Here is a 144,179-nt window from a genome sequence, read left to right on the forward strand (position 1 = left end):
TCTAAAAATAAAAAACTTGCGAAGTAAAATATTAAATAAATACGTACTAAGGAGAAACTTGACAAGAAATTTAAACCAATAATTTTCTTACTTTAGTAAAAAAAATTAGGCCTTTGTTAAGTAGGTGCTTGACTTTAATCTAAAGAATACTTTGATTGTTTAAATTTAAATTTTGATGTTTCATAAAAGTTGTGAAAAAATTATTACGTCATAACATTAGAGGGGAGGAGGGAGATAGTAGTGGGTTAACGATTATCTTTTGTTCTCCTATACAGGTGCGTGTAGGTATGAAGTCACCGAAAAGTTGCTAATGTAATACTTTAATGTTTCTTTACGGAAAAGTTACGCAATAAATTTATGCCATTTTTATAATTTTTTTTCGAAGAATTTTTTTCTCTACGGGATTTCACAACTTTTTTGGGCTGACGTAATTGAGTTTATTGGAATTCATCTACGCCTTTTTACACATTTATGTTTTTGGTGGGATATCACTTCTTTTTGCCAGGCAATAGTATTTAAGTTGAAAGTGTTTGTAACAATTTTAACTCACCATTATGCATACATTGAATTACTGTTGAATACTGAGCCTCGTACGTCAAGAAATATGCCGAACAAGATGTCATCAAAATTGTGTTATTTATAAATATTATAAGGAAAATTTCATTTTCATATAACTGATATTGATTATTATATAATACATTCTATATAATTTACGCCTAATTTGCGTCCTCATGGGTAAACAGTCATGTTTTCGAAAAAATGTTTTATGCAAAAGTTGGTTATTTCTTTATAAGGAATATTTTTTACATTAAAATTTTTGTTATGTCTCTAACGGTTTACAAGATGGGTTCCACAGACCTAGGAATCAATTGACGTATAATGATAATTTACGAACTTGACCTCACTTTTTACGTCCTGAGTACGCATTAAAAATTTCATCTTAATATCTCTTTTCGTTTTTGAGTTATCGTGTTGGCAGACAGATGTGCAAACGGACAGACAAATATTATGTAACTGCAAATATTTAGGCCTTATTTATGGGTAATACGCACAGCTTGATTTCATATGATAGTTCTGCACATGAATTGATCCTGAATATTACAACGGCTCATACAGGGGCCTTATATTTTGTAAGTGCGCATATTTGGGTCTTATATATTGGTATTGCGCACACTTTGATCCCATATAATTGTTCTGCTCATGGGATAATCTGGAATATAACAACTGCGCACACATTGACCTTAAATTTTGTAAGTGTGCATATTTGGGTCTTATATATTGGAAGTACATACAGATTAATCACAAATTATAGTTCGGCCCATGCATTTATCCTAAATCTTACAACTACGCATACGCTGAATTTATATTTTGTTACTGCGCGTATGTAGGCCTAATATATTGCTAGTGCACGCATGTGGATTACATGAAATGTTACTGCGCATGGGTTGATTCTAAATATTACAACTGCGCAAACAGGGACCGTATATTTTGTAAATGGGCATATTTGGTCCTTAAATATTGAAAATGCGCATAAATTAATCTCAAATTATAGTTCTGCGCATGCATTTTACCTGAATCTTAGAACTGCGCATTAGCTTAGTTAATATTTTGCTACTGCGCATATGTAGGCCTTATATATTGCTAGTGCGCACATGTGGATTAGATGTAATAGTACTGCGCATGGGTTGATCCTGAATATTACAACTGCGTATACAGGGACTTTATATTTTGTTAGTGCGCATATTTGGGTATTATATCCGGGAAGTACGCACAGATTAATCAATAATTATAGTTGTGCGCATGCATTTATCCTGAATCTTGCAACTGCGCATACGCTAAATTTATATTTTGTTACTGCGCACATGTAGGCCTCAAATATGGCTAGTACACGCATGTGGATTACATGAAATAGTAATGCGCATGGGTTGATTCTAAATATTACAACTACGCAAACGGGAACCCTATATTTTGTAAATGGGCATATTTGGTCCTTAAATATTGAAAATGCGCATAAATTAATCACAAATGATAGTTCTGCGCATGCATTTTACCTGAATCTTAGAACTGGCATTAGCTTAGTTAATATTTTGCTACTGCGCATATGTAGGCCTTATATATTGCTAGTGCGCACATGTGGATTAGATGTAATAGTACTGCGCATGGGATGATCCTGAATATTACAACTGCGCATACAGGGACTTTATATTTTGTTAGTGCGCATATTTGGGTATTATATCCGGGAAGTGCCCACAGATTAATCAATAATTATAGTTGTGCGAATGCATTTATCCTGAATCTTGCAACTGCGCATACGCTAAATTTATATTTTGTTACTGCGCACATGTAGGCCTTAAAAATTGCTAGTGCGCACACGAGGATTACATGTAATAGTACTGCGCATGGGTTGACCCTCAATTCAAGCAAGTCTCTGTCGAATGTCCAAAATCGCATCTTTCTATAATTTAGAAGTCCCTTAGAATCGGTATAGCTGAATCATTTATAGATAAATCAATTATAGTGGAAGTGATGGAAAAATAATAACGCCACTAACCTTACCATGTTTTGTTATCAAATCTAAACGTGTATACAAAATTTCAACTCAATCGGTTGAAGATATCTGCTTTAAAATTGAGTAATAAGATTCCCCCCCCCCCATTTAACAAAATATGGCGGAAGCAACGAGAAAATTCGATCAAGTCAACCATAAAAATTCAAAGTCAGCGTGCTTACAAAATTTCAACGTAATCGATTGAGGGTGTCGGCTTCAAAATTGGGTTGCAAGATTATTTATTGTTGAACATAACAATACCATTGTTTTTAAGAAAATAAAATTCGTTGTCATTGCAACAATTAGTAGTAAACACTACAAGACAAATAAGCAAAATGGTTTAAAACTTCTTGTGAAATTATATTTATACTTTTTTTAAATTTAAGGACAAAAATAGTTGGATTTTGCATTAACGAAAAAAACAGGAGTGGTTATTTACTTTCTCGAGGAAAAATGATTGTTTTTTCGAAAAAATGTTTCAAACAAAAGTTGTTTATTTTTATGTAAGGAACATTTTTTACATTTAAACTTTTGTTCTATCTCTTACCGTTTTTTCGAAAATTGCAATTTAATTTTTTACTTTATTTGCTTTTCACGGGAAAACAATTACCTTTACAACAAAATTTTTCATACAGAATTGTTTAATTTTATGCAAGGAACATTTTTTGCATTTAAACTTTTGTTCTATCTCTTACAGTTTTTGTTATAAAAGCAAATTAAAATTTTCCTAATTAATGTAACATAATAATTTTAATATGTTTTCTACATGGTACTTTGAATTTCATAGGGTCTTATTATTTTATTTAATTTTTATAATATTTTAAGTTGGAAATATTGAAATACACAATTAATTTTTGAATATTTATTTAATATTTATTCAAATTTAATCAATATTTAATTAAAATTATATAAATAACAAATTTTTAAGCGTATTTTAGTTTTCCCATACAAATTGTATAGGAAAAAAAACTAGCCTTCTGATTGGTTCATATTTTACCATGTATTTTTAATAGGGCTAAAAATGCACCTTTAATTAGCGAAATTTCCCATTTCCCGTTAAAAATTTTGATATTTGGAAGTTTTTCTGGGGTATGATTTTTCTCTAATTTATTTTAATGAAAACCGCATCTTTCTACCATTTCTCAGTTTTGCTGTGAATTTATGTCAGTGAGTGACAAAATTTCGGGGCGTGGCCGTTTTTTGACGCGTTATTGCTCGGAAACGATGAGAGCCGTGAACGTGAGCTTTGATTTACGGCGTCCCAGGGTATATATCTACTTAAGTTGAAAAGCGCAACATTATAGCTCAAGTAGTTTCTGAGATATAAGGGTGTGAAAAAGGGCTATTTGACGTCCTGTATATATAGTCACAACAAAAACATTCACATTTCACATATACATCATCATACATCATCATACATCACCCTTTCAATTTTCCATTTTACTTATCTACGCTAACGCACTGTTGTGCTATATGATATTGTTTAGTATTTAAAATGCAGGTTCAGTCAAAATAATGGAAGAGCTAGGCCAAAAAAAAATTCGTTGAATTTACTAAAACTTATCATTCGAAGATTGGTTATAGTAGTTGTGTACACACACATAATGCGGTCAGTCAAGCGAACGATAGAACAGGGGTCAGATATATGCTATCGAAACGGTGCAGTTTTACGTGCTACTAAAATGAATTTACTAAACCTGAAAATTGTTTAACAGATTGTATATTGGATATAAATAAGATTTATGATTGTCAGTCAGTTAGGTGTTAGAACAGGGCTGGTCAGTCAGCCCTTATTTATAAATTATATAAACATCAGATTCATTAATGATTTCCGTGGTATTTAAATGAATTTATTAAAGCTGAAAATTGTTATACAGCTTGTATATTGTATATAAATAACAGTTATGACAGTCAGTCAGTTAAATGTTAGAACAGGGCTGGTCAGTCAGCCCTTATTTATGTAGTAAATGAGATTCTTTTACTTAGCCGGTCAAAAGTACTTTTGACTGCACAGGTTGGTCTATAGTAGTTTTCCCAAAGGTCATTGGTTAAAAATGCTTTTGAATGTTCACTCATTGATCCACGGGTTGGCCATGCTTTCAATGGGATCGAATTAACACGGGTCTGTCTTTACGGGTTTGGCCCTTACGATTACCCTATTATTGCGTTCATTCACTCATCCGCGGGTTGGCTATACCTTTAATGGGTTCGATGTTGCACAGGTCTGTGGCTTTTTAACCCAGCGATTGTGTTCATTCACAGATTCACGGATTGACCATGCCTGATACAAAGAAAAAGTAACAACTTCAAAAATGGACATTGACTCCTTTTCGCAAGTATCATGCACTTCTCCGATCGATAGTGGTATATAATAGTCTTTGCCCTCTCATTAAAGGAAGTTTAGAGTAGCAACTGTTTGTGTATGGGAGTGATCATATAAACTTACTAGTACCTTTTCAATTAGCCTATTCTAACTTGTTCTGAAATATTTTAAGGCTTTTCATAAAAAACGATGTGGTAAAAAGAGATTTCCATACTAAACATAAACTAATTTAACTAAACCTTTTAAAAACTTTACTAAGTTTATTAGTAATTCAAATATATGATACAAAAAATTTATCTTAAATGTTTTAGGATTACCCATAATCGATTTTATGGTCTCAAAAATTGGATAGTTTTCTGATATCCGACACTGAATATGTATTATAAGAACTTATTCATTTTATACATATGAAATAATAATATGTTTGACCAATATTTAAAATAATTTGACTATTGAATATTATAAATATCATAAGATTTATATGCAATAACATTTGTATTTCTAATTCTAAATCTATTGAATTTATTTATTTCTATGTAGTTGAAACATAATTACTTGCTTATATTACTACATTTTTGTTCTTTGATTAATTTATTATCTATCCTGAACTAAACTAAACTAGCTCTATAATAAATAGGTATACCTAGACAATATGCCACGAATAATCTAGGACATACTGGCTGTTAAACGTAAAAATAATTAGTCTATTAAAAGAAATATATTTACTTTATTCATTATATAAGTAAAATACAGTGGCAGCCTTATGATAGTACCATGTCATCATACAGAAGGAGTGGAAAAGATGAAAATTTTCCAAAAAACCTCGCACAAATTAGATGTAATCTGAATTTCGGTCAAACTTTTTCAAATTTTGGCAAATGTAGTTTAAGTCCAATAAAGAAAAATTCCCATGGTCACAAGTCATGAAAATGACAGGATTTTGATGTTATAGCTAAATTAAAGTTGGAAAATGTTTTATTTGTATAATATATGCCTATGTGTGTATAGGCAAGTACATATACAGATATGTATAACTACATGCATACGTGTGTTTTTTAATACAAGGTGTTGTTTTTTTAATTCTTGTTTTTTGAAGAATATGTTACGAAATTCAAAGAAGAAGCAGTGTTAAATGTTAAGTGGATCAATAATATGAATTGTTAAGATCAATATTTTCAGCTACATATATACGTATATGATTTTTGACAATTAAATTACAATAATTTTTTATATATAAATGAGTACATTTTCCAATTTTAATTTAGCGATAACTTGAAATCATGTCATTTTTATGACTTGTAACTTTTATTCAGAATGTGACTTAAATTTTGTAAATTTCACTTGTATGAAAATATTTCATTTTCACTCATTTCAATCAGCTACATCAAATATGAAGAATCATCTAACGAGTGGAAAGTTTGACTTTAGTGATGGCGCTCCGCTGCCCTGAAGTTTTTTTGTTTCACGCCTACACTAGTATATCCTAGACTAGTACGTGTCTCATGAAGAGAATGTGCATTATTACTTTCTGCATATAGATATTACACTCTGGTAGCACGCGAATATATTTACACAAATATTTTATTTTATATATTTTAAATAATTTTAAAAAATTGTATACAATGTTTGTTGCAGTAAAACTTACTTACTTCAATATTTATAAAAACATTAAATTTATTTTTTATGAAAAGTGAATGGTAAACATTATAATTTACAAAAAGGTGTTTGTTGTTTTTGTTGACTTATTTAGGATATTTTATGAGGAATGTTTAGGAATTTATTATTTATTTGAAAAATAATATTATATTAAATATATTTAATGAGCATATAAAGATTTGTCATTAAACGAGAATATACGAAGACAGGATCTGTGTAAACTGGATAACATTATTATAATATAAAAAAAGAACGAGAGGTGTCGTTGGACACCCAGTAAGAACTATGTTCCTTTCGTACAAATAACTGTATTAGTAATTAATTTTAAATATTAATTTTGTTGTACGCTACCTTGCAGGTTTAGTGTAATTAGAATCTTTTACTTTGTAATTAGTATCTTTTATTTTTAAAAAACCTTTTAGTTTTTTTTTCATTTTTTCTGGCACGATATTATTTGCATATCTGTGCATTGGTAATTCTGAAAATTTAATGTTTTAATTTATGAAGTCAAATACTTGCTTTATTGTTTAAAGAATTAAATATTATAGCTGCTTTAACTCTATACTGTATGAATTAATTATAATTTTAATTTAAAAAAGACATACTTCTGATTTGATAGTCAACCCAATATTTGCATACATTACCCACATCTTGTTTGATCAGGATATTTAATATGACATAACATAAAATTTCGTTGTAACTACTTTAACTTATCTCTATTATATTTAACTTCTTATAACTCACAACTCATTTTGTTGAATGAAAATATATAAATTTTGAACATAAAATACAAATTGACAAATTGTAAAATATTTTTGCATATTCTCAAAATTCATGGCAAGCTGAATCGATAAAACATGTTTTAGTTTCTTAGGTAACCTACATGTCGGATTTTGGAGTTGTTTTTACTTGTTGCCCTTTATTGGTTTTACCTCGCAACCAGCAAACAAATCAAAACGTGCGATAAGAGATAGTTCCAAAAATAATTGAAATTTTGAGAAATTTTGTGGAGTTTAAGTGTTACGTATGAAATCTTAAAAAAATTAGAAAGAATTGAACTCCCCCAAAACTTGCTTACGTTATACTCGTATCTGCGAACACTATACTCGAATCTGCGAATCTGAAACACTAGGGTACGAATGTATGACTTAGGCTGTGATACCACTTGAGCAATCTTGGGCTACATACCAAAGTTAAGATTAATAATAAATGATAAATGATGGTAATGAATAAATGATGATGACTATATCTTATTGAAACTTCCTACCCTTTTAGAAGTCGTTTAAAAATTTTAAATTAATATAGATTAAAATTTTACTTCCTATTTTTTATGGAAATGTATGATTTATTGTACTAATTTTAACAAACTTTTTTATTTCGCTAATTGTAAATGATAATTTTTATATTAATAAATATTTATAAATAATATAATATCTACTTTTAAATCAAATAATTTATTTTTTTAAATTTTGTAAATTACATATTTTTCTAAGAAATAATAAATAATAATATATTTAATAATAAAAAGGTGTTAATTGGAATATATCTTTAAATAATAATCATATTTTCACTTTCATTATCTACTTAGTATCCATCCATATTTGGTAATTAATACAAAGTCAAACATAATACTTTTACAACAGTTACAAATCAAATTAGTTTGATGTATTATATAATTTTCAAAAATTATTATCAATCAATCATCATCTTAAGTTAAAATAAAATTTTAAAGAAAACTGTCGAAAAATGAAAGTATTAGGCAATTGTTAACACTACAGGGTCCCAACACCTGTCATCACTTTCACGTAGTTTTGAAAAGAAGTAAATAAAGATTTTTTGCTATGTTCAAGGAATATATTTTCTATAAAAGTTTAAATTTGAATTGAACAATTTCTACCTAAACTTTTAATATTTCTACAAGATTTTTTTTAAGTTACTTTTCATGTCGACTTTTTCGATTCAAATCTTATTTTGGAAAATCGCAGAAAATGTGTAAATTTGATGGCAATAGAATATAAATAAAAAATAATAGAAATAAGGTGAGAATGTTTTGACACTAATTTGATTACATTTTTTGTATTTAAAAATTGAAATTATTCCCGATGAGGTAAAAATGTGTAGATTCTAGATCTCATTTTGCTTTGGAAACGAGTAACTCGGGTAAAAAAGTCATACTGGACTGCTTAAAAGTTCCTTTAAAAGAGAAATAAATAAGTTTTTAATCGGATTACTTATGGGACAGTTTTTGTATCCCGTGTATGCTTGCAAAGAGTGTAAAAAAATAAAGGGATAATTTGTTTCACTTTTTCAACCTTCAGAAAAGAGCAGTGAGGGCTGATCGAACTTTTAAGCAACTAGTTCATAAACTAGAAAGTAAAAGCTTTCAATTAAGCTACCTGTCTGAAATGTGGGAAAATTTTAATAATTTAAAATGGTCCTCTTCAATTTGTGGGCGGTTTATGTATATCGAGACCACCCCACGCGTATTAACATTCAACATTGACTTTTACAAAAAGAATATTACGTTCCCACGTCAAAAATTTGGATTTCCTGGTAAATGTAAAGGATGAGACGAAGTCGAGGCTTTAAATCACATACGCCAGAGCATACAATATTCTGAATTCATGCCGTGAATTGTATACTATTTTTAATTAACTCCGAGAAAAGCTTTGGCCTCCAACATTCTGACCATGCGTTAAAGCCACAAAATTCGCTTTTCCCGGAGTTTTATGTGGTCAAGAAGACCGTACTTTGTTTCGACTAGGGGATCAAGCAAAATTATTTTGATGAAATAATTTTTTAAACTATATACCTTTTTTATAATTTAGCATTATTATAATAATAAACGAATCTAACAATAATATTATAACAACAAATGTACTGTTAAAGATTATTAACAAAATATTTGTATATTATAAATTTTCTATATATACGATATATACTTTAATAAATATTATTTACAATAAATAGATATAAATTATTATTATTTTATTATAGATATTTTCTATAAATATTAGATATTATATACATATTTGCCAGAACTATCTATATATTATATATTATTCAGATTATTATAATTAAAATATTAATTTTATATTATAAATATACAATGTTTCGCTCCAATAAAATTACAACTATCATAATTTTTGTTGCATTCTCTATAACATACAATCGGCAAAATCGCGTACCAATTTTCTATATATATGTAATATTGCAGATCGTACACAGTGTGTCAACGAAATCAACTTTTACCACATTCCCTAAATAAAAATGAAAAATATTAATTTCTTTTTTAAATTGAAGTGGTACCTTTTTCTTATATGAAATATCCGAATATATTTCCGTTATCAGAGATACGTGGGAGTATTAAGCCCAGTTTCAATATCTGACGCGCTCGAGTTACCTCATGACTCTGTTTTTTTTTTAAATTTTCTAAGACCTATTAGTCCTCCCCCCATGGATAAATTAAAAAGATTTATAGGATCTTTTATTCTTAAAATCATCTAAGCAACAAAGCAATAGGTTTCGACGAAGCTCGAGTTATTGATAACTAAGAGTTGAAACTCGCCAACTGGCGATAATAATTCGTACTAATTAAAATCAGAAGACCCAAAATCAGTAGTTACAATACCGACTACCAGATGGCAATACTTGTAATTACCATTTTTTAAGGCCAATAAAAATATTCAAATTCAAATCAGATAAATCCCGCCAAGTGGAGATAAAAATTTGTACTATTAAACAGGAAGTGAATCGCTTTTTCAGTAGCTTTTCCAATTTACACCCCCTGATTACTTACCATTTATTAATAAAGACGTATTTTAGTGAAACAAACTGGGCGCATAAATTTTCGGTTTATAATGCCTTCCAAATTTCTTTAATTGGCAGGCATTTTTTGTTTTTAATCCAACCTTGCTTGGTAGCCTTAGAAATAACAATACTCCTACATTAGTATGCATAGCTATTCAGATTCTAGATCAAAAAAAGAAATAGAAAAATTAAATAAAAATTAATGTATTCTACGTCACTTTAAATTAATATTCACAGATCCTAGGGTCGAGTGGATATTTAAGTATAAGAACCAGTCTGTCAAATATATTTAATCTAATTAATTTCTCTACATAATTTTAGATTTAGAAGTAAAATTTAAAAAAAATTAATAGTAAGATTCGTATCATAAAAGTGGAAGCCATACAACATACCCATGCGTCATCACATACAAAAAATGGTCTCAAATCTATCATCAACATTAATTATTCAAAGAAAAACCATCATTTATGGAATTGTATAAGAAATTGCGGAACAAAAAATTACTAAAATTTAATAGAAGTATCATAGAAACTTCAAAAGTTATGCCTATGAGTTCAACAAAAATTCGTTCAGTTAAAACTGTAAAAATCAATTTTGATCATAGCAATTTAATTGCGCCACATCCACGAATATCATCTCAAGAAAACATAAATACTCGACGCAGTACTGTAAGATCATCGACCACAAGTAATTCAGATAAATCATTACACAAATCATCGAATCCAAGTTTAGATTATTACTATTCAACGAATAGTCAACGCTCGTGTCATAGTGAAAGAAATCGATACAAACCTGACAAAATAATCTATAGTGCGTTTACAAGTGCACGAACACCATTGTCTCCGATCCAAAGTATTAGTTCTATAAACACCATCCAAGATGAATCGTCAACCAACAATAGTACACGTAAGTAACAGCAACATTTCAGAAACTAGAAGAGCAAAACTTTACATTAATTACAGGAGGAGGTAGGCCTTATAACAACTGGGGGGAAGCAAAATTCGAACAATATTCGTCCTAAAATATTCGTTTTTAGGAAGTTGGTTGGATTCATCAGAACAACGTTGACCAAAAAAGTTAGACTTATGGGCATAACGGAATTAGGCCTTGGGAAGAACAAAGCAATTATTCCTTGTCCTTAAAACTTGTACCAATGCTTCGACTATTTTCCTAATCCTTTTTACACACGCTCTTATCAAGCTTTTTATTTTGTAATAATAACACAGGTCTGCAAAAAAAAATTTTTTGTCAGCTGCATGAGATATTTTTACTAAATTATATGTTTTAGAATACGCTGATTTCAGAAGTGATGGCCATTTTTTTCTATCACGTAAGGTTTTTTTGCAAATTCAAACACAAAAAATTGGTAAAAGCACTCGTTTATTAAAAATTATACAGTAGCCTGCAAGCTTAGTGACATCCCATCTTCCTTGGTACCGTCTCTCAATATCGCGGACATCCTGGTGAAACCGCTCTCCCTGTTCTTCACTGTAAGCTTCCAGGTTTTCAGGAAAATATTCTATGCGAGAGTGTAAAAAATGGACCTTCAGGCTTGAGCTTCGTATGCTGATAGTTGAACAATGGTTTTGTAGTCAGGATCCTTAGTATTTCCCAAAAACTTTCGCCCTACATCTTTGATCAACAATACCCAAGCTTCTTTTTCCTTCTCAATCATACTTTCCACAAAGAGTGCTGTAGATTATACAAATTGTTTCATCAACCCCAATTTGATATGGAGAGGTGGCAACAAAACTTTTTCTGGCGGCACCAAACTGGTATTGATAACATTTTTCTCCTTAGGTTTAGAGTTTCTCGGGGTGGCCAATCACTTTTAGTCCATTGCTGTTTTCTGGCTCGACTATCCCATAAGCATAAGTTAAGCAAGGGTATTTAGTATAGCCTGCCTGCTGACCCAAAAGCATCGTGAGTATTTTGAAGTCCCCTACAAACCATCCATTGGTGGTCCTGGTATTTGATTCTTTCCAGGGTAATGGCCAAATTGTTATAGTTAGATTTCTTCCATATGCACAGAATACCCCATTGGAAGAAAAGCCAATTTATTTTCATCGTGCAATAATAATACTTTTTAAGACTAGTTTTATATAATATTACTATAAAATACTATATAATACTACTTAAAGACTAGTTTCTGTTGTTACTAATATCTATGAAAACCTATGTGATAGAATATTTTGAATATTTTTCCTGTTTTTGGGAGGTCAAAATCTATAAGAAAATGTAAAAAAAAAAATCCTATGCAGTTTTTTAGTCGCAGACCTGTGTAAGTCCATCTTTTTATTTGTATTATGTATGTGCTGACATCTGTTATTTTGTTGTAACAAATTCACTTGGGTCATTTTTATCTGGCACTATTAAATTGACTGAGTTTACATTTAGTTACGATATCCTTAATGAATTTTGAAATATAAAAGCGTTACAATCGATAACCGTAAAATAGCTTACATAAAGTTTCTAGGTTTTAGTAAATAGTTTTTATTTTTTTTATTAAATAAATTTGTAAATAATTTATGATTTTATCATAAAATGACACAATTATACAAAAACATAAAAAATTCGCACAGTTATACGTAGAAATGAAGTTATGGATAACAATCGTAAAGTGAAAATTACATGTATTTCTTCAGGACGATCACATCAAAAGCGATTAATCAAAGATGAAAATAAAGAAAAAGGAATAATTAAACAAAATAATGAAAATGATAGTTTATTTCCATCAGTATCTCGCACAAATGATGTAGAAGTAAGTTCTTCAATACAACCATCTGTAATAATTGATGAAATTGAAAGAAAATCAAAACAAACAAAACTAGAAATTGAAAATTTTAAAAGTGAGTTAGAAAAATTAATTAGTAGTAATATTACTTTGAAAGAAAATAAAAATGAACCTGAAATTATCACAAACAAACAAGTTAAAAACATTGACGTCAGCAAAGAAAATATGGAAACACAACCAATTCCTACTAAAATTAGTACTAATAAACATCCACTCAAGAAAAAGTTATTGCAACCTGTTGTGGAAACACCAAAAGTGGAAAAAGTCATACATTATGATCCAAAATCTGCTAGGGAATATATGAAAAAACAAAAATTACAAAGACAAAATAAATTAAAAGAAGAACTACGTTATAAGATCGCTTTAAAAGAAGAACAACGTCGAAAATTAAAAGAGTTACAGGAAAAAACGATGTACAATAAAAATAAATCGAAACCAATGAAAAAGAAAAAAAATATTACTGAAAAATGTCAAAATATGACATCATTGAAAGGAACATTCGTTTCCGATTCAAAACAAAACGTTTGCTCAAATTCTAGTCAAAAAATTGATAGCATCGATGTTTTAGAAACAATCCGATCATCAACTAAAAACGAAATTGCGTTAGTAACACCAAACTGCCATTTATTAACCGAACCATCTTTGGAAGAACGAAATTATGCAGCCACAAAAATACAATCTACGTATAAAGGTTATAAACAACGTGCTCGATACCGAGAAATATTACAAAAGAAACGCACAGAAGACGCTGTTAAAAAACAACAACTTGAAAAAATGAAAGCAGAAGAATTATTAAAAAATTCTGCAATTAATTCGAAAGAAAATGTACCGTCCTGGTTACAACCTGCCACTTTAATGCCTTATCCATATAATTTTATAACGGCTGTGAAACAAAAAATTAACTTAGCACTTTATGGATATCAATATCAGAAAATACATAGTTCAAGTACGAATCTTACCTCGACACAACACACTAAGGAGCCATCGTATACCGAAGAATTTGTGGAGGATACAAATGAATCGGTTTCGAAAACGGATAACTTATTTCCACATGGACTTGATGCTGAATCAATTCATTCAGAAATTAAATCAATGCAAAGTATAGTTTCAGAATTGAAATTAGATTTACGTGGTATCAATTCGGCAACAAATAGTGAAGATTATTATTCGGGAATAGTTGATGAAAACGTTAGTGTCCAATCAAATAAGAAATCGACTGAAAGTAGAAAATCTTTAAGTGTACCAGTTAAGAAATCATCACTGCCAAGTCCAGAAGGAAGCCCGAATAGTACCGGACATGATATTGAAAGTGCTATACTAAGTATAAGTGCCTCAGAACATATTCCGTTCCAGCCGTCTACTCCATTGTCACAAGGTATTTTTTTTCTAGTTTTTATTAAAGGTTGGGTAAATTGGACTGATTTTGCCTATCCTATTTTTATTCTACAAATAAGATTCAAAAATATTTTTATGTAGAACTTTTAGGCCATTTGTGAGACTCGATAGTTTCAAATACAAATAATAGAGAATATTCATGTATTTTTTTTTATATTTTTAATTCATTGTTTACACCGTTACAACAAAGTAAAAAATATAAATACTGCTTAAAAATGTTGTATTTAAGTGTAAAAAAATATTTAAAATACATTATAATTTTGAGATATTTAAACGCAGTTTTTTGGCGCTCTCTGTTGATGACGTATAAGTACGTAATCTGTCAATTGGTGACAGTTCAATGTATAATTTATACTTTAAAAAAAATGAATTTACAACACAGAATTTACACTTGTTATTATTAAGCTTTCTAATAAAAAGCCGTAGAATAGTATAATTTAATGAAATATCATATAAAATGTAAGTAATTAATATTATACAGTATGTCAACAAATTTGACAAGCCCGTACTTTGATGTCACGTCCGTATAAAAATTTGAATTTCCGTTTTAGAAATTTTTTAATGCCCTCACTGAATTTGTACTTTTATTAATTAATTTTAAGTAATTAAAAATATATTAATTACTAAAATAATGATTTAGTTGAAATATCCAGTCATTAAAGTTACGGAAGAAAAATATTTGAACCAAATTTAAATTTCATGAATATTCCCTATTGGCTAAGTATGTGTTTACGCGGAAGTACTGTTTAATTTAACATATGTTTAAACCAAATTTTCTGATTTGCTCGTTTCTAGACAAAAAATTTAACTTTTGTCCTCCCTCCTTTTATTGCTGAAAGTTAGGTATGCACATGCAGATAAGATACCTACAAATAATAACATTTATAAGATAAGATAAAACATTTTGACAAATTTTTAGTGGTTCGTCGATTTTCGAGATATCAAAATGTAAAAGTACTATTCGAATTTACATTCGCTCAAAAAGTTGCATTCACGCCTCACGACTTTATACATATACAATTACTTCTACTTAAAAATACCTTCAAGCTAACTTAGCCATTTGTTTGTTTTCACTTGTTTTGTATTCAATTTTTTTAGATTGGATACTTACATTGAAATAAATATTTTAAAGTTCATACTTAATTATTCAGAAATTTATGTTTATTTTTAGCTATTTCTACAAACATAGACCAGTCTTCTATATTTGATGATAATATACCCAGCAACTCAGAAACAAATTTCAATTTATTAAAGAAAAATATTGATAAAATTGTTACAAGTATATCAGAAACATCATCTAGTACTACTCCAGCCAGCAACAATTTATCAAATCAATCGAAGAAAAGTAATAATAAAATTGTTAACAGTACTTTAAAAATACCATCATGTACTAGTTCTATTAGCAAAAATTTATCAAATCAACAAAAACCAGAAAGCATTTATACAACACCACATGATGAAATTCAAGAAAACAGCGAAAGTTCATCTAGTCCTCATTTAACAGCCGCAGAACAATTAATTCGACCAAAAGATAAACTTAATATTAACACTGCACTTGCACAAAATATATCAAATGTAAAAAGTAATGTAGAGAGAAAACCACAAGAAATTAATTTGAAATTTGAAGCTGAAATTAGATTATTAGAAACATTTAGAGAATCTTTAAAACAAATTGCAGCCGATAATGCGGTAAGTAGTAATCATCAATTTCTCGCTAAACATATCATATTTTATATTTATGTTTAAATAATATAAATAATAAGTTTAGGAAATTTCAATTCATATCTAAATAAATACTAATTTTTATTTATAACTTTATAAAGGTTTTACTTCGTCAATGTATTCAAAATGGCCAAGAAGTAAATCGCAGTAAGAAGAGAATCTCGTCAGTAAGAAGAGAATCCCACGAAGTAAATTACGAATCAAATGATAAAATTGATTCTTCAATGAAAATAGTACAAACTGCTCAAACAGAAAATACCTCGGAACACATTCCGTCCATTCCATTAGAAGAAAATAATACAGACAGTATTAAAACCATAAGTTTTAATGATACAAATATAACGACTGATAATACAAAAACTACTACTAAAACTTATAATGATAAGAAATTAAATAAAACTAATAATATTTCGAAGAAATTCGAAGAAAAACTTCCATTTATTAATTATAAACGTGGTTCGGGTGAAGTAAGTAAGGAACGTCATAGTGAAAAAAAATTTAAAAAGAGTTCAGATAATATACACGTTACAAAAATATCCGATGATAGTTCATCTAAAACAGACAGTAAAGTCGCAATTGATTTAGAAGTATACAATGGCGGCAATACAAATGGATTTTCATTAGAAATGATTGATCAAGAAATTCGAAATGAAGATATTCATTTAGAACACTTTAAAACATTGTTGAAAATTCGTGAAAAAGCTTTAATTGATCGAACTAAAGGAGAGTTAGCGTGGTTGGAGATTACTAAAAAGTAAGTAAATTGTTTAAAAGCTTTGTTTCCAATTGTATATTTCAATTTGTTTTACTTTTCAGGCAATTAAAGGAAAAAGGTAACATTGTTCAAGCATCCGCCATTAAGAAAAAGCAACGTGCTCTAATATTACGACTTCAACAGGAGAAAAATGAAATGGAAAGGTAATAATAACTCAATTTCATTTTATTTGCCTAGATATTTAAAATTCACGTGGTATTGGCAAATTAAACTCAAAGAACTGGACCCAAGAAACACAAGTATCTTGTTAAAATTGTGTTAGTCATAATTTCTTCGCTTGTAAATATCAAATGTATAAATAAAAAAAGTTTAGATATTGTAACTGTCGCCGTCAATTTTATTAATTTATCGGAATTAGAGTGTCAGCTACTCATTTGGCGATTTAATTTCACCAGAAGTATGTTTATTTCAAGTAATTACAATTGACATTATTTTATTTACAGATTAAAGTTAATGCACAAAGCGTCATGTGAAGAAAGAAAAATAATGTTAAAGGAGCAAAAGAATTTAATAAAAAAGAATTTATCAACAAAAGATATGTTAAAACAATTAAAGAAAAGTCGAGCAAAAGAAGTGAAAAGTACGGGACCCATGAAAGTTTACGACGTAAAACAACAAAGCAATGAATCGGTAATAAGTGCATACGATGACCCAACAAGTCAACAATCTTATTCCGTCTCAGAAGAATTCAGTATTCGATCTCGTTCCGTTGTTAACGGTCAAAGTGAGATTCAATCAGAAGTTGAATCCATCGATTATCGTAAAAGTGTCACGGTTCGTAGTACGAAAAGTTCAATGATAAGCGACCCCGACAAGTTAAAAAAGTAAGTTGATTTTATTAAATATATTCGAAGCATATTCTATTTATATATAAAAAAGACAATGCCTCGAATGACATATCAACGTATAGCCTAACCCCCTAATGATAGAAGTATTCTTTAGGTGTCATTTAAGAAATGATTTTTCGAAATTAATCCCCTAAAGAGATGAAATAGGATGCAAGTTTGTTGTATTTCATTTTTTGAGTCCACTACTTTTAAAAATTTACTAGTTTTAAATTCATTCGCCTATAGATTGCTACATTATCAGCAAGTAACATGAGCTGTATTTTATTTTCAAAAAAAAAATTAGGGTTCCGTCGAAAAAATTTTGTAGTCTAATATTTGTATGCGTTTATTATGTCTTACCTAGAAAATTTTAACTAAACAAAATTTCTATATTAGATCATTACTAAAAAAAGAAGAAGAATTGAAGCGTCGGCGTGAAAGAGTTGAAGAATTATTACAATGGCATCAGCGACTTACTGAAGAAGAAAAACAAGTTGCTGCTTTAGAAGAAGAAGCTAGACAATTAACATTACGAAATGAAGGTGACGATATATTATACTCATTTTCTGGAGTATATTTAAACACAATTTGGTTCAATATAACACAAAATAAAGAAAAGAAGTATGATGACAGTAAACGATACTTTTTATCGAAAATTGATATTGATAACTTTTATGAAGATGCAAAAAAAGAAGTTCTCAGAAAGATGAATAATCTAAAAAATGTTCGTTCATTAAGTCTTACGTCATTTAATTTAGATAATCCTATGATTGCCGACAAATCAAATGAAACAAAACAAAGAAATAAATTACCGACTGTAGTACAAGCCATTCCATTGCCGAAAATAGTACCAATATCATTACACAAATCTGAAATATCAGAAAAAACTAACGAATTAGATCGAAGTAGTGATAATACATCAAAAATAGACAGCGAATCGATAACATTAAAATCTGAAATAAAATCATCTGATGAAGTTTTGAAACCTGATGAATCGTTAAAAACGGTAGATGATTTAAAATCGCCAGAAAAAGATTTATTGGAAGTATCTGAAGTAATCAGTTTACATGATAAAACGATTACTAATTTTGAAGAAATACCTTCTGAATTAGATGAATCTATTCAAGACGTAAATGATACTGAAATACCTTCCCAATCTCAAGCTGAGTTTGATATTTTGAACCAAGATATAGTCGAATCACCTAAAGATTTATCAGAAACTGATCTTAATAAAAGCAATATTTCCATTTCAAGTAGAAAATCATTAAGTGAACAATTTTTGATTAGAGAAGAAACAAATGAAAGAAATTTTCATAAATTGTCGAGCTCAATCAGTAGTGATAGTAAAAAAGATGAATCAGTCCATTCTTCCGATTCAAAATCCTTAAAACTAAGTGAAAATATTCAATCTGACAAAATAGAGTCTAAAATAGATCAGATCAGTCCACCAGAATATGTGGATACGTTAGAAGAAAAAATTTTGTCAATAAAATCTCTCTCGAATGTATCATCAGAACATCCACATACTTCAGAAGGAACTAACATAGAGAGCATGTCGAAATCTAAATCTATAGAAATAAATTTATCTAATATTGGCTTGTCAATAAAATCTCTCTCGAATGTATCATCGGAACATCCACATACTTCAGAAGGAACTAACATAGAGAGCATGTCGAAATCTAAATCTATAGAAATAAATTCATCTAATATTGGCATAGAAAATCTTAATCAATCTTCTAACAGCTTAGAGAATAATTCAAACGTAATTACAGAAAATGAATCGGAAAGAATAAATATTTCAAACGAAATCGAAGTAATCAATAGCAGTTCATCTAATAGTGCATTAGAAATCGATGATATTTCAAATAAATCAATAAATTTGGAAGAAAATGAATTCGAGGATCATTCAAAGAAAAGTGTCTCTGATAAAATAATCGAAAGTAATTTATCAATTCTTTCACCACAAAATGATATTAATACTGATATATCAATTAGATCCGATGAAATAATAACTCCTGAACTAATAAATAATTCATCAAAAAGTGTTAACAGTGATAATAATTCAGAGAAACACTTTGATTTATCAGAGAAAAGTACTGAATCACCATTAAATAAATCTTTAAAGGATGACGCATCTATTAAGTCAATAATCATAGACGATGACGTGAATTTATCTAATGAACATTCAAGTGATAACAAAACAAAATCTACGCCACATTATTTAAATAATTCTGTTAGTAAAGATTCAAATATTAGCGATGAAATCAATAATATTACAAACGGAAATCTTGAAAATTCAACTGAAAATATTCTAAAACCTGTTGACGAATCTAGTGATATTGAAAATATCGTCGATGATCATCATAAAGAACACATTTCAAATAAGAATGATATAACAGTGATTCCTACAGATCTCAATGATTTCACCCCAAATTATTCTCAAGATGAAGAAAGTTATACAACATCAAATCATTCGAAAGATAGTGTATCAAGTTCCGATTTTAATTTAATATCTGCCACCGATTTAGATTTAAAATTTGATGAATCAAAGGATTTTGATGATATTTTACCATTAAAAAATGATATTACATTACTTGAAAATATTTCAATGCCAGAAGTTGATATTACATCGAATAGTTATGATGATACTGTAGAATGTAATGTATCGAATGATACATTTTTCGATAAGGAAGAAATTGAAGAAGATATTGTCATTGATGCAGATAATTTTGAGTCAACAGAAGTTGAACAAACGTCAGTTTCTGATTATGGAAAATCGTCTACAAATCAGGTAAATAACATTATCAATTTTATTATCGTAGAATTTTTGAGATTTAATTGATTAATTATAATATGACTTTTTCTTTTCAGTTGATAGTAAATGAAGCTGAAGAATTGCTTAGAAAGCAACTAGAAATAGAATTGGAGGTAAATATATTTTCCATTAAAATTTAACCATTTTTCCCTCTTGATTTTTTTTTTAAATGGTCTCTAGAAACGAACTTAAAATTGTTAATATTTTTGACTCTTGTAGTAGCAGGTTCAACAGTTTATAAATAGATCGTTTAAGTTTAAATCCTCTGATGTATCTTTAGATTAGATTAAATAATTAGATTCAAACTAGAATTAGGAAAATTTAAATGTGAGTTTTCGATTTAGGGAATAATTAGGTCCACCAATTTCCTGCAACAAACCGAAATAATACATTTTTCCTTAAGTTATGTCAACGGTTTCTTTTTTTAAAACTTCTCAAACCATCAAAAACACACTTTTACTGATTCTAATGAGTAATCATTTTTACTATGTTTTTTAATTTTAGATAAAAGAGCTGGAAAAACAACAACAATCAGAAATTGTTCCATATGTTTACGTACGGGAAATTCCCAATAAACCACCGCCACCATACACTCCGCCTACACCAAAATTAGATAAATACACGATTCCATCATCTTCAGATCAATTAACAAGTATTTTAATGAAAACTAGTGATATTCTATATACAGCATACACGAATAATTCATTAGATAGTATTGAACCTTCCACTGTTTTCGAGAACAGTGATAACGAAATTGAAAATAATTATAATCGATTTTTATTCGATTTATGTAAAGAAATTACTTTCAATTTCTTTATTACAAACACAACCGATGAATATGTACCATCTTGGATGAAACCAACTTGTAAAAAACTATGCATACAAAAACAAAATAATAAAATGGAATTGGAAAATTTGATTATATCGAAAGTAAACGAATATTTAGGATTTTGTGTGACACCAAAAAAAGACAATTTAATTATATGTTGGAGTCGTAAGAAACGTGATCACGTTGATGAATTATTATTGAAAGAATCTCAAGCTGAAGAATCTGAATGGACCAATTTTGAAAGTGATGAAGTAGCCGTTAAAAATGAACTAACATCAGATATTTTTGATTTATTGTTAAACGATACAATATCAATTATGCGTAAAATAAATGCGAAAAAAATAAAGATTATTACAAATTCTTAAAAAATTGTGTTTATTTTTATTATTTTAATTAACTAATCCAACTACCTATGTAATGTAAGCGCGAATGCAAGTCGATAGGAAACAATGGGAAGATGTGTAACTTTACAAATTATGTTTCGATCAAGGGAATTTTAGCTTCGATGCATATTAAAAAACAATCCTTTACCTGACGTTTCGTTAGTTGGGTTTTAACTCTAACAAGAAACACGTATGTGTTTTTTTTAATTTCTGCATAGATTTTAAAGTATTATCAACTGTTATCCGAAAATTAAAAAAAAAATGTAAGCATCGGGCTGTATACAGAGATTATTTACCAGCAGAGTGACCATTTTCGGAAATGGAAAGGCTTTTCCGGGCCTGGAAAAACGTTGATTCATTAATCATAAAAAAATAAGATAAATTGTTTGATCTTTTAATAACTTGATGATTGACAAAATTATCAATTAATTAATTATTTAGTTAAGGTAAGTATTAAGTTAATTATATGATTATAAATAAGCCTGGTGGCTGAGCGGTTATAGCACTTGCTTCGCAAAAGAAGATACGCTGGTTCGTATCCTGGTGTGGATTAACATTTTTACTTTTAGATTAAATGAATTTTTGATGATAGTAAAAATTTTCCACTTTTTTTATAGTTTAAAGTATTTATATAACCCGCCCTTTTACTATAATAAACGTCAGTTATACATATGTCATAAATCACTATTCTGTCAGGGGGTGGGAATTAAAATAATGATAAATATAACTCACTCTTTAAAATCATGTTCTCCTGTTACAAAATATTAAAATATGTATAAAAATGGCTTTGTTATGCTTAAATATTAAACTTTTTAATAGGAGAACATGTCATATAGTTTATCTCACTCATATTCTCCTATTAAAAATTATTAAAATTATTGTATTTATAAAATTAAAAAATCGCTCGTTGACTAAAATTTGTAACAAGAGAACATGTTATATTTTTTGGCCACATATTCGCTTATTACAAAATTTATTCTTGTTGAATGAAATTTTATAAGATTTTGTAATAGGAGAACATGTTATTTCACAAAAAAAAATAAATTATTATGTTAGTCCCACTTTCCTACTTATGTCATAAATCATTCTTCTGTCAGGGGGTGGGAATTAAAATAACATAAAATATACCTCTATCTCTTACTTATTTGTAGCTTTTGGTTCCCCTAACAACTATCTAAAAAATACTATCTCGACAAAAAAACTTAGTTAATTAAAAATTAATCGGGACAATGCTAGATACGAACCGAGGTATTCTGTATTCGGAGGCGACTGGGTTAGCCACTACTCCACTTTTGACATATTATACTTATCAATAATGTAATATACATACCTTTTACTCACCTTTTTCCAATTTTTCTTAAACTTAGTATTTATTTTTCTTTTAATGAAATTTTTTCAATAAACTTACCTATAAATGAATATTTGTAGTAATATTTTGTTAAAAATGTAGATTCTGTTTGATATTCCTGAAATCGATGTAAAGGGTAAATAAAAGGTAGGTATAATATTGAATAATAATAATTAAAATAGAAATATTGATAAAAACGATATTTTATTATATATATTTGTACATATTTCAACTAAAATAAATATGAATTAATAATAATGGTTATTTTTTACACTGTTAGCTACCTCTATGTATATACATTATATGCACAGGAGCTGTTACAGATATGCATTGTACTTTTAACAGATTTATGTTAAAAGTTTTAGAGAATTAATGGGATTAAAATTGAAAATAATACCAAAAAACAAATTTTGTATTAGATATTTTATTAAAAGAACATAATATTATAAATTTTTTTATACAAGTATACTGTAAACAATAAGATAATTAATTATATATTATTATACGGAGTTGGCAGAGAAAATAAAATTTAAAGACTGAATGTCTTATTATTATGTATGAGAAACGCCAACCGACGATAATTTAAAAGCTGAAAATAGGAATGTTAAAAAAATGACACAACAATAACAAACATACAAGATTAAATCAAAACATGTAGGCACCATGAATTAAATAGATTAAAAACATTTTTAAATTATCTTCGAAAACGTCCTAAATATGCTTTACAATTAGGACATGTGTGATGCACGTCCATACATTCATCTATACAGCACGGAATCAAACAGCAACCTAACCAGCACCTGTAAACGAATAATAATTATTTGAATATATCCATAAAATATTGAGCTTTTTTGAAAAAACAAGAATACCGGAGAGAGTATAAATAAAGGTCATATGTTTTCCCAAGCGCGGATACAGAAACGGGCAATCGGAGCAACTATTTCCACCAAAATGGAATGAAGGCTACTAAACATTTTAAATAGCTAGAAATATTGCCTCTGATTTGGATAAAATTCATTTATTAGAGTAATTTTGAGTAGTTTCTGTGCAATTTCTTCAATCGATACTTCAGAAACTTCTCATTCAGTCACAAATTCAATAAGACTTTCGAATCTTTGAATTATGTAGCGTAGTAAAGACTCCAAAAAGATAATTCAGCTCATTTGACGATTAGATAAGTATTTCTAAAGATATCTCCAGAATCACTTCGAAATAAAAGTTTTTCGTACAGGATTTTAGACGGTATCTCAAAAAGACTCACCAAATTCTGAAAACAATTTTTTTATCTCCGATTTGGATAAACAAACATTTTCTAGAGTAACATTGACCCCAAAAATTCGAAACCCAGAAGCATGAAAAGTATAATATTATTAAGTACTTTATAATATTTATTTTTCTTGTAAAGTTCGTATTTTCCTACATATCATGCGATGGTTACTTAAAAGATTGTAAGGTTCCGGGTTCCTCCATCTTCTGTAAGATCATAACAAACGTTTAACAGGATGTTGGAAATTTGACCTTTTTTGTTTAGAGAAACCGTTTGAAGATTACAGACATTTCATGTTTTGGAATTCCCACAAGTTTATTATCTATAAGAATTGAAATATACAACATGCTACATTCCATTTTTTATCTGTTGACACAGTTGGTTAGCTTTGCATTCCATCGGCTTATATAGAAAACTTCGTTGCTCAAAAAAAAATTTTATGTCATTTTTAAACAGAAAACTTCGTATTTGTTTATATAATAATAAATTTAAAACAATTTAAGTAAGCGTAGAATGAAAACCCTGCATCTCAGAAACATTTTTCGTTGCATTAGTGTTTAGAAAACTTCGTATTTCTATCAAAAAATGCTCTGTGATAAATTTTGAAAAAGATCCGAAGATTTCCATACAAGCCAACGATTCTGTGTTACTTTAAATAAACTTTTATGGAATCAGGTGTTCATGGCTTTATTATTAAGAATTCGATATCATAACTATTGAAGCTAGTTCGACATGCCACCCGATGAAGGATATTTCTGTTATTCAATACGAATGTACAAAATACTTTACTATTTCATTTAATTATCATCATTAACATTAATTTACTTTTTATTTAAAAAATTTTTTAATTGCCGTTTTATATAAATTTTTTTTTGAACTGACGTCTTTTAACACACACGTGTCTTTGGTGCTATAGCGAAGCACCAAGAAGTACAAGACGTTTGAACTTTTACACATACAGGAAAAGTATTATCTTTCCATACGCCTTTTACTGCGATAATATTCACAAATTAACAACTTGCAGGATATAGTCTAGGTGTCCATCAACATACATTCCCATTATGTGGTTTAATTATACTTAGTCCAAGAAATTTTTTTTAAAAGTGTGGTTTATCAAAAAAATCAAATTTTTTAACTTTATGAGGTCATCAGAATTTAAAAAATTTAATTATGCTCTAACAAACCAAATTATATTCAATTTTGATAAACCAAGTATGCAATCCTACTATATTTGGGCCATACTTTTCAAATTTGTGATTAAAATTAACCTAGCTCTAATTGGTTTCAAGAATGTGGAGTCCTGGTCCCGGAATTAAGCACATAAAGGATGGCTAGCGAAAAACAGACATTACAGCTGATAAAAATGATCCAAAATTAGTGGGTTTCAACAAAAGTTCCAATATAATCGAATCAAATTTGCCTGTGTTATCAAAAAAAAAAAATCGAATTTGTTAACTTTATGACTCTATGTAAATTAATGAGCGTCATTTACAAATTTTTTGTTTTGCGCCTCTATTCCTTATGCGCCGGTGGCGGGTGCCTCCTTTGCCACGCCTTAGTTACGAACCTGCATTTAGGTACTACAAATATTCGTTAAAATCTTTTGTGGCCGTAAGAGCTTCTGGTCAGAATGATCTAAAGAATACTTTTAGAATGGGTTAGAAAAAGTTGCACAGAAAACCATTTTCCTATATAATCTTGCGGGTCCTTTAAATAAATGTATAATTTTTTTTAATTTTCAAATTTTATTAGATAAAAAGCACAGAGTATACGCACGCCGTAAACAATCTATTACAACTCTGAATAGATTGTTTACGGGGGAATTATATTATTACAATTGGCATTGATTAGAATTTACTAGGTACTACACTCAAAACAACAGGTTAAAACCTAACAATCAATAAGTTACATATTCTACCGACGTGTAATTCGTGTTGCATGTTATAATTAAATTTTTTATAGGGTAAGGTATAAAAAACAAACCTTTAAACTTACACATTTCTCATGATCATAATTAAATTAACAATATACATAATAACACTAATCAATATACATATTTTCTTTTTGCATTTATAAAAACATGTATCGAAGAATATCAAATCAAAAGTATCCTTGAGAAAGCTTCTAGATTCTTATTCAAGCCCTAAATTCTGAATTAGCAAGAATTATCCACTATTTTTATTTTATTATAGATTTAGTTTGATTGTAAAAAAAATACTTACCCTAATAATGCAATTACGACACTGGAAATATAAGCAATTACTCCCGGTTCGGTCCTGGTTGTTGTATCAACTTCTGCATGGCAATGGGGGCATATCATATGAGTTGGTTGAGGACCAACTGGAACTACAGTTGTTAAGATTTGTGGACCTGCAACTTTAAAATGTAAAAAGGTTAAAATAAATTTCAAAATATTTTTAAGCTGGGATCATTTTATCTTATTATGAAAAAGAAAGCTACGTTCACACTTATATACAATGTAGGATGCTACAAGAATACGTAATGAGTTATGCAATATCGGATTCTACACGTAAAAATTAGTTATAATATTGAGTAATTTTTTTTTCGATTTCATAGTTTTCATAAAATTTAACTTTTTATAGGGGTTTGAAAACAATTTTACATTCAATTCAAAATATTTTAAGATGTACTAAGTAATTTACTTGGATATTAAAAGGGTATACGAAATATTACTTTCTTTTTAACACCAGGGCGGATTGTTGTTAAATTAAACCCAAATCAAAAAGAAATACTTATTTTTATGCGTAGAATTGTGCATAGCTCGCTTTGTATTTTTGTAACATTCAGTTTACTGTAGGAAATAAAGCATTTGGCCAAGGAAGACACCTCGTCAGTAAATTGTTATGGGAGTCGGTGGAAAATGTTTGCCTGATTGTACCTAACAAAGTCATACATACGAACTTGTGCTTTTTCGATTTACTCCTATAGGGTGGGACAGAATTACCCTACTATCGGACACCACATTCTCTTTACTTTACATTTGAATTTTATATTATAAAAAATTCCCAGCATTTTTTTATTCTTGAAATTTTTTACACAGCCTCATCGTTTATGAGATATAAGCATTTGAAAAAATAAAACGCGTTTAGGGTCATGGATTTCCTCATTTTTTAGGGTAACAGGAATAAAAATGCAAGCTTAGTAAACGATTCTCATATTTTGTCAACGAAATACTTTGGTGTTGTTGAAGGTATCCCAATAATTTATGTGAGTTGCGTCAGGATCAGAATTTCAACCCATTTTTCGAATTAAACATCGTTTTATTCATTTTTTGCTAAACAATCGATCAGCAATGTAAATAAGTGTGGAAGTAGCTTTTAAAACCAATTAAATTATTTTCATTTAATTAAGACAATTAACATTATTATTACAACATATTTATCAATGCATAAATATTTTTATTGAAAGTGGTATGGTGATGACGTACAAATAAACAGAAAAATATCTTAATTAAGAAACGAAAAAAAAAAATGTTTTCGTAATTATCTTCAAGGAATAAAACAAAGTCTAATTACAGCACACATAATGTAGGAAACGCATGAAAGAATTTAGATTAAACAAGTGAAAACAAAGCAAGAGATAGCGAAAAAGAAAAATTTTAAATTGTTAATATCCTCGAAATAGAGACTTCAACTTCAAGCTTTTAAATGAATATAAAATTTTTGAAATGCAATGTTTCGCGAAATTACAATTATTTGAGGTTGGTTAAATTATGATAAAAAATTTGTTGCTTTAATTTGTATTTAATGGTTATTAATAAAAAATTATAAACGCCTGAGGTATCAAAAACTAGAATCAGGTGATGGAAATTCCATACGACGCAATGCACTAAAAAAATAATTATACTAAAATATAGGGCAAATATAATATATAGGAATTTCGAATTCTCAATTTATGAAAAATTTTTTACAACTTATCTATGACGCAGTTTAGACCAACATTGAAAATGAAAACATGAAGCTAATCATAACAAAAAATATAACTTCAAAATAAAATTAATACAAAATATTGTGTAATCTTGAACTTCAAGGTCGCATAATTTTTGTATTAATTAAAAAAAAAAATGAGTTCATCAAATCCCAAACACATTTACATTCATATTATAAAAATCATTTGTTGTAAACTATTTTCTTGTTGTACTTTCAATAGATACCGTAAATCCGTAAATGAAAAGTAAAAGAACTCATGCACCCCCACTTTCGCAACAATGCAGATTTTTGGCCAAAAACTTCCCTAAAAGCATCATGAAGTTACCAAGGGGACAGAGAAGGAAAACTGCTCTCCTTACTATCATTTTATCTATTACTCTCCCTAAAGAAAAAAAAAATTAGGAAACCAAATGCCAGTAATTTAGCCATCTAGAGATCAATCGCCCAAATAGAAGAGAAAAGGAATAATAGAAATTTCACTTCATTATTAGCTTACGGTCTAATACAAATCGATTAAAAAATCAACTGTTTTTTTGCAATAATGCAATAATATTAACGACGCATCCTAAGAGATCAATAAAAAAAGGATCTCATTACCATAAATAAGTTAAAATAACCAATAAAGTTGAACAGCTTTTACGCATCAATAATAACTCAAAATCGTTGAATTTTTGGAAAATCAGTTTTCTAAAAAAGTCAACGCAAAATGCAGATCATGGATGTGATCCAGATCATGGATATAATTATCGATGTCTCAGGAGTTTCAAAACATAACTGTTTATTGCCTAGCCAAAAATAGGGTAGTTAAAATTTTACATATAAAAATTGTTCTTTGAAAAACTTATGTTCGAAACATTATCGAACATCGGAGAGTTTCGATACAAACAGACGATAATCAATAAGCTGACTAATGTTCATTAATAATTTGAATTTTATAATACTGATTGTATTATTTCATTTGTATTTATAGATTATATTTCCATGCGTTATATATTTAGTTACATGCGTAGGTGAAAACAATTATTAATTAACAACGAGAATAGAAAAACCTTGTAATTTAATTAATTAAAAATTTCGAACTTAATTAAACAATAATAAAAAATAAGCAAAATAATAATGAAAACCTGTATGATGTGGTTGAAATGGACTGGATGGGGGTACACCACCGACAGCTTGAGCATAGCTCGGTGGAGCTGCGGTTGGTGGTGGCCCATAAAAGCCTGCCGCATAATATGGCCCTGGTGCTCCTGGTCCTTTATTGTTGCTCATAGTCACATATGAATTAGCACCAAATGAAAATGACGTAACTTAAAACGATATGCTAAAAATAAAAACACGACCTAGTTTTTTCTTATGTAAATACACAAAAATATAATAAACAAATATATTGAATGAAATGATATTTGCTAAAAAAAAATTTTGATGAAACTACCTAATTCTGATTGCACAATATATTTTTTTAAAATTTTATAAAAGAAAACTATTCAATGATTGTTTATTGCACTTAAGTATTTCAATTACAGTTATTTCTTAATAAAACTATTCACTTTATTCCTTATTGAAATTGTTAAAAGTCTGTATTTACTTATCAGTGTAATTATTATGAATTGGTATAACTTGCATGAAACCACCTCAGTGTCATGATATGAGTAAACTCACTGCCAACATAAAAATTAATGAATATAGAGATAAGATTATTATGCACGTTCATAAACAAAAATATTATCTTTCGTGTACAAAAAAAAAAAAGCATAAAATAATAATTAATATTTACTCATAATATAATAAATTAATAATAAATAAGATATAAGAAGTATTCAGCTTAACGGATGTTTACTCAATGGAACTACGTTTAATTTATTTAAATAACTTTTTATACCATGTGTATGAAATATGCATAGTATATTAAGTTTAGTCCCAAATTTGTAACGCTTAAAAACATTGATGCTACGAAATAAATTTTGGTATAGGTGTTTATAGAATCACCTAATTATTCCATTTCCGTCTGTCTGTCTGTCTGTCTCACTGTCGTCTTTCGTCTGTCATCACGATTACTCAAAAACGAAAAGAGATATCAAGCTGAAATTTTTATAGTGTGCTTCAAACAACTTTTGTTTGAAACATTTTCTTGTAAACATCACTGTTTACCCACGAGGGCGATAATTAGGTGAAAATTTTGTAGTATGTATTAATATGGGAATATCAGTTATGTGTGTGTGGCTATTTAAGAGTGGAAATCTTTCTTTATTTACGTGACGTCAAAAAACAAACGATTGCGTCATCAAAACTGTCTATACATGGTATTTCAACAATTAACTCAGTCAATTGTTTGTTTTCACTTTTTAATATTTAGTTTAGAAAGTAAAAATATAATTATTTAATGTGTATTTTTCCCTTTCTGATTCATATGTTATCCGTTTCAATTTCTTCTAGAAGCTCTTTATAATTGAACTTCTCTTTAATATAATTTAAAATGATATGAGATTTTTTCAGGTTTCATTATTTATATACTGGGTCTTTAAACAAAAAAAAATTGTACTCATCATTCTAATCACAAAAATGATAATATTATGTCATATGAAGAATGGGACCACAGGTCACGGCTGGATAAAACTGATAAAAAATTTTAATATTATTAATGTATAAACGGGGTGTCCTATAATGAATACATTGAGATAATACGGTACTATACAGAATATAATTGTATGCACACAATGTGCCCATTCAAAACCAAAGTAAAAAAAATAGTCAAAATACCGAATTTATTTAATTTAGAATTAAAGTGACCATTAACTCAACGAAAAATAATGACACGTTTTCGACTTTGAAGTTGCAACATTAAATATATTTTCTACACAAAAATCATACACCTGTAATATGTATTGCCTTTAATCAATAAATAATAAAAAAACAAATGAAAATAAGCAATTGACTGTGTTAATTATTGAAATACCATGTATAGACAGTGTTGATTACGCAATCGTTTGTTTTTTTACGTCCTGTAAGTAAAGAAAGCTAACCACTCTTAGATAGCCACACATACATACATGGCACACACTCATAACTGATATTCTCATATAACACGTCCGCCTAATTTATGCACTCACAGGTAAACAGTGATGTTTACAAAAAAATGTTTCAAACAAAAGTTGTTAATTTTCTTAAATAAAACCTTTTTATATTTCAACTTTTGTTCTATTTCTAACAGTTTATAAAATGGGTCCTACGATAAAAGTTTCAGCTTGATATCTCTTCGTTTTTGAGTTATCGTGTTGACAGACAGACAGAGGGGCGGGCAGACAGACGCACAACCGAAAATGGAATAATTAATTTTTAAAGACTGACTGGTATTTTGAAACACCCTGTAAAGATAGCTTCTGTTAGTATTTGAGAAATTTTTTATATCTTACAATCATATGGGTCAACTCCTGAGTTCAAATTTTTAATTTATTTTGCAAGCAATTAAAAAATCAACACTAGAGAAAAAATGATTTTGTTTTAAAAATAAACTTTATAATTTTGGTGATAAACTGATAATTTAAGTTAAAAGTTTACAAATTTAAATGTCATTAATCATTACCAACATAATAAAATAAAATGAATAATCATTGTAAATTTGTTTTTATAACCAATTACTAAACCACTTCTGCGATAAAACTACTGGATTTTAAGAAAGGTTACTTACTTTAAAAATATATATTAATAACAAATAAATTATGTTCGATTTAGATTTATGACGCCTTATATATAAATTATAAAAGAATGGAATTTGTGCAAATAAAGGACATTCGTCCTGGACTTAAAAATATAAACGTAGTGTTCATAGTGCTTGAAGTGGGACACCCCACCCTGACGAAGGAAAACCGCGAGGTACGAACATTTAAAGTAGCTGATCAAACGGCATGTATGAATGCATCAATATGGGATGAAGCTGGTCAATTATTAACACCTGGTGATATTGTAAAAATAACAAAAGGTTATGCATCGGTTTGGAGAAATTGTTTAACATTGTATACGGGTAAAACGGGCGATATACAAAAAATTGGTGAATTTTGTATGGTGTTTAATGAACAATTAAATATGAGTGAACCAAATCCATTGCTCCATATGACACCAATAGGGGCTGCGCCTACACCACAAAATAATTTTGCATTAAATAATGGTACGAATAATGGAACACCTCGATTACCACCACAAGTAAATAATCCTCAAGTGAATCAAAATAATAATACAACTGGACCAGTTAAAAATTCGAATTCAACAAACGTACTACCCTCAGATCCAAGAAGTAAGCCACCACCAAAAGGTGGTACACGGGGTCGAGGTGGTATGAATCGTAATGGATCAAGAGAACGCAGATAGTAATAATTTTATATATTTTTCTCTCGTATTAATTTGTATAAATGAAGACGTTTGTAATTTGATACTTAATTAATAAAAACAAAAAAATGTTACAGTTTATATTAAAATATATTTATTTATTTTCCTTCTTTTTACAAAACTCTAAAACACATTTGATTTATTTGACATCTGTCATTTTGTTGAACGTCATTCAATACCAACCTACCTTTTTTTTTATAGAAAAATGTCAAGTTCAAATTGACGAATTTTTTTTAAATTTTTATTAAAATTAATATTGTCATCAAGATTTATTACAAAATTTTATACACATGCTATATTATGCATTAAATTTGTTTACCTTAATTAATTTATTGGCTCCCCAATTTATTTGATTAAACAATTTCAAGTCGATCAATGTTAAAATTATTTCATGCAAATATTTATGTATAAATTATTTAATAAAAACCAAATCTACACAAAATATTGTAAAATCATATTTTTATACAATTTTTTAACGTAAAATGCACTACAGTGTATGTTGTCTATATTGTAACTAAATCGTTTAGGTAAAAAAATATGTTTGGTATCACGGAGTTACTCATTTAACTTGATTATATCTCGAACATATGGTATGTGATTGTAGATAAAAATTCAAATTGTACCACGTAGATAAAATTTTTTTTTGTATTTGTTTTAGTACTTTATTGAAAATGATTTTATTTAAAAAATATAATAAATAAAGAAGTGAAGAATGCCTTTTGGTGATGCGAAATATGAAGTGGTTGCTGGTCAGGAGCCTAACTGTGATATTATTGACTTAGATATTGAAAGAAAACGTAAAATATTAACGCCGTCTTGTTTTTGGAGTTCTTTTAAGACAACCATATTAATAATTATATATTTTATACCATCAATATCACTTACATTCTATCAACGATGGCTTTTAAAGGTTTATTATTATAAAATTTTTTTAACCTAAACATGTATCCATATATTTTTATCTATGAAGGTCTTATTTATTTTGTAAAATTGATATTGCAGCTATTCATACATTGAATTTCTCTAACAATTATTTACTTATTTTCAATTATCATAATTCAAATCAATTGTTATCCAGTCAAATTACACTTTGAAGGTTACAAAAATTCCCATAGAGCTAAAAATTGGTATGAATGTTCAGAATACTATTATAAATGAATTGTGAAAAGTCCCCATCAATCCCTCTTGTGCAAAAAATTTTATTGAGGCAGGAAGTTTGCAAAAATAGGCTTTTCGCGTTTTTCAGCAAAACGACGAGTTTCACAGTAAAAATGGTTCAGACAAAAATTATAGATGTTCCGATTCTCTACCAAAAGTGTCTCTACACCTTTTTTCATAAGTATTGCCATTTTTCATAAGTATTACCGTTATACGAGTAAAAATATGAAAACTTATTTTTGAGGAACCAACTTCTTCTTCTTGGCGCTGCCTTTTCACAGCATCAATGCTACTCTTTCGAGTATAAAATTTTTTCGACACTGCACATGCATTTTTACAGATGTTTGGTCTTTCAGATAGTCCGAAAATTCACCACCTCTTTCAATACTTACGACTAACAGTATTTTGTGGAGTATCAGACCTTTGAAACGAGGCAGGTATACCAGCATCACCACGCTGACAATTGAATGGAAGACAGATGTTACTCAGGCCATGCTACTTAATAAAAATAGAGACGGAGTTCTTGACGTTGATTTATATTCTAAAAATTTTCTTCGGTTCTATGAACCGCTATATCATGAAAATGGCAGCACTTATGAAAAAAGGTGCAGAGGCACATTTTGTAGCAAATTGAATGATCTATAATTTTTGTCTGAACTATTTTTGCTGTTCAATTCACCGTTTTGTTGAAAAACGCAAAGACTTATTTTTGCAAACTACCTCCCTCAATAAAATTTTTTGCACAAGGGGGATTGATCGGGACTTTTCACAATTCATTTATAATAGTATTCTGAACATTCATACCAATTTTTAGCTCTATGGGAGTTTTTGTAACCTTCAAAGTGTAAGTTGACTGGATAATAGTTAGATTAGCTTATTATGTGGCTACGTCTCAATTTCTATAGCAATAGAAACGTAGCGAAAGTTACTGAATGCGGTATTCGTGTTTTCTTTAACAATAATTTTTAATATAATAAGTTATACATTACCGGCATCGACAACAGAGGGTCTTCATACTCCATGAATGATTTAATAATTCTTCGGGCTAAATAGATTTGTAGTTTTTTTATAATTATTCCCCAGAACACTAAACAAAAATTTATAAATGTTTATTATCTATATAATTTTATCAATAAATTTATTGTTATTTATTTAATATATTTTGTAGGATTTCCATTATCCATTGTCGGTAGTTTTAGTCCATATGTTTGTAAAATTTGTATTGGCTGTGATAATACGAGAAATATGGGGTTGTTTAAAGCGTCAACCTCGAAAAATATTACCTTGGAGACAATTTATAAAAGGAATAGCACCCACGGGTATAGCTAGCGGTTTGGATGTTGGTTTATCTAATTGGGGTTTAGAATTTGTGACTGTGTCATTGTGAGTTATATTTATCAAAAATTATTTTCTTCATATTATTAATAAAATCATTTTCTTCATATTATCTTTTATAGATATGCAATGACCAAATCGACTACAATCATATTTATTTTGATATGTTCTATACTTTTTAAATTAGAAAAAAAGGTATGCTTATTAATACTTATTTCATTTTTCGTAAAATATCTACTTTAAAATGGAAAATTGTGGTTCGAAATGATTGTAACTTGTGAGTCTGATTAGGGACTCGAGTGCGACATCGCTACAATCGAGTTTCTAGCAAAGTGGTCTTATTGTTTTATTAATACAAAATGAGTGTCGTAACTATTTTGAAGCTCAACCTGTAGTTAACCGTTTTAACTACAGACCATCATGTAATCTATAAGTCTTTCGCACTGTGTTTCGTACGACAATTAGCTAAATTACTCCAAAAGTATTGAAGTTTATTCTCATATTAGATCAGTTAACGAGCCAACAAAGACAAGAGCAGGCGAGACTCAGATTTTACTAAATATAAATTTATTTCTTATTTTCAGTCATGGTCATTAGCAATAATTGTAAGCATGATAGCTGCTGGTTTGCTAATGTTTACTTATAAATCAACACAATTTAATCTATTAGGATTTTGTTTACTTTTACTTGCATCGTTTGCGTCAGGCTTACGATGGACTTGTGCTCAGTTACTTATGCAAAAATCATCTGGATTAACGAATCCGGTTGATATGATATATCATGTACAACCATGGATGATTTTATCATTACTCCCGGTTGCTATTGCAGCTGAAGGTAAGGTTTTTACAATTTAATTTAATAAAATTCTTAAATGATCATTTTTAATAGTACTTTTAATTATTTTTTGGTTTTGTTTCGGACTAAGTATCAAACAGTTTGGTAAAAAAAAAAGTACTAAATATTCAAAAAGAAATTTAGATAAGTTTTTTGATATTTTGCCCTAAACAGAAATGTATCGTAATTGAAAGTAGAAAGTAATATGCATAGGCAATTTGTATAGATACATTTAAAAATTGTTTTTAGAGCATAATTCAAGTAACTCTAAGGTTCATCTTGATATGTGCATGATATTTTGTTGATAGACTTCAGTTCAATTAGTTTGATAATGGAGCTTTCAATAAATTCTGGCTGGTTGTGTGTAGCGAAAAAGAGTTCTCTCGATAGCCTTTCAAATGAGGATCGATCAGTGACAATAGACCTTGGATAAATAGCGAGTTGCTATATTCACTAGGGTATATCAAAAGCGCTCTTTTCTACAACATTTATGTTATAGATGAGGGAAATATTTTGAAAGGCGTAAAAATTAACTAGATTTTGAAAACATGATATATAAACTGGGTTGAAGCATGGAAATAAAGTTTTTCGTTATAGAACAAGAAATAGACATTTCGGACTTGAAAGTTTTAGAGACTCGTTGAATAATGGATATTAAAAATAAAAACATTTTTCCTGCAACAACTTGATAATTATCAACTTTAACTGAAAAAAAGTTAAACGTAAAAGTTTTAGTTGGCATAATTGTACACATTTTCATTTTTTATTAGACTTTTTAATATCAAAGTTGGTTTAGATAAGCTGATATTCGCGACATCCGAAAAATTTAACAGTTTTTCCCGGATACCTGGAAAATTTATTGTATGTTAATCGAAAAAATTGGACTCTCACTATAAAGTTTATAAAATATCAAATGATTGGTTTTCGTTGCTGTAAAATAATTCATACTGAGCTACAGTTCAATGACTGTAAAATTTTATTCGGAAGTCTGATCATTTAACGTTTATTAATGGGCAAATATAATATTATTTAGTAAAAACTTAAAGAAATAAGTCTAGCTATAACTTTTACATTTGTCCTTTTCGTCTCCAAATTATATAAAGTCGCAAATTTTGTTTTGGTATATCCCCACTGTACGCAAGGTTGCGGCACTATGTATAGTTTTAGCACCTAGTCAAGAATACTTAAAAATTTAGAAGACAAATTTAGCTAAAACATAAACCTGAAGTTGCAATGGTTTAATTATTTAAAATATGTTTTAAAAACAAAGCTGATATTACTAAAATTATATTTTTTTATTTGGTGGTATATCTTAACGTTAAAGAATTAAAAGATTTTAATTATACGCCAATACCGCACTAAAAAAAAGAAAGAAATTGCTAAAAATAACACCACCTCAATATTGACGAAATTAACGTGATCGGCTCAAGCTGAATACAAAATTTGAATATTAAATATAATTTACTATTATTCAATCCTCTTTTGAGAGATAATTATAATAAGAAGGAATAATATCAATTGGAATGATAGTAATCCAGAAATATTATTTTTAATTGATCTATCTACTTTTGAAAATTCTGTTGCGGTAGTAGCGTATAATAAAAAATAGAAGGACTTAACTCTGATGGCGTTATATTATATTATGGCTTTTTATTTGCACGTTTAGTTAATAAATAATAATAGAAAAAAATTGATTACACTACAAAAACGAAATTAACCAACAAACATGCATGTTTTTAGGCCAATCATTTATAACAAGTTGTTCTCTTTTTCGATACAAAGATGTGAATGTATTGTACGCAACACTAACAAAAATGTTCATTGGAGCAATAATTGCGTTTGGAATGGAGTTTAGTGAATTTTTGGTTGTAAATCATACATCCAGTTTAACACTTTCTATTGCCGGAATATTCAAAGTAATGAACCAAATTTTCATTATGCAAAAACATTTTAATTAATTTTTCTAAAAAACTAATTTTCGTTTTACAGGAAATTGTTATTGTTGTATTAGCTGTTGAATGGAACGGCGACATGATATCTGGAATTAATATTCTGGGTCTTATATTATGCCTATGTGGTATTTCTAGTCATATTATTCATAAAATTCAAACGACCTCATTACATGTTAAAGAACATAGAAAAGAAATTCATAGTTTACAATATAATAATAGTCATGATCTTAAAATGCCGTTAATTAATTCCGAACCAGAGACGGTGTCCAGTGAGGCTGATGAAGAAAGTGATTCACAAATTATATTTAATATTTTAAATAGTCGTGATAGATAACATTTATGATTTACACATTATTTTCGAAATGTTTTGTTAACATTTCTCAAAAAATTTTTATTTTTTTAACTATAGGTGTACCTTTTTTTATTTTTAAATTTTCATGAAAATGAAATATGTTATACATTTTTTTTATGATAACAAAACTAAAATCCAGTGAACTGTAATCATAGTAAAAATTGAATTGTCATTATGTTTGCACTTTTTTAGAGATTTTTGATTATTTATTAATGATTTTCAGGCACGTAAAAATTCTATTAATAAGCTTCTATTTTGAGATAATATTGATAATCATCAAATTTTGAATTAAAACAAAAATCGTAAGGTTGTGTCTTCAAAAAAATATTTATTATAAAATAATAAGATGCAATATTACGAATGTATTGTCAAACTTATCAAAATTAATTTTATAATACTATAAATGCTTATTTGGTGCAAACGAAAAAGAAACACTCCTTATTTGTCAATTTTTTGAGCATAGCAAGCATACATCGTGTTCTGTTTGAACAAGCATATATAGTCTTCTTCTGCTTTGAACAAGACCTATGTTCTACATCACATTAACATTTCGATTTGTGACTTTGAGTTTGACATATTTTTAAGCTACAACCCCAACTCAGTCCCCAATTCACATATGAGGAGCTTATCTGCAAACCGGGTTTTGTCCAAAAATTTCCAAAGTGGGGTTTTGATTGATTATTACTCTATAGGCTCGTTTACATCAGAAACAGTATTCCATTTTGTGCAAAAAAATATTTGTCCCATTAAAAACTGATGTTGAAAATGAAGGTTTTGTGCAAAGTGTGTTTTGTCCACCAGAAGAGGTAGGGTTCTAGCAATGCAAACCGTGTTTTGTCCACTCAGCCAATAGGAACTGTCCTTTTGCTCATGTGACTAACCACCTATTGGTTACTTCAGCTTCAAAATGTACCTGTTGGTCATGTAATTACGCAAGCGAAGAAGAATGATGTGAACAAACTCCTACAGAAAATGTTTGATGAAAACTGGGCTGACAAGGAACCTTTAGAAGATCTACGGCTTATGTGGTATAAGAACATTATTTTTGAAAATCCAACAGCTATTCAAGAAGCTGAAGAAGAAGAGTGTGACTGTCTGGCAGAGGAAAGGTGCGACCTTCACATATAATGAACTGTTTATGAACCCTATAACAGAACTGTGTTTACCTTTTTGATGTTGATATCAATAAACACGTTTGCATTCAAAACGAGTTTTGTCCAAGATAATTTTATTCAAACCGAGTTTTGTCCAAACATTTCCTGCAAAACGGGTTTTGTCCAAACTATAATGTTGATTTTTAACACTTTATTGTTTACTTAAAGGTAAAGTTAGTATTTAAATTGATTTAAGGAGTTAATATAAAAGAGCAGAAAAAAATTCAACAAATAATTATAAAAAGAGATAGTTGTATCAGTTTTTTCTCCCTCCTGAAAAATCCACCGAATGTGACAAAACCCGGTTTGCAGATAAGCTCCTCATATAAACAATATGATTATATAAGTAATTTATTTATTTTTTAACCATGGTACAAACTTTTGTTAACTGGTACAATTAAAAATAAGTATGTACTAATTAAAAGGATTTGGTTTGATTAACCCATCAATTAATTTGTTTTTAAAAAGCACCTAATTCGCCTTGAATTTTGTATGTATTGAAATTTAGAAATTAGTCACTGGATTTGCTATTTCGATTTTATTTCTAAGCCTTTATGTAAACTACTCCCATCGTATTCTTATTAAGATTTTTTTAAGTACAAACTTTTTCAATTTCAACATTCCAAATTTATAAATGCTCGAAAAATTGGCTCGAAAAATTTAAAATTAGTTCGATTTATAAATGTAAAAACTTCTTTTTCTATGAGAAAAGTTCTTACTTGAAAAAAAATAATTACGAAATTCACATAAACAAATTTGATATTTTAGAAATAATACCATTAAGATATGGGTTCAGAATTTCTTCAAACGAATATACAAGAAATAGTTCCATTGAAAATACAAAGAAAATAAATTTTCCCAAAAAAGATTCATTTCAAGTGTCAAATAAATACAATTAATCGTGAGTTTCAATAAACTGTCGACTTAAAAGACCATCTCTCCACTTCTAAGAAGCTCTGGTAATACATTACCTGTAATGTAGGTGCTGGAGGTATTTGAGTTTACAAAATGTGAGAACCGCCCTTTGTAAATTGATTCTTGTTCAGAAAAGCTTATAGATTATTATTCAGGAACTAGCTAGAAATCCTATGGTCCAATTTCAATTTTTTGAACCAAAAACAACTACTTACCCTAGTTTTTTGGGCCATTTAGCATCACAAAGGTCTTTTGTGATTTTTGAGGATCTTTTTTGACGGTAAATGACCCAAATGGCTGGCATTTGACTGTTTCTGTGGAAGGAAGAGATATACAAAAATTAGACCAATAGGGTTTCTGGCCAGATCCGGAATATTAATCAATAAACTTTTCTGAACAAGAATCAATTGACAAAATGCAGTCCTCATATTTTGCAAACTCAAATATCTCTAGCTATTCATTGTAAGTAAGAGTGCCTATATTTTAACATTGTAACATTGTGGCATACCTGATATCAATATCTAATTTCTTCTTGAGTTTTCTTGTGAAACTCTGTATTTTTTAATTTTAAACTGATTTCAAATTAAACATTTAATTCTTTGCCTTTTCACTGTTTGTTATAACAATAAAAAAAATCATTAACTTTAAATTTATTAGAACTAAAAATACTAAATTGGTATTTACAATATATTGATCATTAAATATTGTCAATATGTAATGAATAGTAAATCAATAGTTTATTTTTGACCTTCAATGAAATTATTTTCTTTTCACGAAAAAACAATAATTATAATAGAAACAATTTTTAATTTTTAATGAAATAGCAAATTGTAAAAAATATGTTTGATTAAAATATAAATGTTGAATCAAATTTTTTTAGTTGAATATTATTTTGAATAATTTAATTAAATTAAATAGACTAAGGTGTTTCGAAGACTTACTGATAAAATAAGCTCCTAGTGGGAACTTAAACTTCAAAATTTATAGCATAATATGAAGTGTTTTAAAACTTGAATTCAAGTACTTAATAGATTTTTAATTAATTTTGTTTAATAACTAAGTTGAATTTTAGTCATATTTTAGTAGTTAATACAAATAGTTGATTTAGCTATATTTTGTAATTAATTAAGAGCTAGTATTCATTTCATTTTTTGATCATTTAAAATTTATAAGGCGCCTTTATTGAGATAAATAGAAATGGAGCAAATTGAAATAAAGGCTTACGGTGGATGGAGGTCCATTCAGACAGAATTGGCATATAGTCAATCACAAGTTTATTGAATTCGTTTTTTATGTATCTCAATGAGAACACACCATAAAACTGCATAAAACCTCATATTTTAGCAATCTTAATTTTTATTCAATTATGAAATATTAAAATCCAGATACACATACTTATTTCTAAAAATTAAAAGTTTTGAAATAATGTAGTTGGCGATTTAAAGAAAATGTGAATTCACTTAAAACATTTAGCAAAAATAATTATTATATTGCAAACATAATTGCAATTCAGATTCCCGCCAAGTAATGAATAGAAGAAATATTTCCGTACATTTAAAAAATAAAATTAGTTTAATTTGTTCTGTATAATCTGAAGCGATTAAAACGGAGTAGAATTGAATTACTCATGCTTGCGCGAATAGCATTTGCTTTCATAGTAGCTGCGATTTGCGTTAGTAGTTCAATTAAACATCGTTTGGATCATTACAAACCATAAAGAATAAAGTTCTTCTTTGTTTTTTTTATCCCAGATTCAGTAATTTTTGTAGAGAACATAATTATCAGGATCGTCGTTATTGTTTTGTAAAATTGCAAGAATGTCAGAATAGAGAAAAGGCGTGAGTGTGCAAATTAATTTAATTTAGATATTTAAATTAAAGATAAATTTTTTTCAAAATAGGATTGTATTTGTTTCATAGTTTGAGTCCAAATTTTGGTGATAAAAATTAAAATTGATTTAATGGCTTACATTCGTTATTACGTAAAATAAAGGATGGGACAATTTAAATAGCGATTTTGAAAAGACTATAAAGAAGATACCATCACTTTTTCCATTATTATTTTTGCGTTTTTATGTTGCATTTTTATCATAAATCGGCATTCAACAAAGTTAAGTAAATGTAGCTAAGTTTTAGGAGTATCTTCAGTAAGATGACAATTTTGTATGCATAGCCATTCTTCCAAGCAAATCTCGAACTACATTTTATCTCAAGGTCGATTCGATTTTTCAGTCGGCTCTCAGCTTCGGTGGCTCTTGATGGGTTATCTTAAATTGATACACTTAAAAGCAATAGAAAGTCGCACGTAGTTTAGTCCGACTAATTTACAAAATCGCTCTTTAATTTGCCCACCTTGTATAAATAGTATGTTTGTATATAGAAAGAATTATTCTTTGAAGTGGAAATTATGTTGATCATAAGAGTATCTCGTTATTTTACTGTATTTTTGAAATAATTTAACAGTTTTGTTAATTTCAATATTACAGTGACAAAACTTTTGGGCGCGTTGATAATTTTTCCTGTCAGTATTAGCATTTGGTAAATAGATAAATTTTTAAGTTATTAACTAATAATTGACAGTGGCCATGCATTTAACTAAATATATGAAAACATAAACTACCTAGAAATGAGTGTTCACACTGAGTGACGCTCTTATCGATTAATTGCTGTAAAAATTAGATTAGACTGACCAAACGACTTGTCAATAGAGAACTTGTATAAAATTTTTAATTCCATACTAAGTTAATATTTCAATATTAAAAAACTTTTAAAAAATCTTTAAAATACATTTTTTTAATTGTATTTATAAAATAAGTGCCAAGTTAAACTCATTTTTTAACTAGATGTTTTAAATTAATTAATTGTAAAAAGTATTTCAAAGTTTTCTGCAATTATACTAATGTTTTCCGTTTTGTCGCTAGTGTGTACAACTATGCATGGTAAGATAATGTATAAGAAAGTATTCTAATCCAGATTAAACCAAAGATTCGCATCCCGCCTGTAACTAATTTTTTTTTTCTTTTAATTAAATATATTGTTTTTAAATCTTTATTATTATTTTTAAATCTTAATTTAAAATTAGTTTTTATTGCCTTAAGTGTTGGCATGAAAGTACTTTAGATATACGTTAGTATTGCTAGCATACTTATGTCGCGGCGCGACGGCTTGATGCATTTTACATTATGCATTGCAGGATTAGAATACCTTCTTATATATCTTAATGCATGGGTGTCAGTACAACATGCTTTTAAGAATATTAATATTTTTATTTTAAAAACATTGGTCAAAAATTCGTTATTTTATCATCTAACAGCTATTCGACTTTGCAATTGTGATATAAATGTTATTATAATAATGTCTCAAATTTAAGTCAATAAAATTCATTTTATTAGAATTAGAACGGTATCTAGCCCCATATCAATTGTTGAGATACCTTTCAATAACAATTCTATCAAAAATCGATAATTTTCATTTGCATTTACAAACAATGCTAATCCTTATAGAATTTTATTAAATAGGTTTATACGAATTGCAAATATACATAAATCATTTGGTAATCACAGAGTTTGTATTGTTTTTTTTTTTTTTTTTTTATAAAACGCTATCAGGTCAATATCAAAGCTAGGCTATAACTTTTAATTGAAATAGTCTCATCATTTAATATATAAATTTGTTATGCCATAGTGTAGAGTGCAGAGTTTACATTAAAGAAAAGATACTGTTATTTACGACTCCAATTTATACGACTAGTATAGTAAAATAACTTTCATCAATCATAATGAAACTATGGGAAATGATAGTTCTTTAGATGCTTAAAATAATGAGCCTGATTCCGTTTCAAAATATTACTAACTACTTTTTTTTAAATTTATGAACCTTAGATTTTTCCAACTTTGTCGGACAAAAATGCCCCTTGGATATTCATTGATGAGACTATTTCAAACATAATTAGATTATTTATAATATGATGATGCATGTGGAGCGCCTAAATCGAGTCAATAGCCTTTTTTCCGTTTAGATACCGGTCTAACTTATTTGATCAATTAATTTTAGATATCAAAAAATTTTTATTGATCTATTTACAATTATCAAATGCAAAAATTAAAATATGTCTTGAAAACGTCCAAATATCTACTTAATTGTTTTTTAAATATTTTTTTTACTATTTAACAATTGAGCAACGGCATGAATTTTTTTTAAAAATATTTTTAACTTAATAATTAATATTTTTTAACTTCAAAACTATTGAAAATCAGTTACAATTACTGTAACGTGTTTTTATTGAATTAAATTAAGGTAAAATTTATTTCTAGAGCAATGGAAGAGGGTTGCTTTATAAATCAATTAAAACATATGTTAAAATAATCAATTAACTCGCTGTGGAAAAAATATTCGTCGTTAAATAGTTAAAGATTTTTCTGATATGTTTCTACATTTTTACATTTGCACTTATAAAAATTTGAAAATTATTTTTTTGATTTTCGTAGAAACACATAGATAAAATTGTAAATAGTTCACAAGTTATTTTTAGGAAATATAAATTCCAACCTTAATTCTTGTGTACAATTTTTTAACTTAATGTTAATAAGATTAATTAATATATTTGCATTTATATTTTATGTTAAAATTTCTAATATTTTACGTAAATATCAATAAACAAAATTTAATATTTTATTCATGTGTTCTAATTTTTTATTTTACCCAAAAGTGCGTATATAGATTTAAAGTTAACAATAAAACAACATGCAATAAAAATTTATAGTTAACACTTACCTCATCAAGATATATAAATAAATCACTAAACACAGAATCGATATCTAAAATATTTTGCAAGCTATTCTATACATTTCCTTTCAAAGTATTTATATTAATAAACAATTTCAATAATTGTTTAGTATAATTAGCACATAATAAATATTTATTAATCAACGATAATAATGTAAAAAATAAACATTTAACATGGAGAAAATTAATCATAATTTATATTTTTATATGAACTTGCATCTTTTATCCGAAGACTTCTCGTCTTCTGGTGACAAGTTCTTCTCAAGGAGTGCACCAGTGTCACTTTGATCTACTTCTCTTATATTTTATTATTATAAACAAAACAAAAAGAATCATAAAATTATCGCTTCGTTATGAGCCCACGATCTATAACGAATTGTTCGCAAACTTCGAAAAGAAATCGAATGATCGCACAAAACCAACGCATAAAAATTCTGTGTTATTCTTGTTGGATAACTATTGCAATTCTAAATAAAAATGGTTTCGATAGCCCATTTTATCAAAACTTGAATCACTCGAAAAATTGAAATTATTTTTCATTGGGAAATGGTAAGTTTTATTCAGGTTGACAAATTGACATTATATATTTAACATTGGTTTGGTGTGGGGTTATTTTCAATTATTTCCTAAAATACAAACTATGGTATGGATAGAAAAACTCTGACTCAGAAGTATTTTTAAGATACGTTTATTATCACTATATTGATAATTTGTACATTAAAAAAAAAACTTGTAATAATTATATTGGTAAAATTATAGTAAATCGAATATAAATTTAGCTATCACACAACTATTATAAACAAAATATACTAAATTTTGCTTAAAATTTACAATACGTCAACAATAATACAACAGGCCTCATAAATAAAGGTCAAGGTTTCACTTAATTAGAAAATTTTAAGCAATAAAGTTAATAGAATAGTATCTAAAATATTTAAATTGCTTGTTTATGCAGTAAAATTTAAAATTCACTTTTTTTTTAGACGCTCTTTATCGAACGCGTCTTCTTATCTATCATTGAAACGACTAAAAATTCATTATTATTTTATAAAAAAATAATGAATATATTTTATTTACAAATATCTTACAACGTTCCGTTTGCATTTGTATACTGTGTCCAGTCGATGTTAAAATTTTTAATTTATATATTACGATAAATGTAAATTATCGCCGATTGCATGGAAAGAAATTCCGAATTGATCCCAACTTTCATGTTACAAAATTCAATTTTTTTCTTTTAAACATTTTTATATCATTCTGAAGAACGAACAGGTCGGTTAAATTATTTTCTCCTCTAATATTTCTTGGCGAAATATGTCTATAACAAGGGGGCATTAGTAGATTGGCAGTTTTTATGCTATTTGATTCACTGTTATAAATTAATATATTGTATTGAGAAAATTACTAATGACGTCAAGCAGTCAATATGGCAGTTATAAGCTGGCTTTAATAGTAAAAAAAAACAGTAGTGGTCTATGAAATGGCGAGACCATTAAAAGAGCGGGCTATTTTATATTAGACAGTTCATTCAGATATTTTAATAGTTGTTGTAATTTACTATGGTTTCGTAATATCCAAATATTTATTCTACGCCTGCTGAAACAAAGTTTAATCCTGTTATCATAGTTATTTTAAGCCATTGGTTGTCGCATAACAAAATGATTATCCTAATAATAAATTGTAAATATAATGCCTGTTTTCCATGGTTACATAATATATATATCAACGTAAGATTGTAAATCGAATATAAATTACTTTAAACTAGCGCTAATTCAACACTTTTTAACGAAAATCAACTCTTTATGATTAGTTGGTCTGGGTCGAGTTAGCACGGCTTGGGGTGGTTTTTGGTCCTTTTTTGGAAGTCAAATTTACAATTTTACTGGTTAGTTTATAATCTGACGGAAATTAAATATTACGGTGACATATATAATTGACATAGCTGCTTTATTTTCAATAAAGTTTTTCTATGTTATCACATAAAATGAAATTTCCATTCCAGATAACTTCAGACAGATTGATAGCTAATTGATACATGAACTCAATTTTGTTGCTATAATTTACCGACCCGTGTTTTAAATTCATGATTATAAACTTACGCTACAGCATATAAGGCAGTTTTATTTAGTAAACAGCCCTTCTAAAATATTAAGCATATTCAAGAATAAGATCTAAGAAACTTTATAGTCTGCGTATATACATTTTGGCAATTCATTTTAACAAGTGCGGAAATTTGAACGGTTGTTGAAAAAGTCGCGCCTAATAACTTTTTCCTCTACAAAAATCTAATGAACGGACGAACGGATAGTTCTATTTCAGAGCCCCCGCCTATGAAATTTATCGAATAGGAAGCAACAAAACAGACTCGTTCTTAAAAACAGCATCCCAAATTTCTGTCATTGTTAAAATAAGTTGCCAAAATATAACCTGTCCATAGGTCTATTATTTATCTCAGTTTTACAATTGAGGAGCAAAACACGATATACAGTTTTTAATAACAGTCAACTTGCAATCGATATAAAAAACTTATCCCTCGAATTACAGTCTATTGCCTTCTTACTCAATTATTTCTTCAATTTATTATTAATAAAAAAATTCTCATATAGTAGAGCGTTGTTTCTTTTGTGGTTTTGTATCAATAGCATTTATAACACGATCTACGATCTCACACAGTTCCTCTTCTGTGTACGTATACATTAATTTACATTCACTTGTTGCAATTTTATTACTTGTAATATATTCAGCCGCATGTTGTAAACAAAATACTTCGTCATCTTGTATTTCAGTAACAAGTGATACATACAAATTACTTTTACAAACTTCACATAAATATTCACCATCCGTATCGGCTTTCTTCTTTTTCTTTTGCGATTGTGGTAAACGTTCATGAATTGTTACCCCTAATTGTCGTAATTTATCACGACCAACCGATTCTTTATCACGAATATTTTGTACACCAGATAAAATTCGTTTTAATATATCAACGGTACATCGAGTATCCACAGCCATACTTAATAATAAGCGTTCTAATGAAAACATAGATGGTTCACAACTTTCTTTTAATTCAGAAAATATTGATTCAGAATTTTCTAACCAACTTGTTTGAGCAAAAAATACACTTTCAGAGACTGTATAACCTGTACATAAACTTGATGTAAACGCATTCGGGAATATGACTATATATTGACCAGGTTCTTGAACAGTTCGACATAGCGAAACATTATTACTAACTAATAAACTTGGTGGTATCATTGCAGTATCAGATGGTAACCACACCGGTGTTTTTCGACATACATTTGGTATTAATTTATTTACAGTTTGTCGAAAAACTGTATTTAAAGATCCTGGAATACCATACCAAACTTTACTAGCGCCCGTATGTAAGTATTCGATCCATGGTAATCCATGTGGATCTCTGTACCAACAACAAGCACTAAATACCATACCAACATGCAATGTAGGTACTGTTACACCCATAATAGGGCCCATTGAACGTAGAATCGAGCCGGTATTATTAGTTAACACTTTTAAATTCCAAGGATGTCGAGCGAATGGACTACTTTTTGAACATACAAATCCATATCCATATCCACCAGAATCAATTGATCCAGAATGTACACATAAATGATTTGTACGCATATTTACATGTTTCCAAAATTCATGTTCTACTTCAGCTACAGTCGGTTCGTTTGTTTTAAACCACATTGCCATCGTATTACGTGCAATACGATAAAATGCACTTAGCGCCATACTACGACCACGTACTATACATTCAGCATCTTCGGCATCGTCAACAGAATCACCTTCAGAACTGAGATCGGTATCGTTTTCTTTGGTTTGTAGTTGTTCATTATTTGCTTTTTTCTGTTGTTTTTCCCAAGCTGCGTCTACTTCATTTAATAATTTTTGTCGTTCGGTAGTTGAAAGTGTATCATATGGTAATAAATATTTGCAATAAATATCATCTAATTTTGTAACTCGATCTTGAGCTGACTTTGGTATCCGCATTGATTCAGCAACACGTGGCCATTTCTTCTTTTCTATTACTTCTTTTAACCCACCTAATGATTGAACAGTTTGATACAATCGCGGTAAATCCACTTCCATTCCACCAATCTGCAAATAAATAAATGTTTTTTGATTCATTGAACATTGTTCCCATAGTTCTCATTTGGGTGATATTTAATATGAAATGAAAAGCTAACTGAAATAACTGCAGTGATTATTTGAGGCGTAAAAAAATTACTTTTGTGTTAAAAACATAAATATTTAAAAAAAACTTACCCAAGGTGCTTGATTCAATGTAATATTTTGAGTGGCTAAATATTTTTTTATCGCAGTTAATTCTCGGAAATTAGGCCCCCATCTATACAACATTTTATGCACATATTGGTTATAAGCGGTAAAGCGCATGTCATCGCTTACTTTACATTCTGGTTTAAATCCTTGTGGAGGAACTATTCGACATAAACCGAAACTTTCTGCCATTGGACGAATTTTATCAATGTATTCGAGAGGATCTTGAAATTCTTTTTCTGTCGGGTGAAATGTAGGTGCCTCAACAATTTGTGCTGGGCTCAATTGGCTGGGGAAAGTTGTTACTACCGCTGGTGATGGAGATTCTATTAAATTTCGAGGTCGAATTTTATTTGAACGCTTAATTACATGAGCGCTTGAAGAAGATGATGCACTAGGTGATGTTGGAATTGTTTTAAATCGATCAATTTTAATATCGTCACTAGAAAGTGAATGATCACTGGTCGAACGAACTTCGGTTTTCATCATAGGCTTAACTGCTTCAGAAGGTTTTGATCGAAATGGTTGGACTGTCCCTACTGGCGGATACATAGAAGATGCACGATTTTGTTGAGGCAATAAAGATTTATTTGCAAACACAGTTGCTTGATTCGGATTAGTAGGTTTTGTGACAAGTTTTGCTTGCATAATTACACGTTGATTTGGACCATTCGGTCCAGTCGTTCCTAATTTAACAGCAACACCTTGTATGACTTGTTGATCTGTGGATGATTGCTTTCCGGTTTGAAGAGGAATATAAAACAGATGTCCATCAGATTCATCACCCATATCAGGTGTTGTTGGACATTCTGAAGAAATACCCAAATTCTCATTTAAATTTCCAGTTAAATCAACTTGCACTGCAATAGAAGCACACTGATTTGAGCTATCATCAGCTCCGAGAGTTAAAGATAATTGTTGGTTATTTGAACTATTTTTTACATCATCGTGTCGAAATACTGTTGGTATACGGAATTTAGTTGATGTTAACTTCTTCGATTCATCTTCAGATGTAATTTTAGCAGCTTCATCTTCTGATTTGGAAGTTGTACTAGATGGACGTCGATAATGTCGCCGAAATGGTGTATTAATTGGCATTTCAGATTCAGCTTCGAAGGCATAAACACTACTTTCATTATCGGGAGAGAAAGCCGTTGCACTTGGGGTTTTCTCTTTCCTCTCTTTCATTTTATTAATAATTGGTCTTCTTTGTTGAAAAATTGGCCGTTTTTCAGGTGTTACTGTTTTATTATCGTCACTTAAATTTACAATTGATTCAGTTTTAATTTCTGATTCATTAAAATCGGGTTTATCATCAAATTTAAATATTGTTTCGGTGGAACTTGATTTTTTAATTGATTCTTTTTTAAGCTCTTCATCGGCATCATTTAACCATTTTTCAATTTGTTCGTTTGACATATTTACTTTTCCTTTACCAAAACGTCGCCCAATATCTTTACAAAGAAAATCAGATCCATTATCTAATGTAGTTGATCGAGTTGTGCTACAGCTGGGTAATAAATTAAAGTTAGAACTTTCATCAAACTCTTTTTTCTTTGTATTTTTCAAATCTTTTATCTTTCTCTCGTCGGTGTTATCTTTTTTACATATATTCTCTTCCTTTAGGCTGCTATTTGACCTTCGATCTTCCTTTAAACTAGCTAGTTGATCTTCCTTTATAATAGCTAGTTGATCTTCTTTTAAACTAGCATTTGATTTTCGATCTTTCTTATCTTCTTTCAAACTAGTATTTGATCTACGTTCGCTTTGATCTTCCTTTAAACTACCGCTTTCTGATTTTGCTTTCAATTTTTCATCAATCGATAATCGTTCGGTAATTGATTTTATTTTTGAATTACATTCAGACGTATCATTTTTTATTTTGCTTGCTAAAGGTTCTTCATCTGAATCACTAAAATTATCATTTTTAACGTCTTCGTCAACTTTAGCTGATGGCTCTGCTAATTGTATTTTCTTCGACTTAAGCGGCTCTTCTAATTGTATTTTCTTCAACTTAAGCGGCTCTCCTAATTGTATTTTCTTCGACTTAAGTGGGTCTTCTAATTGTATTTTCTTCGACTTAAGCGGCTCTTCTAACAGTATTTTTTTCGACTTAAGAGGTTCTTCTAATTGTATTTTCTTCGAATTTAGCGGCTCTTCTAATTGAATTTTCTTCGGCTTTAGTGGTTCTTCTAATAGTATTTTTTTCGAACTTATTGTCTCTTCTAATTGTATTTTCTTCGACTTGAGTGGTTCCTCTAATAGTTTTTTGTTTGACTTTAAGGCCTCTTCTATTTCTATTGATTTTTCTTTAGATTTAACTGATTCTTTATCGTCGTCTTTTTTTACAGCAGAATTAGCTTTCACTTCAAGTATTGCCAAAATTGGAACATCGCTATCTTCACTATCACTTTTTAAGGGAGTTACTGCTTTCTTAGCTTGAATTTTTTTCTTCTTTTCTTGAAGTTTTTTTAATGCAATATTTTTTTTCTTTAATTCCGTTTTTACAACTTCTTGCCTTCGTAATCTCATCGGTGTTTTTTGCATTTTCTTCGAATTATTCTTCATTACAACTAATCTTCTTGGTCGCTCTGGTAAATTTCGAGTTGATTCACCAGATTTAACATTTAATTCCTTTTTTTGAAGACGTTTTGGTCTAGCGATTTGAATTTGTTTTAAATTAGTCGATTTTTTAGCTACTAAAGTCTTCTTATTACGACGTAAACGAAGAATTGGTTTTTCTTTTTCATTTTTCATCTCAGTTTTCGATTTTAATGAGTTATTATCTATACTATTTCTTGTCACAATTTTACTTGCACCCTTATTTTGGGCTTTAATTTCATTTTCACGTTGTACAGCACGTTTTACGTTTGGTAACTCTGGGAAACTATCAATTGACAATGTTTCGTCATCTGCCTCATTTTCTAGCACCGATAATTTTCTTCCTAACATTTCCATATACAATGCAGCAGCCTCTTTGGTTTTTCGAGTTGGACGCTGAGATATTTTTGGTGTTGATTTATTTGATCTAGTAAAACGTCCTGTTTGAGAGTTACTTTGTAATATGACCTTTTTGGTATTTTTTGATTTAACTGGAAGAACAGGAATTTTCTTTGTGACAATTTTGGATAATTTTTTAACTGATTTTATAGATTTAGTTGGTTTTACAACAGTTTTTACTAGAGGTTGATTATCATCCGAAGAAAATTCAGATGATGTATCTGTTTTTTTGATTGGGAGTGGTTGTGGTTTTACTATAATTTTCTTTTTTGGAGATAAAACTTTTGGTTGAATTATTTTTCCACCACTACGTAATCTCATATTGCGTTTAACAACGACCGAACGTTTGGGTGTTTTTGGTAGTGATGTAACGATCGGAACCTTGCTTTTAGTTTTTACTGATAGTTTTCTTTTATCATTTTTCTTGGTTGACTTCCCAACAGCTTTACCGGACGATCTTGTTCTCATAAAAGTTCCACCATCATCGTTAATTTTACTGATTGCAATTGCCCTCATTTTCGCCATTCTTTGATTTTGATATTTCCTTCGTAATGCTTGCACTGTTAACGCATGTCGCCGTTTATGGTCCATACGTGTTTGAATAAAAGGATCGGCTCGTTTTCGTACACCAAATGCTACGAAAGGACGATCAGCAGGTTGATTAGGGCTTACAGCTGTTGCTGTTAGTTCAGAACCTTTTTCAGTCTCAGTTTTAACATCATTCTCAGTTGTTTCTGTATGAGATGTTATGGAATTAAAAAAATCCAAGCTTGGCGGAAGAATGGCTGTCCCACGAAAACATAGAAACGTTAAAAAATCTTCAGTATTCGGACGTTTCGATGGTAATAATTCTGTGGGGACCGCATCACTTGGCTTTGGTTTTTCTTTTTCAATTTCTTTAAATTGCGTTATAACTGGTGGAATTAATGCAGCTCCTTGTGCAAACTTACGTTGTGCATGAACCTTTGTCCTAATAAGCAAAACGAAATCATGAATTAAAACTTCAAGTTTCAAACAATATAATGCTTAAATTAATTTCCAAATGAAAATTTGGTTAAAATTATTACAAAATAAATACCTTTTTGGGCTATCTGATAAACTATCGATACTATTATTTCCACTTCGACGTTTTCTTCGACTTTCACTTTTACTTATCGGCATTTTTAAGGTTATAAAATTAATAAAAATATTAAAATTAAAGTATTTTCAAAAATAAAAATATATTAAAATTATTAATTATATTTTCTTATACTAATATTTATCACTTTTCACATTTCACATAATGAATTTTTACTTAATTAATTTGTTAACAAAATTAATTTGTTTCACGGATTATAATTATGTTTACATTCAAACAAAAAAGCCATTTTGCGTTTGTAAAACTCGAAAAAAAGTTTAGAGCTTTGAAGATCCTTTGTTGTTGAAATTTATTTTAATTAAAATTATTAGAATCTGTCTCACTTTTTTACCCACCTTTCCTTGATTATTAGTAAAAGATAGAAGAATTATGTTTATAGTATGCAAAATGTAAATAGAAATTGATAGCGAAGCGAAAAACTTAACCTATATTTTCGTAAACTTTCTGATTCGAAAATATTAAAAAATGGTAGTAAGTTAATTTTATTTAAACAATTTTTTTTTAAGTTTTGCTTAAGTTAAAAATTATTTTTCATTATATTTAGGAATTCAAATTAAAAAATGAAATTAGTCAAGCATGCCGAACCGCAGAAGATTTTACAAAATTGTATTACGAAAGTATTGATAAGCGAAGGCATGTAAGTATTTTTGAAATTATTTATTATTTTAATGATTGATTTCAAATTAATGTTTATTTTTTTCAGTTGATGTCCAAGTTATATCTAGATACTGGAATTTTAGTATGGAATGGAAATGGTACTAGTGGAAATGATCAAATTCAAAAGTTTTTGATGGAATTGCCAACAACAGATCATACTTTAAACACATTGGACGCTCAACCTATTATTGGTAAGCTAATTATTTTTATAATAAACCAAGAGCCAAGCCTGCTAAATTTTGGTCGTAAGTTGTATTTCTGAAAATAATTTACACGAATAGACTATTTGGTAAACACTTAAAATTGAATTTCCGTAAATGACTCTGAGAGCTATACCGTTTCCTGTCTAAACATATTCGGTTATCATCTCTCCTAACTAGATCGATAAATCCAAAGAAATCGAAAATTTGACTAAATCTTCCAAGCTCAGTTGTTAATTTTTGTCTTTCGTTATCAAAATGGCAAAAATTAACCTTAAAAAAAGCTGCATTAACACGGCTTAGTAACATAAGATTTTACAAAAATGTCATTTTATCTACATGCAATTAGTGTCATACAAACATTTCTAGAGTAAGGCATGTTTGGGCAAATACGTACTGATTTTTCCAAAAATAATACTTTTAACGATGATTTCCGGAGTGATTAGCTCAGCGAATATCGGGTTAGATAGTATTAGATGCTTCATTTGCCCTATTAACTCGAATTTCAACGATGATTTCCGGATGAGTTTTATCCCGGCGAATATCATTTTAGATTGCTCTAGATGCTTTATTGACCCTTTTAACTTTTTATCAACTCCTCAGAAATTAACGCCTACACTAACTCTTCATTGCGTCAATTATCAAGATACTAATTCATAATTTTCAAGTTTTCCGGCCTACGTTGGAGAAATTAAATTCTTGATTAATTTTCAAAGCAAATTATCCATTTTTATTACAGATTCGGCTGTAGCAGGTCAATTAACATTTTTAATACAAGTCAGTGGAAATGTAAAATTTCAAGACAAACAACCAAAATCATTTCAACAAAATTTTATGATAACTGCTCAAGGTGATAAATGGAAGATTGTGAGTGATTGTTTCCGATTACAAGAACCAATATCTTGACCAGAAGAAGAAGAACACTAAAATGATTATTTGATATAGTTTTTATTTAAATTCATTCGTATGGTATTATTATATTAAATTTTTCATATAAAAACTTAAGAAATAAACAATTTTTTTTTTTGCAATTAAAAATAAATATCAGCCTTTTACATATAATTCCAAAAATTTATTTTTCCCATCCTAGTTAAAATATAATATTCAGTCAATTGTTTTTTGTATTTTTTTTTTTATATATGTATAGGGATGGAAAATACAGCGTAAAAAGTGGTGTACATTTATGATAATGAATATATATTTATGATTACGTTAATTTTCTTTTTTTTTTTTTGAACAAATTGCATTACCCATAACTTTTTCCTGTTTAATAATTAGCATACTTTGATTAAATACAATCAATACGCGTAGCGTATCGCCTAATCAATTTATAATCAAAAAGAATACAACGATAATTACATATACATATTCCATAGATCTTTTCTGCCACTATTTGTAAAATCTACTCCATAAATACGTCCGCACACATTTGGTCACGGTAACCAAAATGAAGCTACATTTGCTTACTGTCGCGACCAAGACTTAAATTAACATCACTCCTGATTTATTACTATAGAGATCTAACAGCGTAATTGAGGTAAAACCTAAAGTTTAAACTAATTACAAATTCTTTTTAAATTGACTTCCCTTCAATAGCCAATCAGAAACTATGTTAGTTGCCGCGAAAGCAATCAAATGTAGCTTTTGTTTGTTAATGGCTTGCTGCAACATGACATACCAAAGAAGGACTTGCCAATATTATTCTGGGCAGTAACGGAAATGTTAAAAATGGAACAGTATATACGAAAATATCAAACAAAATAATATCTTTAACGTAAGTTTTACATCGCTACATAACAACCGCTAACGCCACATCGTTCTTCGAAAACCCTTGCTTTAAAAACGGACTTTCTTATAAAACTAAAGCTAGTGTTATTTTGTTTTTTCTACTAAAATAGTCTGAATTAATGATGTTTTTAATATTTCTAGATCGCTGTGATAGAGAACTATCAGTTTATGACCGAAAGAAATACTACTCAAATTACAGACCGTCTCTCACAGTTAAGTTAAAATTAAGTACAAAGTAATTGGTTAATTCATGCCGGCTATATTTATTCTCTTTTTCGAAACATCTCGGAGGAGACAGATTACTATTCTAAAGGTACATAACCAAATTCCAAAGTCATATTGGAATTCCTTCCGCTGAACCACCCCTAAATACGCGGTACCTCGAATTATTTAGAATTTATAACTCTAACAAAATGTTATTTCCCTGCGAGGTATTATTTATAGTACAAGTCGTAGTTAGTAATAATATATACTTGAAAATCGCGCCTTTCTAAGTCGAAATTTTAGTAATTAAATTCTCTGTATTTCGAACTTCTTAAGTCGAAAACTCATGAACAAAAATTTACATTTCCCTTGACAATCGAGTTATCGAGGTTTCACTGTACATAGAAATAAATGTCAAACGGTACTGATCGTAGAACTTGCATTAGGAAAAGAACGCAAGCTAGTTTGTTTAGATCTAAAATAACTAAAAATTATATTTTAATGATAAATGTAACTTTACACTTTGTTACAAAATCTCGTTTCCATCCCATATATAGTAATTGTTTGAATGCAACTTGTTCGTATACCCATACACGCCAAATAATTCTCAAATATTACATCACATTACAAAATGATTTCTCTAAAGGGGCAACATTTTACGAAAATTGATTAAAACGTAACAATCCTCGTTTATTTGGCGTTGTATATTCTACTAAATATATAATATAATAAATTATTATAAAAGTTATCTTTTAAACAGTAAAAATGTTGTAAGAAAGCGTATTTAGTTTTCAAAACGTTCAAAAACAATTGCACTAACGTTAATTATTTCACACTATTAAATAGTTAAATAAAAAATTAGCACATATTTAATACATATGCTTTGACTATAAAAAAATACCTTAATAAGATTGTGTAACAATTTATTATGGCATAAAAATGTTAAGTTCGCCATTTTATCAATTAACACATGAATTTTTAATTCAATATTTAGGAAAAAATTCATATACATTCATTTTTTCTTTTCTGTGTATCATCAAATCAACAGATTAAATTAACCAAGACTCTTCCGTTTTCCAGAAAAGTATATTTTTCCGTTTTAAGCTTTAATAATATTAAAGCCAATTACACATGGTTTAATACTATTGCTAAAATAATTTATAAATTAGCTCTTAGTAACTGATCGAATGCAAAGATATTAAAAACAACCGCAATTTAATGTAAGTTTAAATAATCATTGAGTTAAAATTTCAGCTTCATATTTTTTAGTGAATATGGTGTTTTTTTGGTTTCCGTTTATGAATCAGGAGAAACGTGGCAAATTCAGAAGTTAATGTTATTCATGAAGTTAAAATTGAAATGATGTTTCTACTTTTTTTAGTTCAAGTTATGATCTCTAAAACAAATGAAAATCGGATATTTTGAAATTGCTTTTCAATCCTCTACGTCAGATATTAAAATACTAGCTGACATAGAGGATGCTTTCTAGAAGGAAGCACAATATGGCAATGTGCTTTGCACCAGATAAAAAACACAATTTAAAGGTAAAGCCAATCACAGAGATAATTGCCTTCTTGTATTTCTTCTTGTTTTTATATCACTTCCTTTTTATCATATTCTCCTATATTGCTGGTCGCATAGCATACGAGCGGGGGAGAAAAACCAAGTTATATCTTTCTTAATTTTCGTTCTATTAATATGTGTCAAAAATTGCCTTATATTGGCAGTTATGAGTGATACTTAAAATATTTAATGATTTGAAATAATAATAGTATGACATTCAAGGCACATACAATTAAAATTATTCAGATAAAATTGAAAATTCTGGGAAAAGTTAATTTTATACAAGATTCCTTATGAATTCGGAAAAATTATTTTTGCTTCGATCAAACATCGGTTTCATTTGTTTATTTAACAATTTATATAAAAAAAAAAAAAAAAAAATTGAACACTTATTTACATTTTCGCTTATAAAATCTGAAGAAAAAAACCTTCGCTTTTTTTATAAACAAATGAAACCGATATCTGATCGAAGCAAAACTATTTTTGTTTCGAATTATTAAGGAAATTTTGCGTAAACTAAATTTGTTAACGATTTTTTCAATTTTGTCTCAAAAATTTTAATCATATGAGTCTGGGATACCGGACTATAATTTCTACAATCAAGTATTAAGTACTGCATATGTAATAGGGATTAAAAATGATCTAAGAATATTCTTCTTTCTCATGTGCTATTATAAAAAGAATTATTTTTGTCAACAAATTAAATTAAGAAAATCGATTTGATTTACATCAAAGAAAAATAAAGATATCACATAACACGTTTAAAGCCTGTATTGAAAACTAAAACTGCGGGATATATTATATAATTGATATAGATTTTGATCAGAATCAATTTTATAATAAAACAAATCACTGCTCCTCTAATTGTGGTTGCTCATTTTCTAAATATCCTCCAATAGCTCCTTCCTCTTGTTCGGGGCCCGCTAATGGCAAAGGCAAAGGTTCCGGTAAATTAACGTTCATCACCGATATTGGATTACCAACTGAATCAAACTCAAGTACTGGATCTGCAGTAGCTTCGGCTAAATTTGTTACCGATTTGGATTTCACACATTGAAAGTCTACATGCCGACTTTTCGCTTCCTCTTTTTCCCAAGACATATGAATAAATGGCCGTTGAACATAGTTATAAATAACTTCAGCCCGACCACCGGGTCGTTTTTTGATTTTTTCTTTGTATGTTGGATAGCCTTCAATTCCAAGACGTATTTTTTTCAAACCTCTTTCTTTCATTACTTGCTTAGCAACATCTCGGTTTTCAATGTACTTGAAAAATCTGTACATGGCAGTGCTGTTAACGGCTGTAAAAAATATTAATTTGGTGTTTATAATTTCAATATATTTTCTTATCATTTAAGGTTGCCTTGACACGAAAACTTAAAGAAAACGAAAATTAGTGTATAAATTTTTGAAGAGGCAGAGGAAGATCACTCTATGAAAGGAAAAAGATATTTGGACAAGTGGCCTCTCCCCTACCCCATACTTCTTATTAATTATAAAACTAAATCTCTAGCCAAGGCAACTTTAAAATTATGTCAAATATGATTATATAATTACTTTGAGAATATTCTTCGCCCATTTGTGGTGGATATTCTTCATCCCAATCTACAACATCATCATCAAGAAGTACTACAACATGACACTCACGATCACCTCGTTGGGCCGATATCACCATTAATGGTAAGATAAGATCTTCTAGAAATACTTCAAACTGACATCGGGCACCTTCATTTGAAAGTTCATGTAGCAGTCCACCTGTTTAGAAAAGTAATATTTACTGTAGGAAATGATATTTAGCATGTAAAATATATTCTTAATACTAACGTAAATTTTGGCAACGAACTGTGTGTGCATCAAAAGGCACAAGCAAATAATCACAAGCCTCTCGCAATTCTTGAACAGAAACCGTTGGTGGGCAACGAATTAATCCACCCTTGTAATATTCTAAAATAGCTCTAAATACCATTGCTGAAATCCCTTCTGCAACCTCATATTCACCACGTTCATTTGGGTGAGCGAATTCCAATCCCGAGCTAAACATACGTCCCAGCATTGTATTGGGATGTGCAGTGAACAATGCTGGGTCTACCACAAATCGAGTATTGTCAACAACCAATGTAACTCGTTCCTCACTTACACCAACTTGTTGTAATGCCACATTAGAACTGCTTCCAGATGCTGTTATCGTATTCGCATGATTTGTATCTCTATTCGGTCCATGTGAATTCATTGGATTTTTAGTCGGAACCAAGGATGTGCAGTGTAAACGAGACCTGAAAACAAACAAAAATACTGTTACTTTTAAGATTTCTTTACTCATTTATTCTTTTGACATTGATCAATTGAATTGATTACGATTTAATTTTAGTCAATTACTTCTCTAAGGAACAAATTCATCGTCAAAAGAGACAGGCCAGCATCCTCCCTAAAGACTAAAAAAAAATTAACAAAATATAAGTTATGTATTGTCCAAATTATAATTTCCGCCCAAAAGGTCACCTTTCGTGACGGGATTCCGGCTACAACTATAAATTTTATCTGTCCGCCATTCTAACACAACAACCTCCCCGCGAACAGGCTGGCGATGCCCTTCCTGAATAATTACTTAAAGATTACGGGCGAAGTTAATTTTTGCCCCAAGAAGAAGTCAATCTATTTTTTATTTTTATTTTTCAACCAGATTTTTGCATGACTTTATGAATATTTATTAATAGAGATTTCCTGTGAATATACAAAAAAATCGAATCCGAAAATATACCAATATTTCGCGACGAATAAAAACTTATGATGTTCTCCTGAAGGAATATAATTTGAACAGGCATATATTAAAACTTTTAATTAAATTTGCAACAGCCCGTAGACTGGTAGGTATACAATTATTACCATAAGTATAAATACACTCACCGGCACAGAATTTCGCTCAAGTAAATTTACCAAAACAATTAACGTAATTTCAGATACCTATTTCGCGAAAAATGATTCGTTATTGGCTGTAAACAACACATTCGAAAATGTGCACTTTCAATTTTTTGAAAATACCTCAAAAATTATTACCTATCAACAAGGCGATAGCGCCTTAACTCGCAAGGTCACTGAACCGGTCAGTTTAAATAAAAAAGTATCAACTTCGCTTTGATAGTAAAAATAACTCTTTCAAAAACGCTCGTACGACAAAAAACCAAATAGTACTTTTTTGGAAAGAAAAAAACTTGCCAATAGCGAAAACGGTTGATAATAATTTTTGAGCTACATTTCCAAAAAAGCTAAAAGTGCACACTTTCGAATGCTTGGTATACGACCAAGATCGAAACGTTTTTTGTGAATATCAGAAATTACGTTAATTTTTGGATAATTCTATTTGAATGAAATTATATGCCGGTGAGTGTAGTAACCGCTCTTAAATTAAAATAAATAAATGTTATTTACATAATCCAATTGAAAGTGATTAATACAGTACTGAGTACCGAGTACACAGTATACATTTGTTATCACCTTTAGCTATATTATATTAATAAAATTTACAATATTATATTTGCTCTATATTTATTTAATAATATAAAATTAACATGGATATAGATATAGAAGAGAGGTTCAAGCCACCGCGTTAACTTCCGCATTATTTTTACATGCCGCGCAAATTACATACTTCTACTAGACAAGAACTTGTTCAGCTTTTTTTCATATACAGTATGTTAAGTTACCAAAAAGACAAAAGTAAATTGTTTTTTCACCTTACAACAAAAAGTAGTTGAAGTTGCAAAAAAGGAGAGAGGGAAGGAGCTTTGAGGAAACGTGACGTTCGGAGTCCGTTGCCGATTTCATTGTAATTATTTTCTTTACTTGTTCGTGTTTTGTAAATTTTTGATGGTTTATTTGCTCCGTGCATGTTTTTTATTTCAGAGTTACCATAGTAACGATACAATTATTAATAAAAGTGTATGGATGGACATAAAAGTCTATGGATTGTATATATGGTTTACATTGAAAATTTAAGACAATTTTTCTAACAAAATTTAAAATTAGTAATTATGTTAATTTCTTGCCTGTCTCTTATTTATACAATTTCTAATGCAACAAGTTTAATTAATTGTAATTTGCCAATAATTTTAATTTAACATTTTCTATATCATTTACAAGAACTTTAACGCCAAAGTTATCCATTAGGAACGCTAAACCAATAGGGGGTCAAACACCCAACGAATAAAAGTTCTAGAAATTATTATATTGAAATCTTATATATTATTTCTCTAGCTTCTTTTTTCCTGTCCACGCGAGTACGTTTCCTTTATCAAATTTCATGATTTACCGTCCATTTTCAAGCTTATCGTGGATTGATAAGAATTAAGCTGTAGTCATATCGAAGTTTGGTATAATGGCAACCTTACTTTTTGGACAAGTAAAGAAGAATGACTTTTTATTGTGATTAAAAAAATTTGTCCTCTTCGTAAATCGATCATTGGACATACTGTATATTTTTTTTTAAATGAGTATTTTTAAGTTTTAAATGAAAATAGGTGAAAATTTTCAGCCTTTTATCTTGAACTATTTGAATATAAATTAAGAGTTGCCGTGTATTTTTAGTTATTTTAATTAGATAATACATACACATGTTAATTAAATAAAGTGTACATTAATAATAATTAGTTAAAATTTATTATAATCATTGCACACAAAATTATAAAACAAATCATTTAATATTGTAATTTTTTGTTTTATTTAAAAAATATATTTTATGATAAGATAATGAATTAAATGTTTGTAATAGTGAAAAAAAACGTAATAAAATTTATATTGTAATAATGTTAAAATATGCAAATTTCACAATTTTATGTCATAAATTACATTTTTTACGCACTAATACAATAATTCTGACTACTTTATTGTTTTTATGCTTGTAGTAATCATCCATTAAAAGGACTCTGCAGTGTAGTTATGACCTATAGTCTAGTACATTTACGAAAATCGAAGAGGTGTTAACTAAAAATTTGTTGACTCTAGATTTTTTTAGTCATTCATTCAATAGGGGGTTGTTGGGAGACCTTATATCTGATTTTGTGTACTCGCGAAACTAGCCCTTTCGCCGCCCTCTTGGAAAATGACTTTTTTACGTTTTGGTCCATATCTTGCAATCTATTCATTAAAATTTGATGATTTTCGGAAACTAAAACTAGACACATTCATTCTCCCCGACAATAAGAAGACCTGAATTTTACCGGTTTTTATATTCAAGTCCGTTTTCGAAGAACTGTATAAAATATATCTGAGGAAGATCGTAGAAAAATTTTGAACATGATGTGTACACAAAAAATCGAGGACATTTCAAAAACAAAGTTTTAACGTTTGAACTGATTACGCGTTAAATGGAGTGTTCTCAATTTGATGTTTTTTTCTGTAATTAAGACTTCTAATCACAAAATACTATGATACGCTTCATTTATCCTACTTTTGATTTCGAAATTTTTCTTATTTCTTAGGGCTCCGTACCAAAATTATAAAATATGAAGCCTTTATGGTGAGATATTACATCTATTAATGTTGTTTATCTCAGAGCCACTATATTACGTATTTACGGTGACGTAGAAGTTAAATTCAGCACAATTGTAGAAATCGAAGCTGTGACAGATTTGCACTTTGAACATTCAGACTTTGAGCGAAGCATATAACAGAAAAATCCACATAATCTAATACCCTGTCCACAGTCGGTACACTCGAGTGGCTGGTGGACTAAAGCGGCGAATTTTAAATTTTTCTACAGAAAATCGAATATTGTATTTTATAACGTTGCCTAAATTCTGAAATTCTCAAAATTACAAACGAAAATTAACGAAGCCCTGTCTCGTTGATGGTACAGCGGATTTAAAAACTGCAAAGGAATTAGAATTTTATCCTTTATATCGCTCTGCTTTTTCAATACAATATACAATATGTGTAGGGGCACTCGAGCAGTACCCACCAATTTTTATACCAATATGAAAATCCCAATATAATTCAATAGCTTTTGATGATAAAATAAAAGATATTCATTCTAGAAAAGCATGTAGCGAAAGGTGTTCTCTGTATAGTTAGAGTTAACACCGACCTTTGAAATGAAAAATTCCAAATTTTAACTTGATTATTTTCAATAATATTATTTTTTATCTTAAAACAATGTTCATTGATATCAAAATACACCACTTACTTTGTAAACAGTTTTAAAATAATGTTTGAGAATAAATCACAATTTAAAAGAACTTGAAGAAAAACAAACTAAAAACTTAATGAAGTGATTTAACGTATTTACAAAACAAAATGGTCATATTAACAAAAAAAACAACTAATAATAATACAATGACATATTAAAAATATATCTTTTGCTTTTATCTAAAATAACAAATACAATTTAACTGTTTAAACAATGAACTGCACAAAATGTGAATAGACCATGTGTGTTGTATGACTCTAGTATGTATCTAGTCCATGTGAGAAAATGCAATTTTAATTACCTAGATTATAGAATAATAAATTATGTATGTAAATAGTTGCCAAATAATATCTCATGAAATATATATATTGTGGGTACTTATTATTAAATATATAATATATTTTTTTTAATTGTAAAGAATCTATGATATTCAAATGTCATTGTCCTGTAAATAAACTCATTTTAAAAGGATCATATATTTCATACCTCATACGATTTTTAAATACTCTTCGTCTACGATCATCTGTTTCCAAATATTCTTCGGTGTCACTGCTTGAATCTCTTTCATAAGTATGTCTTTCTTTGGGTCCTGACATTGTATTATAATTTCGATGATTCCAAATACGTAAACACGGAACAAAGGAATACAAATATAGGCCACAACACCAATTATTTTGATCGTATATTGTGCCAATATAAAACATATAACGTCTAAAAATAGTGAATTACATAAAAAATATTGATTACTTAATTGAAGAGACGTTGAACACTTCACACACTTTTTTTTGACATTTAACTGGTTACGAATTACTGATTTTATTATTACAGAACACCAACGAACATATTTCCCATAATCATTTTTTTATATTATTATTGCGCGGCGGGATATTTAAATATAATTCTTTTAGGTAAAATGGATGTTATTTAAAACGACGAAATACGTTTATAATTTTAATAAAATGATTTTGTTTAAATAATTAAGCTAATTTTAGAAATGCATTCACTTATTACGTTTTCTATTATGATTGTGTTGTGGTTTCTGATTATTATTATTATATCTTATTGAAGAAAAGAATTACGAAAATAGCTTAAATTCGATTAAAATTAATTTTTGTCTTTTTTATACATGAAAACTAAATTTTTACTTTTTGTTCACAAGGAATATACAGCAGCTGAATTTAATATATCTCTGACATATATGCCTATAACAGAGGCCACCCACAGCAATCCATATATATTGATCTATATATACAATGTATCTGTGTGTGGAGTCGGTTACTTTGTTCTTATCTAAGCGACGACAATGTGATCAATTCTATCGCCCCATAATTGCTCCCACTACCACTGTCTGGATTCGAACCCGCAACCTAAGTCTAAGTAGGCTCGCATTCATTCACTCGCATATCTAAATAAAGATATTTTATGCAAATACGGTGGTAAATGATTGTCCACGTAATATCAGTCAAAAAATTAAGTTTACAAGCTTTCCAAGTTTTGATATTTTTATTAAAATTGACCATTTTTTAGGTAACCCATTAAAGGGATATTTGTTAATATTTTATATTTCATAAAAAATAACTTTCATTGGGTAAACAGGTAGATTTTTTAATATTTATTTGTGAATTCAAATTCATGCCAAAAATGTATCAGAAAGGGGATAAAGCAAAATGATAATCAAAATCGTCCATTCTTTACAGATTAATTAAAAAAATCTGTGTTTTTGAAAAAAAAAGTGTTGACGATTGTTTCGGCTTGTTTAATCACTTTCAAAACAATGTATAGATAGGTAATTGGTAAAATAAATACGTTTAAATAAAAAGTGAAAATTACAATGTATTTTTTGTTTTTTTGGTTGTTGAAAATTATTTACAAAAAATAATGAATTATTATTACAAGATATACAAAAACAGACTTATAAGCAATAATTAACAACATATTAGAATGGCAAAATATTTATATCTTTGTATAATATATATGAATATTGAAATATATAATTTATTTGAAAAATAATTTAAAAGTACGTATCGTATCATCGTTTGTATTACTATTAACAACATACAGCACCGTCTTAATAATTTCATTCATTTTCAGGAATGTTTTAATTCTTCAATTAAAGCTTCGTTTCGTCTACATTCAATACTCAATTGTCGAACTAGCGCCACATATTTTCTTTGTTCAGCTATTAATCCTTGGAGTTGATTGCTTAGATTATCACGACTATTTTGTTCTTCTGCACATCTTGTTTCAACCTGAAAAAAATACACAATATTAGGAGCTTATTATTTGGTAAGCATTTGGTAGGATTAGGCTAGGCATTAGCTAGAACTCTCTACTTTGAAGATAACCTAGCCTGAATGTTACTTTTAATAGCATTTGAAACAATTTATTAATTTTAGTCTTTCCTAATTCAGAATAGTTTTATTATCTTCAATGAACCAGTGATCATAAAAGATACAAACTATAAATCGTTCCAATATTGGTATTAGTATTTATTACCTGTGTAATATTAAGTGCCTCTTTTGAAATGGAGACGGTGTCATATTATATGCCATGTCCACTTATGAAATTTAATATAAAATTAAGAATTATCTCATTGGATCAAATAACCAAATGAATTCAAAATTGTGATTTTTTATTAAGAGTTCTATATCGTATTATTTTTCGCAAGTCGATACACTAAACACAAGACAATATTGACTAATAATTATATTTCTTTACTTACTTTAGCTTTAGTTTGTTTGACACTTTCTACAATACGATTCAATTCGTTCAAAAATTCTTCTTTACCAGTATTTGTGCACATAGCTCTAAAACAAATTAAAATCAAATTAAAAAAAATCTTTCTCGTAATAATGGGTTATTTTAATCTTTAATGGCTAATAGCTCGTTTTGTGGCTAACTAATCAAGAAATAGCTTAAACAAAAATTGAGTTTGATTTTTCGATTGGTTAATTACTAGCCGTTATAGATTAAAATGACCCACTCTGTATATTATTCAATTTAGTCTAGCGCTGGCAAAGTTATTTTAAAATTATTAAAGTCTCGCTAGCGCGTTTATATTCTATCTTAATCTACAAGAAGAAAAGAAAAATCTAAAGACACAAAAATTTAGATTGAAACTTATATCATAATAATACTTACTCTGGATAATTATCAAAAATCGAATTTAATAACGATAATTCTTTGCTTATATACATTTTTGTATCATTTAATGTATTATATAAAGTAAAATATTGCTTTGTTTCTTTATGCTTAGATGCCACTAAAAAGAAGAGATATTATATTATACAGTGTGTCGCATTTAATTTAAATATTTATAGACTTATAGTTGTAATATTACCTTGGTTATAAAGTTCTAAAAATCTGCGTTGATATTGTGCTAATTCAGCTCGGCTTGGAATGTCATCTAACTGTCTCTGATATGCGGCAATAACTCGATTTCTTTTTGCTAAGGTCAATCTTTGATTTTGTACCTTTTGTTTAATGTCATCTAATTGTTGTTGTAATTCAGTTGATACAGGTTTCTTTTCAACATTGTTTTTGGTATCCCTTTAATCAAATAAAATCATTTAGATTCTAAAAAAATTAACTAAAATTATAGAGTAAGAGCCAGCGACTGCCAGACATACGTTAAAGTATAAAAGCTGAAAGTTATTACCATTTTTTGTCTAAAGCGCACGATTATGGAGATATAGCCTAAAACGGAATTCCTTAAAATGGAGGTACTTCCCCCGCCTATTTTTGTAAGGATTTTGTGCATTTGCATTCATTACCTGATAATGAACATATTTAAATAATAAAATAACTCTTGCAGTGAAATAAGTTCATAATCATGGAAGAAAATGTAGATTGTGTATTTTGTGCATTTGACCTTCTACCGCGTCTGGGGGAGTGTTAGCCCCTTCGGATTGGTCTGTCTTTTTCAATATTGACTTAAAATGGTCATTTGAACACTCTGTGTAAATTTCAGCTTTTATACTTTAACGTGAGAGAGCTCGGGTACTGCGCCCCTGATTACCTGATACCTACCGAAGGCACCGTTAGTCAAGGTTTGTAGCCCCCAAAGATTGTTCCCTACACCAGTGAGAATACGCAAAAAAATTTCAGCTTTTATACTTTAACGTATGTCTGGCAGGCGCTGGCTCTTAGTCCATTATATTTTTTTATTTGAATGTTATATTTCAGAATTATTAACTTATATGGCAGCATATACTTATAAAAAAGAGAAGCATCAGTGGAAACTCGATATGATCTGCCTTCGGAAATTATCGTTGAATCGTTGATTTTATAAAGGAGAACATGTTCCAAAAAATTTAATTTTGAGATATCGAAAAGGTAAATGCTTTCTTTTTAGGTATATTTTTGAATCATAAAAAAATTTTAAAAGTATTTGTTCAAATCAGAGGTTTTAAAGTTTTAGTAGAAATCGTTTTATGTAGAAAAATTTTACGTACTGTATCATTTTTTGTAATCTATCAAGTTCATTGCGGCATTGTTCTTTAAATTGGTTCTCTTGTTCACGTAAATTTTCATTTATTAAAATTAATTCTTCTAATTTTCCAATATCACTTCCATTTTCTTTACTGGATTCTTCAATTTGTTTTAATCGAGAGATTGCTTCATTTTTCATATTCTTTATTTCTTGTAAGGATTCAGTACCTTCAGCAATACTTGTCTCTAATTCTTGTTTTTTCATCTTTAGTTTTTCTATACGATCTTCAAATATCTGATGTTGTGCTTTTATTTTAGCTAATTGACGTTCTTCTCGAGTTCTTACTCCACCATCCTAAATTATGATTTAGAATTTATATTAATGAAAAGTTCGTTATGCATAGCGTAACTCAAGTATAATATGCATAATTTGTGTATTTTATCTTATTTTGGGAATACATTTACTTGAGTTTGACTTGGCGTACATCTTGTTTTACTAAAATCAATATTTGCTACAAAAATATTTATGATTATTTACCGATATTTCTGCTTGTAATAAAACATAATGTTTTTGTAATTCGGCTTTTTCTTCGCTCGTAAGAATTGGATCGTAATCTTCCTGAAAATGTTAAATATTTCCAATATTATTTAAAATTACACAAATAAAAAAATTTAAAAAAATGAAAAGTTTGGATGAACATACAGTGTGTCCCCGGATAGAGGTAACTATACTTGTAAATTTTCTTATTTTGCATTTGATACCAAATTTTTGGCTACCCTGTACATTATTTAGAAGTTTTAAATATTCCTACATACTTTTCATAATAAGCAAAACTTCTTATAAAGAATGCTTTTTTTTCTTCAAATGCAAAATAAGAAAATTTACAAGTATAGTTACCTCTATCCGGGGACACACTATATATCATTGGGATGGTACATGATAATAATAAGAAATATAAAAATAAAATAAAAAATATTTTGGCTCGACTGTTGTTCGAATATTGGTTTCGTGGGTGGCAATTCAGTAGTTCTGCCACTGCCACTTTCAACAAGAAACTTTCTGATTGCCTTAACGTAAATATATAAAAAAAATTAGTCAAATTAGTCGAGCCATTCTCAGGTTTTGCGCTTAGCTCCACATTTGGCGATTCAGGAATAGTAAATAAAAAAATATTAATAATGGAAATTGTTAATTACCTTGCTATCTAACGAACTCAATGTTTGCAACAAGTTGTCAACATGCTTCTATTTTACAAAAAAAAGTGCAAATATAAAAAAAAAAACATAAAAGTAAATTATAAAAACATATTAATAAAACAAATAATAAATTAAAATTCAATAAGAAAAATGAACCTCATTTGGTTGAGTATTTGATGATACAGCTGTGACAGTAGGATCTTGTGAATCACTTTTAGAATCTGTTACTTTCGTAATTGCACCTTTAAAACCATATTCTAACAATGTGACCTGTACTCGATCAATTTCTTCTTTTGGTGGTAAATGTTTTAATCGATATTGTCGTTTTGGTCGATATGTTAATTTAACTTTCTTTAAATTATCATACATTTTATTTTCACTAATTTGATCATTTATTTCTTCTTCTAATGTAAAACTTTTATTGAATTGATTGATTGCATTTTTACGAACGAACTCAAAGGTTTCTTGACGAAATTCCAATGAAGTTTTTACAAGCCACTAAAATAATTTTTAATCGTACATTTTTTTTTTTATGATTTAAAATAAAAAATTATATTAAATTTATAATTTTCGTATTTATTTCCCTCATTTCAACATAGGGATTAAATATAAGAATAATAAAAGTTTCGTGTTTATCACATTTCCAACCGTTTGGAAATTATGCGCGACAATACATACTTTTCTCAGAATTTTTTGAGGTAAAAACGTGTAAAAACTAATGCATTTGTTATCCCCGAAATAACGCAATAACACAGGCACGCAAATGGCGTGCTTAATAAATGAATAAAAACAATAAATTGAGCTTCGAAGATTATTGGGGACAGAAATATGTATTAGAGCGCCCGTTAATTAGTCATAGTCTCGTAAATCATTAAAAGATTTTGATGATCGTGTTACAGATTAAATAAATTTCAAAAATGATTTTGGAGAAATAGAGTTGGGTGTAGAGGATTTATTTAATGTTTTTGTACTATTTTTTCCGGCACTAAATTGAAATTTGATTTTGTAATTAAGAAATTGTTTAATATCTGGAAATATTTACATACTTGTATAACTGGGAATATATGTATAAAATCTAAACCCTGTATTTGATGTGGTTCGATTCCATAAGGACATTTCATTTTTGGTAAAACTGCAACAATTTTCTCTGTTAACGCTCTAAAAAGAATAATGATGTAAATATTTAAAAAAATTAAATTTCATTATGTAATAAAATACGTTGGGATAACTACTGCGAGGAACTATTATGGAAATAGGAATTATTTTTAGATATTTGGAAATTAGTACTTTCATTATTAAATACATTTACATTTTTTGACCAATTGTAGCATTTTCTTGAAATAAAAAATCAACATCAACATCAATATTACAACTTTCAATACACCAGGTCATTCCACCAACAACCTAAGAGTAATTCCATCAAATTACAATTACTTATCATTAATTTAAATTATTACTAAATATTAAAACCTTATCAAATGGTGATAACCCCTTAATACGGGCTCTAAAGTATCCAGCAGCAACTAATAAATCGATTATTTCTTGAAACTTTATGGACTGTTCCTCATTTTCACGTACTTCGACCTGAATAAAATAATAAGTTGTAGAAATATAATAGTTACAATTTACAAATAACCTTACTTCAACTTCCTTTCCATCGCCATCTTCACGAATTCCTAATTTTATGTTAGCTTTTAACTTTGGGAAAATATCTCTAGGCACCATTTTTTTACAATTCTAAATTATTAAAAATATTTTTACTTATTAATTAATTATATTTGTATGTTATGTGTAAGTCCGGGTTATCAAAACAATTATATCGTTTTGACATTTACGTCGGCTTTTCAATGGGTACGTTCATTATATGCGGAATGGGGATATAAATTACAAAGTGCGTTCAGCGAAGTGCTCTAAAAAGTCACATATTTTCCTCTTGAACACTCTGGTACCCGTAGTCAAGCTGTAAGTTGTCCATTTTTAAAGTATTATGATCACTTTATTACTCCGCGGATTGTTTAAAAATGTTAGGTGCCCTTTTGGCAAGTGGTGAGCTTGTTATCCGATAATTCTTACCGAATACCTCGGTATCAGGAATAGTACATACGGTTTGCATTTTCAAAAACCAATTCAAATTTATTTCGAAAACAATGTAGAGTGTCATGGCGTCTTGAATGACAACTTGGCATACAAGCATTTTTGTATATGGATGTTTAAGGAGTTGTAATCAAATAACCTGCTTCGTTTAAGCTAAATTTTTGAGATTTCGAAATAAACAGCCAGGTACTTCAAAATTTAAACTTAATCAATTTTTTTTTATATACTTGCTTGGTAAAATTATTTTATGCCAAAAAATGAGTTTTTATTAACAGTACCTACAAACTAAATTGGAATTTTCTATTTTGAATATGAATCACAATTTAGAATAAACCGTTAACACCCGGTATGTTCTTCACCGTGATAATAAGATTTCAATTTGAAAAAATATTTAATCAGCTACGTCCCTGAAAAGTGAATATTTTATTTAGAAAACACTTGTTACAAGTGTATACTGAATAAACGAAAGGCCACAAATTAATGGCCAGTGGAAAATTTAATTAATTAGATTTTTTTATGTTATTCTGAATTTCTTTTCATATTATTTAGATTATACGAATTAACTTAATGGTTCACTAGCAAATTATTCGATAGACTGGAAAAACCGGTTGATTTGAAATAATTTATTCAATATTTTATAAATAATATTGTTGCAAAAAAAAAAAAAATTATTTTTATTAAACAGTCCCAATTCAAGACCGTATAATCTTTTATGCTTACGAATTTATTCTATTTTTATTCTTCTTATTCTGATTAAAATATTAAAAAATTCATCAAATATATGTTCTTTAGAATTTTGGCCAAAAAATGCTGGATCGAAACAAAATACCTTTTATAGTACCAATAGTACCTTTTGCCATTGAGGGTCAAAACTTTCCAATTTTCTCTCTTAAAATTACTCTGCTTACTCTGCCTAATGGTCAATCCGGTCCTGGCCTTTGGAGTTCTATGTAAAGCTGATATATCGTGAATGTTTTTCCGAAAGACAAGATTATGAAAATTATTTTTCTTGTTTATCGGTTAATCCTTCATAATGAATAGGAAATAAAAAAAAAAAAGATAATGAATTAAAAATAACAAGAAAAATTATTCAATGTACAATATTTTATTTTACTCTTTAAATATTACAATTTGTAAACGGGCAGTCAGACTTATTAATAGGACGAGAATTAATTTTTTGTTTCTCAATTTAACATTATTTATATAATATAATATATATATTATTTTCCACAATCGCTGATAATTTTCATTCAGTATGTTTATAATTAAATTATACAGATATTTTAGTTATATAGTTGCTTATTATTCATAATTTAAATTTTAAACCATCGTGTCAATTACAATTATTAAAAAATAAAAATAATAAAATAATTATAAAATCAATGTAATCGGTAAGTTCTTACATCGGTATACAAATTCGTCAATTTTAAGTAAGAGCACTACCAAATCTTTATTCAAGATTCTTCATTATTATTTGAAAATATAACCATTATAATCCTACGTGAAAAACAAATGGTTGTAACGACTTACCAACGTTTCGTACTTTAATAATCAACAGCATAGTAAAATTCATCGACTGATGAAGTTGAACAAAAACGGTGATTGATTAACGAAAAACAGCGGAATCCTCTGAAGTTTCTTTTATACTACTTATATGATATTTGTTTCTTCTCGTAGCCTTCCTATACTACGATGGAAGCAGGCAGCGATCAGATAGCCACGCTTATAAACGATGGAGACTGACTACTCGGGATGCCCTATGAGAAGGTCTCTCTGTGTTGATTCTCTTCCAAAGAAATGTGAGACGAAACACGAAGACAGAAAAACTGACATAGTTTTGTTAGAATCCACCTTCTCTCTCTGAATTCTAACATCTACTACCGACTAAAACTCTAAAATTGAATTTTGTAGAATCGAAAACTAAAAAATTAATTACAGGAAAGTGTTAAGCAGAGTGATTTTCAAAATATAGAATCATAAACATCTGCTGTATTGATGCTGTTCTTTAAAAAACTGACCCTCTGATACTTTGAGATACGGTTTTCGGAACGGAGTAAAAAGACAACGGAAATAGATTTAAAAAACATTAATTTAGTTAAAATCTGAAAATCTTTCAAAGCGATGATTTAATGAAAGTTGGACATAAGCGCAATGGACTTGAAGTATTCGAGTGAAAGCCATGTTGCGCTTAAATGATAACTTCATTTTTCTATGAAATTAAACCTTCATGTTAACTTCACATAATATTAAACGATTATAGATAAAGATACAGAACTTTGGCCATCAATAAACCCTGTTAATACTCTTTGAATTCAATTATCTAAGATTTGAATGTGCCCTTAAAACGAAATCCACAAATTTTTATACGCCAATGACATTTTTTTAGAATACGTTCTTATATAAAATTTAAAAGAAATTGTAAAAAAGAATAGTTCAAAACCACTGACAATACCAATTCAAAAATAATCTTGTCGCAAATATTGACATTAATGTTTACAAAATATTTCAACAAAAAATAAAAAGAATAAATCGAGCATATATTCAAAAAGTTGCTATTTATAATGCTCATATTTATTTCCAGTCTTATGTCACTACAAATAGAACCATGCATAACAATTTTCTCTTATCCACTCATAACAATTAATATATAGTTTTTTTTAGTAAATAATCTTCTTAATTGTACACATTACAAAACAGTTATTATCAATCTATTAATAAGTGGTTACACATTATTTATTAGTAATATATATAAAAAAAATTGTCGATAAATTGTCGAAAATACATTATCGAGATCTTTCAATATTTTATACTGTATATAATACTTCGTTGGCACCATATGTGACTTAATATTGATTAACAGTATGAATATTTTTACATTGAAATTTTTGCCCCATTTTATTGAAAAGACAAATATGAGCCTGTCCAAAAAATTTAATTAATTATAGTTATACTTCTTTAGGCGCGTTATAAAAGAATTATGAGAGAGAATTTGTATGATGTGAGTGCATAAAACGATGCAAAAACTACATGTTGAAATTAGCTAGAATTTTTAACACCATAAAGTTAGTCGATAAATAAAAAGTCTCGTGGGGACTGGAGAGAAGAATATATTGTCGGCACCAAAATGTTGGGACATTCTATCCTATGTCAACTGATCCATATATGTAAAAAATTTTTGATTTTATAGACTAAAAATAATATGTATATAATATTTTTACTTATTTCTAAGAAATAAAGTAAATATTTGATGAACAGACTTAAATGTTTGTTATAGAAAGTATCCGTACCCTGAAATGTAAATGTTCAACTATTTTTATTATTGAAAGATCCTGAAAATACATGTATTTCATATATATTTTAACACTAAACTTACTTTAAATACACAATCAAAGAAGAAGAAGCTTTAAATTTTGACACTTTATTAACATTTATTAAAGTTTATAAGAAAATTCTGTAGGTACATCATAGTGATCAGTTCAAAACATACTCATTCACTGCCAGCTATGGGATTTGAACACTAAGATGTCAGCGTCACGAGTAAAAAAAATGTTAAGTACATCTGTTAGACTCAGCCGATTTTTCCATTGAGAGAAAAGACAAAATATACCGATTTCATTAGTATACATTTTAATATACTGTGCCATATTTGCTCCCCTAGTCTTTTATTGAAACGATATAGTGATCCAAATTAAAATAAAAACAATTACTTTAATGTTCTATATATTTCTTTAAAAATTTTTTTTTGTAAAAATTTGTTACATTAACCTTCGTTAAATATTATAGATAGAGTCTTTCTCAGCATTAAAATCCCATATCACATCTTATGGTAAGCTTTTGTATCAAAACTGTACTTCTACTACTAAGATTAAATCTCGTGTTACTCGTGTACAGCACTCACCGTATGATTACGACATATTTACTTGTTTTTGTCTTTTTTGTTTTTTGGGTGAAATGAAAGTTAATCCATATATTTGCAACTGAATACCAGAAAAAAATCTTGACTAAGGCCTAAGGACTCATCATTTTATCAGCTAAATAAAATATAAGATTCATTATGGCATAAGAAGTAATTTTTTCAGAAAAATATGTCCAACGATGGCACTGATAAACAACTGATAATGGCACTCCATATTAGGTTCAAATCTTTAATTAGATGGAATTAATAATACATAATATGTAATGTATATTGGTTGTGTGCAGAACCGAATTTACCATCGAACTCGGAAATATTTATAGCTCCTATATCTTTTCATTATATCATTAAAATGGGTTTTCGCACAATTATTTCAACATATATGTAATAATATTGTCTATATTGTTGAATAAAATAAGATTATTGATTAAAAATATAGACAATATTATTACATATATGATGTTATCGTTATATAAAAATTCAAATTAACGATATCATGAAAGCATTAGCGGCGCTAAATTCATGATATACTGCACTGCATATCCAACATATATCTAAGTCAATGTAATGTTTTTCATTTCTGCTCATCGAGTAATTAAGAATAAGAGATAAAAAGACTTAAAGATTTAAATAATCTTTAATGGTAACTATTTTTAATGGTATTGATGTATCACTTGCATTTTATTTTCCACTAATTGTCAGTAAATTTTGAAGATAAACATATTTTATCCTTATATTATAACTGTACGGAAGTATGTGCGTCAAAACGCTGAACAATTAATCTACCTATAAGAAATAAGTAATGAGTTCTGGTACCGAATTTTTTATTGGATGTGGGTTTAACAAACTGACAAGAAACTAGCTAGAATATATATGCCGTAATAATTTTTCACCCATAAGAAAAAAAAATTAATTATATTGATTTTTCGGTATTATTACCGCGGTATTACTTTTAAAGAATCAATTCATCTTTTTCAAGAGACACTTAACACGAACAAGGTGTAACGTACTACAGTTTTTTTGGTGTGCTGGTTGTTTATAAGCAAATGGAAGAATTCGTAAACCATTCTTAATTTTTGTATTAAATCGGAAAGTTACTTTTCGCCAATATTTATTTTATAGGAGTCGTATTGTCATACAGACAATTCCATACATATAGAAGAAACGTGTCTACTTCCTGCTTGCGTATAAGCATACTTTAACAGTAAGTAATTCTAAGAAACATTTATTTAAATCAAATGAATGCGATATCAAATTCCGTTCGAAAAAATCTTGTGTTGAAATTGACGTTCGTGTGACCTTAGCATAAGAGAATACGGAATTACTTTGAATAGGCCTTTAAGAAAGTAGTTTTGTATATGTACTTAAGTACTATTTATCTATTGTTAAAAAATAAGAACCAGTTTTTATAATCAGTCTTATTTCAGTGATGCGGTATTTATTTTGTATTTTTTAAAATTTTTTTAGGCGATAACTGAAACAAACATAAATTATGTTTTAAAAAGAATGATTCGATTATATATTGTATAATTTTGTAATATTCAATTATGAGTATTATGCGTAAAAAGTTTGTACTTAGATTAAACGAAAAATAACGAAGGCAAATACGCATTTGCACACACGAAGGAGATATTTCATATTATTTTTTAATTCATCGTTGGCATTTACTGAGAAAATTTCGACTGTTCAACATTAATTTTTTTTATTATTAAACTTATTTTTAGTTATTTTAAATCAAATAGCAGACTTAAAAAATATTATTAAAAATATTTAATAATTTTTTAAGTGTTGGTTTAAAAAATATATTATCTATCTTATTTACATGTTATATATATTTTGTACAAAGATTTAGCAAAGGTACCGTGCTGTATAGATGTTCCCGAATGATAACGGAAGTTCTATGCTTCTTTACTTCTTTAGAACGGTTTAAAACGGAAACATCAATTCCAAATTAAATATCTTTTAAAATTCGTGTACATATTGGCATCCATGCACAATTGTAGTAATTGGAAAAAATGATAACGAATTTCACAAACATTTTTTACTAGTAAAAAGTTGTTAAAATAAATCAATAACTCGTAATTTAATAGAATTGACTCGAAAACCAAATTTCCTTTTCAAATCCATTCAGAATTTTGAATTGGATTGAATTAAAAGATGGATTTTGAATAAAATTAAGTTTTTGATGTCAATTTTTAATTATTAAACAAATTACTTATCAATACAAAAATTCAGAATAAATTACACTTAAAACGTAAAATATGTGCATAATAATTCAAAATTTTATCTGTTTTGTCGCTAGTAGTTACAAGTATGCACTATAAAAATAAAGAATTGGTATAAAAAATATTGACAAAAAATAGGCCATTTGATAATTTGTGTAGAAATTCGATTTTGTTAAATTGAAAAATTTTCATGTATTTCATATTTCAATAAAATCAAGTTTCAATACAAATTAGTAGGCATAAGTAGTGTTTAGTTATCACTTCCCACTGTTGACTATACTAGTTCCGCTTAAACCGGAATACATATTTGTATTCCGGTTAAAGTATATTTTATTAATGATAAGTTAGTTGTATTACGGTTAAAGTATATTTTATTAATGAAAAGTTGTATTCTGGTTAAAGTACACTTTATGCATGATAAGTTCAATTATCAACGCACACTACAATTTCAACAATAATGTTGAGAATAATGTACAACTTCATTAAATTTTTTTTTTAATGTGCGAAATCTTTGGGAAAAGGTAAAATCTTTCTAATCTTATAATTAGCGGGATGACTCTCTTGTAACTTCGTTGATTTAGTTAATTCAATATACGACAACTTATTAGATAAAGCACTAAGGTCATCCTCTGAATCTATCGAAACAACCAGGCGCATTTTAAATTCTGAAATTATGACTGGCCTTCACTCCGTCAGTGGATTGCTTAAACTGGTTGTTTCCTGTGTGATTACTTATATTAATATGTTGCTGAATTAATTTAAGACAGAATAAGTCGCAAGTATTAGGAGATTTGATCAAATTGTTCTTGGGTTCATTAAACTTATTAAAGTGGCTTATTTTTCTTATGAATGGGCTTAAACTTTCTTTAAATCCTCGCTTCCATTTTGTTTGAAATACATGAAAACTTCAAATATGTACATTTTGTTTATTCAGAGACCTTAGATACAATAAAAATGCGGTACCAACGTGTGTTGTTTTTGTAAAGAAGTATAATAGTACAGTCAAAGACGTAACAGATTAAGGAAAATATAACAAACCACTCACTTTTTGCAAAAACCTGTTGAAATGTGTTTTTTAGGTGTCAAATATCCATTCGTAAACCATGAGTTAGTTGTGTAAATTTATTAAAACAATAATAAAGAAACGGTTCAAGAAGTTGTTTAACTTGTTTAATAGTTTTTCGATTATTTGACAAACAATTACATATACATAATACAAGTTGGCTATTAATTAATTTTTTAAGTCAACTTTTATATAAACCGTTTAATTTGATTAACAATTTATTATTTATTAACAAATAGAAACATTTACGCAATTAACTCATGGTTTACGAATGATATTTGGTACCTAAGAAAAACATTCAACCAGGTTTTAGTAAAAATTGATCGGTTTATTTAATTTTTTTATCCGATTTTTGAAACATCTTTTACTATAACTATAATAAAATAATAGTTAAATGAAATCAAAAGTTATTTGAAGAAATGGATGATACAATTTCGTGAGTATAATTTACAATTGTGCAATTAATCTTTTAAATAGTGTAGGTATCAGCAGGTATTGACTCTGATATTCTACAATATACATGCTATTATTAAAAAAAAAAAGCTTAATAAATGGACGTTTTAATTTAAGAAGAATAATTTATAAAAAAATGTTACAAAATATGCTTTTATTTGGAACATATCAGGCTGATAACAAAACAAAAAATATTTGGAACTGCCTTTATTGTAGTTATGGCATAATTATAGTTCTTAAGAACATATCTTTAAATACATGATTTTTCTATATAATTAAACATTATAAATTTTTCTCTTGCTTTTTCATCTGTTTTTGTTTTTTTGAGCAAAATCACTTGGCTATTATTACACACTGTCTTATTTACTAAATGTGAATGTAAAAATGGCGTGTCCATTAGTACCTATGTCATCTTTCGTTTACAATCATTACTTTAATTATTAGTTTTATTTGATATATAATTCACAATGTTTTATATTTTAACTTCAACTTCTCCTTATTTGTTTGTGGATGATCCTGAAACTTTGAAGATTTACTTTTATCGTGATGGTTTATCATAATATATTTTGATACTTTTCGGTTAACTGATGTTATCTGAAAAGAATTTATTTTGTATTATTTTGTATTACAATTAAAAATTATTTAGTTTATTATCTCTGTTCCAATTTGTTCTAACTAGCTCTGATCATTTTCCATTGAAAGGTTAGAATTGTGATTAAATTTATCGTATTTTAATCATGAGTTATTCTCAGCTCGAATGAATCATTTATTTATTTACTAGGGGACTTTTGAACTCACAAGAGTTTAGTATGATTCTAGTGATGATTGAATGTTTTCGAAATTATATCAAATTTTCATGATAATTTTCTTAAATGGCGTCGGAGAAAATAAAACAAATTGCTAATAATTTAATAATTTGAAATACTTACTTTTTAGAAAGGTTGTATTTATTCATTAATTTATCATTCGAACGGGAATATTGTTTATTATTATTATTGGGATGATGATTCGTTGTTGCTTGTTTTCGTAATTGCCGATCCAATGAAATCGTTGCCTGCTGATGTACACTATTTGTATATTGTAAATGTGAAATTATTGTTGTTTCTTGTAATGGCATTGACGAAGATATTATTGGGGATTCAGTACGGGAGCGCTTTGGCGTTGGTGGTGAACTATCGCTATTATTACAGTCTTTAGTCTCTGGGGAGCCAGTAAATTTTGGTAATTCATGCATTAAATATTCAATGGCAACTTGTAATTTTTGTGGATCTTCAACAGTAGCTGTTGATTCACATGTTGTTAATGAAAGTGGATTTGATGGTTTTATTAATGCTGAATAACGTTCTTTCATTTCACGAATTAATTGTTCACCTTCCACAGCGGTAACTAATGTATTTACACAAACAAAGCTCTCAACAACCCCATTACTGTCTACTTCTAGATATCCACATGTTCGCAGGTAGATAAAATCACCCGTTCGGGTCATTAATCGGTAACATGAGGATCCACGGCTTTCACCACGATCATACACTGTGAAGAATAATAAAAATTACATTAAATATTCTTGTTTATTTGAAGTATGTAAAAAAAATAGTAAAAACCCAGAATATCAATTTGAAAAGCCCGTAGTAACGATTAAAATCAACTTTTATTATTTAAATCAACAAAACCCAGAAGTTAGCACGATTTCTACAATGAACTAAATTAAATAATTAAATAAATATTGATGAACGAATAAAATACATATTATTTGATAATTCCGGTTAGTACTTTTTTGACTGATGAGCTTAAATTCTTACTTTGTCGAAGAGCGATCATGGTCCATCGAACATCTTCCCGGTGCATAAAGTTAAACGCAGAAAGACCAGCTACCTCTTCAGTCATGTAACCTGCAACTACTGAGATCCGTTGATCACAAGTAATAATTCTACCATCAACTAAATGCCTTGTGATATATTCATCTTTTCCTGCTTCCACTAATTGTTCATTCAATGGTGTTGGTTTCCATACTCGTACGATACACATAAGGCACTCGTCTGGGATGAGTACACCACTTATACTAACAGGTACATAGCTTATTGGTTCAGTAGCTCGAGGTTTTGATCGAGCTATTCTTAGATTGAAATTTCTTCTCATTTCACCACCATTTGCATCTTCCATTTGATTGGAACTGTGACTCAATTGATGACGCAGTCTATAGTGATCTTCTTTGTGTGTGATATCGTAAATGGATTGACCCATCAGATCAAACTATAAATATGAAAGTAGGAAATAATTTAATAAAATTTTAATATTGACTTAACGTCGGGTCTACGCAAGGGTAGAATAATAAAATGGATAGATAGAGAATTTTATGCCCTTTCAAATAAGGTATCACTATGTAGAAGGTGTCATTTGAAAGTTTAAAGCTGGTGTGGCTGGGGGTTAAGGGATGCAACTTCAAATTCTCTAGGTACCATTTGTGAACTTCCTCCTCGATATCTTAATCGACGGGTTTTCACTCAAGAGAATGATCACATCAGATCAAAAGTTATTCAGGGTGGATAATTTTAAAATGAACACACTGTATAGACAAAAAAGGATGATAGTTTGAATGTTTCTAAACCATTCGTCAGATTATGATGAAACGTTGGTAGGGTCTGGTAGGGAAAAAAAAGTTTCAAGTGTTAAAAATTCTGACGTCAATGTTAGACATTGTGAAAAGTATACTTTGAGTGGGAATCGAACCCATAAATTTTAGCTTAACGGAACAACACAGTACCAACTGAGCTACCGATGTATTCTTACAAATTAAAAAAGAGTAATTAAAAATGTATTCGAACTAATAATGTAAAATTAAATTTAGAATATTAAAGACTTAAATATAATATTTACCGCATCTCTTTCTAATAATTTTTCGACATTATGTGACACCAAAACAATTTTCCCAGATGTAGATAGTACCATCAAAAAACCACCCAATTGTTCACATACCATTTGAACCATACTATTAACAAGAAAACTGTTCTCCATAATGCCTAATTCCGTTGAATCATCCTGTGTGTTATGATTTGAGGGCGATGATATTATGCTATTCTGTTGATCTGTATTATTACTATTTGTTGTTGTTGTTGTTGTCTCTGTCGGTTGTTTTTGATTATCCGTTAATTTCTTTTTATATGAAATCTTTAGTAATTGAATTCGCAACCATGTTGATGTTAATCTTAGTACACTTGTTTTATGCACACGTTTTGGGCTGTTAAGTACTAACGGTACTAATTTTCCAAGTTCATTTATTAATTGATTTATTTTATCACGTCGCATTTTTTCAGCACGATTTCGTTGTTCACGGCTACTGCTGAAACAAATAAAATATTTTATTAAAATCATGAAAAACAAAAATATTTTTCTTTTTAAAATTCCTTTAGCTGCTTTTATTTCTCTTACAAGCTACAAGTTTTGATAAATGTAGAAAATTATTTCATTATTTATTTTTCTCTTGTTTTTTTCCTGTAGAAATTAATGTTTTGCTTACTAGCTAACTTTAATGCTTGTTTGGGACTTAGTAGAAGAATGCGAATGATGAAATAGTAAACAAAATCCCACTTTATTACAAATAACTACGTACAAAAAAAACATTTAATCGAAATTTTGTATTGAGCTTATGTATTTTTTATATCTTTAAAAAGGTCCGATAGGTATCATGTTAAGTTTGACAACCAGATGGACAAAATTGCGTGGGATAACCATTTTTGAAAAAAACATTAAGCACCTTGATATCTTTGTGTATGCACCTAGCTTTTGACTCATGCAAGGGGTCTCAGATTTTAATCGACTAGTTTTGGAAAAATCTGTGAAAACATATCATCCATCTACCGTTTTACCATGAAACCAATGTTAAATATGCTTACTTTTGAAGTCATTTATTTATTTAAATAATCGGGCAATCTTCTCTAAAATTTTCATTGTTTTAGACAAATGTCGATGTTTTAGACTTAGTTCAACTTCATATTTAAAAAAATATCAAGCTTTTTATTTAAAATTGCCTTGGTGCTCATACATCCTTAATCATTTCATTACTTAGCGAGGAACGTCCTTAAAATTGAGTTATAATAAAAGGATAATGAAATAAATTGAAAAATGAATTGTTTCGACACTTGAGTTGACTGGCGGGTATCCTGTTTTGTAAAATATTGGACATATTCAATAAAAAATAAGCGGTTGTTTAATTTTTAGGATTGTGACGCAATTCAAAATTTATTGGGTTCCATGGAAGAAAACATCTCATTTTCTATAACATCTCCAAATAAAAAAATGTTAAATCACTTACGAAGAAGAAAACTGTAGACTATAACTTTCGTTTGTTGATTCCATTTCTTGAAAAATGCTAAACAAATTTTCAAATCAAAACCCTTTTTATCTATATTTCTATTTTAGTTCGTATAGTAAGTTTTGATACAATCGGATGTAATATTATTTTACTTATTATAAAGATAGTTTGAGCCTTTGAATATCCATTCGCTAACCAGTCTCTATAGAAAATTTATTACTATTTTTTTTATTAGATTGCAGTCAACCAATGTAATTTTTTCTTTCACCCTTTTAATGAAATTCTCTTTCGATAGCTCATCGATTATTGATTTTAGCACAAAGTAGTATAGGTCAAGCATATATCGCTTTACAAGAACGTTACTCGCTAAATTAATTAATAGAATGTAATTTAATTTTAATATAGAGGTGACGATAGAATAAAGTTATTCACAGTGCTCTTTTGCTTTTACAGAGTTGTTTTATAAGAGGTTACCACGAAAATGGGAGACATGCTTTTCAGAAAGACGTTACTACTTAAATGGGAGAAAAACATGGTTCAAAAAGATGTTACTACTTAATTGGGTGAGAATTTTGAGAATATTTTGAAAATAATTTACCATATGTCAATTTATTTTTTTTGTCCGAAGTTTATATTTTTCATTCAAAATGTGAGTTATCAGAAGAAGTTAAACATAATAGAGATAATTTAAAGTAAGAACAAGGAAATTTTCTTTTATGTTATAATAAATATCTTGATCAAGCCAAATGAAGGTTCTGTACGCACATGTTGGATTGACTACTAAATCCGAAGTATGTCTTTTTTAAACTAATATTACAATTAATTCATAAATTACCTATACTGTTAAAGTAGCTTTAATATTTAATTCTTTAAACAATAAAACAAGTATTTGACTTCTTAAATGAATGCTTTTAATTTTCAGAATTACTAATGCACAGATATGCAAACAGTATCGTGAGAGAAAAAAGAAACTAATTACACTAAACCTGCGATGTAGGGTACCACAAACTAATATTTTCAATTAATTGTAATGAATACAGTAATTTGTGATTTCAAATAATTTTTATCTTGTTGTATGTTTTTCATTTTTTTGGAATTAAGTTTTTTTTTATTTTTGAATGAATTCACAAAATGATCTCACAAAATTGAACATGTTCAAAATCAATCAACCAACCCAGCAAAAAAATCAAAGCAAATCTGAGTAAAAAAGTACATTTATAATATACGAAGATACGATGGGAACATATTTCCAACAAGGTGTCCCACGACACCTCTCTCTTTTTAAGAATGTAATAGACATGTAGCTTTACAAAAAGTTATTTTATAAATTGTCATAAATTGTAGATAGTAATTAGTATAAAGTATGGCTGCTAGTGGTTTACCACTATGAACTTAAATTATGTAAATAATATAATATGCAACTAAATTAGAAAGCATTTTGTATTGATAGCTTTGACAAGTTAAATACATTTCTATAGTAATTTACTGAACAATTGTAATTATAGAACTATAAATTAATTTTGGTGTACTAATTGAAAGGTTTTTGTGGTAAACTACAAATTGCTATGTATGTTAATTTCAGGAGAGGATAGATGATTGAAATAAATATAGGTAAGAGCAAGAAATCCAAGGGGAAGCGGTGGCGATTTCATATTTAACATAGAATATTAGGTCTAAAGTTATTAAATACTAGTTAAGTAATAAACTAGACGTTGATGTTGTTCAAATTTTTCAAACATAATTTACAAAACTATGGTTAAGAATGTATAAACAAGCTAATTTTGTACACATTGTATCCTTCACCCCTTAATCCACTCGGATATTCCACAATTTCCTCATGATACCGAAAAAAAATTGGTCCTCAGAGCTCGCTTTGCTCTCTTAGAGTTCAAATAAAAAAACTAAATTAATACGTATCTTATATACAACTTAGTAGTTTAAGTTTAAAGATCGAACACTCTCAATGGAAAACACTTTATGAAGGTATAACGACTTTTGTGTTCTGACTTAATTTCCACCCTCATGGGTAGGCAGTGATGTTTACGAAAAAGTGTTTCAAGCAAGAGCTGTTTTTTTATAAGAATTTTTTTATAATTTAATGTTACTCATTTACGAACTTCACGAATCTCACATTTTACGTTCTGAGCACGCTATAAAAATTTCAGCTTGATATATCTTTTCGTTTTTGAGTTATCGTGTTGACAAAGAGACAGACAGACAGACAACAGGAAATGGACTAATAAAGTGATTTTATGAACACCTATACCAAAATTTTGTTTGTATTATCAATATTTTTCATCGTTAAAAACTTGGGACTAAACTAAGTATACCTTGATATATTTCATTTGCACATGGTATAATAAAAAAAGTTCTACCTATTAATTTTATTTTTATTAAATTGTCAATTTGATGTTAGCCTACCTACTGCTGCCTGCATATTTTATATGATAATAACATTCTATGCATTATTTCTTTCTGAGTTTTTCAATTAATATTTCAGCGCCATAATATCACAAATATCAACCATAATCTATAATCGATAAAAATAGCTACAATTTGTTTACAAAGTTTTTTTCATCCGGGCAAGTAAATCATTTTTTAACACCCGAAGCAAAGAAAAAGGGGTGTTATAAGTTTGACCGTTATGTGTGTGTGTCTGTCAGGGCCGTAAGGAGGGTACATAGCGCCGGTGGCAAGTATTTAGGTTGCGAAATATATATATATCGGGATCGGCTCTAACGATTTTGATGAAAATTCGTAAACTGATAGTATTTAACATAAGAGTAAAGGCAGAAGTGATAGCTAGCGAAAAATTGATATCACAACTAAAAACAATGACCCAAATTTAGTGGGTTTCAAAAAAATTTCAATAAGATCGGATCAAATTTGCCTGTGTTATCAAAAAAATCGAATTTTTCAACTTTATGACGTCATCAGAATCCAAAAAATTTAATTTTGCTCTATCACATCCAAATTTTATCCAATTTTGATAAATCAAGTATGTAATCCTACTGAATTTGGGACATACTTTTCAAAATTGTGATCAAAATTAACGTAGCTCTAATAGGTTTCCAGAATGGGAAATCCTGATTCCGGAATTCAGCACATATGTGATAGCTAGCGAAAAATTGATATCACAGCTAAAAACAATGATCCAAATATAGTGGTTTTCAAAAAAAATTCCAATAAGATCGGATCAAATTTGTCTGTGTTATCAAAAAAACCGAATTTATGACGTCATCAGAATCCAAAAAATTTAATTTTGCTCTATCACACCCAAATTTTATCCAATTTTGATAAACCAAGTATGTAATCCTACTAAATTTGGGCCATACTTGTCAAATTTGTGATCAAAATTAACGTAACTCTAATATTTTTCCAGAATGGGGAATCCTGGTTCCGGAATTCAGCACATAAGTGATAGCTAGTGAAAAATTGACATCACAGCTAAAAAGAATGACCCAAAATTAGTGGGTTTTAAAAAAAAATCCAATAACATCGGATCACATTTGCCTGTGTTATCAGAAAAATCGAATTTTTCAACTTTATGACGTCATCAGAATCCAAAAAATTTAATTTTGCTCTATCACATCCAAATTTTATCCAATTTGGATAAATCAAGTATGTAATCCTAATAAATTTGGGTCATACTATTCAAATATGTGATCAAAAGTGATCTAAATGTTTAAATTTACAATATGTAGCATGGCTATTATAATATTAGATATAATAAATAATTATTAAGTATTATATTTTATAAATGAATATGGATTATAATTATCGCTGATAATATTTAATAATCGCCCATGTAAAAAAATTTAATTGCGAAGGTCGTTTTAACAAAATTTTACATGCATTTTTTTGAGAGTTATTAGACATAATTAAATACAATGTATGATTTGACTGATAAAAAAAAAAACAATTCCAATGTTTTATTTATAAAAATTCTTAGATAAATAAACAAAAAAAGATAATAATAATAATAAACAAGTTTAAGATTACATTTATTTTAAATGAGACACTACTGGCGAACAATACTGGATACCGTTTGTTGTCGTTTTGGGTATTTAGTTATATCAAAATTAGTCGCCCTACTAGCTGAGATGGTTTAGGCGTAACCAATTCCGCGGTATGCTTAGGGTAGCGGGTTCGATTCCCGCCGTCGCAAGAAAATTAATTTAATTAATAGTTGTGATGGGCTGGTGTATTGCATGGTATATGCATGAAGGAGGTGGTATCACAATGGTCTCTATAGCCTAAGTGTTTCCTTCGTGCACAGCCAATATAACCTAACCTAACCTATCTCAAAATTGGGCCATAGGTGGGAGGTGGAGCAGGCTGACAATGGGCGGTGAGAATCCTGATAACTTCATCTGGAAGAATGTGTACGTCTGAATGGACTTTATATTACTGGAATTATTTTTCTCGAACTCAGTTACTCTTGGTTAATTTTCTTGAAGGTTTTTTTATGCAATTTAATAATTTAAATTTTAATTCAAACGCACTTAACTTTAGTTTAATGTCCACTTTGCAAATGCTCCGATTTCCTAACTTCTTACAACACATAAAAAAGTAATTAAAAAAATTACATCAATTTGATTTTCAAGCTAATTATCAGGTGTTTTTTAACTAAATTTAGTAAAGAGTTTTACATGCATTTTCAAAATCGAACACATCTCTGTCTCTGCATGTATATTTTGATGTTATTCCCATCGTTTCCACCAATAGTGGATTATATGGGGCTGACACTAGACAATGCTTTTGCTAAGTACGTGTTAATGCCGTAATAACTGATGAATTACTAAAATTTTTATATCAAAAACTTCTGATATCTATCTAGATCAAAAATTTCTTGTTAACCTCCTTAGACAAAAGCTTATGGGTACGCCCAAGTCATTAAAATTACCTTAACTATAATAGGTTTTTAGAATGGGGCATCCCGGTTCATTCAGCACATAAGTGATAGCTAACGAAAAATTGACATCACAGCTAAAAAAATGACCCAAAATTAGTGAGTTTCAAAAAAAATTCTAATAAGATCGGATCAAATTTGCCTGTGTTATCAAAAAAATCGACTTTTTCACCTTTATGACGTCATCAGAATTCAAAAAATTTCTCTCGCGACTCCACGTCGGCTGCATTTATTTATAAGTACACCCAATTATCATACATTGTACGTTAATGACTAATCAAACGGCTTGAGTTTTAAGTGCTTCTAATATTATATCTAATGATCATATTTTTTGAGTATGTTATGCAGGCGTCAATAAATTTTCCACTAAAAGTTATAAGGTAAATAAAAGTGTGAGAAAGTTACTGTACTTTTTTTTTGGCCCTTCAAAGAGATGGCATCACTTTTTCTTCAACGGATAGCAAAAAAAAAATGATATTGAATAAAAATTGCTACAGATTCAAATAAGATTAATTTTTTTGTGAGATTTTCTTTTATATAAAGACGTTATATAGACGGAGCCTAAGTGGGCGAGCGGTCTAAGGCGCTAGTCTCCGATCGTTTGTCTACTTAGACTTAGGTTGCGGGTTCGAATCCAGGCAGCGGCAGTGTGAACAATATATAATTAATGGGGGCGATAGAATCACATTGTCGTCGTTTGGATAAGAACGTAGTAACTGACTCCACCCACATCAAAATGTAATTGTAAAACATATGTTTGTAAATGAATAAATAAATATTAACAAATAATGATGTTTGTGGCCCCTGTTATAGGCGTATATGTCAGAGAAACGGAGGTTAAACCCCATTATAAGGACGTTATACCCAAAATCACATATGGCGACTTTGGAATATTAGTTTCCAAAAATAGGAAGCCGGAATTAAATTTTTTTTAATTTAAACCAATAACTTGTCATGTTCCATGCCATGTTCCAACTATCTACGGAATCCTTTTGTGTACGAAACATTTTTTTCAATTTGAGTATAGTTTTCTTTTTTTACTTTTCATATTATTATGTTTTTTTCAGTGAATTGGTAAATAGAGTTGACAGAAACAAGCGTCGAGAACTTGTTGAATTGTTGAGTTGTTATGGTTGTTGCAAGTTATACTAGTTCTACTAGAATGTATTCATTAGGGGGTTAATTACAATTTATTAAAGTATATAAGTACTACACGTGCCATCGTCTTCCTGTTCTAGACAATTTCCTTACATATACATAAACACATCACACATATACATCATACATTTATTTATATTGTGTTGTTTTCTATTTATATTGATGTACACTTCAAAGCAAAAACAATGAAGCAATTGGCAATCTCTATCTCTATCTCTATAAATTATAAATGCGAAAGTAAGTATGTTTGTTTGTTTGTTTGTTACACTTTCACGCTAAAACTAGCGAATGGTTTTTAATGAAACTGTACAGAAATATAGCTCATACTTCAGAATAACACATGAGATATAATTTATAAATATATATATTAACAAAAAAAAAAAAAAAAAATTTAAAATTAATTTAATTTGACATAACCATAAATTACAGATTTCTGTAAAAGTATTCATTTGACATTACCATAAATTACGGATTTCTGTAAAAATAGTCAATATAAAAATTTTTCCTGATCGATATCGCGCGAATAAAACATGATATCGATTTCGTTGAAATATTTATCGAAGTGTATTAAAGGCAATATGACCCGAAAAGAATTTCATAGCATTCGGTCGAGTCGTTTCGATTTGGGCTCTACTGCAAACGACTCTATCGAATGTTCTGGAATTAAGCACAAAAGTGTTAGCTAGCGAAAAACTGACATCGCAGGTGAAAAAAATGATCCAAAATTAGTGGGTTTCAAAAAAATTTTCCTGGATTCCGAAGTATAAATCTTACGACTCTCTACTATTTAAAATTATTTTTCAATAAGAAAATAATGAGTTTATTAAAAATAGATAACGTATTGTTGATTTTAAAAAGTGTCTTAAAATAGAACCATTTTCTGGCATCAGACAAAACACGCCGTTAGTAGATTTCCTTATGCACTTGTTGCTTCAAATAGATTGCAATCGAGTATATATAGGATTATTATCTACTTAGAAAAATATACACAAACATGCAAATAATAGAATACACATAAATTATATAATTTTGCAATTGCAACTTTCTTTTCTTCTTGATATTTCATAATCATTCGTAGATATAAAATTCTATTCAATTTCGAATAATAAAATATCTTTGAAATGATGGTGTGTGGATATTGTGGAAAATTAATTATGTATATTGAAAATTTTTTGTTTCATTTCTTTTATTTATTATAAAAGATATTTATATCCGGAACTTAATTCATTATCTGAATATTCAAAATAGCTTCTCATTTGGAAAAGTATGGAATTTAATAAGTCAAGTGTTAATGGAAAATTGCGTCAAAGGTTTGCAGAGCATTTTTTAAAAGTTTAATAGTCAATTTGTTGATTTTTGAGGCCCTGTAAAACATTTTTAATCTATGATATTAAAAGTTTTAACGATAAGGGATCTGTAGCTCACTAAACTGAAAAATTATTTGTCATTGGCAGCACTGCGAATGCAGTTCCTCGTTCGTAGTAATGTTATGAAATTTTATATATCCTACTCTATATTTTAACGGATAAGTTTAATACTTCAATAATATGAAAGTTGGTCGTCAATTCACGTCATTTGAATTGCGTAAAAAATTTATACTGCCATATATTTCTATAAAATATCACTTGAAAGCATTTAGATCAGATTTGCCCAGGTTTCATCAGATAACTCACAGATTTCTCCTAGAGTGGGCCGAACAAATATGGAATATTCGTACGTAGAAACTATACGTACGAATATATCGGCAACAAGTCATGGATAGAGTTTGGTGCGATCCTTGAGGTTCACACGAATAACTTCCCAACATAATAAAAAGTTATAAAAAATAAAAACTGGACCGACTCGATCGATCGAATGTTATTCGGATCATATTACCGTTAATACTATTTGGTCGGCACTTCAACGAGGTCGATATCGATCAGGAAAAAATTTAAGAAAAAACTCGCCCGAAACGAAACGACCCGACCGAATGCTATGAAATTATTTTTGGATCATATTACCAGTTAATACGCTTCAATCGGTTAAGAATTTATAACGCAGGTAAATATCTCCGCGAATATTAAAGTTGCAGAAAAACTGCTTAGAAGATCGAATATAGTACATTTTATTTCCTACAAGTTTTTTTCTCATCAAAATTTCAAAATTGTTAAGAAATCGAAAAATTCTTAAAATTCCAATCTATAATTAACCAATTCTTAATTCGTTAGTGGTAAATAGAACTCAAAAACTGCAAGGTAACTTTTTTATGAATACACATTGTATAAGCTGTGTGACTTTGTTTCGTCGAAAGTCCGCGATAAGAGTACACAGGAAATTAGTAAAAATAAATAGCATGATTTTATGAATTAAATTCCAATATCCGTGTTGGTAGTTTAGCACTAATATGCGGGTTGCTAAGTTATTTACATATCTTGTTTAATTTTTGATGGTTCACATTACATGTAACATCAAACATTATTAGTTTTAACCTCTGTATAAAGAAGGTTTAAAAAAGTTTAAAATCCAAATATGTAATCCGAATGGATCGCCAAAAATCATTTCAATCAAGCGCCCCAGTATCATTTAGGAGAGTAATGAGTTCCTTAAAAATATTTTTTGCTCGGAAACGTTGAGAGAAATCAATACTTTAATTTGATACTCTTTTCTTTGGTACATTTAAATGTACAGACTCTTTAAGGTAAAATGGCCCGATTATGGCGACTCTCCCTCATTTTGACTTTTCCCAAATTTTCATGAAAATCGTTAGAGCCGGTCCCCATATATATAAGGCACAACCTTAATACTTGCCACCAGCGCTATGTACCCTCGTTACGGCCCTGCTTTTATCAATCTTTAAAATGATAGACAAAAAGAATAACACTAATTTCGCTTCGTTAGGGGCTTATACATATTTTGAAGTTTTTAATATTTATGGAGGTTTTATGGCGTTCATACCACCTTTTTTTTATAAATATAAAATTTATAATTCTGTATACATTTTTTTTTGTTTATATTTAATTTATAATAATGATTTCTTATTATAATATGTAATTAAAAATAAATTAATATACCAAAAATTCATTTTAATGATGAGGTATTATTATATATAATTATTAAAATATAATAATAATAAAATATTTGAATAATCTATTCCGCACCAAATTTTTGATATTTTTGCCTAAAGCATAAAAATTGAGTGTCAATAACCGAAGAAAATATACCAATTATTTATGTTATTCAATTTATTCATACAGAGTGTGATCATCTTGTTAGTTAGTTTCTTTTTTATCGAACAGGAAATGCAATCATCTCCATCGGGTGGAAAGTTTAATATCTAATAATTAAGGATTTTCCATTTCAAGTTTCAGTTTAGGGTTCCGCACCCGAAACATTTGGTAAAGGTTTTTAAATGTAACCATGCTCTAAAAAGTATGAAACAAAAAAATATTATCATCTGAAATTGTTATGATAAGTAAAATCGTCGTTTCTGTTCTGTGGATAACAATTTAATCTTAGAGATCCCCCGACTGAAAAGATGATTTTACTTATTATAACAATTTCAGATGATTCTTCTTTCATACTTATTAGAGCGTGATTATGTAGTCGTCGGGGTTTTAGTAATCAAGCCCTTTCATTTGATACTCAACCTTTCATTAAAATTTTTTTTTAGTTCAATACTTTATGCCCTCTACAGGTTGCCAATTTAATATGACATCACAAAGTATATAACCGCAGCGGACGATCAAAATTTACGATTTTTTTCCATGTTTTGTAGGCAATTTTGTATTTCCTGATTAAATTTATTACAGAAAAACAATCCTAACCCTTTTTACGTAAAATGAAATTGAAGAACACCAAAAACAAAATCAACCCAAAATCTCTTCAGTCTGTCCAGGAAATGCAGAATACTTTTGTAAAAAAATTTTAGTTCAAGCAAAGAAAAACACACTGTATAATGTTACTCATAATTGCTGATCATAATAATTTTTTTGTTAGGTGTTAACGTTGAACTGAAGAAATATAGACATATCAATGTTTCTACAGAGTGTAACAATAATTTGCTGTTTTCGCATTTTAAAAAAATTTACAAAATTTAAAAAACCCCCCACAATTGCGATCTATTTTTTGTCTACGATGCCACTGAGAAATACACAGACGCACAGATAAACACTTTAAACTTATAACACTCCTTTTGAAATCAATATCAACGTGATGGTCAAGGACATCAGATGAGATGAATAGGATACTTAGAGAGTTAATAGAGTCATTAAGAATTTTCTTATATGAGAAGTTATCCAACAAGCAAGGGTCTGTGAACACGATGTCTACATGCCCGATGTCTACATTACACACATGTTTTGTATGAGTTTAAAAACTAAGGTTACAATTTACAAAAATAAACAAGTGAAAACAAACAATTAACTGAGTTAATTTTTGAAATACCATGCAGACAGTGTTGATTACTCTTTCACATTACACATACATACATGTCACACATATATATTTCCATATCAGGCATACAAAAAAATTTACGCCTAATTTGCGCCCTCACGGCTAAACAGTGATGTTAAAGAAAAAATATTTCAAACAAAAGTTGCTTTTTTTTTAAGGATTATTTTTTACATTTAAACTTTTGTTCTATCACTAACGGTTTACAAGATGAAAACCTATTGACCTATGTTGCTCATTTACGAACTTTACTTCACTTTTTACGTCCTGAGTACGCTGTAAAAATTTCAGCTTGATATCTTTTCTCCTTTTTGATTTATCGTGTTCACAAACGGACGGACAACCGAAAACGGACTAATTAGATGATTTTATGAACACTTATACCAAAATTTTGTGCGTAGCATCAATATTTTTAAGCGCTACACACTAGGGACTAAACTTAGTATACCTTGCATATTACATATATGCATGGTATAAAAATTGTTAGTAAGATGTACCGAATTTCTTGTACACCTTGTATTCAAAGAACCGATACGAATATAACGTTATTGTACAGGTCGGTGGGCCTCATGACCTTCATCAATAAATAATAACAATAATGTCTATATTACCATAGTCCATTATTTATCTAATATATCCAAGTACCCTACTAATATTATAAAATAAAATATAAAATATATATCATATTTTTATTACAACATAATATCATGTCTACTATACTATATACGTATAACGTACCTATCTATTTTGAATGCAATGCAATATGCATTTATTAACTCGTGATATTTTTCATTTTTTTATCGATATTTTTTATTTACATTTTATAAATATTTATGATATTATGTTTATATATATATTGTATCCATATCGTATCAATAATATTATTAAATTAAACATGATCAAAGTTTAATTCAAATATCAATAAAAACTGGTTGAAACCCGGCGAAAATGATTATTCATCGATATCAGGAAGTTTTCAGTTGTCTTAATAGTCGGATAAAGGAATATATAAAAAAATTTTAATAAAAAATACTTTTTAAGGGACAAGCTTTTATTGTACTTAAAAGTAGAAAATAATTTTATCTATAAGTCAGTCATACCCGACTAATTTGTAAAAGATTGAGGCGGTTAATTTAAAATATCAAAAATGAATCGGAACGCCTCATCTAATCCACATGCCTAATTACTTTTCGATTCATCCTTGATATTAAGCGCCTCAAGCTCTTACAAATAGTCGGATATAAAAGCTCTTAAAATAGTCATTCTTAGGGAGTCCTCAATGACAGCTCCGATTATGATGATTTTTTTTTTCAAAATGATTCTTTTTGTATATTATTTAACATCAGGAACATTTTAGATGGGGAAAGTAATCTGGAGGGGGAATAGGCAATGTCGCGACTGATATATTGACGCCCAGCTTGAATCTCTAATGATAAAAGTTTGGATATTCGAGAAGATATTGATTTTATATTGTATGTACTGTATTTTATATTGTAGGTGTCACATAAGAAAGGATTTTTGGAAATTTATTCCCTAAAAGGGTGAAATAGGGGATGAACTACTTAACCGATTTTAAAAGTTCTTGATAATGATAATGTAGCATTCTATAATTGAAAGAACTTTTAAAATTAGCGGATTTTATTATTGTTCGTCTAAATAAATTTACTACAGTCATTTTATCATCTTGAAAAAAGAGGATCCGTAATTACACAGAATAAAAATTGAACAATTTTAAAAATATTTTTTTACGTTAATATAATGCAAAACGAACACTCCACTCTTCTAAACATGAAATTTTACCTTACAGGAGTTTTTATTTTATTTACTGTAATGCATTCATTATGAAGAGAAATTTAAGTTAAAGCAAAGTTTGGTAATAAAGAAAATTGAAATGATAATCTTGGTTCGAGTGTATCATTTATATAGAAATCGAGTTTTCCAATTTTCAAAAATTCATTTATCAATTTTTCATACTCATGCAGTTAAGTGAATGTTCCAATAATGTGCGTTACAAAAATTAAAACTAATATATTTAGTAAAACCAACCATTTTTGATAAAAAGTATTATAAATTTTTATTGTTAGATTGTATTCAAAGTTATATATACGTATTATAATTATTATTCTGAACAAAACTACCATAAAATTATTTATTGCCGCATTGCATAATAGGTTTTAATAAATTTTTCATAAATACACATAATATGAACCAACGAAGTCCGAAATATGTACTCACCGAATATGTACTAACAAAGGTACGATATTTTCATTTTACTAATGTCAATCGAAAAATTACAAATTTTGGGCTCATTTATTAGAAAATTTCATTTTATTTTACTTAGATGAGTTTTGCCGGAGATTAAAAATAATTTTGCAATTTGTCTGAACTCGGACTTTTAAAGTAAAATTTTAATGTATTTCTCTTATTATATTATGCTGCTAGTATTAATTGTTTATTTTTGAATGCAGCAAATGTAAAAAAAAATTTCGACGGCAATTTCTTTTAAATAATATTTCTAGTAACAGAAATTGTGAACTCAAAAGATACGAGAACTGGCAACATTTTCAAGAGGCTATTTTAAAGTGGCTGAATTTCGGATATTTAATTCTTTATTGAATTTAGACAGAGATGAAGTATGAAGTACGTCTCGCACATGAGAAGTATTTCTTTATTAATTATAAGACTAAATCATTAAAATATTTTTTTTAATGATGAGAATAATATCTGGTATGGGTGTTAATAAAAACAAAACTGTCTAATTATAATTAATATAATCAAAATTGTCTTAAAATAATTATAAGATCAGCAATTTTCACAGCTTTTATCGGGAATCCGTACTAGTAAACGCAATATTCAAATGCAACCTCTCTCAGATGCCACTCGTTAAATAAAAATTAAATTATGTAGACAAAATAATTAACTATAAATTAATGCTTATCAAATAATTATTAATATCTGGATGACCGAGCTTTGCTCGGTTATTCGCCAATAGATGTCAGCAAGAGTCATATTTTTCACTTTAGACTACTCAAACGCCTCCTTTTTGTTATGTTATAATTTGCATTGTATTTCATTAACTACGTTATACACCAATAGATGTCTGATGAATTTTTCATGAAAAGACGGATAAAACGACATTTCTGATAAATGAAACCTAGCTAGATCGACTTATCGCCCCAAAAAACCCCTACATACTCATTTTCATGAAAATCGTTGGAGCCATTTCCAAGATCCTTGATATATATATATATATATATATATATATATATATATACAAGAATTGCTCGTTTAAATATATAAGATAAGATAAGATTATGTAATTCTCACTATATTTAAAAGTATTACAATCCAAAAATGATATATTTAGACCCATCATTTTCTTTCTTTGTGGCATTATTTAAATTACCCAAAAACGTAAACAATTAATTCACAATTTTTTAACATATTAAATCAACATTTTCTGATTTTTTCAATTTGGGTTTAGAATAGCTCTAATATAAAATTTGGTGGCCATGAAATTAAAAAAAAAAACAAGTGGGTCATTTTATTTTACATATTCATGTTGTAATTAATAAAATTCAAGTGATAAATAATAAAATTAAAATATTTTTATATTAAATCATTATTGCATAATCGTATTATTATTTCCTCTCATTATACATTTTTTATTAAAAGAGATTTTTATTGAAATAGAATTTTCAGTTTCATTTTTGTTTTTGAAAACATTTAATATCTCAAAAGACGGGTTCATTACACTAATTTAATTTACATGTCGATTTTTAACCAATTTCCTAGATCAATTTTTTGTATTAAATAAATACGTATTTTGACTACTAAGTAGTCATCATCACTATGAATTAGCTAATCGTAATTACTCTTATTGTGTATGTTACTCATTGCTAATTTGGTGGCGGGCTGCACATTGATATTTTCGTATACCTACAATTTATACTTTTCCAAGTATCTGTCAAATAATGTCAGTGACGTCTACCAATCAGCTTTCTTCAGTTGACTAGTGCTTGGCCAATGCGCATGATCCTTATGCGCAATGATATTCGAGTATTTTTTGACGTTTAAAATAATAAATTACAAAATCAAAACGTCCCGTCCCGCCAACTTGTATTTACATAGAGGAAATACCCCTGAAAATATTCTAACAAGAAATAAATTTCTGCAGTAAATTGCATTAAGAACCCTACTTTTTTGCTCTGGCTATTGGGGTATATTGAAAAAGAACGAAATAAGTAAAATAATTTTGTTTATACCCGGTATAATAAATATAAAATGCTGTTTTATGTCGGGTACTTTTTGAATTTTATAAATTTTATATTTAACATTTAAATTTTGTTAATTAAATGAACATTTAAAACATAATGACCCACTTGTTATTTTTGACTTCAGGGTCACAAATTTTATATCTAATACAAATATTGAAAATTACCAAATTGGATGCAAAAAATTAGTGGTATGATCGATGTTAAAGATGTCAATTGCAACGGTTAATTACCTACAATGAAGAATACGGTGATTCATAGGGGTAGAAATACTTTATTTCAATTTATTATTTCTGAAAACAATGTTCTTAAAGATAGACATTTAAAAAAATTAAATTAAAAGAATAATATCATAATGGATTATTTAACTTTTTGATAGAAAGTTAATAGAACCTTTTCGAAAATCAAAATAACAAATTCTGATACTTTTTTTTGGGTGATATTTACAGTGTTTTAACTTCAAATGTAAACAAGTGAAAACAAACAATTGACTGAATTATTGAAATACCATGTATAGACAGTGTTGATGACGCAATCGCTTGTTTTTTTGAAGACCCGTAGTTAAAGATATTCACTTTAAGAAGCCACATATTCATATCTGATATTCCCATATAATACATACTATACAATTTGCATCTAATTTGCGCCCTCGTGGGTAAACAGTGATGTTTACAAAAAAAAAAAAATGTTTCTAATAAAAGTTGTTAATTTTTTTATAAGGAACATTTTTTACATTTAAACTTTTGTTCTATCTCTAATGGTTTACAAGATGGCACTTACGGAATCAAGACCCAATTGACCTATGTTGCTCATTTACGAACTCGACCCCCTTTACGTCCTGAGCACGCTTGATATCTTTTTTCGTTTTCGAGTTATCGTGATGACAGACGAACAGACGACAGGCAGGCAGACAGACAACCGGAAATGGACTAAGTAGGTGATTTTATGAACAACTATTCCAAAATTTTGTTCGTAGCACCAATATTTTGCCTGGATTCGAACCCGCAACCTAATTCTAAATGGACAAACATACAAAGTCAAACGCCTTAGACCGCTCGGCCATTTAGGCTCTAAGGAATATAAAAATTCATTTCATCAAAAATTCATCAGAAAATTTCGACCAGTCCTTTAAGTGTCATAGCCACCACAACTTGTTAGTTAACAAATGTGTTGATAGTTTTTTTAAGTACAATCTATTTATGATGTAATAAAAGCACGCACACATACTAAATGGATTTTTTTTGCTTTTTTTTTGTTTGTCTGGTATCGATTTTCATTTGACATTGTTACTAAATTCATAAAATTTATGTTACATGTAGGAGGTAGGTTTAACTTATGTGCTATATCTATCTAGTTAGTAACTATAGTATAGTAATATAGACGTTGCCTTTTAAATGGAAATTATTCAGGTTGTTCGGTTCAATCTCTTGTAATAAGATAAATATTTGAGATATAGATTTAGCGCATAAAAATTACTTGGCAAATATTGCTTAGAATAGAAAAAATTTTCTGTTTTAATCCCGTGACGCAACAAAAAGCGGGATGTTACATGTTTAACGTGTACGTCTATGTACCTATGCAATCTTGATCGAAAATGTTCTTAGCTATGTTTAAAAAAATCTATTCAGTTTGGATAGATTGCGAGGGAATATTTTTTCGCCCTTTAAGGAGCTTAAATCTATGAACAATTGTTCATCTTTACATTCCCTCCAAATTGAAGAAGTGCCTTTTGCGGCTGTCAATTACCTACGCACTTTTATCCCCATTTTTTAAAATCGAGATTTAGATTAAATGGGCCAATTCCTGAGAAAAAAAACTCACATTGTAGGCCCAAATATAACAAATTCTGAGACCTTCTATTTTAATAAAAAGATTTAAATTCTTCCATCAGAGGTGGAGGGCAATCAGAGGTTATCCGAACGATTTCCGAGTTTCGATATTAAATATTGTTTACTTTCCGGTATAGGAAGTTATTTAATTGGTCCGATTTTCGAAATTGAAATTTTCAACATATCTTTACGTTTTATGGCCAAAACAAGACAGTAACACCAATTTGGCTCGTTTGAGTTTTAATTTTTTAAAATTTTTATCATTTGCCTATTAAATTTAATAACTGATACATCACTTTATCTTTATGGCAGAGAAAATAAAACTAACCATTCAATTTGCTAGCAAGAATTTTATTTTATTTTATAGATTATTTATTATTATCCTTTAAACTTTAAAGTATATTATTCATCTTTAGCCTTTAGATACTTCAATAATTCTCTTCAAAAATCGATATTCAAATTACTTTTTATCTTTACTTACTAATTGAAGGCATGTTCTTGGTTGCAAACAAATAATTATGTAAATTTACCTGGAACAAAAAATTAAAAAAGTTAATAAAAATTTTCTTTCAAATTTTTAACTTGTTTCTAAAGTGCAAAAAAGTACGGTAGCTTTATATCCTTAAATATTATTTGAAGCAAATCGTAACTTTTTTAACCAAATTTTTTTTGGACTGATAGACAAAAAAATAAATTTGTATTTTTATAAATATTGTGTATTAAACTCGAATACCCTTGATAATTCATTCTTTTTTGGGCGAGCCTAAAATTTACTTGAACAAGTGAGAAGGATACTTTTATTACAGATTAACCACAATGACAGAGTATGAGTTAATAAAAAGAGCAATGTGTCTCTAAATCTTTTTCTCTCTCTTGGACTCGTTTACGTCAGAGAAATATTATATAGACCCAGACTAAAATTATAGAGTGTGCCTCAAAACTATTTTCATACGAAATATGTACAATATGTACAATAACTAACAAAATAGTGTAATAATATCTGTTTTCGTTTGATATTTCACAGAAAGAAAATGTTTTAGAATAGTTTTTTAGTAGGGGATAAAAATTCTACTTTGGTGATTACTATTGTTGAGATCGTCCTCTCGGCAGTTACATGCATACCACGCGAACATACATACCACGTGGAAAACACTCACGGCCATCTTTAGATAATATTAATCAAGCTCAGGATGAAAGCCTAATTTCCGAGTTATAAAAGTGTTTGAAAGAGCGAATATTTCTTGCTGGTCGAGCTACTTTACATCAGAGTAGACATAGACAGCTGTCTTCAATTTATTATTTGTCCAGAAAAGGCAAAAATGGTGTCAATTCAAAGATTACTAAGCTGAAAAGCAAAATCTTGAACCCGATACCTTTCTGTGTAATTTTTTAAAAGTTAAATTCAATGAACAAAACAATAATTTAATAAAAATAAAAATATTATGTAATATTCATTGGTCATATAATTTAATTGGTATGTAGGCGAAAATATTGTATTACAGGTGAAATAATAAGTAAAAACTTACATAAATTTAATAGTTTGAAATGGCAATTTTCACATAAAAACTTTAAATAATTGTTATATGTGAATACTTTTCAATTTTATGGCTTTTTTTTTTTGGTGGCACATTTTGTTACGGAGGTAGATTTAAAACTATTGGCGTAAACTTTATAAAATAAGTTCATCAAGGTCTTTAAGTGTAAAACTTTTTTTGAGAGCTTTTTCCCTGAGAGGACTAATTACTAAACAATATTTATTTGATTAATTAGAGTAAGATGAAATACTAAAATTACAATGTAGCATAGTTAATTATTTAATTTCTCGACATATACTGCTGACTATGAGATAGTAATTATATGAAGACAAAAGTTTAGTTATTTTGTCTTTTGTTAGTTTAGAATGCAAGTATAACTTGGAGAACGATGTGAACTTGTATGTTTGTAGAATACGACGTATGCTCAAAGAAGAGATTGTGTGTTAGAGACACTTGGAAGGTTTTCAAATTACATACATTGTATAATGATGTTCCTTAGAGTGAACCGTAAAGATGACATGTTAAAAAGGCACTTACAGGTGTAATCGGTGGGTATGATATGATAATGAGCGTCTGAACCATGTTACATTATGATCTTGTATCAAAGGTCACACGCTTTTATCGATATTTGTTTAATATTTGTATTCTCACACATATGAGTGTTAAACATGATTTCAAATAAAAAAAACCTTGGTAAGTGTTGCTGTCTTTAAGCTTAGGGTCTTTTTATTTTTTAAGGCTTCTGCCACACTCTTGCGAAGTAGCACGAAGTTGGGCGATGAACGATAAAGTGGAAGAAAAGCTAATAGATGTCACCTGTTTTCACCTCGTCTTGCCCAACTTCCCTAAAAAAGCAGTTTTCTGTACCTGAGTCAAAGGCAACACGTAGCAACGCGAGTATAAGCAAGTATCATCTCCACACTCTCGTGATTATTTTCGTGAAGTTTATTAATAGCAGTCCCTTATTAATTAGCGATTAGGCTGCTTTGTGTTTTGAAGTATCTGTAGCTCAATTTTTGAATATGTAAGCTTTAAAATTTTTATTAAAACATAAAAAAAAAAACTATGCAAAAATATGTCCACAAAATGCGAATATTAATATTTAAATTTCTGTATTGGAAATTTTTTAATTTAGAGGTTCCCTGCGAATTATTTTTCCGTTTCTACTTCTTTAAACCCAAAAAGATTTGCTGTTTTTGATCTTGCAAATATTATTTTGAAAAGTTTTTATTTGATAAATAAAATTTGCACGTAAACTATTTACAAATGAAATAACCCACCAAATAAATATTTTCGTATCACACTGTAGATATAAACTGGTTCAAAATTGATTATATACAGATATAATATCTGTATATATACTACCTATAATATAATATGCGTAATACATTCATTCTTATATCTAGACAGACCTAGGCTAACTTTAGTTTGTGTAACCATGTTCCAGAGTAGGTACCAGACAATAGCACCAATATTTATACTAAAACATACACAAAAAAGTATGTGTGTACTCTTGCAAACATATACCTTTGGGAATATACCATGTGTGTTTGTACCATCTAAGCATATACATATCTGTAGTATGACAGAATACATCCGTTTAGTAATGCATCTAAGCGAGAGGTATTATATACATGTGTTGTAAGACTACAGATACGATACGACAGATCTTCTGTTGTATGCATGCAGAGAGTGGGAGTTTTGTTGCATACAAATATTATTAATTGACTAAAAAACTCCCACTCTTCAAGCGTCTTCCAACTAATGTTCAATACATGTATATAAACCCTCTCGCTTAGATGCATTACTAAACAGATGTATTCTGTCATACTACAGATATGTATATGCTTAGATGGTACAAACACACATGGTATAATACAACATTCAATTTGTGTGTATATTTCACTCATGTTCCACAGACTAACCACGAAAGTTTATATCGATATAAATTAAGTAAAATCACACGCAATCTCATTAGTCTTGCGTACTTTGTTGTGGTATTCTTGAAGGTTACAAAAGTATACGCATTTAATTCTATAGGATTTTCGATGTTTTATTTGGGTTAATAATGATAGAAAATGAACCAATCATACCTAATTCGTGTGGATGATCCACAATGTGTTTAATAGGTAGCTGTAGAAATTATTAAGGATGTATGAGTACCAAGGCAAAGAGGCGGGTTGATAAGAGCCATTTTCGGCTTATCACACACTAGAAAAAAAGTTTTGATTTTCAATTATAATTGAATGAATGTATTTGTAATCTTAAAGATGTGTACTTTTTATACAATGTATATGAAATATACTAAGATATAGTAAGTTTAGTCCCAAGTTTGTATCGCTTAAAAATATTGATGCTATGAACAACATTTTGGTATATGTATTCATAAAATCAGCTAATTAGTCCATTTCCATCTGTCGTCTGTCCGTCTGTCATCACGATTGCTCAAAAACAAAAAGAGATATCACGCTGAAATTTTTATAGCGTACTAAGGACATAAAAAGTGAGGTCGAGTTCGTAAATGAGCAACATAGGTCAATTGGGTCTTGGGTCCGTAGGACCCATCTTGTAAATCGTTAGAGATAGAACAAAAGTTTAAATGTAAAAAATGTTCCTTATAAAAAAATAAACTTTTGTGTGAAACATTTTGTATAATTATTTAGCTTTTGATATTTCGAAAACCAAGGCAGATATCGAAAAATTTTATTCTTATTTTTCGTCTACATTCATGAAGTTATAACAAAATTTATCATCAAAGTTGAGAATAAGGTACACATCATTTCAACACTTAATCTAAAATTGGTTTGATGCTCGTATCACAATAGCTATAAATAATTAAACAATCAAAAGCTAAATAATTAAACAAAGTTTCCAAATTTTCGATATTTTGGAGAATAAAGGATAATAATTTCCGCTATGGTCAGTCAGTACTATATTAGCCCTTTTACACTTTGAAAATTTCAAATTTAAAAAAAAAGCTACGGTAGCTTTGAACCTTATATCTCGAATCCGAATAAAAATAAGTGATTTAACCAGTTGTGAATTACGTAATAATTGATCTACTCAGAGTTGAATAATAAAAAGTTTAGAAAATTATAATATAATTATTGATAAAAACTAATAGTTTATGATTTGTTTATTCAAATCCAGACATAATTCATAGAAATTGATAATATTTCAGACCATTTACTTCAAGGACAGTAAGGTATTTATTATAATATTTATTTATTATTTTATTTATATTAATTCGTCGTAAATATTAATAATTTCTAAAAATCTTTATATATTGGGTGCTTATTTAACTTAAGTAACTTAAGGCGGTCTTTTCGCCAATGTTAATTAAAAAATATAAATTATAAAGAAAACTAATTTTTTTATAATAATATAAGTCTTTATCTATGGTATAGTTTCGAATATACTTAACCGTGTAAATTTTTGTGCAAAATTTTTTCAAAAATGTTAACAATTGTTGACAGTCTTACGAGAAAGTAAGATCATACTAACTTTTCTTGAATTATACTACCAGTTATCGATTAGATGGAGTGAAAAAAAACGAAAAATTCGTTTTTCGAAATATTCAGGTTTCTGTTTTTGCACTAAAATATATAATAAAATTGTTCTTAAGGCAGCAAGTAAATACTTTGATTTAAGACAATATTTTCTTGCTATATGTTGTAGAGTTTGTTGAGACGAACAATTTTCCAATTTAAACTATGTATCCATCTCTTACTATTAATGAGCAAGAGCAGACTTTTAAAAGACCTCGCTAGTCCAGGTCAACCTCCTGGTTCTGATTCCTAGAAAATATTAGTACCTTGAATCATTCTGTAATTGATAGGCATATGTTGCTATTTACTGGACAGCATTTGTATTGGAATGATTGTATTTTATCAGAATGCTGGTAGATTGAAGAATGGTTGTCAATGTGATTTTGTTTACGAATAAACTAAATTTAAAATAACATTATTTTGTGAAAGGAGTAAACCTTTTTGTACATACCTGTCTATTTACAAGCTGATCATGGCTTATTGTTTTCTAAATTATATTCAACGTAAGTCAATATCTATGAGTGAATAAATTGTCATACTATATTCCAGTTTTAAACCTTATTTTAACATTTGAGGAGGCAAAGCTTCAAGTACACAAAGTAATGTACCTCGAATCTAACAACATAATGCACCATTGACATGGTAATATGTGTAAATGGGAAAAAGAAGTCTCATTCACTCCGAGTCATTACAAATATTAGGTTTCCAATGTTTTAGTTACATATATTTTATGATGATACTGTTCCCTAGAGTGAACTGTAACGATTACATGGTTATATTCATTATATTACATTTATATCATGATACTGTACAATAGAAAATATATCATGCGCCATGAATCAAACATTTTATAGATAAAAAGTTTTTGTGAGTCCCGAGATACCTCGTAATAAGCGACTTAACCAAAATACCGAGTAAAAATAACGAGATATCTTGTACTTGGTATTTTTAAGTTTAGATAATAAATCCCCGTGTTTAGAAATCTCGTATCGTGCTTTCGGCACAGTAATTTGACAACAGTCAGCTACTGCGAGATAATAGTTTTGTAGTCGAGTTGCTGCAAATTATACACAAAGTTTCGAAATAAAGTTCATATTTATAGTTTTTAATAAATATGAAGCTTTTGTCTCTTTAGTGGATCGCGTGCATTGAATGTATATATTGGAATGTATTGAGTTTTTCAGTAGTTTAGATTTTACTCAAAAATTAATTTCGCATTTTCGAAGAAAGTGCAAATATTATATTATCAAAGTGTCAAAGCAACGCACATGAGATAGAATGATAGAATAATACATTTTCAGATCAATATTCTCAGCGGTTAAATTAATTTTTAAAATTTGTTTGCAGTGAAAATTTATAACTTAACTCAAGACTTTTGTAGATTAATAGAAACCTTGACCTTGATTCAAGACATTTGTAGATTAATAGAAATAACAATAATAAAGATGTCATTGAATAAAAATCAGTGACCTTCAACTAGAACATTTTGAAACTACGATTAACTTAGCTGTTAGAATTATAACTTTCAATGCTTAGAGATTTCTATTTCATGGAAGAAAATGCTAAAAATGAAGTTGGTCTCACAATCAATGGAAAAAAAACACAATACATGATTGCGTCATCAAGCAAGACACAAACCCAGTAGTCTTGTAATTGATAACAAAATTTTCAAGGGAGTAACATCTTTCATTTACCTTGGAAATTTGATCGATAAAAATGCTCAATATTTCAAAGAACGAATACAAGCTAGATTCAGGATCCACTATGCAAATATAAATCTCCTTAAAAACAAGTTATTATTAAACCACAAAACAAAGATGCAAATTTATAATAATAATAATAATGGGGTTTAACCTCCGTTTCTCTGACATATACGCCTATAGCAGAGGCCATCCACATCATTATTTGTGAATCTTTATTTATTTAATTACAAATTATATTTACAATTACATTTTTGATGTGGGTGGAGTCGGTTACTACGTTCTTATCCAAGCGACGACAATGTGATCAATTCTGCACTCCCAACAAAGATGCAAATTTATACCTCATTTATTCGCCCAGTAGTGACATATGGCGGAGAACCATGGAGGCTGACCTAGGATGATATAAGGAAAGATTGAGAAGATTTAAAAGGAAGGTAACCAGGAAGATATTCGGCGGAGATAAATAACATTTTTCAAAATCAAGTCATTTGCCGTTTCATCAAAGCTTGCAGAATTGAATGGTTAGTTTGGTCACATACGACGACTCCCGAATGCCTATAAAAATACTAACCACAAAAAGAGGGAAACTCAATATGAGATAGGTGGACAATACCATGATCTCCGAATTGGGAGATCACATGTCACACGCTCGTGTTCTAAGACGAAAGCAGAATTCCATGAAGGTCAATTGTTGAGGAAGCCAAGACTCATCCAGGGCTGTAAGACCATTTGGTCAGTTCAGGGCCAATGCTAAGAGAAATTATTAAGTTAGTATTTACTTCGAACAATTGAAATCGCTTAAAAATAACGGTTTAAATTGCTTAAAAATAAAAGGTTTTCTTCATTTACAATAACTGTTCAATCATATATTATTAAATATTGATAAAAATGTACGTAGACAACAACTGATTGGTCTGACTATTCAAAACAAATTCCAAAAAAAAAAAAAAAACATAGATAATTAAAATATTTTAATGTAAACTGAGATTATGATGTGTCATTTGAATGATAACACAATAAAACATTCAAAGTATACATTTATTAACTTTCTGTATATAAAGTTTTTGTAACTGACACGAATTTAAGGATGTTCCAGCATGGTATTTGCAATTTCTATGTTAAAGCAATGGTACAATTTTTTTTCGACAGAATTTAACGAAAAATTAAATTTAAGAATTTAATAATGCTTACTATTAATTCCCAAAGTTTCAGAAATTTTGACCGTTTAAAATGGGAAATAATTATGCCAACGTCCCAATTTCGATCAATTTACGTCAAAATTAATATCTCGAAAGTGAAAATTAATTTCTAAATTTTTTTTTTAGAATTGTATTGTATAAACATTTTTTTCTACTTTTTCTTCAATATATAATAATATCATAAAAAATAGTTGGAGAGACCGGACATTTTACATGATTTAAATGGGACATGACCCTCAAAATCGCGAACTTTGTCTTTAAATATCTCGCGATCTAAACGGTCAAAAATTATGAAATTTTAGGAATTCATAAATTAAGCTATTATAAACCCGAGAAAAAAAATTCGGCCAAATCTGTCGAAAAGTGATTTCATGCTGGTACTACCTTAATGATGTTTTCTTCCTTCAATATCTCTTGAATCATATAAAAGAAGACTGCAGAATTATTATGGGGAAGGGCTTTCGGCTAAATAGCGTATTCCACTATTTTTGAAAAAGTACTTCAAAATGTTGATTTTGCTAAAAAAAAGCCACAAAAAATTTATTTCGGAAAAATACACACGCTTTCTTTCCAAAAACTTAAATTTTAAACCTTTTTTAAACTGTCAAAAACGCGGGCATCCAATTTAATGACGTAATATCGGTATCATTATACGAAAAAACACAAATAAGTTTGACAGATATATTCATAGACATCTGGTTATAATAAATATAAATAATTATTATCTATGTATATATTATACCCAGATGTCTGCACTGAACTAATTGATGGGTCTATGACTCATACCGCTATGACATCACAGCAGGGCTTACCCGCGTTTTAGGTCACGTGATATACAGTTTAAAAATTACGATTTTTCATTTTAATATCTTAAAAGACAAATGTGCTTTTATGACTCGAAATCAGAATATTTAAGTATATTTTTACATAAATTTTAACCTTTTTTCAAATTTCATGATTTATTTTTGACTAACGATAATACCCTATTAGCAAAAAACTTATTGATCCGATCTTTTAGGATCATACCAACCATATCCGTTTTGTATTATAACTTTATAATGGATATTTTTAAAACAAAAAGACGTATGACGCGAACACTTATTATCGTGCGCATCGATTAAACACTATTATTATTAAGTATTTTTTATAAAAAAAATGACGAACAAGACTGTCTGAGGTCTGAGTTACTTGTTAATTTCTTATTATCATTATTGTTATTCTACTACATACAGTCAAGTAATGTATGTTATTAAAACATTTTGTAAATGCCGTGTTCGTTCGATGTTGGTAGCAACCAAAGATATACTATTATTTTATCTATGGTAGCAACCAATACCGAGTGCATTATTAATTGCTATACATACAACTAACTGATGGCAGAGAAAAATTTGATGAGATATTTTCACATAGCCTCCATATACGAATGAGATTAAAATGAGTACTTGAGGAATAAAGTGATCTCAAAAATGGAAAAGAGATACATCCAATACGATCAATCTCTATCTCTATATATTATAAATGCGAAAGTAAGTATGTTTGCTTGTTTGTTTGTTTGTTACGCTTTCACGCTAAAACTAGCGAATGGTTTTTAATAAAACTGTACAGCAATATAGCTCATACCTCAGAATAACACATGAGATATAATTTATAAAGATATATTAATAAAAATTTATTTAAGTTTAATTTGACATTACCATAAATTACAGGTTTCTGTAAAAGTAGTCATTTGACATTATCAAAAATTACATATTTCTGTAAAAATAGTCAATATAAAATATTTCACGGCCATCTTTTCTGATATACTCAATGAATAATTATGACTACTATACATTTAAAGAAGTAGAAAACCATACATATATTTTACATGTATATAAAACAATACTTACCATTATTTCGAGTGTTATAGAAAGAAGATAAGCGAGAGCAATCTTTATTAATTTTTACCTTTAAACCCAGCGAAGCGCGTGGGTATCACTTTAGCCTTAAAAAAAAAACGCGTAGTCCAAGGATATCAATTTTTTCCAATATATGCAAAAGTATCAATATATGTCAAGATTCATTCTTAATTCTGTTATATTAGTCAACACCCATTTGCTTTGAAACTCTTTCTATCCTCATAAAATTTAATCTTTATAAAAATTTGGCCCGACACATAAACAAAAAGCTATATAATTTAAAGTATACTAATTTTAATGAAAAAATGTATTAATATCATATAATTTCTGACAGGAAGGAGAAAAACTTATACGGTATGTAAAATAAATTTTTGAAATTGTTTAAATAAATTTTATTGTGACCTTCTACTCAAATTAATAATAATTTCAAAAATACTAGAAACACAAGTAATTTGTTTTTGTATAAAAACGCAAATAAATAAATAAAAATTAAAACTGAAACATAAAATTCAAAAGCTATTAAGATTTTATTACATTTGGAAAAAATATTTATGGCTTTCAAATTATGTATTTGCCTTTAATATTTTTAAATTGACTGACTGCACGTCATCTAAAAAAAATTTCATTTCATAAATCAATTAATTACAAATAATTTTTTTAAAATATTTTATCTTAAAAGTGATTTATCTTTAAATGATATGCACATTTTTACTAACGCGATCTGTATGTAATGGAATTTTTCAATTAGATTTCAACGATAGAATAATACGGTTTGAAAATTTGGATTTATTTGATCAAATTTCTTGTAAACATCACTGTTTACCCACGAAGGCGCTAATTAGGTGAAAATTTTGTAGTATGTATTAATATGGGAATATCAGTTATGTGTGTGTATTTAAGAGTGGAAATCTTTCTTTATTTAATGACGATTGCGTCTATACATGGTATTTCAACAATTAACTCAGTCCATTGTTTGTTTTCACTTGTTGCAATTATAAGATAAATTAAATGTTAAACCGCATGGAGTGTTCGATATAATGCATGTAAAGAGTTTTAGATCTTATTATGAATAATTTTTTTTTTTGAGCCATATGTTAGCTTAAATGAAAAATAGAACGTTTAAGGTTAAGGTTGTAGATATGTTTGCGTACTGTTAAACAAAAACCAAATTATAATGCTTATAAAAAAATGTGTTTAAGAGGTTAGATAAAATATTGAAAGAAAATTAATATGTTTTCTTCTGGTACAAAATCCTAAAAAATAAACACTGATGAAATTGACCTTGAATAACTGAGGAGGGTCAGTATGGTGTCTGATTTATGCTGTTGCATCACTTAGTGAACTTGTCGTCAATATCAATTTAATGATATTGGAAAATGTCCGTTTGCATGTAAATTTTATAAATAGGTACCGAGTATTTAAAAAAATAAATATTAATTCTGTTTTACTTAAAATATTGCCGAAAAGCCATATTTTTTATAATATTATTAAGGTAAGAATTTAGTACCTACATAAAAATTTTTAATTTATTTTGGAAAATATTTATTGTTATTCATAATAAACTTCAGGGATCGAAATATTTGTATATTATCGTATTATATACCAACTTTGGTACCTTTTTTTGTTTATTCAGGTTATTCTTTTTGGGCTGCATTTAAAATTTTCAAAATTCCCGTATAGATCAAATAATATATTGCAGGTATACATGGTATTTCAACAATTAACTCAGTCAATTGTTTGCTTCCACTTGTTGTTATTTGAATTTGTTAAAGAGCCCACGTTTGTTAAAACAAAACAATTTAACAGTTTGACAAACATTTTGATATCATTTTATTTGATATTATTAATGTAGTTAACTTTGACATTTCAACCATTAAATTTTATTGAATATCTTCTTACTTGTTATCTACAAATTTTTTGTTTATTTTTTTTTATCAATTAAATATATTTAATTATAAAATCATTTTTTATTACTATTCGATCATGTGCTGGGCAGAATCTGATGAGACATAGCAACCTTTACAAATCACTTATATGCTTAATTACGGGACCAAGGCTCCACATTCTTAAAATCTATTAGAGCTAGGTTGATTTTGATTAAAAATTTGCAAAGTAAGACCCAATTTAAGTAGGATTATATACTTGGTTTATCAAAATTGGATAAAATTTGGATGTGATAGAGCAAAATTAAATATTTTGGATTCTGATGACGTCATAAAGTTAAAAAATTCGATCTTTTTGATAACACAGGCAAATTTGATCCGATCTTATTCGAATTTTTTTTGAAACTCACTTATTTTGGGCCATTCTTTTCCGCTGTGATGTCAATTTTTCGCTAGCTATCACTTATGTGCTTAATTTCGGGATCAAGACTCCACATTCTTGAAATCTATTAGAGCTAGTTTAATTTTGATCACAAATTAGAAAAGTATGACCCAAATTTAGTAGGATTACATATTCGGTTGATCAAAACTGGATAAAATTTGGATGTGATAGAGCAAAATTAAATTTTTTGAATTCTGATGACGTCATAAAGTTAAAAAATTCGATTTTTTTGACAACACAGGCAAATTTGATCCGATCTTATTCGAATTTTTTTTGAAACCCACTAATTTTGGGTCATTCTTTTCAGCTGTGATGCCAATTTTTCGCTAGCTATCACTTATGTGCTTAATTCCGGGACCAAGTTTCCACATTCTTGAAATCTATTTGAGATAGGTTAATTTTGATTACAAATTTGAAAAGTATGACCCAATTTAAGTAGGATTACATACTTGGTTTATCAAAATTGGATTAAATTTGGATGTGATAGAGCAAAATTAAATTTTTTGGATTCTGATGACGTCATAAAGTTAAAAAATTCGATTTCTTTGACAACACAGGCAAATTTGATCCGATCTTATTGGAATTTTCCGCTAGCTATTATTTATGTGCTTAATTCGCTCAGACGATAATTAACATGAGATCTGAGAGATTATTTACTTTTGCTCTCTAGATGTGTAATATATGATTTATTGTAAAAAATCGTGGGATGCTAGATTTCCATTATTGATCATAATTTATTACAAATATTGGTACAAGTAAAGTTAGTATAAAATATCAAAAAAGAATCTCACATTTTTTACGATAAAATGATTGTTTTCGTAATCATTCCATTTATTTTTACCGATGGAAATGATTTTCTACTTTTTAGTTTAGCTAGCGTCAAAAGCGCGTTTTTTAATTTTTTAACTATTATTTATTAATATAATGGAATGTTATCTGCGCTTCCACCATCAAATATTTTTTATTTAATCGTTAAGCCTGTAGATTCTGATCAGGATATTTGGACAAACTTTTAAATTATTATATTGTCATGGGTCCTTATTATAAGTGTACGAAATTTTAATTAAATACGACGTTTTTAGATTCGTGAAAATCATAATCAAAAATTCCGTTACTTAAATACCTAAATACATACCAATTTGATAAAAGCCTGTTAAAATAAAAAAAATTTGATAAAGGCTACGGAAAAAGTAATGTAGCCGCTTGAATATAATTATTTTAAACGTAATCATTTTTTAAACCCTGATATCAGATATATTTTATTATATTTACGTATAGTCCAAATTTTTTTGATTCATTCAAGGTTGATATGTTAATCAGGAATTTAATTTATAAACAAAAAAGTTAAATTTTTATAATAAAAAAATATGAAGCCCAGTTATCATAATAAACCAATTAAAAATTATTTTGTGGAATATCCATCAAAGAAAACATTATCAGCGAGAACTGGACATATCCGGCTAAACAGGAAACAATTATGATCATCTTAATTTAATTGTGTTCACTTATAATAAAGCCTGTTCCGAACGTTCTATGAATTGTGTAAAGTAAATTTGGTGACATTGTCTGGGTTTAGCATTACATGAATTAACAGACCTTTGTAATACATTATAAATAGTCCTAAAGCTGGAATACTACATTTTCTGGAATTACTTTTTATACCATGCATATATGGAATATGCAAGGTATACTAAGTTTAGTCCCAAGTTTGTAACGCTTAAAAATATTGATGTCACGCACAAAATTTTGCTATAGGTGTTCATAGAATCACCTAATTAGTCCATTTCCGGTTGTCCGTCCGTCCGTCCGTCCGTCTGTGGACACGATAACTCAAAAACGAAAAAAGATATCGAGCTGAAATTTTTACAGCGTACTCAGGGCGTAAAAAGTGAGGTCGAGTTCGTAAATTAGCATCATAAGTCAATTGTGTCTTGGGTAGGTAGGAACCATCTTGTAAACCGTTAGAGATAGAACAAAATTTTAAATGTAAAAAATGTTCCTTATCAAAAAATAAACAACTTTTGCTTGAAACATTTTTTCGTAAACATCACTGTTTACCCGTGAGGACGCCAATTAGGCGGAAATTTTATAGTACCATACTTGAAAATCAGTTATGTATGTGTCACATGTATGTATGTGTTATGTGATAAAGAAATCAACACTGACTATGCATGGTATTTCAATAATTAATTCAGTCAATTGTTTGTTTTCACTTGTTCATATCTAAACTATTGTCCAGGAAAATGAGGTAACTTGAAAACACTGAGCAAGGATGATCTTGAGCGAGTTGTATTACTTAAGTTATGGGCCTGGCAAGTTTTTAATTGCCGGATAAAAATTAATGAACATTTACTTTTTTGCTTATTTTAATAAAAAGATATCGACTCAGAGTTATAGAAAGTTTCTATCTCTAACGGTTTTCGAATAATTGGCCATTTTTTTAAAAAAATGTTGGACATCTCTTTTACAAATGGTTGGAAAGCAAAAACTTACGTTACAAAAATCCAATACAATAATAATTAAAAAAAGAAAAAAAAATGTTTAAAAAACCTGATTTTTTACTCATCAATTATAGGTTGTTTTAGTTAGTAGAATAAGGACCCGATATTTAGTTTGTTATTTTAATTTTTAATTAAGTATCAAATATGTTAAAAAAATTTAAATTATTAAGCTAATTAATGAATGATATACTCATATAGTCAACAGAACCGAGTCCTAAAAACTTACTGATTACATGAATGTTGAATCTTTGCAAACTTGTTCTTTACATCCTTCTGAGCAGCGTCTTATAAACTTCAAAAGAAAATTTTTAATTGCAAACTTATAACCCAAAATGAAAGAGAGCCGTTTCCTATTATTCTAACAAAAAGATAACCGAATAACAAAATAAAAAATCGTATTGTCCGACCTTCAATCAAACGGCAATTGACTTAAAAACTGCCATTTTCAGTTAAAAAAAGATTTCTCATTTGTTATTTTGATTATTTTTTGTGTTAGATGTAAAGATCTGTTAATTAACATCTCTATTTCTTGAAATATCAATATTATATCTATAAATCGAAATATTTAATATCGATATATAGTTGTCATACCCAACTATTTTTCTCTCTACGGAAACTTATAATTCAAAAGAGATTATGGCTCTTGTAATATCGTTGTATATGAATGAATATTTTTTAAATATTACGAATAAACTTATATTTTACAAAGTCTTAAACAAGTTTCACTATATAATGAAAAATAAAAATATCATCTTTTTTCTAAGTATAAAAGAAACCTCAAGAAAATGTTTTTCTATTAAAATATTACTTGTAATATTTAGAATATAACACATTTGTTGTTATTTTTGACCTCTATGTATGGATTGCAAGTTCTTATCATGATATAGATGGCAGCCAACTAGTTTATTTAGCCGTTCAATTAACAGCCTAGCCTTTTTACTATGCGGCAGCGTTCAACTTGCTCCCTAAGCGATATTAAGTCATTCAATCAAACAGCTGGGCAAATGACTTGGATCGATAACGTTTAATTACTTGCCTGACCTAGTAATTTAAATTTAGTTTCACTTTCTGTCACCTGGTGTGGAAATCTAAACACTGTGAATATGAAAACACACTGGGAAAAAAAGGTAAAAAAATGAGACCATCTTTTCACCCAGCAACCTATATTGGTCCTTATTGAGAGACACCTCAAGAGCATAAATGAAATCGAAAAATAAAATTTTTCTATACAAAGAACAATTTTTCGTTGTGTTTATTTGTACAGAGGTTTTGTGGCGTTATATTAAATTATTTTTTTCAAAAAAAGGCAAAGTTTTTAGAACGAGCACAGCACAATAACAACAACAAACAACAAAGTATCATGTTTACATCTTTTTTTTAAAGGTTATACTTACCAACGATATATATTTATTATTCAATGATCGTTTTCTTTTGAAAGATATTGAATTTTCTTAGGAATTAAGAAGGAGATTGTTACTTCAAATAATATCTTTATTTTTTTGAGCTTAACACCGATTTATTATTTTTTCAAGACATAATTATTTTTAATGAGCTAGAGTTTTCGTTGAAGAATCAAGTGTTTATTTTTCTTAATATACAGTGGACAGTGTTTTTCGTTCGCGAAAGAACACGCAATTTTGAAACTAGAAAGTCGGTAAAAAACAAAAATGTGTAAAATTAAATCAGCTAGAACTTTAAGTTGAACTTTCTTTTTATTTGAAGCATAGCTTTTTTTTATTTGTAAAAAATTGATTCACACCCCCCCCCCCCAAGAGGATTCAGCCCGCCCATGTGCGATCGACTTTCAGGTACAAAGGTTTTACAACTTAATTTTCCTCTTAGATATTTAGTTTCAGTGTACATCATCATTATTTTATATATTCATTTTTTTTTTTTTATTTGTCTATTATTACAGTTAAAGATGTTTCAAATAAAGGGAAATGAAAGAAATTGCTCGCACTTCGGTAAAAACCTCATGGAATCTGTTTCTAAGGTGTCAAATATCATTAGTAACGCATGAGTTAGTGGTGCAAATGTTCGTATTTGTTAATGAACAATAAATTGTTTATTCAATGGAACGGTTTATCAAAAAAAAAATATTTAAATTAAAGTTATAGCTTTAATAAATTATTGAAAAAAAACCCTTGTTGTGTCCAACTAATTAAGCACGTGTGAGCACGGTAGTGGGGACAGAAATAAAAAAAAAATATATTTTCAATTTTGATGGTGAATTATGTTATAACTTGACAATTTAAGTAAAAATAAGCGATGAAAAGTAAGAATACAATTTTTCGATATTTGGAGTAATTTTCAACATATCGAAAATAGAGAATATTCACGTTTTTTTTTTTATATTTTTAATTCATTGTTTACACCGTTATAACAAAGTAATAAATATAAATACTGCTTAAAAATGCTGTATTTAAGTGTAAAAAAAACATTAAAAATACATAATAATTTTGAGATATTTAAACACAGTTTTTTTGGCGCTCTCTGTTGAGGACGTATAAGTACGTGATCTGTCAATTGGTGACAGTTCAATGTATAATTTACACTTTAAAAAAATGAATTTACAACACAGAATTTACACTCGTTATGATTAAGTTTTCTAATAAAAAGCCGTAGAATAGTATAATTTAATGAAATACCATATAAAATGTAAGTAATTAACATCATACAGTATGTCAACAAATTTTACAAGCCCGTACTATGATGTCACGTGAGTATAAAAATTTGAATTTCCGTTTTAGAAAGTTTTAAATGCCCTCAATGAATTTGAACTTTTATTAATTAATTTTAAGTTATTAAAAAGATATTAATTACTAAAATAATGGTTTAGTTGAAATGTCCAATCATTAAAGTTACGGAAGAAATATATTTGAACCAAATTTAAATTTCATGAATATTGAAAATTTTGTATAATTATTTAGCTTTCGATATTTCGAAAATCAAGGTAAATATTGAAAAGTTTTATTTTTATTTTTCGTCTACATTCATGAAGTTATAAGAAAATTCATCATTAAGAAGAAATTGAAACAGACCTAAAAATTGATAAAAAGTCTCAAAGACCAAACAGTCCTTCAACAAAAATAATATTATTATGTTATTGAACAAAAAGCTCTCACCTTGACGCAGTTTGTGGCGGTATATTATGGTGGTGTACTTGTTGTTGTTGTTGTTGCTGCTGCTGCTGCTGATGCTGATGATGCTGTTGTTGTTGTTGTTGTGGTTGTGGCACTGTTGCTGTTGCTGTTGTAGTTGAGGCAGGAGAAACATTTTGTTGATTACAGTATAAATTTGGTACATGATAACTTGAATTATTATTAACATTATTGATCGATCCAGCCGATGATAAATTAGATGAAGACGATGGTGATGATGCAATCGTTGAATATCCACTCCAATCACAGTGCGTTGGTGGTGATGCACCCCCTTCACTCATCATACATCCATTCTTATCACTCGCAGGTGATAAATCATGATATCGTATTGATCCATTACAATTCAATATATTATCATTTGAATTTAATTGTTGAGTATCATAGTAATTTTGATATTGTTGTTGAGTTAACGATTGTTGTAATGTTGATGTATACTGGATTTGGTGCATTCGTGACGTCATCGATGTTTGTTGTAATATTGGTGATGGATTAGTATTTGGTATTATTGTTGGAGATCCGGTTGGTTCTAATAATGTGTTTACATCTAATGTGGTAGCCGTATGATGATAATAATCTGGAAAATGTGTCGTTGGATGATGATGGTACATGGTCGGCGTACCATGATGATATGATGACATGTGATTTGACGGTTGTTGATCAATTGTTTGATTCATATTGAACATGATTTTAGAAACAATTGTTTTTATGATGATTTTGTTTAGTTAATTTATTACGAATAGGTAAATTTAAAGTTAAACAAGATGTTTATTATAAGTTGATATTGCACTCATTGTTTTGAAATAGTTTCACTTATGAATGTATATATGTAACTCTGGCCATGTTTAGTTTTTAGATTTTTTTTGTTTAGTCTTTATGAATTTTTAACTAAAACAAATAGTGTAATCGATTATTTATCAGAATATATTTTTTGCTGGAATTCGTGTTTATAATTTATTAAAAAAATTTAGGTGAAACTACAGGCGATTTCATATACAGGGCTTATTTTTATATATTTTTCAATCAACTAGCATAACTAGCGTTGAATCAACAGAATAGCCATTTTATTGAACTAGTTTTAACTAGCGATCTGAATATATTCAGCCATGAAATCAAACAGCCAGGCAATCGATTTGGATAGATAACGTTTAACTACTTGCGCAGTCTAGTCATTTAAATTTAGTTCCACTTTCTGCCATCTGTCGCAAGCAAGAATATTGTTGAGTATAATGTCAAAAATAATGTAAATCTATCGCTGTGACTGACTTTGCAATTCTAATTATTCGTTAATAGCTTATACTATTATTGCTAAGTCCGTCCGCTTAGCCCATTAAACACAAACTTTACTCCTATTTTTAGGTCAATTAGACCTATGTCCCATTTGCTCGCTTTAAGGATTGAGTTGCAAAATATTATTTCTTATTAATACATATTTTTCAATTACTGTACCTATTGGACATAATATTTTACAATTTACGATAAAAGATAAAATATAAATATAAGTTCCGATTTTCGATTTATAAAGAAACATTCCATACATATTGCTTGTGAGAAGAATAATTAGAATTCTCTTTTGTAAATATTATAAACATGAAATAAGAAAACTTTAGTAACTACATTGCGATTTTAGCAAACATTGATCCATATTCTTACATATAATTATTTAGATGGGGCTTCCATATAAAAACTATCATTCCCTTTTTCACGATCTTAGAGTGGAGGTAGGAGGGTGAACAATGCCTTACGACCTATTCTAATACCTACCGAATGTATAAAAATAATTTCATTAAAATCGGTCAAGATTTTTGGAGAATTTATAAACAAACACCTTGGATCAGATTCCTCATTTCCACCTTAAAGTCACTCGCAACCCATACGCATATTTATCATGACAGAAGGAATCTGTTTCGAAAAAAGAAGTTTTCTATACCAATTTTCCCTAATTCATGTTTGGTCTGTTGTATTTTTCAGCTATCTTCAAGGTAGAAGCAAGAAAATGGGAAAACTTGATCTATCATTATCTTCATACCAAATCTTTTTTATATCAGTTTTTGAAAAATTATCATATTAAAACTTGAAATTATGAAAATTTTTCGTTGTGCTGCTACACAACTTTATTTGCAAATTTCATTAAATAATTATAAATGTATAAAAAAAATTATTAGTATTATTTTATTAAAATTATGTAGATAATATGCATATTTATGCAAGTCTAGTTCAAAGGACCTTGGCTAAATTGTATATTTTAAATTATCGGTGTGTGTATGTGTTGAAACTAATTGAACGATGCTGTTTTTTATTATGTTAGTAAGTCAAAAGTCAAATTATATAAAATTTAACAAAATACAGAGTTGTACTCAAAGTAATTTTGACTGTTGCTCATGTGCATACACAGAGTGCCCCGTAACTCGATGGACATAGCTTAAGAGCGTATTCTTTGGTCAATTTTAAGTCAAAAGTGTCCTATATACTTTTGCCCAAAATCCAATAATTAAGGAGTAATGGGCATCTTTTGGCTTCATGGCTTTCTAAAATTTTGAAAATTTTATTTCCTTCCAAAATCATTGCCCTGGTTGATTGGTTAGAAAAACTCTAGTAATATTCTTATTTGATAGAATAATAATAATAATAGTTCTCTTAAAAGTTCTTAGAAAAACATACAAAAGTTATATAACTAAAAGAGTTTCATGACTAAATTCTGACCTAGAATATGATCCTGACTTAAAAGAAGTTAAAGATCACTAAAAAGAAAGCTCTAGTTTTTAACTGATGAGAGATAAGTTGTAAACTTTAAATTGGAAAGTATAGTTGATCATAAAAAACTAATCAATGTTTTCGTTTGATATATGTTTTTCGAGAACCCAATAGATTCAATAAGAATTTTATTTATTCTTGTTTGGAATCAAGTTTATGCATTATTATTCTCATAATAAATAGAGACAGAGAAAACTTAATCATACTTAACAAAATTATACGGCTGTTACGATACCTGCTGTTACGGTATGCTAATTTTATCACAAATTAAACTTTTTTTGAAAAATTAAGAGGTATTTATACCTAATAAAATCTGGAAAAATTAAATTAATTAAATTAAATTATTAATTAAATAATTACCTAATTAATCAATTAACTTCCCAGTATAGGAAGTCATTGTATTGGGTCCGATTTTCAAAATCGAATTTTTCAATATATCTTTACGTTTCATGGTTACGACAAGGCACTAACACCAATTTGGAGAAGAAGTACATGTACGTGCGTTCTTAGTCATTTTTTTCCTGAACGATATCGTGCTAAAAAAATGGACTTCGTTGAGGTATAGATCAAAGCATATTAAAGGCAATATGATCCGAAAAGAATTTTGTAATATTCGGTCGAGTCGTTTCGAGTCGATTGAGTTTTTATATATTATTATTTTATTTATTTATTTTTTAATTCTTTATTCGACTGGGAAAGTTATTCGTGTGTATCTCAGGGTTTTCACCAGACCCACCCCACCGCGTGTTAATTCTCCATTTGAGTTTTATTATAGGCACATAATTGGACTTTTTAAAAGCAATTAAATTAAGTTAAATACAAAAATAGTTCCAAATTTTTAGTTTGAACCATTGAAATGGAGAATGGACTGAGCGTTTATATATAATTGTAAAGTAAATAAGAGCAGATGTGGGAAAGAGATCTACATATAACACAGGCCGCATGAACGCTTTTTCTATCTTTCCAGAGAATGATGAATTTCACGAGGGAATTGCTTAGTCCATTCTCTCGGTCTATAGGTTAAATATTTTCAAATAATTGGAATGAACAGAGGTGCACTTGTACTAAATATGATATTATTGCAAAATCTTATCAAATATTTTTGTAGAAAAATATCAAGGTTTTTTTAAATAAAATAAAAATAAAATTGCATAACTGCATGAATAATAAATACATCACCGTATCAATAACACAAAAAAAAAAAGATTATTCATATGCTGCGATACAAAGAGGAGCTAGACCTGCAATTTTGATCATGCATTGAACTTCGTGCGTATATATTGATACGGCAGGCTGTATACAGGGTGTGTCAAAATTGCACGAAAATTTTTTAGATGTGGGTTCTTTCGCTCAAAATGAACATTCTTTTTAAAACGTATACAGGGTGGGTCCTTTTAACCTATAATGGCTTACACCTCGTTTAGTAGTTAACGAATAAAAAATAACTTAAACAAAAACTGTAGACTTTGATATGGAACATCGTGTTCTGGTATTAGATTGGACCTAGATCTTCGGGTTGATTTATTAGCCAATTTAGATTCTACACTTTAAAAAAGAAAGTTGACCCTCATAGTTGTTTATTTATTTCCAAAGAAAATTTTGTACATTTAAACTTTTGTTGTATCTCTTACAGTTTACAAGATGGGTCTTACGGACTCAAGACCAAAAATCGCACAATTTTTTTTTTTTTTTTATGTTTGTTACCTCAGAACTTGACTGAGTGAACCGATTTTGATGATTCTTTATCTGTTTGAAAGCTAGTGCTTCCCGTTTGGTCCCATTTCATTTTGTTCCAGTTCTGACAACGGCATCCATGAGAAAACCATAAAAGTATTAAATTTTCATTAAGTATGCACGACAAGAGGACGAATAACTCTATATCACTTCGATGATTTTTTTTATATTGACAAATTAGTTAGTGTACTTCAGATTCACTAAAAATCACAAAATAAAAAAAAAACTTTTAACAAAAAGAAAATCGACTTCAAAAGAAAAACTTTTCCAAAATAAATTAAAATGCACTAAAAAGTAAACAATTAATGATAATATAATGTAGTTAAAATTATTGTTATTTTTGGAGTCGGTGTCAGCCAAGCTAATGTAGAAAACTGTTCTGTCAGAGCTGTTTCCTTGGCTGACACCGACTTCAAAAATAACAATAATTTTAAATACATTATATTATCGTTATTTTTTTATTTTTTAGTGCATTTTAATTTATTTTGGAAAAGTTTTTCTTTTGAAGTCGGTTTTCTTTTTGTTTAAAGTTTTTTTTTATAACAATTCATTGACTGACCCTAGATTCTGAGGTATAAATATTACCGCGCTCCACTATTGATACTTTACTCTCCACGCGAAGCAGATTGAAACTTGTAATTAAGTAGCACTGATAGGAAGGTTATTCAGCTTATGTCGTGCAAGTATTCTTGAAAAGTAAGACTATTCATGAATAGAATGAACCGATTAAAGTTAAATGTTGTCAAAGGTTCAAGGTACAAACATTTTTTATGGTCGCTTATCGAAAATTTTTGATGTTTGAAATAAAAACATATAGGAACCATATATTTTTACATAATATGTCATTAGTTCAATTTTAGCAAGATGATTTTTTATGTAAATGAACTAACAGGTATAAGTACTATTAGAAATTGTGTTGATCTATACAGGATGCATTTTTAACTTGACATTTGTAAAAAATGTATGAAAGAAATTGGAAAAAATAATTCTGAATGATTTCGTGTTAAAAAAAAATTTCTTCGCATTCCAAGAGTTTTTTTAAAAACAAACAATCCTCGTATAAGAAATTAATAAAATATCTATTATTTTTTTGCTCAGATCACAAAAAAAATGCCTTAAAAAATATTTTTTCACCTATAAAATCCGAATTACCTACAAAAATATAGGGTTCCGAAAAAATAAAGTTGACAGCCATTAAACCTAGAACCTATCTACTTAAAAATAAATATGCATTTGAAATTGATAAACGCTTTCAAATGAGTAAACTTTTATTGGAAACAATGTTTTTTATCTGATTTTTTTTTTTTTTAAATATCGAGTCAAAAAAAGCTCTGTATTATTTGAAAAAATTAAAAATTTGTTGTTTATTAAATTGTAGTCTTGGAACATATAACGCAATTTTCTACTTTTCGTGTTTTAACAAATTTTTTTGTCTGGAATATATTCTCAAAGAAGGTCATTGACAATACAAAATGTAAATAAAGTTTCGAGAGTTAAAAACTTCTGAGAGTTATGTTTTGTCTCTCTGTATGTTCCATGTAACACGAAAATCGGAATCGCACTTATCGGAACACGTATCGTAACACTAACTTCAATTTTCACTTTTGGGAAAAAATAATAACAAGTTATTATAATAGTGTTAGGGGGACAAAATTTGTAATCCCTCCCCGTTTACAATTTTGGGATTTTATTTTCCTGAGTACGTATATTTTAAAAATTCTGTTAAATTGCGGTGTTAAGCTTCCAAATGTTTTTTCCGAAACTAAGTTAGAATGTTCCCTATTGGTAAGCGGCTTCGAATTGTTGGTCTGGGACTAATTTTATAAAACTTGGGTTTTTGAACCGATTTTATGTTGTAGTAATGGGGCATAAAAGTTGGGTGGGTTTTAGAACACGTACAACATTTTTTTCATTCCTTTTACCGTTAAAAAATGGATCCTATGAACCGTGTTGCTCGTTTACGAACTCAAACCTTTTCGTCTCTGAACATACTTTATAAATTTTAACTTGATATCTCTTTTCCTTTTGAGTTATCGTGATGATGAATGGACAAACAGATGTGGATTAAGTAGGTGAGTTTTTGAGCACCCTAAATCGAAATTTCACAGTGCGGTATCCATGGCTAAAAACAGGCATAATATATAGTGAGTAACTTACATTCTTTTTATTCATAGGCAACTTTATTACAGATATAATGAAATTACTTCCTCTAGCATGTTTTTTCCTAAGTGGTAAATTAATTTCATTAGCTAGCACAATAAAAGGTAAACTATGGAAATTGATAAAGGGATAAGGAAGATATCGCCATGTGACAGAAAAACAAATCAAAGAAATAATGTATAAGATAATTAGAATCAATCGTTACCTTGGCAAATAAAAGTGTAATTTTTGGCGTTATAATGGTATAACGCCATATTAGGTATTATATACATAATACATTTATTAATTAATGATAAGAGTTATACCAACTTGTATGAATTTGATAAGATTTTTTAATTTATCAGCAAGGTTTCTATTATAAAATTAATAATACATAATAAATATTTATAGGTATTCACAAATTACAACCTTCATTGTGTTTGGCAAATGTTTTCATTATTTATTTTTTTTCTAGTATTAATTATGAGGTCCGTACTCATTTCACTAATTAAAAGGATTATATTTTAAGCCTTCTTGAATTCGTTTGGCGGACAAACTTATTGAATAACGTTAATTGGGAACGCAATTCAAAAAATATGCATTTTCTGTTAAAAATATTAAATTTTATGTGTACAAATAAAGTTTTGAAAATTCTTTAATTTGTCAGAGAGTATACCTTTAGAATACGCCACTGTACATGAGATATAGCTTGCGAGTACGCCACTGGGTTAAAGGTTAAGAATGATCATATATAATTTCTACAATTTATTCGTGTAGTTCATAAAAAATACATATTTATTTTTCTAGAATAATAGCAATGGTGTTTTAATGAAAACCTTTTTTATTAACTGAATTTACGCATACCAAAATTTAACAAAATAATTGCAAAATTTAAAAATAAATGGATATTCGTTTAGCTCTGAAAATTGAATTAAACTTCTGATGATATTTTACATGGGTTTCCATTGATAATGCACATATTATAGTGCGCCATGAATGTATAGTGATATTCATTCAGAAGAGTTCATAATATAACAATTTCCATCAGATTTCATTAAAAAAACATTTTCCAAAGTCTTTTATTTTTTATTTTCAAGGCTAAAAATTATTTTATGTTTTATTTTCAAGGATTTAAAATGATATCATGAAAAATGGCACTGTTGGTTTCCGAAAGTCTCAAAAGTATTAAATAAGAAATATTTTTTTTCGTTTTTCGGAAGCTACATGCTTTTAAACGCATTTTTAGCCATAGTTTTTAAACAAATTATAATTAATACATCTAGTATTCGAAGCTATCTACAAATTTGCAATATTCTTAAACCGGAAGATGATGATGATGAAAGAAAACGTTCTCCCATTTTCTATTGCATGCTTTTTTAAGAATTAATAATTAATCCTAAAGATAGAGATGTCATTGGTAACTGCACGCTTGCACGTCATAAGGAAAATGACTTTTCTTTTTGTCAAGAAATTTAGTGGTTTTTCGTGGTATTATCTTACCTGCCTTTGAAACATAAGGTAGTGCAAACAAAGCCAAGCTATAATAATTGATGGCATGCAATTCACAACGGACGAATGGGATCAAAGGGTTATGTAAAAATGATTAAAAAAAGTAGATTTCCGTGTTTTCAAAATGCATGCCGATGTAAAACATCCGTTGTGAATTGCATGCCATTAGCTATTATACATTTTTTCGATCAAATTATTTGTCAACTGTGTTTTTTTCTAAGCGCTACATTTTTCGTCGAAATTAGACATATTAAGCTGGAAAATGAGGGGTGAATCATGAAAATTGATAAAGAAATAAGAAAAATAAGGGTAGGATAGAAAAAAGCTTCCTAGAGTCGCTTCCCGCTGACTGTCCTTATGTTCCTATGCATGCTTAGATCTTTAAAACTACGAAAAAGATTTTGATGCGATTTCTAATAGATAGTGATTCAAGAGGAAGGTTTTTTTGTATAATACATGCATTAGAAGTTAAACGAAATTGTGTAAAAAAGGAGTTAAGTGACGGCATATGACGTGAAGAGACACAATACTCTTTGTAATTAAAAGTTAAAGTTGCCGAGCGAAGCGGGTAGTTCACAGCTAGTAAGTCAATAAAACAATGATCGTTATCAATAGTTACAAAAATTACCAATAGATGCATAGTTATTAAAAATATTCCTTAATCCTTTACGAAGAAAGAAGGACCTGTATTAATAACGGAATTTTTTTTACAATATTATTGTGTCATAAATATTATTTTAATAATAATTATATTTTTTGAAAAATAAAAGATAAGAAACATTGAAAATAAAAGCATAAATGTATTTTTTTTCCATCTTGATAAGCTCAGTTCGTTATATTATGTGAATGCAACAAATGCAATAATACCTAACATGTATGTTAACAGTACTGTGTAGGTATTGTAGGTAATGTGTATTTGAATTGGATAATATATAGGCCAGGCCGTGAGCTTATACTGAAGCGAAATTACCGTGATTATTTTTGTCTGCGGTTTGTGCGGCACCCGCAGCCTAGGGAAATAATATATAAGTGAGCAATTTACTTTTTATTTGTTTATAGGTTAAAATTACATAATGAACATAAATTAAGTCTTAGTATTATTCTCTAGCTTTTTTTTCCTAAGCGGTACATTTTTAGACCGTGAGTCTATTTCTCATCAATAGCCGTCACGATAAGCTTTATAGTGAAGGATAAATCATAGAATTTGATAAAGAAATAAGGAAGATATCACGTATCCAAGAAAAAACTGGCTACAGAAATAATATATCAGGTTTGGTAATCAATAATCTTGAAGGTTTAATTGAGATTCGAGTTTAACCATTATGATGATCGAGTTTCTTGATGATTTTTATTTTTTGGGCGTAGGAAAAGAGCAGGGTCAAAATTATGTGTAAATTCAAATCAAGTGACGTGTCACATGTGTCATGACGTACACAAAGACACGCAACTATGTTGACTTTGCACACGAAGTTCAGGTCGGCTCGTGCCAAAGCCAATGAAGATTTCTAGGGTTTTTGATTTATTCGACGCCGCATTATTACAAAAACATAGAATTTTTGCAATAAAATTGATTGAAAAAAGTAATCATTATTACTAATTTGTTTTGACAGTAGGTATTTACTAAGAATCGATTTTATGAATTGATATTAATCATCAGAAAAAAGTAAGGTTACAGATGAATCGATGTATTGTTAATAAAACTGACGTTTGGACAAGTTGGAAATTTCAATTTGAAGGCAGGATGGTATTATGTATTTTGCAAGATGTCAAAGGAGTACAGAAAAATTATAAACAGAGCGAGAGGTGTCGAGGGTACCCGGTTGGAACTATTACTAATTAAAAATTTAAAAAAATATCAACGTGACAAGGTTTTGGCATGGCGACCTTCCAAATGAAGAGCGGACACTGCAATACCAAGATCATCAAGCCTCGTTTAGAATGCTATTAAAGAATAAAGAAATAGTAATAAATTAAAAATAAAAAACATCCCGGAAAATTCAGGGAACTTAAAAGAAGTTGAAGGAAATTTCGTTTCATAATGGGCTCATGATCATACATTTTTATTCTAAAATTCTAAAGCCATATTTATAAAAGCAAAAATTTATGTTTTATTGCGTCATATATTACATCTTATACCATTTTCAAGGTAAAAATTTCCAATGAATTGTTATCAATTTTATATATAAATTTTTACCACATTTTCATTTTTATTGTCAATAATATTACATTGAAAATTTTTTTTTGAAAATATTATATGAAAAGTTTTCTCTTTGTATTTTAGTGACTGCATTTTGATGATTTTTAGTTTTAAAACCACTTAACTATGAAAGTTGATAAACTTTAGTTTGAATAGTTTTAACAGTCTCATTAAAAATTTTTTTCAAACAAAAATTAATACGTTCTTAGAATTTGGTTTTAACAAATCGGTAACGGTTTTTAATGTACTAAATTGTTTGTCCTACTAAATAATAATAATGGAGAGTTGGAGAGTTTCTTGGCTGTGAATTTAAGGAGGTATTCTGGTCTGGAAGCCTAAATTGTAGGTATTTTTCAAACTAAGATTATAAAAAAATGAAAAACATTTTTGTTGCCAAAAAACACTCTGGTTGGCACGATTCCAGCCCTTGTAGTGATCCAAAACAAAAAAATTAATCGTCTGGACAACATCAAAAAAAGATATGAAAAAAAGTCGAACGAAAAAAGTTTTGTTTTGACCCCTTTCTTTTGACATTAACGAATTATTTAAAAGTACTCAAAATTGAAATTTTTTAAAATTCAAGTTTCAACGTTTTAAGTTTGAGAGACAGTTCTGGCAGAGTAGCTCGCATTATAGTATTACTCACTTTGAATTAATTGGCGATCCCAGATCCATATTTTACTTCATGTACAATGTCTTGCAAAGATATTTTTGCCAACCAAGTTTTTTTTGTTTAGTAGAAGCTCGCAGTTGAGAGCCAATAATCCGAACTTCGTTACACTAGAAATTCGCTCGAAATCTCCTAAAAATACACTATAAATCTCCGAAAATAATTCGAATTTTAAAAAATCCGTTTAAAAACATATCTTTAAGGGCCTAACATTTAAAAAGATGCAAAAAATCGATTTCTTAAAATTTCTAGAACAGATTATTATTCACAGTTAGATAAATAGCACTAAAAAGTGAATAAAAGTTTTAATTATAATGTAAAAATCAGCTTACAAATGTAGAAAGCACCCCACGCTTTGAATTTTACATTAAAATTGAAAGTATAATCTACAATTTAGGGGAATAAACGGTGTTTTTACTTTCTTAAACTACAATTTATTGTAGTAATAATAATATTCATAAATACGAAATTCCTATTTAAAACGATTGAAAGGTTGTTGGGCTAAAATGGAAATTCCATTGTTTTTTTACTAAAATCAGAATTTTTAATTTTGCCAAAGTTCATGCTTCAAAAACTTTGGAATATATAGATTAAATATGCTTAAAAAGTTTGAAATATACAGATTTAAAAAAATTTCAACTTCGTTTTCAACAAAAAGTCCAATTATTGATGGATACAAAACGATAAATATACTTTCTTGAATAAACAATAAGAAAATATAATAATTAATTATTTAACTTTCCAGACATAAATAAAATTAAACTTTTGTTCTAAATTTTATATTATATTCGATAATATTATATTTGGTACTAATTTCATAACGAAAAATATGCTTAGGGGAAGAGTGTAGTACCAATAAACAAATTTATTTATTATTTATTTATTGTCCGGGATTTTCTATTTTCATAAATATGTGTTGTATCAGCTATGTATGAATTTTTATGTTCACTATCATTTTTAACCGACGAACTTAAAAAAGGGGTGTTTTAAGTTTAACCGCTATGTGTGTGTGTCTGTGTGTTTGTCTGTCTGTGGCATCGTAGCGCCTGAACGGATGAACCGATTTTAATTTTTTTGGTTTCATTTGAAAGGTAATTTAATGGAGAATGTTCTTAGCTAAGCGCAAGCTTAAGGTAATGTATTCGAAAAAACTAAAAAATTGGCAATGATCTTCAAAATCGATTCAGTTTGGAATAGGCATGACGTATAATTTTAATATATAAATAATTACTATGGAAATTAATGGCCAAATAAACCCGGCTCAATTCATTTTGAAAAGTGAAATGGTAAAATAATTAAGTAATTCAGAACAATAATTCCAAAGAACAAACTCAAAATATTTCAATTTCAATGAAAATAATTCCAAAAATTTTCACCAAAAAAAGATCTGTAAGTATCTTTTTTACCTCATCTGATGTTCTTGACCATCAATTTGATATTGATTTAAGAAGGAGTGTTATAAGTTTATAGTATCTGAGCGTTTGTGTGTTTCTCAGTGGCATCGTAGCCCCTAAACGGTCGAACCGCCTTGATTGAGAACATTTTATATCTAAGTTCCCAAAAATCGGTTTACAAGGAATAAATCGTATTTGTCGGGGGTTTTTTAAATTTTGTAAATTTCACATGTTTAAGATTTTCTTGCCTTTGTTTTATATCAAAATTTTATCATTATAAGGTACACATGTTCTGAGCTTCTATAATAACATTTATTGATAAAGACTCAATAAATAAGACTAATAAAATCGTTAATTAAAAAAATTTGTTCCATTTGCAAAATAAATCAAAAATCAAAATGACTTTGAATAAAATAAGTGTTGACATTTCATAAATTGAAAAAATTTTTAAATGTCAACAACATAAATTTATTTAAATTACTATCAGTGCTAATTATATTATTATGATTATAATATTTTAGAATTCATTCAAAAAACTTACAAATCAAATTCTTTTTCATAGGACTGGATTTCAAATATAATTCATTCATGTTTGTGTAAAAAAAAACTAGTAATGGACCTTGCACAATGTATTTTTTATTTAAAACATGAAACCTGATGCTATTGGAAGATAAAATGTAAAAATATTTCCATTATTTCCAAAAAAGACGTTCTCAAAACAAGTGAAATTTACAAAAATTTAAAAAACCCCCGACAAATGCGATTTAATCCTTGTAAACCGATTTTTGGGAACATTGCTATAAAATGTTGTCAATCGTGTCGGTTCGATCATTTAGAGGCAACGATGCCACTGAGAAACACACAGACACACAGATAAACGTACCCCTTCTTAAATCAATATCAAAGTGATGGTCAAGAACATCAGATGAGACGAAAAGGATACTTAGAGAGCTATCATTTTTTGGGACAAACTTTTGGAAATATTTAAATTGAAATTGAAATATTTAAGTTGACTTTGTTCTTTTGAATTATTGCTTTAAATAACTTAATTATTTTGTCATTTTACTTTTCGAAATGAATGGAGCCAAGTTTTTTTAGTTTTTTCGGGTACGGAAACCTTAGCTCGCACTTTAGACAAAGCTTATTAATCACAAAAAAATAAACCAAATTTCAATTGTGCTTGCTCGAATTGCGAATTCAAAAAACAAGAAACTTCATATGTAACCCAAAGAGAGTTTCGTCTCTAAGAGAAGCAAATTTTCATCAAACTTTTCATTAAATGAGAATTAATATTATATTCTGTATGAGAAAAACTTACTTAAAAACAAGTGAAAACAAACAATTGACAATTACAAGTTAATTGCTGAAATACCATGCATAGTCAGTGTTGATTTCTTTATCACATTACACATAGAAACATGTGACACATACATAACTGATAATCAAGTATAGTACATATATTATAAAATTTCCGCCTAATTGGCGCCCTCACGGGTAAACAGTGATGTTTACGAAAAAATGTTTTAAACAAAAGTTGTTTAATTTTTGATAAGGAACATTTTTTACATTTACACTTTTGTTCTATCTCTAACGTTTTACAAGATGGGTCCTACGGACCCAAGATCCAATTGACCTATGATGCTCATTTACGAACTTGATCTCACTTTTTACGTCCTGAGTACGCTGTAAAAATTTCAGCTCGATATATTTTTTCGTTTTTGAGTTATCGTGTCCACAGACGGACGGACGAACAGCCGGAAATGGACTAATTAGGTGATTCTATGAACACCTATGACAAAATTTTTTTCCTAGCATCATTATTTTTAAGCGTTACAAACTTGGGACTAAACTTAACATACTATGTATATTTCATATATGCATGGTATAAAAACTGAGGTAGGTATACTTTGTGAAAATGACTTTTGACTTAAATTTTAAATAATTGTATAATAATAATAATAATAATTAATAATTAGATAATACTAATATAATGAAATATATATAATTTTTATTTTTCATTAATTTGGTCAGATTCTCTTTGCTAATTATTCTTCTTAGTGTAATTTTAAACAAATAAATTAACAACGCGTACCTCAATGCATTTGCGATATTCGGTTAAAATAAAAAAGTTTTAATCATTCATAAATAAAGACGAATCTATTAATTACCTCTTAAATTAAAATGAGCTAAGGTCATTCTGTTAAAATTCTAATTCAAGCGAGAACATAATTTAAAATCTTGAATTAATGCTTAAGCTGTTGTGCCAAAGCTATTTATATCGATAATTTAATTTCTTATTGGCAATTGAAGGGATGCAATACCAAAATTGTTCACGTGGAAATTTGGGAAATGGAATGGAATATCTGACATTCCTCCGTTCCTCAGACATATACGTCTATAACTGAAGTCATCCACATCATTATTTTTAGCGTTTATTTATTTAAACTACTATCGAATGACTATCTGACTGAATACTTTTTATTTATGATATCTTAAAAACTAATACGCATAAAACCCTTAATTTTACCACTTTTTCGTGGATAATTTGGAAACTATACATTAAATCGAAAAGAGTATGATATAATGCTCATAAAATAAAAAGACTCGATTGTTTTTGGTCCCTGAAAACTAATATTATCCATAAACTATGGCTCATTAAATTTAGAGAAAGGTTCCACAAGCTTAAAATTAATAAATAATATTTATCTTTATTATTCTAATAATATATAATTTTGTTCGATACTGGACATAAGAGAACGTTGTTGAAGGAAAATGAATAGCAAACGCATTTTTCCCGATACTCTATAAAAGAGGGCGTTGTCGTAGATAAATTGAACAAATGCAAAAAAACAGTCCAAGTATCACCTGTAAATTTCTATTTTAGAATATCGAGAATAAGTTTTTCCGATTTTGAATTTCTTATTTAATTATCTAGAGGGTGCTAGAAATTCTATAATTTCCTATTTGAGAAAATAGTCCACGTTTTTGTTTACAAATCCGCTTTACGAGGGCTGGCTACAGTCATGAATTTTTCGGATGAAAGCAAAAAATCTCAAAACACTTTCCATTCGAATTAACAAAGCAACTCATGCTATGTAATTAATGGAAATAAGTTTACTAAAAGTGTAATGAAATTTAAAAAAAATTAAAGCTGTAAAGATTGATATAATTAAAGCTCTTATTTTGTGAATAATGTTCAAATATTTTTTTAGAAGTTTGGTTTTGAAAGAAGAGAAGTTTTTTATACTAGTTTATAAAAGTAGTTTAAAATAATTTTAATTGATTTCAGCAAATCAAAGTCTAAAAGCAAAACTTTGAAGTAGACTAGACAAAGGTGCTGATTCATGATATAAGAATCTTTCGTGGTCAAACTTTACATTTTCGGACAAAAAACAATTGAAATAGATATACTTAATAATAATAAATGTTCTTTGAAAAACACTGAATTTTAAGAAGGAAGAGAGTGCTCCGGCCAAAATTTTTTTTTAAATCGAAAACTCTGGTTTGGAAGAATTTTAGAGGTGACAACTCTAGTAGTTAACGGATAATTAAGGTATTTTCGTTTGGCGAGTTGCAATGTATCAAGAGGCATAGATTAAATAAAAAAATGTCATTTTATAATTAAGACACTTTAAAGGAATGAGTTGAAAACTCATTCTCATCGGTTAGAAAACGTTACCTCCATGTTACAAATAATAGAAATGACATAGAAGTAAAAACAAATAATGGCTAGCGGCAAAGCCACGGATACATGATTTGTGTCATATACATACACACAGGGTATAACATTATTTTAATAAATACATATATTATGGTCTCATAATTTTGGAACATTCTGTATTTGCAACAATATATTTGACCTAGCAACAACACTGACAGGCATAGCAATGATATTTTGAAATAAAAACTGCCTTATTGCATACGAATAAAGTAATCAAAATTCGTTTTAAAAATTTTCATTCTAAATTGATGATATTTAAACAAATTCCACACTGTCAAACAATTTGATTTCATTTAACACTATTTTACTAATTTTTCTCTGATTATAGCAAAAATATATTCTGATAATAATTGACCCGATTCGTTTACACGCAAATTTTTTTATGTTTTACTTACAAAAATAAAGTTAAACACATTCCATGTTTAAAAAAAAAATTAAAAAACCAAAATTAAAAACAAAACTAAAACAACTTAAAAGGAATCAAAACTATAAGTATTATAATTTTTCACTTTTTCTTTTTAATCACACAAAATAATTTTTTTAAATTAGTTTTCAATTAATTTAAAACAAAATTTTAAAATGAAAAACACAATAAAAAATAAACAAAATAAACGCACTGCACACAACTGTACCGCGTGATTATCGTAAATATTTTTCGAATTTAGCGCGCTTTATTTGAATTTTTGCTTTTTTTATATACGTGGTGAAAACATCAACTAAAATGTGAACAAAGTTCCGTTTGTGTTGTCCAATTTAGACTGTATCACATACAATACTGCGTATAAAGATATATTTTTCAAACAGAGAATTTGTTGTCGTTTCATATATGAATATAACATATATTACAAGTTTGTTCGTATGAGTGTTTTAGGAGTCACCAGTCAATGTTATGCTATAATAATGTGGTGTATGTGTGTATTATGTATGCATGCTATAATAATTTCGCATTTCACTTGAAATCTGCGCAGAAATTCTCAACATGCAAATAAGTGAGAGATTTGTAAATGCTACAGGTAATATTGAAAATAGTGGAAAATTTTCGGTTGAAGGATATGTGTAGATTGACCACACGTTACTTCGCAGTACGTAGAAATGATAGTTTTGAACACAGTAATTAACAAGTGAAAACAAACAATTGTCTGAGTTAATTGTTGAAGTACCATGTATAGACGGTGTTGACTACTCTATCACATTACACATACATACATGTCACACACATATAACTGATATACCCATACAATAATACAATTTTCGCATAATATACGGGCAAACAATGAAAAAATGTTTCAAGCAAAAGTTGACAAACAAGACCCAATTGACGTATGTTGCTCATTTACAAACTCGACCTCACTTTTTACGTCGTCAGCACGCTTTAAAAATTTTAGCTTGATGTCTCTTTTCGTTTTTGAGTAATCGTGATGACAGACGGACAGACGATAGACAGACAGACAACCGGAAATGGACTAATTAGGTGATTTTATGAATACCTATACCAAAATTATGTTCATAGCATCAATATTTTTTAGCGTTACAAACTTGGGACTAAACTTAGTATACCTTGGTATATTTTATATACATGGTATAAAAATTGCACAAGATTTTTTAACTTAATCTGATAGATTTTTACCCACTTACTATAGAAAATGAAGCATTGAAGGTTGAAATTCTATGGAACTATATCATTCATTTTTTATTGGATTCATCTTGAAATGTTGGTATCAGTGTGTAGAACAAAGTCATATTGATTAGAAAGTATGCTTTTAAATAGCAAAACACAACATGTTGTGTTATCCTAAGACATTATGTGTTATGTATTAAACAATTTAATCTCCCCGTATCTATGCTAATATATAATTTCATACCACCCACATCTAAGTGTCACTGTATTGGTGAAATAATTTGATACATAGGTTTGTATTATTCTTAGTATTCGCTACTCAATTAAATCAATTTACAATCAATTATTGTTTTATGATAGTTCCTTCTATATTCTAAAGTGACTTCTACTAATTAAACAAATTTGATAGGTTTGTGAATTCACAAATATTTCTATTTTTCCCATAGCCACATCTCCCGAATCAGGCCTCAGATTGAAATTTGGTTAAGAGCTTTTCCATTTGTCTTGATAAGCTTAATTTACTGGTATAATTTTCTGCTATCAATAATAGAACACCCTGTATATTATGTATTGATGATTTAACAAAAACTAATACGATTTATTTTTGTTTACCGTATGATACTGACGAACATTTGTCATTACCAAACGGAAAACTCATAACATTTTGTATTTTTACAGTAACATGTACAAGAATAAAGCTTATAACAACACAGCAAGTATCATAAACATACCTATTTGACAAGAAAAAAAATTAAAACCTCATGTTGTTTTGGATAACTTTGCTGATGTATCCTAGGTCGGTCAGTTTTGATAACAGGGACATCATTATTATTATCTAAATGAAATAGGGCTACTTAATACTATTGTTTATTGTGTATCAGTTTTTTTTTATCATAGCGTTTTTTTTTAGACAAATAATTTTTTTTTAAACGCTTAGTTTGCAATTTTAAAGATGCATTTTATAATAAAAAGACCTTGAAATTTAGAATAACTTTAATACTTTGATAAATTTTTTATGATTTAAAAGTAGGTATTTGTTTTTATTATTGGATTTAAAATTATGACTAAAATTTTTGTTCTGTTTTCAAGTGGTCTCTATAAGATATGTAATTATTCTTTTAAAACAACTTTTTGGTTCATCATGGGTTACAGGCTATCCATAAATTACATAATACAAATTTTATGCTTTTCTCTGTCTTTGTCACAGGTGGCCATACTTGTGAACCCCCCCCCCCCCCTCCCACGGTTTGACGTCACATATTTTATCACAGACAATTGAAGTGCGACTTAACCCCTGCATAACCCTTATAAATATAAATCGAGTTAATATTAATATTTTAGATTTTGACATTTCACACAATTCTCCCCCTCCCCCCTTAACGTGTGGCGTAATTTATTGATGAACTTTATTTATAAAGCTTAAAAAAAGTCATGTAATACATTTTCAAAAACAAATAAACTGATATATAGCTGGAAAATTAGTTCGGGACTCTATGATCTGGAATGAATCTACTCGCAGCAATTGTAAGAATCCCCACAAAAAATTAAAATAACACAATATAATATTTTATTGATCAAACTGAATACGCATTAACAAAAATAAAAATCGTAAAAATAAATAAAAAATCTGAGTTGACTAAAATTATCTGTCAAATTCAATGATCAGCTGTTGTTTACATTCATAAACAAAATCTAAAGTTTTTCCTTTTTTTTTTTTACAAAAGTCCACGTGTTTTAATAAAACTTATAGGTATATTATTAGGTAAATTTTTAATTTTTTATAATTATTAGGTAAATTTTTACAAAAAGCTACTACGTGTTAAATTTATAGGTATATTATTATGAATATTAATTTAAAAAAATTTATAATATATATTATTATGAATAGCCATTAATGTTTAATTGCATCTAATTAATATACCATTCATAAAGACGTTATATATAATCTAAAGAAATTTTATAATTCAAATTTAAATACTAAATATTAGCAATACATAATTTTTCAATTTTGAGGATGTTAACGATGGTTTCCTGTTTTAATAAGAGTCGGGCAAAATAATCTTAAGATTTTAAGGTGATTTTATGGTAAGTATCACTAAATTGTCAGACAATTATAGACATTGCGGGCAACTCTTTGCAGATAAACGATTTAAAATGATGATTTCAATTTATAAAAATGAATTACCAAAATCGTAATTGATTGTTTTACAAATTCAAAAATCGTTGTAGTGCTTATGACCCCAGCGGTTAGCCAGTGTTCTTTGCCTTTTCAATTCAAATAAATCCCATAACCAATAAAATTATCTAACTGATTTTATAAGAGCTGCATGTTTCTATTTTAAAATTTCACTATCTCTGCATGAAATCCCCAAACAAACAAATTTAATAACTTTTGAAAAGTTCCGATTAATTTTTAATTAATCCTAATTAATTTTTGTATAATAAGTGATTGAAAAATTTAAATATTTTATACCTAAAAAATAAATTTTTATTTTTTTTATTATTTGCTTACAATTCTTAAACAATTATAGTTTAATATATTTAAATAAAAATAAAATATATACTTTAAAATCTGACAAACCTATGTCCCGTGAAAAATACATATCTTATTCATAATTAGCTTACGTGATTATTCACTGTGAATATTAAAATCGTTTGCTAATTCACATTCGCATATGTTTAGATAATAAAGTTTGTAGAAATTAATTCAAATAATAGCGAGGTTAATTTGCCTTAGTAAAAATTGCGGAATAATTAAAAAAAAAAAGGAGTAAAAATATAATTTTTCGATACTGAGTTTTGTTTTCGAAAGACTGTGGATTAAAAATTTTGGTTTAGTTATTCAACCTTTGTTATTTTCAAAATTAAGCCAAAATTAGCATCAAAGGTGAAAATTTGATAAATAATTTTTCCAAGTTCTAACAGAACTAATCAAGTTCTAATTTTGAGAGACTGAGAACCATAATTAATATAACAAAAGAGAGCGATGGCGTTAACTAATTGAAATTACATCCTTTAATTACAAAACAAAATCGTATTAAAATTATAGAAACACTAAATATAATTTGAAAACATTTAAAATGACATGAAAAATGATAAAAATTTTTCTTTTAATTTCAAAAATTGTCGTAAAATGATTAAACTCAAAAGTTAAAAAAAATTGTGTTTAATCACGTTTTTCCTGATCATTGCATGAAAACGTTTTATTTTGATTTAAATTTTATTTTTGTTTTGATTAAGTTCATGAAAAATAGATAAGAAAAATTTAAAAACAAATTTGAAATTATCTCTATTAGAACCTCGCCTATTTTTATATTTTTTTATAAAAATTTTATGGCAAAAATAGGTCATGTTAGTGAATAGTGAGCGAGCATTTTGAGGCTCCTAGTTGATGTTATTCTAATTTCGAAAATTCCTATGGCTGTGTTGAGTAAGATTTGGTCAGAGAAATATTTTATTTATTATTTATGAGACCCAAGAGAGTCGAGTTCGACCCCTGATATGTGTGTATTTTTTTCAGTTCTATTTAAAGTGGTTTGGCTATCGCGTGACTATTCAACTAGTCAACTAGGCAATTTGTATGAAGTAAATATAAGAAATTACTCTAAAAATATAGTAAACTAGGCAATTTGTATAACGTAAATGTAAAAATATCGAAAAAGCGTCAAAAACCAAAGTTTTTGATGTTTCACAGAATCGGTGATCAATTTTCTTTAAGACGAAAACTTTTTTGAAGCTCATTCACCGATTAGGACTTTGGAAGGGACTTTGGAATTAGGAAGGGACTTTGAACTACATTCACCGTACTTGTTCAAACAGTTGAACCACTATAATTGAAATATGTTATTATAAATGGATATATATATATATATATATTTACGGAAAATGAAAATTCGTATATACGGATTCTCGAATTTTTCATAGATTTTACCATTTACAATAGCTTTTGATATACATATAATAATTTTTACGTAACCATATAAATTATATTATAAGTATTTCAATTATATTATGTATTATATTAAAAACTTTTATTAATTGAATTCAATATAGTGTTTTCCATTTTGATTATCTTATATAATTACCCTTAATCAATCACAAGGTTAAACATTATATGTATGAACTTGACCTTTTTTTGTGCTGTTACCAGACTTACTATCGTTGCATATATTTATTTTTATTTGCTAAATTATATACGTATTTTTCAATGGCCATTTGATTAATGAAATGCAATGTGATACAGCAGAGAAATGTTTTAAAAGTAAAATAAATTATAGTTTAAAAAAGGGTAGGTGTCGCGGGATACCCGGTAGGAACTATGTTCCTATTGTATCTTCATACATTTTAAATGTAGGGCTTACTTTTTTACTCAGATTTGCTTTGATTTTTTTTCTGGTTTGAATGATTGATTAAACACATATTCAGTGCTTTTTTCTGTCTATATTTTTTAAAATATTCCAAAAAAAATGAAAATGTACAACAGGATAAAAATTATTTGAAAATACAAGTAACTGTATTAGTAATTAATTATCAACTTTTTTGATGAAAACAGACAGTTGAAAATAGCATTACATGCGCACATCAGATAATAATAGAGTTAGAAAAAATGACATAAATAATTTTAAGGTCAACTTGATTGACTGAAAGTGCACGCCAAAAAACTTTCTTATCACGTCATCATTCAGGCTTTCTATATATATGTTCCTTATGTCATGTGTTCTGTATGATCAACACAACTTCTTATATAATATGACAACTTCTTAAATAAAAAAATTTTCGGAAGCGGGGCGTTTTCTTTTCCAAGCTTCAGAATAATCGATATGTCTTTTTTTTGTTTTTACAACATAATCGAATCTTACCTATATGGAATATTCATTTTGCGTGATTCAATAAAACGATACCTTAAAAATTCGGATATCAAATTAATATGGATTAACTGTGTTAATGTAAGTATTTAAATAACTAACTTACTTTTACATAAATTATTTATTTATTTATTTATGTTGTTGTTTTGTTTTTGTGTTAAAAAGAATTTCGTGAGTCGTAAAATGTGCATTACGTTATAAATTTAAGTTTTAATATAAAAATTTACTTTTATTATCGGCAAGATTCTTGTTGTTAACTGAAATTATTATGTTTGTTTTCACTGAAATAATATTTAACATATTATGCCTCCAAAATTCCCTATAAATTCAAATTTTTTAATATCTGAGTCCGTAGTACTAGTGTTGTTGTCATAATGGCGTATTACCATTTGCACAAAAGTTCTTTGTAATAAAATTTTAAGGCTCTTGCTAAATTAGAACTAGTCAAAATTTTTATTGATTTGTAGCAGATAATAAAACAAGTCGAGTAAATCGCAAAGGTAATTGAGTATGTAGAATACGAGAAAGCTGTGATCTGTTAACAGCTTGGGGTACTTGAGACCATCTGTAAATGAAAAACCCTTGTTGTCAAATCTCAAAATCGACTTAAATTGATTCAAAATTCCTCTGAAAACTAGAGACCTATCTAAATTTTTTAGATCAAGCAAAACTTACTGGAGAGTATAGGGGAAATTTTTCACTTTGATAAAATGTGTTTTTGAGTTGTTGAAGGCCTCGGACTAAATTTTCTTTATTTTTATTTTTCGTTCGCTATGGCAACGTTGATGCAAACAAATTAGCTACGATTATCTTTTTCTCAGAACTAACTGCAATTGCATATAATATTCAACTCCGGTAAACTAGATAATCAAAGAAAGAATGCATGATGTTATTTATCTTTTATATGCCATTTTTCTACTTCAATGGGCACCTGGAGCAGCATTTTAAACACTCATGGACAAGTTAACATGTTAGATTTGATATTTTTAAATAAATTCGAAAGATTTCATTCCCTTTAAAAGAATGAATATTTAAAGCATTAAAATGAGACCTTGCAACTTGATAGAATTTTACCAAAATTTGAAGTTACTCATTCTTGTCATCGGGAGATCATTAAATTTTTGTTATCACTTTTTGAAAAAATTATGCTGTACCGTTCTATAGTTCTTCATATATTCATATTATTTTTCAGAAATAAGTTTGACTAAAATAGAAGATATTTTTTATCCATTTTATTTTATTGGTTTTATTTTACTCACCCGGGTTTCGAACCCAAGACCTCTGTCATACAAGTCGGACTCGCTATACACTATACCATACGCGTTTGTCTTTGTCTGTTTGTCCATTTAGAATTTTCCTATCATAACGTTGTTTAAAATTCAGTAACTCTAAACACTCGTTAATCCGAATATTTTTTGTCTACCCTTCCTCACTACCTACGCCAGTGAGAGTACAATACATAAATTTCTCTAAACAATATCAGTAATTTGAAGAAATCCAATAATCCGACAAACCCTGATTTTTAAGTTCGATAGTTCGTTACATGAACGGGACACTCTCGTTACTGTCAAAATTTCCATATTTCTTAGTCCCAAATATATTTTTACCAATCCTTTAAAAGACATAGCAAAAAGAAACACTTTAATTTCATTATTAGCTCACGGTATTTAAACAAAAGTTAGTAAGATGCGTTAAAACTGATTGGAATCTATAATTAGATAATAAAAATGATATGAACACCTAATTACTAAATAATGGAATTTTATATTTTATCTTTTAGGAATAAATTAACATATATTTAAAAATCACACCGTATATAAATTGCAAGGTATTTAATTAAATACGTCTGTACATCATTTAAAACAATAATAAAATAATACATTCGAAAGCTTATTTCGACCTTTGCCAATGAACAATTTATTGTGAGACTATTTTTATAAAATTGTCCTTGAATGAATGCACTAGTCAAACAAAAAAGACTGAAAACATATCAACACAAATAACAAAAATATTATTCAATGTATAATAATATATACTCACTGTCAAAAAAAATTCCACAGTTAAAACATTCTAAGCGTACTCATCATATGTTATGCTATAATAGTAACACTTAGAATGTTTTAAAACGAGCATTTTTTTTGACATTGAGATACATAAAAAATTAGTAGTTCGGACTGTAGACCTCTATAAAATATGTGAATAAGATCGTTCGCTATTTTTACGTTATGTCAAGTGGACAAAATGTTCTGAAAAAAGGTAAATTTTTTAAGGAGGCCCAGAGTCCATTTTCTACCCTGCTGTGCTATGTGCGTTCATAAAAAAATTATGTTATTTTCTAGAAATTTAGTTAATAATTATTAACTGATAAAAATTTCATATATATTTATATATTTATATATGAAATATATATATATATATATATATATATATATATATATATATATATATATATATATATATATATATATATATATAGGGTGCTCTATAATTGACTACAGAACTATTGCCTCCTGAAAAAGCTGAGAAAAAAAAGATGAAAATGTTCTTTACCAAATTTGGATGTGAGGCCTAATTTACGAGATAATTATCCTACTTTTATTATAATCAATTAATAAAAAATACATTTCTGAAAATCAAGTTCATCCAATAAAACACTACTTAAACAGAGAATTGTTGTACCATAGTGGAAGGAGTCTCTAAAAGTCACAAGAAATTATATTAAAGTCACAAGTTTATGTGAACAAACCAACAATAATTGAAGCCTTAAAAGAAAAAATTAAACGCTGTATCACTGAAATACCGCACAATTTATGCGCAACAGTCCTTGCAAATAGGACGCCTGTTTCAGGAAAGCCAAGGCCGTGTTCTTATTGTAACACCCTTTATTTTCAATAAAAAATTTTAAATTCCCATGATCAATCTGAGGCTGATTTATTCTAGAAAGACCAAATTTAAAAGAAGTTTTTTGACCTTGAAATATTTCAAATTTAAAACATATAACTTACTTTTTGAAAAACTGTAATTATTTCTCAAAGAGTGTGGATATTTTACACGACCATCATGTTTGGTAATGAAAAAAAATTCAAATAATAACA

General features: G+C 28.5%; 9 protein-coding genes across 11 annotated transcripts; 4 read left to right on the plus strand and 5 right to left on the minus strand.

Moving 5' to 3' along the window:
• Positions 1 to 10,722: 10,722 nt before the first annotated feature.
• LOC123295969 (centrosome-associated protein 350-like) lies at positions 10,723 to 22,131 on the plus strand. The gene is made up of 10 exons (XM_044877430.1): positions 10,723 to 11,243; positions 12,983 to 14,506; positions 15,698 to 16,215; positions 16,350 to 17,002; positions 17,065 to 17,166; positions 17,467 to 17,847; positions 18,247 to 20,641; positions 20,722 to 20,778; positions 21,170 to 21,826; positions 22,096 to 22,131. Exons 1-10 carry the CDS (start codon positions 10,805 to 10,807, stop codon positions 22,129 to 22,131), a joined length of 6,762 nt encoding a protein of 2,253 aa, XP_044733365.1. The 5' UTR covers positions 10,723 to 10,804.
• A 1,596-nt stretch (positions 22,132 to 23,727) lies between these two features.
• On the minus strand, positions 23,728 to 30,046 carry LOC123295591 (LITAF domain-containing protein). The gene is made up of 4 exons (XM_044876996.1): positions 29,875 to 30,046; positions 29,567 to 29,763; positions 26,715 to 26,868; positions 23,728 to 24,025 (listed from the first exon to the last, which is right to left on the minus strand). Exons 2-4 carry the CDS (start codon positions 29,709 to 29,711, stop codon positions 23,920 to 23,922), a joined length of 405 nt encoding a protein of 134 aa, XP_044732931.1. The 5' UTR covers positions 29,712 to 29,763; positions 29,875 to 30,046; the 3' UTR covers positions 23,728 to 23,919.
• A 1,985-nt stretch (positions 30,047 to 32,031) lies between these two features.
• On the plus strand, positions 32,032 to 32,850 carry LOC123295588 (SOSS complex subunit B homolog). Its single transcript, XM_044876995.1, has one exon. The coding sequence runs from the start codon at positions 32,205 to 32,207 to the stop codon at positions 32,802 to 32,804; it is 600 nt and encodes a 199-aa protein (XP_044732930.1). The 5' UTR covers positions 32,032 to 32,204; the 3' UTR covers positions 32,805 to 32,850.
• A 428-nt stretch (positions 32,851 to 33,278) lies between these two features.
• On the plus strand, positions 33,279 to 38,511 carry LOC123295544 (solute carrier family 35 member C2). The gene is made up of 7 exons (XM_044876929.1): positions 33,279 to 33,412; positions 33,481 to 33,732; positions 35,149 to 35,363; positions 35,438 to 35,510; positions 35,900 to 36,149; positions 37,890 to 38,065; positions 38,139 to 38,511. Exons 2-7 carry the CDS (start codon positions 33,535 to 33,537, stop codon positions 38,433 to 38,435), a joined length of 1,209 nt encoding a protein of 402 aa, XP_044732864.1. The 5' UTR covers positions 33,279 to 33,412; positions 33,481 to 33,534; the 3' UTR covers positions 38,436 to 38,511.
• Positions 38,512 to 46,403: 7,892 nt separating this feature from the next.
• On the minus strand, positions 46,404 to 53,843 carry LOC123294615 (protein Jumonji). Its single transcript, XM_044875701.1, has 3 exons — positions 53,681 to 53,843; positions 49,591 to 53,572; positions 46,404 to 49,422 (listed from the first exon to the last, which is right to left on the minus strand). Exons 1-3 carry the CDS (start codon positions 53,761 to 53,763, stop codon positions 47,905 to 47,907), a joined length of 5,583 nt encoding a protein of 1,860 aa, XP_044731636.1. The 5' UTR covers positions 53,764 to 53,843; the 3' UTR covers positions 46,404 to 47,904.
• Positions 53,844 to 54,108: 265 nt separating this feature from the next.
• LOC123296389 (NTF2-related export protein) lies at positions 54,109 to 55,582 on the plus strand. 2 transcript variants are annotated; one of them, XM_044877851.1, is made up of 4 exons: positions 54,109 to 54,211; positions 54,285 to 54,377; positions 54,444 to 54,588; positions 55,337 to 55,582. In XM_044877851.1, the coding sequence occupies exons 1-4, from the start codon at positions 54,206 to 54,208 to the stop codon at positions 55,501 to 55,503; spliced, it is 411 nt and encodes a 136-aa protein (XP_044733786.1). In that variant the 5' UTR covers positions 54,109 to 54,205; the 3' UTR covers positions 55,504 to 55,582. The 2 variants fall into 2 exon arrangements, with proteins under 2 accessions (XP_044733786.1, XP_044733787.1); XM_044877852.1 differs by having other exon boundaries at positions 54,126 to 54,208.
• A 3,159-nt stretch (positions 55,583 to 58,741) lies between these two features.
• Positions 58,742 to 65,145, minus strand: LOC123295192 (BTB/POZ domain-containing protein 10). Its single transcript, XM_044876441.1, has 4 exons — positions 64,820 to 65,145; positions 59,977 to 60,425; positions 59,710 to 59,907; positions 58,742 to 59,453 (listed from the first exon to the last, which is right to left on the minus strand). Exons 1-4 carry the CDS (start codon positions 65,035 to 65,037, stop codon positions 59,002 to 59,004), a joined length of 1,317 nt encoding a protein of 438 aa, XP_044732376.1. The 5' UTR covers positions 65,038 to 65,145; the 3' UTR covers positions 58,742 to 59,001.
• Positions 65,146 to 66,359: 1,214 nt separating this feature from the next.
• LOC123295043 (coiled-coil domain-containing protein 93) lies at positions 66,360 to 71,784 on the minus strand. 2 transcript variants are annotated; one of them, XM_044876248.1, is made up of 12 exons: positions 71,603 to 71,784; positions 71,432 to 71,545; positions 71,271 to 71,365; positions 71,008 to 71,119; positions 70,118 to 70,459; positions 69,962 to 70,009; positions 69,303 to 69,383; positions 68,788 to 69,119; positions 67,674 to 67,882; positions 67,475 to 67,595; positions 67,056 to 67,140; positions 66,360 to 66,582 (listed from the first exon to the last, which is right to left on the minus strand). In XM_044876248.1, the coding sequence occupies exons 1-12, from the start codon at positions 71,684 to 71,686 to the stop codon at positions 66,421 to 66,423; spliced, it is 1,785 nt and encodes a 594-aa protein (XP_044732183.1). In that variant the 5' UTR covers positions 71,687 to 71,784; the 3' UTR covers positions 66,360 to 66,420. The 2 variants fall into 2 exon arrangements, with proteins under 2 accessions (XP_044732183.1, XP_044732184.1); XM_044876249.1 differs by lacking the exon at positions 69,962 to 70,009.
• Positions 71,785 to 79,901: 8,117 nt separating this feature from the next.
• Positions 79,902 to 119,288, minus strand: LOC123294805 (hypoxia-inducible factor 1-alpha-like). The gene is made up of 5 exons (XM_044875959.1): positions 118,451 to 119,288; positions 82,584 to 83,046; positions 81,509 to 81,959; positions 80,639 to 81,239; positions 79,902 to 80,303 (listed from the first exon to the last, which is right to left on the minus strand). The coding sequence occupies exons 1-5, from the start codon at positions 119,167 to 119,169 to the stop codon at positions 80,300 to 80,302; spliced, it is 2,238 nt and encodes a 745-aa protein (XP_044731894.1). The 5' UTR covers positions 119,170 to 119,288; the 3' UTR covers positions 79,902 to 80,299.
• Positions 119,289 to 144,179: the final 24,891 nt, after the last annotated feature.

Source organism: Chrysoperla carnea, chromosome 3 (assembly GCF_905475395.1).
Source record: "Chrysoperla carnea chromosome 3, inChrCarn1.1, whole genome shotgun sequence".
NCBI lineage: Eukaryota > Metazoa > Arthropoda > Insecta > Neuroptera > Chrysopidae > Chrysoperla > Chrysoperla carnea.

What these genes read in the sequence shown, in the direction of transcription:
- LOC123295969 (XM_044877430.1), top strand. Translation starts at nt 10,805, where the DNA reads ATGGAATTGTATAAGAAATTGCGGAACAAAAAATTACTAAAATTTAAT. An exon ending in AAATTGCAGCCGATAATGCG is followed by an intron (nt 16,216 to 16,349) that starts GTAAGTAGTAAT and finishes AACTTTATAAAG; the next exon opens with GTTTTACTTCGTCAATGTAT. An exon ending in GAAAATCGTCTACAAATCAG is followed by an intron (nt 20,642 to 20,721) that starts GTAAATAACATT and finishes TTTTCTTTTCAG; the next exon opens with TTGATAGTAAATGAAGCTGA.
- LOC123295591 (XM_044876996.1), bottom strand. Translation starts at nt 29,711, where the DNA reads ATGAGCAACAATAAAGGACCAGGAGCACCAGGGCCATATTATGCGGCA. An exon ending in ATTTCAACCACATCATACAG is followed by an intron (nt 26,869 to 29,566) that starts GTTTTCATTATT and finishes TACATTTTAAAG; the next exon opens with TTGCAGGTCCACAAATCTTA. An exon ending in GTCGTAATTGCATTATTAGG is followed by an intron (nt 24,026 to 26,714) that starts GTAAGTATTTTT and finishes ATTCGTTTACAG; the next exon opens with GTGCTGGTTAGGTTGCTGTT.
- LOC123295588 (XM_044876995.1), top strand. Translation starts at nt 32,205, where the DNA reads ATGGAATTTGTGCAAATAAAGGACATTCGTCCTGGACTTAAAAATATA.
- LOC123295544 (XM_044876929.1), top strand. Translation starts at nt 33,535, where the DNA reads ATGCCTTTTGGTGATGCGAAATATGAAGTGGTTGCTGGTCAGGAGCCT. An exon ending in GGTTGCTATTGCAGCTGAAG is followed by an intron (nt 36,150 to 37,889) that starts GTAAGGTTTTTA and finishes GCATGTTTTTAG; the next exon opens with GCCAATCATTTATAACAAGT. An exon ending in CTATTGCCGGAATATTCAAA is followed by an intron (nt 38,066 to 38,138) that starts GTAATGAACCAA and finishes TTCGTTTTACAG; the next exon opens with GAAATTGTTATTGTTGTATT.
- LOC123294615 (XM_044875701.1), bottom strand. Translation starts at nt 53,763, where the DNA reads ATGCCGATAAGTAAAAGTGAAAGTCGAAGAAAACGTCGAAGTGGAAAT. An exon ending in TTATCAGATAGCCCAAAAAG is followed by an intron (nt 53,573 to 53,680) that starts GTATTTATTTTG and finishes TTTGCTTATTAG; the next exon opens with GACAAAGGTTCATGCACAAC. An exon ending in CATTGAATCAAGCACCTTGG is followed by an intron (nt 49,423 to 49,590) that starts GTAAGTTTTTTT and finishes ATTTATTTGCAG; the next exon opens with ATTGGTGGAATGGAAGTGGA.
- LOC123296389 (XM_044877851.1), top strand. An exon ending in GTATTGATAAGCGAAGGCAT is followed by an intron (nt 54,378 to 54,443) that starts GTAAGTATTTTT and finishes TATTTTTTTCAG; the next exon opens with TTGATGTCCAAGTTATATCT. An exon ending in GGACGCTCAACCTATTATTG is followed by an intron (nt 54,589 to 55,336) that starts GTAAGCTAATTA and finishes TTTTTATTACAG; the next exon opens with ATTCGGCTGTAGCAGGTCAA.
- LOC123295192 (XM_044876441.1), bottom strand. Translation starts at nt 65,037, where the DNA reads ATGTTTTATATTGGCACAATATACGATCAAAATAATTGGTGTTGTGGC. An exon ending in AGTTCGTTGCCAAAATTTAC is followed by an intron (nt 59,908 to 59,976) that starts GTTAGTATTAAG and finishes TTTTCTAAACAG; the next exon opens with GTGGACTGCTACATGAACTT. An exon ending in GGGCGAAGAATATTCTCAAA is followed by an intron (nt 59,454 to 59,709) that starts GTAATTATATAA and finishes TATTTTTTACAG; the next exon opens with CCGTTAACAGCACTGCCATG.
- LOC123295043 (XM_044876248.1), bottom strand. Translation starts at nt 71,686, where the DNA reads ATGGTGCCTAGAGATATTTTCCCAAAGTTAAAAGCTAACATAAAATTA. An exon ending in ATATATTCCCAGTTATACAA is followed by an intron (nt 70,460 to 71,007) that starts GTATGTAAATAT and finishes AAATTATTTTAG; the next exon opens with TGGCTTGTAAAAACTTCATT. An exon ending in ATTTTTGATAATTATCCAGA is followed by an intron (nt 67,141 to 67,474) that starts GTAAGTATTATT and finishes AATTTGTTTTAG; the next exon opens with AGCTATGTGCACAAATACTG.
- LOC123294805 (XM_044875959.1), bottom strand. Translation starts at nt 119,169, where the DNA reads ATGTTCAATATGAATCAAACAATTGATCAACAACCGTCAAATCACATG. An exon ending in AATTATTAGAAAGAGATGCG is followed by an intron (nt 81,960 to 82,583) that starts GTAAATATTATA and finishes TCATATTTATAG; the next exon opens with TTTGATCTGATGGGTCAATC. An exon ending in CATGATCGCTCTTCGACAAA is followed by an intron (nt 81,240 to 81,508) that starts GTAAGAATTTAA and finishes TATTCTTCACAG; the next exon opens with TGTATGATCGTGGTGAAAGC.